The sequence below is a fragment of the Taudactylus pleione genome, unplaced genomic scaffold (assembly GCF_031769625.1).
Source record: "Taudactylus pleione unplaced genomic scaffold, aTauple2 ptg000019l, whole genome shotgun sequence".
Taxonomy (NCBI): Eukaryota; Metazoa; Chordata; class Amphibia; order Anura; family Myobatrachidae; genus Taudactylus; species Taudactylus pleione.
The window spans coordinates 26,761,515-26,883,784 of NW_028284421.1; the positions used below are offsets into that span (position 1 = coordinate 26,761,515).

Sequence of the window (122,270 nt, forward strand, 5' to 3'; positions counted from 1 at the left end):
AGTACTGTGCATGCCCAGTGGGTCAGAAGTCACACACATTGCATCCCAGACTTAGACACTATAGCGATTTCATGACTTTAGAAACTAGTTGTGGGCTCTCTTTGAAAGTGGTGTCTCTGTATTACAAACTGACTATGCGTTTTAAACAGCACACTTGCGTCAATGTTGGCACTGCCGGCACTGTCCCAGACTTAAAACACAATAGTGATTTCATGACTTTAGAAACTAGTAGTGAGCTGTATGAAAGTGGGGTTTTAATCCGCACACCTGCGGCACTGTGGTGGCTGCCAGTTCCGGGGGTTGCAATGGGATCTCTGGCACATTTGCCCAGCGGAGCCGCTCCATACGCCATGTAGCACCCTGCTAGTCACGCTATGCTGTGGCGTATGGAGGCTCATAGTACTGCGCATGCCCAGTGGGTCGGAGTCACACACACTGCATCCCAGACTTAGACAATATAGTGATTTCATGACTTTAGAAACTAGTGGCTCTGTTCGAAAGAGGGGTCTCTGGATTACAAACTGCGTTTTAACCCGCACACTTGAAGCACGTCAGCGCTGCGGTCGCTGCCAGCTCTGGGGGTTGTAATGGGATCTCTGGTGCATGCCAAGTGGAGCCGCTCCATACGCCATGTTGCGCCCTGCTAGTCGAGGCTCATAGTACTGCGCATGCCCAGTGGAACTGATCGGGAGTGACACAGTGCATCAGCACTACGCTGATGGACTGCGAGGTGCGACTGTGGGCTAGAGCAGAGGTTCCCAAACGTTTTTGAACCACGGCGCCCTAGAGAATCAGAATTGTTTTTAAGGCACCCCTAAGCCAGAGATTTGCTATTGAGAAATTCAGAAAAAAATGTAGTGAAGTAGTAAAGTGAAGTAAATTGTGCTTACCTGTCATCCTCAGGTTTAGTAATGTGGTGGGGGACAGGTTTGTGCTTCTGTTTGTCTACATATTTACATTACATTGACCATAAAGAATTTGATTTGGTGCTGGACCACCAACCTGAGGCACCCCTGCAAGTGTCCCAAGGCACCCCAGGGTGTATATGGTATTTGTCAAAGCTTGGAGAGAGATAAAGCTTCTGATTAACACTGTACAGGCCATGTTTGAAAAATGACAGGTGCTGATTGGTTGGTACTTTCTCTCTCACAATTGTATCTCTCTCCAAGCTTTAAAATACCCCATCATTCTTTATCACAGAGATCAAAATTGCATTTACCAGACTTATATACATTTCTAGAATCAGACTATATTTTACAAGGTAAGTTAGAGTAAAATGCACTCTCTATATTGCCTCCAAAGTCCAAACGGTTATTGAAAGCTAAATGCCATAGTTCCTTGATGTCATGTAAAGATGACTAAACAGACTTAAAAAGGTCAATACAAAGGAGAGTGAGCAAATGAATGACAGGAAGTCATGAAACAGAGATCGAATAAAAGTGGATGTGGTAGTAAAAGCAGATGGAAATCTTCCTAGATGTAAAAGCCAGAGCTGAACATATCAGTAGGGATGAGGAGAGGAATAGCATGCTCAAAGAGAATGCAGACTCATCAGTCACAAACTGATTCTGTGTTGTACAGAGCCAGCCCCTTGTCCCCTTCCCTTATACACCCTCTCTCCCCAAATGGAACAAAGGACTGTACTAATTCTGAGAGGACAGCAACAGACTACTCTTTTCCACTAGCTTGCTCAAAAACACTATTTTGTTCCTTTTACCGTTATTAACTACAGAATTACCATACTGGAAACATAATCTTCTTTCAGGTTGTGTGCTGCCACACTGTGGATATAACATTTCTATCAATGGTCTCAATAGTAACAGCAGAGTATGTGGAAGAGACAAAATATTCCAAGTTATCTATAAGCAGAAAGTTAGCAAGTAGGCATACAGAAAAATATTAGATAATGAAGGAGAATTAGATAAGCTATACATATGTATTTTAAATTTGCCTGTTATGTACACATATATATATATATGACGACAGAGAGAGAGGTGGTGGCGGTGGTGGTGGTGGGGGGGTGTTCTGCACTCTCACCCAAATATCTAAACCAGCAGCTGGGGTGCATATTTAGGGCCAGTTTCCACTTAAGGACGGCCCAATTTATTCCATTTCCTTTGAAATTGCAACAAAAAAAAAAGTTAAAAGGATCATACCAGTTAGTGTAGTACCAACATTTCGGTATGTTGGTACTACACTAACAGTATGTACTGCCTGGATTAAATCCTTTGACCTTTTTTGTTGCAATTTCAAATTCCGGAGTGTGCGTTCATTCCTCTCAGGAAACAGATTTGGTATATATTATAATATTTTATATATACAGTAACAGTCAGAAAGTTTGGACATACCTTCTCATTCAATGGTTTTTGTTTATTTTAATTATTTTCAACATAGTAGATTAATACTGAAGACATCAAAACTATGAAAGAACACATATGGAATGTTATAAACAAAAGAGTGTTAAACAAATCAAAAATATGTTTTATATTTTAGATTCCACAGAGTAGCCCTCTTTTGCTTTAATGACAGCTTTGCACACTCTTGGCATTCTCTCAATCTGCTTCATGTGGTAGTCTCCTGGAATGGTTTTCCAACAGTCTTGAAGGAGTTCCCAGAGGTCTTGAGCACTTGTTGGCTGCTTTTCCTTCACACTGCAGTCCAACTCATCCCAAACCAGCTCAACTGGGTTTAGGTCGGGTGATTGTGGAGGCCAGTCATCTGATGCAGCACTCCATCACTTTCCTTCTTGGTCAAGTAGCCCTTACATAGACTGGAGGTGTGTTTGGGGTCATTGACTTGTTGAAAAACAAATGATGGTCCCAGTAAGCGCAAACTAGATGGGATGGCATGGCGCTGCAGAATGCTGTGGTAGCCATGCTGGTTAAGTGTGCCTTGAATTTTGAATAAATCACCAACAGTGTCACCAGCAAAGCACCCCCACACCATCTCCACCATGCTTCACGGTGGGGACCACACATGCAGAAACCATCAGCTCACTTTGTCTGCGTCTCACAAAGACACGGCGGTTGGTCTGATTTGGACTCATCAGACCAAAGGTACAAATTTCCACTGGTCTAATGTCATTCCTTGTGTTTCTTGGCCCAAACAATTATCTTCTTCTTGTTGTTCATCCTTAGTAGTGGCTTCTTTGCAGCAATACGACCATGAAGGCCTGATTCACGCAGTCTCCTCTGAACAGTTGATGTTGAGATTTGTCTGCTGCTTGAACTGTGAAGACTTTCTGTAGTCTCTAATATGAGGTGCTGTTAAGTAGCGGTTTCTGAGGCTGGTAACTCTAATGAATTTATCCTCTGCAGCAGAGGTAACTCTTGGGTCTTCCTTTCCTGGGGCGGGCCTCATGAGAGCCACTTTCATCATAGCATAGCATTTGATGGTTTTTGCAACTGCACTAGAGGATACATTCAAAGTTCTTGAAATTTTCCGTATCGACTGACCTTCATGTCATAAAGTAATGATGGACTGTCGTTTCTCTTTACTGAGTTGAGTGGTTGGTGCCATAATATGGATTACAACAGTAGTCAAATAGTGGTGTCCACTGTGCACTAACCCTACCTCTGCACAATACAACTGATGGTCTCAAACACATTTAGAAGGCAAGTAATTCCACAGATTGACTCTTGACAAGGCACACCTGTGAATTCAAAACCATTCCAGGAGACTACCGCATGAAGCTGATTGAGAGAATGCCAAGAGTTTGCAAAGCTATCATCCAAGCAAAAGGGGGCTACTTTGAGGAAACTAAAATATAAAACATATTTTGATTTGTTTAACACTTTTTTGTTTACAACATAACTCCATATGTATTATATGGTGGTGTTGTGCGCTCCTAGGGATATGATTAAGGGGATAGGGTTCCCTGTTGCAGCTATAGACACAGGTGACAATTCCCTTTGTCACTGGAGATTGAAAATTAGTAATAGTGGTTACTGTGTCTAAACAACAGCGCAGCAGGAAGTTTGTTCACTCAGTGTGCAAATAGGTGTATGGTAAAACTGTTTTTATTTTAAACACAGTATGACAAAATAAAATGAAATAAAAATAAAAAATAAATAAAAAATAAATAAAAAATAAAAATTGCAGTCACTTGTTAAAATACAATCACATGTTAAGGTATATCTCTGTAGTATTGGTAAATATTGCAGTCTCTGGTGTGCAAAGAATAAACAATGGAAAGACCGCAGGAATCATATGCACATCACCAGCTCGTCAGCTGGGGAGAAAGAAAGTGGTTTGTGGCAAAAAAAAGTTCACGATCTTTGTTTATCCGCTGTTGTCCTGGATACAAAGTATCTAGTGGATACAAGTAGATAGCGTCTCTCCTACCTTATTTTCAGAAGCAGTTCTTCGGCTGTCCTGGGTGTATAATCACCACACTTACGTGAGGCTGTGTTGCTGTGTATGCCGCCCGATCTTCTGCCTTCTCCTCCTGTTCTCCGCCAACGTCTCGAGGTGTGTTGTCTTGCCTGGCGGGTGTTGCCGGCGGAAAGCGTGCACGCTGGTCCTCGCCGGAAAACTGAAGACGGGAGTCCGTGAGGCAGGTTGAGAGGGGGGGGCGTGGCCAACACGTTTTACCCGCTTGTGCGGGCTTCGTCAGGGCTTGTGCTCCCGTCTTCAGAAGAACTGCTTCTGAAAATAAGGTAGGAGAGACGCTATCTACTTGTATCCACTAGATACTTTGTATCCAGGACAACAGCGGATAAACAAAGATCGTGAACTTTTTTTTTGCCACAAACCACTTTCTTTCTCTCCAGCTGACGAGCTGGTGATGTGCATATGATTCCTGCGGTCTTTCCATTGTTTATTCTTTGCACACCAGAGACTGCAATATTTACCAATACTACAGAGATATATCTTAACATGTGATTGCATTTTAACAAGTGACTGCAATTTTTATTTTTTATTTTTAATTTTATTTCATTTTATTTTGTCATACTGTGTTTAAAATAAAAACAGTTTTACCATACACCTATTTGCACACTGAGTGAACAAACTTCCTGCTGCGCTGTTGTTTAGACACAGTAACCACTATAACTCCATATGTGTTCTTTCATAGTTTTGATGTCTTCAGTATTAATTTACTAAGATGAAAATCATTTAAGTAAACAAAAAACATTGAATGAGAAGGTGTGGCTAAACTTTTGACTTGTACCATGTGTGTGTGTTTGTGTGTGTATACATACACACTTTTTTTAAAGGAATTGTCATTATAAATATACATTCACAACTATCACATACTGTACGGTCACCATTGTTTCTTAATGTATTTTTTTTTTACCAGTTCTATGAAATACGATGTAATGCAACAATTTTTAGCAAATTGCCGTACACACGGAGCGATGCGGCCGATATGTTGTTCCAATTCGGCCAGAAACATATTGTGCCAACATCATCTCAGTGTGTACACAGCTTAAGAATGTTTAAGAAATGTTGACATCAGGGCCTATTCTGATTTGGGCGCAAAGTAACTGTGCATCTGGACAAACCATGTTGCAATACAAGGGGTTCAAACACATTTATTGTTTTAGCATGCAGGGTAAATACTGGCTGCTTTTGCATGTAGCCACAAATGCAGGACAGCTTTATTCTTACACTGCAATTTAGATTTCTGTTGAGATACTCCTCTCATCTCTAAAGCTCTTTGCACATTTTATATGTCTCCCATCTGCAGAACATGGTTTTTCTCAAGGTGCAAAGTTATTATTTTTTTGTACTTTGCTCCCAACATCCCCATGTGAAACTTTCCCCAAACTTCTAAATATAGAGATGGCACTAGATTTGCACCCCTCACCTGTCAGCAGTACTACACTATTTAGTGCAAACAATATCTGATAGGTACAATTACCACGTCAGCCCAGCATTCTATAAAATAGTCCAGTTCTCCTTACAAAGAGCAAAATACAATTATTTGCTAGACCATTTAAAAAAGTTACTATTTTTGCATTATTTTATTGAAATAATGCATAGAAATGGACTTCCAGAACTTCGCCAACTACAGACCTGTCAGTTATCCCTTTTTAGCCACTCATTTTAAATATGGATTCAAGCCATTATACATATTTAATATGCTTGTACTAGTTATTGTTCTTTGAATGTCCATGTTCACCTGTCTGTACCTGAGTCATTATTATAGTTTGTTAGTTCAGCTGATGTGGGACAACATGCTTTTAAGAATGATAGGGTGATACATACACATTATAAGCTCACAATTCTAAAATATAGGATGACCCATTAAGAAAAGACACATTAACAAATGTACATTCAAAACTAAAAACAGCAGAAATGTAACTAAGATGGTGCAACAGTAAATATAGAAAACTTGAAAAAGTGCTATGTAATAAAACTGAAGCAGAACAAAGCATAGACATGGAAATTTTGGCACACTGTATGTACTGTAAATTTGGTTCTAGCTCAACTGCATACATCTCCTGCTGCCAGGGGCGTATCTATAATGGGTGCAGGGTGTGCAGGGAACATGGGCCCCTGGGTCCAAGGGGGCCCTGCACCGCACCCCCTGCACCCATAATATTACTTACCTCTCCTGAGTCCCACATTGGCGCGGGGGTCCGGCACTGTAAAACGTCTGGAAAATGGCCACGGCGGCTATTTTCTCGTTGTTTGCGCATGCGCAGTACAGGGAAAATGGCCACTGTGGCCATTTTCCCGGTGACCTGTGCATACACTATAGACTCTGGGCACACTCTAGTGCCCAGAGTCTATAACTCAGGCGCTGGCCGTGCACAGCTCAATGCGCTGCTGGCCACCGGGCGGAGAGGAGGGGACCCGTGTCAGAGACTGCACACGGGCCCCCTCCTCTCTAAAAACGCCCCTGCCTGCTGCACTTAAGATTGTGCCAAACACCGATCACTGAATAGAATTATAAGCAACCTACCATTCAATAGATTAATAACACCAAATTGCCCACAGCGCAATCACAACTTACTAAAGGAAAATTAACTAGCACTAGTAATAAAGAGCAACACAGGTTGTTTCTGGGAAAAATAGGGTCACTAAACATATTAAAATCAAGAAATACTACATAGGTGCGACTCATGCGTTAATTTTTTGTTTAGACTTGTCTACTCTACTGAAATTTCTGGGAGCTCTTCCAGTCTCCCTGAATGCTGCCCTCTTCCCCCCCTGTGAAGTGGGTGGTCTAGGGGCTAGACAATGCAAATCACAGTGAATAGACTAATACAGTCCCCTGCTGCCACAAATAGCACCATTCCCCAGTGGGGGGGCGGGTTGTGATGTGTTTCTCTGCACCGTGCCCCAACTTCTAACTTCCCATTCAGATCTCGAAGAGAAAACCATTTAAACGTGGCGAGTAATATTTAATAACCTACCATATACACATAGGTTGTACACACTCCTGAATATTTATAACTCATACATTTTAGTAATATATATATATATATACAGTCAGGTCCATAAATATTGGGACATTGACAGAAATTTCAGATTTTGGCCTCTATTCACCACCACAATGGCTTTGAAATGAAACAAACAAGATGTGATTTAACTGCAGACTTTCAGATTTAATTTGAGGGTAATTACATCCAAATCAGGTGAACGGTGTAGGAATTACAACGGTTTCTATATGTGCCTCCCACTTTTTAAGGGGCCAAAAGTAATGGGACAAACTAAACAATCCTAAATCTAACATTCACTTTTTAATACTTTGTTGCAAATCCTTTGCAGGCAATTACAGCCTGAAGTCTGGAACGCATAGACATCACCAGACGCTGGGTTTCATCCCTGGTGATGCTCTGCCAGGCCTCTACTGCAAATGTCTTCAGTTCCTGCTTGTTCTTGGGGCATTTTCCCTTCAGTTTTGTCTTCATCAAGTGAAATGCATGCTCAATCTGATTCAGGTCAGGGGATTGACTTGGCCATTGCATAACATTCCACTTTTTAGCCTTAAAAAACTCTTTGGTTGCTTTTGCAGTATGCTTCGGGTCATTGTCCATCTGCACTGTGAAGCGCCGTCCAATGAGTTCTGAAGCATTTGACTGAATATGAGCATATAATATTGCCCGAAACACTTCAAAATTCATTCTGCTGCTTTTGTCAGCAGTCACATCACCAATAAATACAAGGGAACCAGTTCCATTGGCAGCCATACATGCCTACGCCATTACACTACCACCACCATGCTTCACTGATGAGGTGTGGTATGTTTTGGATCATGAGCAGTTCCTTTCCTTCTCTTCTCATCACTCTGGTACAAGTTGATCTTTGTCTCATCTGTCCATAGGATGTTGTTCCAGAACTGTAATGGCTTTTTTAGATGTTGTTTGGCAAACTCTAATCTGGTCTTCCTGTTTTTGTGGCTCACCAATGCTTTATATCCTGTGGTGAACCCTCTATATTCACTCTTGTGAACTTTTCTCTTCATTGTTGACTTTGACACATATACATCTACCTCCTGGAGAGTGTTCTTGATTTGGCCAACTGTCGTGAAGGGGTTTTCTTCACCAGAGAAATAATTATTTTGTCATCCACCACAGTTGTTTACCATGGTCTTCCGGGTCTTTTGGTGTTGCTGAGCTCTCCTTGCTTCACTTATAGTGACAGCTCTTTGGATCTCATATTGAGAGTCGACAGCAACTGATTCCAAATGCAAATGTCACACCTAGAATCAACTCCAGACCTTTTACCTGCTTAATTGGTAATGAAATAACGAGGGAATAGCCCACAGCTGTCCATGAAATAGCTTTTGAGTTGATAGTCCCATTACTTTTGGCCCCTTAAAAAGTGGGAGGCACATATAGAAACTGTTGTAATGCCTACACCGTTCGCCTCATTTGGATGTAATTACCCTCAAATTAAATCTGAAAGTCTGCAGTTAAAGCACATCTTGTTTGTTTCATTTCAAAGCCATTGTGGTGGTGAATAGAGGCCAAAATCTGAAAATTCTGTCAATGTCCCAATATTAATGGACCTGACTGTATATACACACACACACACACACAGGCTACAGCTTTAATACAGAAATATATATTTAATGTGTAGTTGTAAGCTTGTCTAGACCTACACTTGTTTTAGTTGCACTTGTGTAGTTAAGAGGTAAGATTTGTTTTCTGCTGCTCCAGAGCGCCACCGCCGTTTTACAAAGTGACAAACAGCGGCAATGTTTTCCTTGTGTCTGTGTCATTTCAAAATGTAAAGTACAGTACATGGCTGGGAGTTATGTCATTCTACTGCAATTTCCAGTCCAAGTGCATAAGGAGCCATTTCCTGTGTGACTCTAAAGACAGGTCCTACAATGTTCTCTCACATGAGAGAGGTCTGACAGACAGTATGTGATGAGCGCCCTATTGGATTTTTCATTTTAGAGCTATCATTAAATATAAAAAAGGTAAAACATTTCTCAAATTATGTCCCATATCTAAAATTATAGAAAACATCCAGCCAGCTATGCAGTTAATTCCAAGAATAGTGATAAATGAAAAAATAAAAGCAAATTATTTGCTGCTGGATAAGCACACATTATATACATATACAGGGCTATTTTTCATTAACTATGACGGGCCAAAATGTATTTTTCATAAGATAAGTTGTATTTTAAAAGCTCTTTTGAGTGCCTTTTCTAAATACTATATATAGGTATAATATATAATTATATATGATGTACATAAATGTGTTTTTCTATAAGCTCCACCCACAGTTCCTGAACCATATATATATATATATATATATATATATATATATATACACACACACATCTCTCACGCACTCACTCCATCTCTATATACAGTCGAGTTACATTATTTTGACCACCTTCTGGCAGCGCGTAGCCCATGAAGTACGTCATGTGCCGTACGCTGGCTTGGTGGGTATATAAGGTGTGTGATAGGCCGTTTGCACACATCACACTTTGCTGTCTTGGGTAAAAGGGACGATTTATCAGAGTTGCAAAAAGGGATGATATTGGCTTTCGGGCCAAGGGTGACAGTAGTTCTGAAACAGCGAAGTTTGTGAACTGTTCGCGTGCTGCTGTGGTGAAGTTGTATCTTGACTGGACAAATGGCACCTTTGCGAATAACTGACGTGGAAACTGCGGGGCACCACGTGCTATTGATGTGTCAGGTGAACATCAGTTACGAAGGTGCGTGAGGGCTGACCGACACGCTACAGTGGAGCAGCTCACTGTAAAAATTAACCTGGGGGCAACCAGACGTGTCAAAAAAGACAGTTCAGCGAACCCTGCTGTGTATGGGGCTCCGAAGCCAAAGGATGGCCACATACATGCTGATTGTCTTCCCTGAGGCTGATGGGATTTTCCAGCAAGATAATGCGACATGTCACACGGCTAGAAACATCCGACAGTGGTTGGACAAGCACGACCAAGACTTCCAAGTACTTCCCTGGCCCCCTAATTCCCGTACTTGAACCTAATTCAGCATCTGTGGGACCACCTCGATTGTTGTGTTCACTCTATGGATACTCCACCACGCACCCTCCAGCAGCTGTGGAATGCACTGCAGTCAATATGGCTCCAGATACCTGTGCCAACCTACCAGCAGCATATTGATTCACTCCCAGCCCGTCTAGCTGCTGTCCGTGCTGCACACATCGGTTACTCTGGCTATTAGCTGATGGTCATAATAATGTGACTCGACTGTGTGTACGCATACATACAGTCATGGTCAAAAGTTGTGAGAACGACACAAGTATTGGGTTTCACAAAGTTTGCTGCTTCAGTTTTTTTTAGACCTTTTTGTTAGATGTTACTATGGTATACTGAAGTAAAATGACAAGCATTTCATAAGTGTCAAAGGTTTTTATTCACAGTTAATTAAGTTTAAGCAAAGAGTCAATATTTGCAGTGTTGACCCTTCTTTTTCAAGACCTCTGCAATTCGCCCTGGCATGCTGTCAATCAACTTCTGGGCCACATACTGACTGATTGCCGCCCATCAGGGGTGGATTGGGATGGAAAACCAGCCTGGGAAAATTCTGGAAGCAGCCCTAATGGGGGAGGGGTCTGTTGAGGGGCGGAGTTTGTCAAGAGGGAGGTGGCGAGATACTCTAAGTTAGATGCAGTGGTGGCTTTCTTTGCGTCTTTTGCTGCAGTTGCACAGGTGGCATAATGCTAATGCTGCTACAGAGCCCTTCCCTGGTGTGCATCCGTACATCTGAATGTGCAAGACTGAGACAACCACTTTTAATGTCTACAGATGCTGCAATCATGCTTTGTACATTTTAGACCCCATATCAGTCGCACTGTTGACGTAAGTTACAGCGTCATTCATGTCTCTGAACACAACCACTGTCAACAACATGCCTGTGTCACTCTAATAACACCCTCATTCTATGTTACATCTGCATCTGATTTGCCAACTCCCTGTAACCACCCAGGTACAGTACGCCAAACACATTTTTAATATACTTCTTCATGCATTCACCAGAATCTGTACTGTGACTCTGTACGAACATTGGCCCTAATTCAGAGCCGCTCGCAAGCGGCCCGATGTTTGCGCACTGCGCATGCGCAGTGTCCGGCATGCGCAAGCCTCACTGAGCCACTAAAGTTCAGTCGCTACGGGGCTTGCAACAAGACGGGGCGACTGTCGATGGTGAGTGACAGCTCGCCCCGTTTTGTGGGCGGGTAGGGGGGGTGGCTGGACAAACGCAGGCGTTCCCTTAGGAACCCCTGGCGTTTGTTGGGCGGGCAAACTGACATCACTACTGATGTCAGTAGTGGACTTCCTGTTCTATTAGAGCAGGAAGTCCACTCGGCCTTGCGGTACACCTGCGGCTGCTCGCAAGGCCGATGGTCGCGATTATCGCGATGGTCTCCTGGCCGCTCGCACAAGCTGTGGGTGGTCTCCCACAGCTTTGCGAGCAGCCGGAGATGAAAAAAAAAAAAACGCCCACAGACCCAGCAAGTGGCAGTTAGCGAGTCTGAATCAGGACCTTTGTCGGGATGCATGATGGAAAAAAATAAACATATTGGCCCCAATAGGAAAAAACATAACACATTAGCAACCACAGGTAAAAAACAACATACACATGGGCTCCCACATGAGAAAAAAAGCACATTAGCCCCTCAAGAAAAAAATCCCAAATGCATTGACCCTCACGAGAAAAAAATAAAACACGTTTGCCCCTTACAGGAAAAAATAAACCACATTAATACATTTACCCCCAGCACCCAATAAGTTTCCCAGCACCCATTACTAAATTCACACATAGCACATATTACATTTACCCACAGCACCCATTCATTTTCCCAGCACCGATTACTAAATTTGCACCTATTAAGCACCCAGCACCGATTACTACATTCATTTTCTAGCACTAGAGGTGTAACCAGAGTTGATGGCGCCCAGGACACATTAGAAAATGGAGCTCCTTGAAAACTGTTCCGTAAAATTCAAATAAATACATACTGGAGAGGAAAAATAGGGAAGCTTAAGGGCAATTCAAAAACATCAATATGACAGAAATGAACACCACATTCATGAATGGAATATTTAAGTGAACAGATAGGGACCTGGGTACCACCTAGGCCCCCAGAAACTATAGGGATTTTTGAAAATACATTTTAGATGTCTTTAACATTCCTGTCACCAGTTGAGGCTCAAATGTTCATCCACTTAAAAATAACTTTCTGCTCTTATTAATCTATCAAACTCTTCAAAGGGTAAATTGTGCTGATCTTACCCTGTAAAGAGGGGAGAAGTGGAAGACAAGGGAGGAGGAGGTGGTGTGTGGCAGTTGGACAGTGTGTTGTGTGAGCAGATGGGAGAAAAAGAAGGGGAACATAAGGGATGGGGAGACAATGGGAGACATATACACAAAGGGGAGACACAGAGTAGCTCACATATATGTTGCTGACAGAAAGACATAAATTGTACCCATGACCTCAGTGCTCCACACATTCCTGGCAGTGCCCATCTCCTACACTCGCAACACATTCCTCAACTCCTACACTCCTCCGATACACTCCTTCTAATGCCCATCTCCTGTAATCCCCATCTCTTACTGTATATCCACCTCACACTCCTGATAAGTGTTCTTTCCTGTAACCCTCACTTCACCCACATAACTGGTAGTGCCCATGTACTGCATACCCCCGTGCACACTCCAGGTGATGCTTATCATCTACATACCCTCCAATACACACTCCTGGTGGTGCCCATCTTTTACATACCACTCCCCCCTCCCCCACACATACACCTGGTAGTGACCATATTCTGCATAACCCCCCTACACACACACACGCCTGGTGGTGGCCATCTCCTGCATACCCCCTCACCAACACCACACACTTTCCAGGTGGTGGCCATCTTCTGTATGCACCACCCCTGAACTTGGTAGTGTCCACATTTTGCATATCTCCCCCCCCACACACACACACACTCTCTCTCTCTCCCTCTCCTGGTGGTGGCCATCTTCTGCATACACCTCCCCATGGTTGTGCCCATATTCTGCATGACCCCCTTTACACACACACACTCGTGCTCTGTGTCTCCTGGTGGTGGTCATCTTCTGCATTCATTCCCTCTCTTCACACACACACACACGTGGTAGTGCCCATACTCCCCTACACACACACACTCCCCCTGGTGGAGGCCATCTTCTGCATATAATTTTGTGTGTGTGTGTGGGGGGGGGGGGGCGCGCACACACACACCTGGTAGTGCTCATACCTTCCCCCACTACACACACACACTCTACCTCTCCCCTCTGGTGGTGGCCAACCTCTGAATACTTCCCCCCCCCCCCAACACACATACACCTGGTAGTGCCCATACCCCCCCTACAGGCACACAGTCTCTCTCCTCTGGTGGTGGCAATCTTAAACATACACCCCCCACACACACCCACCTTGTAGGGCCCATATTCTCCCCCCTACACACACACTCTCTCTCTCTCCCCTGGTGGTGGCCATCTTCTGCATACACCCCCCCCCCAACCCACACACATACCGCCCTCCCTACACACTCTCTCTCCCCTGGTGGTGTCCATCTTCTGAATACACCCCCACACTCTCCCCCCTGGTGGAGGCCATCTTCTGCATACACCCACACACTCTCCCTCCCCTGGTGGTAGCCATCTTCTGAATACACGCCCACACTCTCCCCCTCTGGTGGAGGCCATCTTCTGCATACACTCCCCACACACACACAGACACCTGGTAGTGCCCATACCCCCCTACACACACAGTCTCTCTCCCATCGTGGTGGCCATCTTCTACATATACCCCCCCCAACCCACACCTGGTAGTGCCCATACCCCTCCCCCCCTACACACACACACACACACACTCTCTCTCCCCTCTGGTGGTGGCCATCTTCTGAATACACCCACCCACACACCTGGTAGTGCTCATACCCCCCTTACACACACACACACACAGTCTCTCTCCCCTGGTGGTGCCCATCTACATACACCCCCCCCACACACACACACACACACCTGGTAGTGCCCATATTCTCCCCCCATACACACACACACTGCAAATATTGTCTTTTTCCATAAACTTAATGTAACTGTCAATAAAAGCCTTTGACACTTATGAAATGCTTGTAATATTACTTCAGTATACCATAGTAACATCTGACAAAAAGGTCTAAAAACACTGAAGCAGCAAACTTTGTGAAAACCAATACTTGTGTCATTCTCAAAACTTTTGGCCATGGCTGTACACACACATCTCATATATATATATATATATATATATATATATATATATATATATATATATATATATACATATACACACATACTGTATATACACACACTACATTATTTAACCTTGCTTAGTTTTATTTACTGTAACGTGTGAATCTTTTATGTATTATTGCAATAACACATTGAATTCAAAATGGTATTCAAATTTTAGTCACCGACTGCTTTAATAACCACAACTCTACCGTACCTTCTCCTCACACCAGGCTTGTCAGATTGCCATCTAGCTATCCCTACAGGACAGAAGTGTGCAATTCCTTGGTGACTGGGGGCAGGTCATAAATACGGATTACCCCAGTAATCTCTCCAGTCCCAGCTTAGTCTAGAGATCTTTATACATAATGTATTAGCGAATTACACATACTGCATAGATCAGCTCACACAGCAATGTGATCCAAAGGTTTGTATGTTTTAGAAAACTAAATGTAATGCAAACATTGGGATAAAAAGAAGAGTACTATGGTAACAGTTAACAAAAGATTTGGAGTGTTACTTTAATGTGGTGATTTATCTGAAGTGCAATGAATGGTAAATTCACAGAGAAACAACTAAATAGAAATTGGCATAGATGGGAAATCATTAACTACAAAGTGGCAATAGGAATTGTACCCTGAAGCAATTTTAGCATCAACGCGAATATTGATAAAGAGTTGTCTGTTTTTCATTGTATATAAAAATACTTTTGCATAATAACCTACTTCTAAAATGCATCTACAAGGGATTTGGCAAATACATTGATATAGACAGAATTGTACATATCTATACAAACACAATCATAATACCTAAAGCATACTATGGCACTGCAGATTTGAAGAGAGGCCAGGACTATGGCTGGCCGTGGTAGGATATATTTGGCACTCATATGAGCCGGCTTTCTTCCCACACAAACGTCGTTAATTAACAAACTGATTAAATGCTTAGTAATTAATTGCCTTGGCGACGTTGGCTCGTGTCTCTTTAAGATGGCTTCAAATGAGTTCATTATATGGTGGGTCTATCCTTGTTAGCAAGGGATGAAGAGTGCTATTGATCTGGCAAGAATTGGTTTAACTAACTCTCAGGGTCTGTAATTAAGGAAATAATTGCTACTGAGATGCCCTGACAGGGGGGTTTCCTCCAGCCAGACAACTGCCCATAAGAAAGAATACTGCTTAAAAAGTTATATCCATAGTCATGATAACATTAGTCCACTAGGAGAAAAATGTTCTTAACTGATTGTGTAACAAAAAATACCAAAATGACTATAAAGAACGCATCATCTTAAACATGTTTTTCCAACAGGAAAACTTTAAAAAGCAGATTCTATGATATTGTGCATTCATATAAACAAATCCCCAAAAGAAGTTCAATAAATTCATATTAATGTAACAAGAGATGCACAAAAAAAAAAAAAAAAAATTAGCCATATGCCGAGGGCCATTTTGATAGATATATCTCATTATTCGTGGGCCCAGTGTAGGCTATGTCCTCCTCCATGTGATGTCACACGGGGCGGGGCCAAAATCACCGGTGATTACAGCAATCCTAAGGATGCTCCGGGGAGCTGTAAGGGCAGCGGTGTGACAGTCTGAAGCGTCCTAAGTATGCTCCAGGCGGCACTGCTGCATAGATTCTGGCTACAAGGTGCCATTCTAGGCACCCTGCTAGCCAGATGAGGCTAGCAGAAAAAAACTCTGAGGGCCAGACCAAATGATTCCGGGGGCCTTATACGGGCTTTATTCCCCTCGAGCCTGAGGATCCCCGTCCCTGCTGTAGATTAATAACTTAATTCACTGTACACCATCAATTTGATGGTGTAGTACCCTCCCCTTCCTTCTTCACACCCTCTGGCCTCATTCCCCGATATTTATGGGTCATCAACTGTTCGCATACGTATAATCATAAACATTTTTCTCAGTAAATATATTTGTAATGGGGCTATTGTAATGAAATTTTCACTAAATGTCAGCAACAACCCATGCAATACACACGTGCAAATAAATCAAACCATAGATGACCATAAATTTAGTTAGTGATCGCGTTGAGAAACAAAATATGTGGGCCCCGGGGACCCACCACTTTAAAAAAAATGGGGTCCTGTCTGACCATTTCTGGGTCCCATCATAATTTATGCTTTAGAGCTTCCCATATACTGTTCAGACCTCCCCACATGCCACCACACATGCCCATATACCCCTAGAATGCCCATCTGATACCCAAAATAGCATCGGTTTTGTATCTAGTGGTCATACTGCAGTACCCATTGACAATAATGGGGACTGTAGTCTGCGGAATGGGATTGAAATGCCGGTGGCTGTATACCCGACATGAGGAGATCCCGACTGGGGTAAGAAAGTATACTAACCCTCCCTTAGTAGTGCCTAAACCTACTCTCCCCTCCCCAAACCTAACCCCGCTAGACTCCTTAATACAAACCCACCCCAACCCCGCGGCTAACGATAAGATACTACACAGATTTTGTTCTCTTACCTTTGAACAAAAATTCTCAAGGAATTATTTGCATCTAGCTGTGCACTCTTGTCCTTTTTATTCTGTGGGAGCTGGATGGGGGCCGCTGCGCTCATGCTGCAGGTCCATTTGGCTCCTTGTCTTGATGTGTGGGAGGCAGAGCTGGGCACAGGAGTAAGAGGTGGGACGCCGGGCACAGGAGTAGGAGGTGGGAAGCCGGGCACAGGAGTAGGAGGTGGGGAGCCAGTAACAGGTGGATTCGGGGAGGGGAGCCAGTGACAGGAGGATGCGGGGAGGGGAGCTAGGGGCAGGCATTGACAGAAGGGACTTTGTGCCACCGGGTATTAGAGGGGAATGGGAGCCACATACAGTAGATGGTAGAGGTGAGCTGGGGATAAGAGAAGTAGGCAGGGACAGGAGAATGGGCTGGGTGCCACCGGGTATTAGACAGGGTAGGGGAGCCACATGCAGGAGGTGGTGGAGGGGAGCTTGGGACAAGAGTAAGGGGACGGGGCCGCGCGTCTACACTGTCCTACTATGCAAATAACAGCGGCCGGCCCAAAGTGTTAAAATGAGACCGGCCAGTGGTGCATCGGTCGCTCTGTCCCATGGCCCAGCCCGGCCATTCTGCTCCTGACTGTACAGTGTGGAATCTGAGTTCACTGTGAATAGAATCCCGGGTCACGCCTGCCGCCGAGTTTCTATTCGCACAGGCATGTAGCACACTGCCTGTGCTTGGTCCGTGTCAGCGGGTGCCGGCCAGGAGTGTAACGCTGTGGTCTTCCGCTTTGGTGGGTCTCCGGCTCCGCATAGCAGGTATGGCGGCAACAAATTATATTTCCTCCAGCTTTGAAGGGATAGACAGAGTAGGTTCCTATTGGCTGCAGCGCACAGCATCTCAGCCAACTCAGGAGCCAGGGATTGGCAGCAGCAGAACGCATCTCTGGGCACTCACCCATTCTGCAAAAGTGAGTCCCTAGTCCTCAATACCAGGTAAAATACACGCTATAGCGCGTATTTGCGTTCACTGAGTTATGTGTAATAATGTGAAATGACACAGGGAAAAAGTATTGAACACATGAAAAAAGGGAGGTGCAAAAAGGCATGGAAAGCCAAGACACCAGGTGAACTCTATCAGTAATTAGAAAGCAATCCTTCTCCTTGTCAGTGCAAATTAATATAAACGGGTTCAGTCCCGACTGATGGCCTATAAAAAGGTGTCTCATTACCAAGGTGTCACACAAGAAACATCTCACGATGGGTAAAAGCAGAGAGCTCTCTCAAGACCTTAGCAACCTTATACCAGCAAAACATACTGATGACATTGGTCACAGAAGGATTTCTGAACTTCTGAATGTTCAAGTGAGCACTGTTGGGGCCATAATCCGGAAGTGGAAAGAACATCAATTCACCATAAAACGTCCACGACCAGTTGCTTCTCGCAAGATTTTTGACAGTTGAGTGAAAAGAATTATCAGAAAAGTCGTCCAAGAGCCACTTGTGGAGAGCTTCAGAAAGACCTGGAATTAGCAGGTACAATTGTTTCAAAGAAAACAATAAGTAATGCACTCAACCGCCACGGCCTGTATGCACGCTCACTACGCAAGACTCCATTGCTGAAGAAAAAGCATGTTGAAGCTCGTTTAAAGTTTGCTGCACAACATTTGGACAAGCCTGTGAAATACTGGAAGAATAAAGTCTGGTCAGATGAGACCAAAATGTAACCCTTTGGATGCCATAAAACACATCATGTTTGGAGGAGAAATGGCACTGAACATCACCCCAAAAATACCATACCAACAGTGAAGTTTGGAGGTGGGAACATCATGGTGTGGGGCTGTTTTTCAGCATACAGTACTAGCATACTTCATAAATTTGAAAGAAGGATGAATGGAAAAATGTACTGAGACATTCTTGATAAAAATCTGCTGCCATCTACCAGGATGCTGAAGATGAAACGAGGGTGGACATTTCAGCAAAACAATGATCCCAAACACACAGCCAAGGAAACTCTCAATTAGTTTCAGAGAACAAAAATAAAGCTGCTAGAATAGCCAAGCCATTTACCTTACTTGAATCCAATTGAAAATCTATGGAAAGAACTAAAGATCATAGAAGAGGCCCACGGAACCTTCAAGATTTAAAGAGTGTTTGTGTGGAGAATGGGCCAAAATCACACCTGAGCAACGCATGCGACCAGTGGCGGCTCCAGAGGTGAGGCTGCAGCACAGTACAATATACAAATAGGGGAGCCATACCAACTGCCATTGGATCCCAACCAGCAATGTTTGGTAGCGTTTGGGATGGCAGTTGGTGTGGCTCCCCTATTTGAATTTTGGACTGTGCTGCAGCCTCACCTCTGGAGCCGCCACTGCATGCGACTAGTTTCTCCATACAGGAGGCATCTTGAAGCGGTCATTACCAACAAAGGCGTTGTACGAAGTATTAAATACATTTCAGTAAGCGTGTTAAATACTTTTTCCCTGTGTCATTTCACATTATTACACATAACTTAATTTATGGACATCTATGGTTTGATATCTTTGCATGTGTGGTGGATTGCATGGGTTGTTGCTGACATTTGGTGAAAATGTAATTATACATTACAAATATATTTACTGAGAAAAATGTTGGTGTTCAATACTTATTTTACTGTGTGTAATATATATATATATATATATATATATATATATATATATAAAAATAATGAACGTCTCAAGGTGGCCATTGTATGTTACTTCTGAAATATGTGGTTTTGTACAATATATATATATATATATATATATATACATACACATATATATATATATATATATATATACATACACACAGTCAGGTGCATAAATGTTGGGACATTGACAGAATTTTCATATTTTGGCCTCTATTCACCACCACAATGGCTTTGAAATGAAACAAACAAGATGTGCTTTAACTGCAGACTTTCAGATTTAATTTGAGGGTAATTACATCCAAATCAGGTGAACGGTGTAGGAATTACAACGGTTTCTATATGTGCCTCCCACTTTTTAAGGGGCCAAAAGTAATGGGACCATCAACTCATAAGCTATTTCACGGACAGGTGTGGGCTATTCCCTCATTATTTAATTATCAATTAAGCAGGTAAAAGGTCTGGAGTTGATTCTAGGTGTGACATTTGCATTTGGAATCAGTTGCTGTCGACTCTCAATATGAGATCCAAAGAGCTGTCACTATCAGTGAAGCAAGCCATCATTAGGCTGAAAAATCAAAACAAACCCATCAGAGAAAACAACTATGGTGGATGACAGAAGAATGATTTCCCTGGTGAAGAAAACACCTTCATAACAGTTGGCCAAATCAAGAACACTCTCCAGGAGGTAGGTGTATATGTGTCAAAGTCAACAATCAAGAGAAGACTTCACAAGAGTGAATATAGAGGGTTCACCACAAGATGTAAACCATTGGTGAGCCTCAAAAACAGGAGGACCAGATTAGAGTTTGCCAAACAACATCTAAAAAAGCCATTACAGTTCTGGAACAACATCCTATGGACAGATGAGACAAAGATCAACTTGTACTAGAGTGATGGGAGGAGAAGAGTATGGAGAAGGAAAGGAACTGCTCATGATCCAAAACATACCACCTCATCAGTGAAGCATGTTGGTGGTAGTGTCATGGCGTGGGCATGTATGGCTGCCAATGGAACTGGTTCCCTTGTATTTATTGATGATGTGACTGCTGACAAAAGCAGCAGAATGAATTCTGAAGTGTTTCGGGCAATATTATATGCTCATATTCAGTCAGATGCTTCAGAACTCATTGGACGGCGCTTCACAGTGCAGATGGACAATGACCCGAAGCATACTGCAAAAGCAACCAAAGAGTTTTTTAAGGCTAAAAAGTGGAATGTTATGCAATGGCCAAGTCAATCCCCTGACCTGAATCAGATTGAGCATGCATTTCACTTGATGAAGACAAAACTGAGGGGAAAATGCCCCAAGGACAAGCAGGAACTGAAGACATTTGCAGTAGAGGCCTGGCAGAGCATCAGCAGGGATGAAACCCAGCGTCTGGTGATGTCTATGCGTTCCAGATTTCAGGCTGTAATTGCCTGCAAAGGATTTGCAACAAAGTATTAAAAAGTGAAAGTTAGATTTAGGATTGTTTAGTTTGTCCCAGTACTTTTGACCCCTTAAAAAGTGGGAGGCACATATAGAAACCGTTGTAATTCCTACACCGTTCACCTGATTTGGATGTAATTACCCTCAAATTAAATCTGAAAGTCTGCAGTTAAAGCACATCTTGTTTGTTTCATTTCAAAGGCATTGTGGTGGTGAATAGAGGCCAAAATATGAAAATTCTGTCAATGTCCCAATATTTATGCACCTGACTATGTGTGTGTGTGTGTATATATATATATATATATATATATATATATATATACATACATACACACACACACACACACGTACATATACATTCATACATACATACACACACACAGTTCATATAATGGGCCGGTGATGCAGTGTAAAGTTAAAAAAATAAAAAAAACACATGACAATTTTATTATTATACTGCATGCAGTGCTTCGGAGCATATAAAACAGGATAAACTAACAGCGAGGGAGGGGATGTTGCTTCGGTCCACCATGTTCCTTTTAGATCGCTGTGACTATTGTACAAGTGTGCAGTACCCTCTATCAGCACCAAGGTAAAGAGTGCAGGTCAAAATTGGGAGATCCTTCCTCAACCCTCAAGCTGACTTAACACATCTCGCACACCAGAGATAAGAGCTTCACTCTCCTTGGGATGTGTCAGCACAGCACTCTGCAGGCGGCTCATATAAGAGTCAATGGTTTCCAGGCTAGGGGTCTCGGCAGTACCTGAGTATGAGGGAAAGAGATAGAAAGTGAATGTGTGGATGAAAATGTGATTTATAATGGAACTCACTTTGCTTATAGATTATATACATGATGAATAGCTTTTACTTACTGATAAAATAAAATGAGATAGATATACCTGGAATAGGGACAGCACGTAGGCAGTGTGTAAGAGTCTGGCGGACATTCTGTAGATGTTGTTGTAGCAGGGTGTTTCTCCCTTGTTCTTGGTTGAGCTCAGCCTCCAGTCTCTGCACTGCAGATCGCATGCTTTCAACATGTTTTTGCAGAGCTGCATTCCGCTCCTCAAACTCCATGTTTGATTTCCTGAGCTGTCTTAGCTCTGCTTCCTGAGCTGCAGATTGAATGATGGATGGCAATAAAGTAAGAGCAAGTCTAACAAAGGTAGCCTGCTGCTACTACAAGAAAATTGCTAGCGGTCAGCAACATATTTCTTAATCTTCAACCCTCATAAATCTTTAAGCATTGACCCAGTACCCTCACCTTTGCTGTGATTCAAAAATTCCTCTGTGAAGATTGGGATATCAAACACTGGTCTCTCCTTCAGAACACAGTCTTTCTGAAAGTATAGAAAATAAAAGGATGGAGAGAACAGTATGTGCAGGGGAAAGAAATACGTGGTAAGTAAGAAACAAAGCAGCAGAGAGAGATACAGTGCTCTACAAAAGGGAGGAGACAAGAGAGTTAATATGAGGAGGGGTGCAGTGATAAGTGGGAAGGATTGTACACGGTAATGAATTACATTATGGTGGTCAGAAATGGGAATCACTGGAAATAAATTATATGGGATGGGTTAAGTCATGAAAGAGAAAAAGGTAAGAAGGCTGAAAAAAGCATAATGGGGAATCATTTATAAATTATTCCCTTGACTGTACACAATTTAACAAACACTTAACTAGTTTCTCACATCAGTGAAGCTAGGGAATAATGTTTTCATTATGGAAATGAAAAGGACTACTGATGCCTACTGTTCTAGCACCATAACGCCTGCAGATTCTTCGTCACATGTGTTGAATGAGTAAAAGGACTAAGTAACACTCAGGAAAAATAAAAGTATTATTTCTTGTCTTTGTCATTTTTTGTGGCATCTCCAACAATTGCCTTTTAACCAACCGCTTTGTACATCTGCCATTGTTCCTACTCCTCCCCCTATTTCCCTGCCCACTATATCTACCACTTACGCGTTTGTTCATTGTCTTTGTACATCTACAATCCACCTTCATCTACTATATTTATTTTTTCCCCACCAACTCCTCACTGCTAGATGATCCTTGGTTCTTCCTAATCCATCCTCATTATCTGGTCATCTATGTACTTACTGAATGCTCACTAATAATATCCCGACCACCCATATTGTGCAACACACACTTTCACCTTATCCTGACTTCCTGCCTCCAACCATGCCTCATCACCCAATTCTTATCTTATAGTGCCTGATCATGCCCAGCTTTCTGTCCTTGGCATCTCTTACCCTCTTGTATTTGTCAATCACATACATTTACAATTAATATTTTTCATTTGTTCAGTGCATCCCTACTTCATTCATTCTCCTTAAAATACCATTCATACCTCATGCTGGATCACTAGTATTTGTCATCCCTTTCAAGATTAAACTAGCTCTATTTGTTCATATTGATTTAAAACTTAAACAGCTTTTTAGCCTAATTATGGAGTCTATAAACTCATGATTTCCTTCTTAATGCAATCTTTATCGAAATATCCAAAACCCAGCAAAGAGGATTTTTTGCAGTGCTGAGTGTGATAAAGTCAGTCAGAAATCGCAGGTGGATAAAACAATTAGAAGGGGCTTATTATGGAGACGAATCCTCACCTCAGGGTCTCTGGAGATTGTACGAGATCCTTCTAAAAATAGAGAGACGAATCATGACGGAAATTCTCTCTTCTCAACCCATTAACATGTATTGATCCCCAATGCCCATAGTCCAGCACCAAATTGCCTTCCCCATACCTTAAATTCAACTTGATGCCAGACCAGACACACATTACTTCTGCCTCTATATAACAATACTTCTTTCCTCAGTCTAGCGATCTAGCTCATGCTCTCTCTTTACAACCCTGCCTTCCAGTCATACAAACCCTTCTCACCACCACACATCACCACACCTCACCCTGCCTCTGCTGCCTCCCCTTCTGACGACTCTGTGCCTTGTGGCTGTAAGATCGGAAGGCCTCTGTTTTCTCATACTGCTGCAGTTCCTTTGTATACCGTTCCTTGTCTCTTTCCGCTTCATCCAGGTAATGCTAGAACAACACACATAGCTCAGTTCTGGGAGAGGCGGAGAGAGGTTGGGGGAGAGGGGCAGGGGAGATGGAGTATTCAGAAGGTATAACTAGAGAACAAGGAAATAGATGGAGGACAGTATGAAGATGGAATAGCCAGAGACAGATAAGGAGAATAAATGGGTGTAGAATAAACAGACTTCTTCTTGGATTGTAGTGGTCACAAATACATTTTTCCAAAACCACCTTTATCTAATAGACCATTATTAGTTTACTACAGTATATAGAAGCTGTCTTAATGTATACAAAACTAAAATGCATAAGAGAATGCACTTACTCCTATCAGTTTTCATCTTCCCATGACCCTGATAAGGTGCAGCTCACTTCCTGATTACAATGTATGTAAGTGGGAGGAAGATAACCTATTTACAAACATTATTTTCGTCATAGATTTGTATTTAAACAAGGTCTTATTTATTGCTACCACCATGCATTCGTTCTGTGATACAGTAAAAAAACAAAGAAATCTGCAGAACCTGTTCGCAGTAACTGAATTATATTAATTCTGGTGACTGGAAGAAAGATGGTTTCAGAGTGTTTGACACCATTTTCATTACTTTAGATGCACAAAAAAGAATGATACTTCCTTTATTGTGTACTGCAAGGTCCATGGGCATAGTTATTACTGAAAATGAGGGATAGGGCTGGAGCAGTAGTGCTGCCTCATCTCTTTGTTCTTAAGGTGGATAAAGTATAATAGGATAAATAGGGCAGCCAAGCGCAATAATACAGATGCCATAACAAATAAGAGCAACTTTCCAGGCACTCTAAGGCTAGTGATATGCATCATTGCTTATGACATTTTATACTGGTATGTTCTATGGATAAAACATATACAGTACAACTCACAAACTGAAGACACCAAATTACCAGACTACAAGTTTAAGGCAAAGAACTAAATTAATAACCACTCAAATCTATTACGTCCATGAGGCATTTTACTGCATAAAATGAACAAAAATAACTTTTTTGTTGTTTTTTAACACTAAAGTACAATTAAAAAAGAAAATCTGTTGTGCTCCCAAGACAGATTTTTCAAATGGGTGTGGTATATTTTGTCGACAATCATCATAGACACTGATGAAATATCAACATATAAAATGTTCCTGGTGGTCTAGTGGTGATTTATCTGGTTCGGTGGCTCCAGCAGTGTTTACCTGGTCCTGCGGTGACATCCTGGTGACTTCCAGGTAATTGTGCAGTGCTTCCAGCTGTGGGTATATCCCTATTCATCCCCCTAGTGCCTAACCCTAACCCTTCAGTGTCAACATTACGACTCTATCCCTGTCAAACACCAAGATAGGTTGTAAATGCCCTTCTACTATTCACTTACAATCTTGGTAATTAGAAAGGCCCACCACAAAGAGCAGAGCAGTGCTGGATCTTATGATAAGAAGGGGGGGGGGGGGGGCACTGTATCATAGGATTATCATATACACAGACAAGTTGCTTTTTGTTAGAATTTGGGGGAACGCACCAAAAACTAAATGTACATATCTGGGTGAAAATGTCCTGTAAGTGGTAAATATTGTGTGCACATCAACACGTTTCAGAAAAAAAATAAAACCTTTTACTTTACGCTCCTAAAAATAAATTACTTCAAAGCGTGTCCCTGACAAGTTATGTGTTTACGCCAAATTTAGATTTTAAGACGACATTCTCAGTACACAAGACTGGGTACAATATTTGTCTTCCTGTATATACATTTGCATGCTTTCATTCTGCATACTTCCAGTATATGTATCTTATGAAAGCTGCATGATGTATGCCCAAGGATGGAATGGTTTCATATTAAAGGTTTTTTGGAACTGGTATTTATCTCCCAGCTGTAGCCAAACATTTATTCAAAATGTAAGGAATGTTGACGGTTAGCGCTACTAAGGTGCATGACGTCCCTCTAGCTGCTATGAACATGCAAGGTGTCCCAACCTCTCATAAGCATACAGGAATAAAAGTGAATATTGTGCCAGTGCTCTAAGGTCCTAATTGTTTCTAATGGTGTACTGTGTAAATAGTGGAGTGTTGTGGATATCAAATGTCCAATTGAACCACCAATTGATGCTGTAGGGTGGTTGTTCTAATATGTTATATAACAATTTAGGGAATCAGTGTGCAAAAATATCCAGTTCGTCCATATGTCAATTGGTTCTATTTATAGTCTTTTGTCTTTGTCGGAAATCCTCAATGACAAATATCAGCATAGCACTATGGACGGGGTATCCAGATGATATCCAATTCTTATTGCTGTGCACAGGTCGACCTTCTTTCCACCTCAAATTTACAGAAATCACAGCATCAGGAACTACTGGGCACTATTGTGGAAGAGAATAGTTAAGATGTAAGGACTTCCCTGGATCTTGCGGCTGTATTGCCGTGCGTATCCTGCTGTATGTTTGCGTGTGAGGGGCAGTATTGTGGCCTGGCATAAACAAAATGCAAATAATAATGGATAAAAAGTGTGGGTTTATTTTACCTTTATCCTGCCCATATACATCAGGCTTAGCTGTGTGGTGAAGATGTTAAATGCCAATCAGTATAGGTCTCAAGGTAAGAAAATTATAATGCAGAATTCACACCAGCACACTTTAATTGAATTTACAGAACCTTCTGGATTTCAATTCTCTAACCTCGAGACCTATACTTGCGACCTATACCGATTGGCTTTTAGCACCTGCACCATACAGCGGAGGCCGATATATATGGGCAGGATAAAGGTAAAGTAAACAGTTTTTATCCATCCTGTGCATTGTTTGCATTTTTTATCCACTTGCCTGGCATGGTCACATCAGATGCAACTAGTCTGAAAAGCCCAGGGGGCGGCTGTAGCCCATCTCACAGGGACCTCCAGACTCCTCTGCCGCAGTTACTGCTGGTCAAGTTATCGGCAGCTCAGTGGAACCCACATCCCGGCGGCTGTAGAGAGAAGCAGCCACCAGCAAATCCAACCTGTCCCCCCCTGTGCATACCGGCGGCTGCAGAGAAGCATCCTCTGGGAAAATCTACTGACAGCAGCGCCTGTCCCACCTCACTGTATACCCGGCAGATGCAGAGGAGCAGCTGCTGGGGAGAGCCAGCCTGCCTCCACTGTGTATAAACATAATAGGGCCACTTAGAGATGGCCATCAATTATCAACCATCGATGGTTAACCCACCGATGGCCATCCCCAGTGCCCCCACCCCAGGCAGTCCCAATCATCGTTACTATTGATTTTCCGAAATATCGGAAAACTCGATTTTGTGCAGAGCTCAACCATTTATGGCTAAACCATTGATGCTTCTCTAGTGATGGCTGTACCATCAATGCCTGATGGTTTTTAACCGTCGATGGTATTCACTACAGTATACCATAAAAATGGCTACTTTTATGGTATACGGCAGTGGTTCCCAAACTGTGCGCCGTGGCACCCTGGGGTGCCTCGGGACACTTGCAGGGGTGCCTCAGGTTGGTGGTCCAGCACCAAATCTAATTATTTATGGTCAATGTAATGTAAATATGTGGACAAACAGAAGCTCAAACCTGTCCACAACCACATAACTGAGTCTAACGATGACAGGTAAGCACAATTTACTTTACTACTTTACTAAATTTTTCAATAACAAACGTTTGGCTTAGGGGTGCCGTGAAAACAAAGCTGGTACTCTAGGGCGCCATGATTCCAAAAAGTTTGGGAACCACTGGTATACGGTGTTGAAAAAAATATATAATTGTAAATAAAAATGTGTTGGATAAATTTTAAAAAGATCTTCTTGACCTAATTCAATCATAAAAAAAACGACAATCTCTGAACGATGTTTGGAAAAAATATTAGCCAGTTAAGTGGTTAATTGTGATAGATAACACTTACCATTCACACTGAAATAAGTGTGATCTTACTTGTGTTTAACTTTATTTTTGTCTCAAAAGCTTGGAGCTAGATATAAATTGCATATTATGTGTTTTTACTTTATCCTACCTATACTTCACTTAAAATGTCCTTTGTATATTTATTATCTATTTTCAATGCAAATAGTTAGCTGTATTCTGGGCATACTGTGCATCAGAAAAGACTCAGGGCATTTTCATCAGTCACATACATGACCCTTTCCACAATATTTCCCCCCCAGATTATTTTGTGTACATTCCAAAATCCATTTTTGGTGTGCATAAGCAATTCACTTCAGCTTTTCTACAATAAAAAAAATGAAGAATAATATATTTTTAGTATTAGAATGGTCATTAGAATGGGCATTTATGTCACATACGAGTGAATCCGCATACACACAATGATTTTTAGGAACGATATAGACGATAACTATATCGTTCAACGATATATCGTTCAGTGTGTATGCAGTGAACGGCCAACGATGCGCACTCCCGCGGGTCGTTAACGTCTTTTGTCGTCCGTACATGAAGGCCAATCTGACTATATCGTCTAGAATTGCATGTTCAGAGATGTGGCAGGATGACCTCACTGAAATATATTGTCCTGCACTACAGAAAGTTCAAGGGAAATCTTTCACCAATATCGTTCATATAGCACATCGTCCCGTGTGTATGAGCCTTGAGTCATGTATGCGACATTGTTACTGTGTTGTACATTTTCTCCCTAGTGCAATGTATTTTTATTTTCTGATATTCTCATTAGAGCTCATTAGTAGCAACTTTCTGTTTAGATCGCTTGGGCGAGGAAATGTGATATTCTGCAACATGCGGCAGATCTGTCTGATGTTTTAAAGCGGCAATAATTTAAAAGGTAAAATTTTAACTTTCCAATTATTGCCACTATAAAACATCAGGCAGACTCACCGGAATCGCACCAATGTCTGCATCTCTCAGGCTATTACATTTCCCCCATGGTGTTTAAAGGAAGGTAGCGAAGTGCAAACTATAACATCCATGTTTATTCTGCCATCAAACATTATCAAACATGGACATTGAACAGACAGCAAAGAGGCTGAAAATCAGAGAAGATGTTACCAGAGAAAAAGGAATTCGCCAGTTATGGGGAGAAAGATAGAAAACGTCAGAAAAGGGTACGGCAGACAAAGGCCAGAACTAGGACAATGAGATAGAGAAAGGAACAGTCTGAGGCAGCTAAGGAACGGCAGAAAAACTGCAGAGCTGCCACGGAGGAGGAGAAGAAGCTATCAGGTGTCTTCTCCCATGGCTTCTACCTCTATGACTTCACCTTCTAGAACACCACAGGCTCTTGGTAAGGCAGTATAGAGCACCGTGAAAGCCTTGCCAATATCACCAGGTAACAAGGAGGACAAGGTGGGTTTAAAACTACATAAAGCCAAAGAAAATGGCACAAACAATAGGCCTACAGAAGATAGAGAAATCATGGTAACAGTCTTATGTCCATCAGACATTGTATATACTACTGCAGGTATGCATGATGAAATAACTATGTGGAAACATGGTACTAGAAGCCGTGTACACAAATACTCTTATAACACACATGAAAGAGGCACATGCTTTGTTTAAAGCAGAGAACCAAGACAGACATTTGATATCAAGTTTTGGCGTCTTAGATCACAAAATGTTCTTCCCATTAAAAGATGTATGGTGATCAATGCAGATGCAAAACCCAGGTATACTTTATATTGTTGGTGAAGGGGGTAGGAATTGCATATAACAAAGATCACTGAAAAAGGAGAGTTATGGTAAAACTTACCTTTGTTAACTCTCTTTCTTCAAAGTCCATAGGGTCCACAGGGAGACAGTGGGTTGTAGGTGCGACCTGGAAGACCGGACACCAACAGCAAAGCTTTTCAATCCCAAGATGCTCCGGCCCTTCCCCCTATACCCAGCACACAACCTGTGGGCACTTCAGTTTTGTTAACAAGCCCAAGGCAGGAGCAGACAGGAGAGAAGCAAGACTAGTACACTGAAGAATCACACTCGCGCAGAGAAGGTAACAAGTGATTAAGAAGAGAAGCCCATAGAAGCCAGGTGCGTCAGGGCAAGTGCCCTACGGACTTTGAAGAAAGAGTTAATGAAGGTAGATTTTACCATAAAACTCTCCTTTTCTTCTTCTTCAGGGTCCATAGGGTTCCAAAGGGAGACATTGGGGATGTCCCAAAGCAGTCCCAAACTGTCCCAAACTGATAGAACCCTACGCCTGAAGGAAGCATCCTGAGAGGCAAATGTATCAAAGGCATAAAACCTAAGAAAGGTGTGGACAGAAGACCAGGTGGCTGCCTTGCATAGCTGTTCAGCTGAGGCGCCACGCAGGGCTGCCCACGAGGGACCCACAGAGCGAGTAGAATGAGCAGAAACTGTAGTCAGCACAGGAAGGCCAGTCTGCGTGTAAGCCTGTGAAATAGACTCTGGCCAGATGGATTCGCATGACTGTCTGTTAGCTGGCCATCCCTTCTTATGGAATCCATATAGGACAAAGATGGAGTCCGATTTCCTGATGGAAGTAGTACGGTCCACATAGATCTTCAGAGCACAGACCCCATCCAAAGAGGCCTCACCTGCCGAGAGGTTTGGTGAATTAAAGGCCGAAACCACAATATCCTCATTCAAGTGGAAGAGAGAAACTACTTTGGGAAGGAAGCCTGGGTGTGTTTCAAAGAACAGTCTTGTCGTGATGAAATATTAAAAGGGGGAGCGACAGGAAAGCGCCCCTAAATCCAGTAGCCTACGGGCAGACGCTATAGCCAGAAGAAAGTCTTCGCAGTGAGCCATTTGACAATAACGGATTCCAGGGGTTCAAATCGAGGTTCCTGAAGTGCTTTGAGCAACACTGACAAAACCCATAGAGCCACAGGAGGGACAAAAGGGAGGTTGTATACATAGAACACCTTGCATGAAGGTGTGAATATCTGGTATAGGAGCAATTCTGTGCTGACACCAGATAGACAAAGCAGAGACCTGCACTTTGAGAGATAGGTGGAGGCCTAGGCCTAGGCCAGCCTGAATAAAGGCAAGAATACGAGAAACTTTAAAGACTTGAGGGTCATAGTTCTTTGGAGCACACCATGGGAAATATGTATGCCATATTCTGTGGTAAATCCTGGCTGAGGCCGGTTTACATGCTCTGAGCATGGTCTGGACCACAGAGCTGGAGAAACCCTTAGTCGTTAGGAGGGATGTTTCAAGAGCCACGCCGTTAAAGACAGACTGGCCCAGTTGTAGACATGGACCCTGAAACAACAGGTCTATTCGTAGAGGAAGTTGAAGAGTAACGTCTATGGCAAGCCTTCGAAGATCGGAGTACCAATGACATCTGGGCCAAGCAGAAGCTATTAACAGGACTGTGCCTCCCTCCTGTCTGAACTTCTGAACCACTCAAGGAAGCAGGGATTTTGGAGGGAAGAAATATGCCAACTGGAGGTTCCATTTTACCGAGAAGGCATCTATGAAGGCCGCGTCAGGAACCTTTGTTCTGGCTCCATAAACTGGAAGTTTGTGGTTATGTCTTGGGGCAATGAGATCCACTTCTGGAAGACCCCATTTGTCCACCAGAAGCTGAATGACTTCTGTATGTAGAGACCATTCTCCTGCGTGCACGTTGTGACGGCTGAGGAAATCAGCTTCCCAATTGAGAATCCCCGGGATGAACACTGCAGAGATGGCTGGGAGATTGTGTTCGGCACATGTGAGAATGTGGGACACTTCTGTCATTGCTGACTGACTTCGAGTGCATCTTGGTGATTGAGGTAGGCCACAGCGTGGCATTGTCGGACTGTACTTGTACTGGTCCGTTTTTCAGAATATTCTGAGCCACAGTGAGAGCTCTGTAGATGGCTCGAATTTCCAGGATATTGATTGGTAGCACTGCCTGGACTGTGGACCATTGGCCCTGGAAGAAGTACTGGCCGGTTACTTTGCCCCACCCTCAGAGGCTTGCGTCCGTGGTGAGGAGAGCCCAGTCCGGGATCAAAAAGGGACGACTTGTTCAAAAGGGAAATCTGGAGCCACCAGGCTAGGGACAGGTAAATCTCTGGGGGGAGGGTGACCGTTGGGGATCTAAACAGATGGGATAGCCCGTTCCACCTGGAGAGGATCAGGTGTTGTAGTGGCCTGGAGTGAAACTGGGCGAATTCCATTATGTCGAAGGTGGACACCATTGATCCCAAGGCCTGCATTGCAGAGTAAATTGACACTCTGCGATTGTGGAGCAGTTTGCGCAGCCTGTGCTGCAGTGCTGAAATCTTGTCCGATGTTAGGAAAATTCTCTGAACCAGAGAGTGCAGGAGGGCTCCCAAATATACCATCCTTTGAGAGAGTGTCCGGAAGACTTTTTCCAGTTGATCAACCAACCATGCATTTGTAGAAAGGCAATGGTTACTGCAGATGGCGGAGAAGAGTCTCTGGGGAGCTTGCATGTTTGCAGATGATTGATGTGCCTACACTGAACGACTACTCGTTCAGTGTAGGCACATCACAGACTGACAAACGACTGCATGATTACAATGTCATAATCGTGCAGTCGTTTTCATGTCTTAAAGTGGACGGACATCTTAAAGGTTTAGCATTTGCTGAAAAACCGTAGAAATATTAGCCAAACTCTGTACTGAGGTAGACAGTACAGCTATCCATGGGGGAGGCATAGCCACAAGAATAATAGAATACACAGTATGATACAGTGCAATGAATACCTTGCAGTATGTGTAATATGGCACAAAGTAGTGTGCAACCGCACTATATATGGCACAGTGTACAGCCATGGCCAAAAGTTTTGAGAATGACACAAGTATTGGTTTTCACAAAGTTTGCGGCTTGTGTTTTCAGACCTTTTTGTCAGATGTTACTATGGTATACTGAAGTAAAATTACAAGCATTTCATAAGTGTCAAAGGCTTTTATTGACAATTACATTAACATTAAGTTTATGCAAAGAGTCAATATTTGCAGTGTTGAGCCTTCTTTTTCAAGACCTCTGCAATTTGCCCTGGCATGCTGTCAATCACATACTGACTGATGGCCACCCAGTCTTGCCTAATCAATGCTTGGAGTTTGTCAGAATTTGTGAGTTTTTGTTTGTCCACCCGCCTCTTGAGGATTGACCACAAATTCTCAATAGGATTAAGGTCTGGGGAGTTTCCTGGCCATGGACACAAAATTTAGATGTTTTGTTCCCCGAGCCACTTAGTTATCATTTTTGCCTTATGGCAAGGTGCTCAATCATGCTGGAAAGGGCATTGTTCGTCCCAAACTGTTCTTGGATGGTTGGGAGAAGTTGCTCTTGGAGGATGTTTTGGTACCATTCTTTATTCATGGCTGTGTTCTTAGGCAAAATTGTGAGTGAGCCCACTCCCTTGGCTGAGAAGCAACCCCACATATGAATGGCCTCAGGATGCTTTACTGTTGGTATGACACAGGACTGATGGTAACACTCACCTTTCCTTCTCCGGACAAGCGTATTTGCAGATGCCCCAAACAATCTGGAAGGGGATTCATCAGAGAAAATAACTTTACCCCAATCCTCAACAGTCCAATCCCTGTACCTTTTGCAGAATATCGGTCTGTCCCTGATGTTATTCCTGGAGAGAAGTGGCTTCTTTGCTGCCCTTCTTGACACCAGGACATCCTCCAAAAGTGTTCACCTCAGATGCACTTACACATGCCTGCTGCCGTTCCTGAGCAAGTTCTGCACTGATGGTGCCCCGATCCCACTGCTGAATCAACTTTAGAAGACGGTGCTGGTGATTGCTGGATGTTCTTGGGCGCCCTAAAGCCTTCTTCACAACTATTGAACCTCTCCTCCTTGAAGTTCTTGATGATCCGATAAATGGATCATTGCAGGTAACCATGGTTAACAGAAGAAGAACAATGATTTCAAGCTCCACCCTCCATTTAAAGTTTAAAGTCTGTTATTCTAACTCAATCAGCATGACAGAGTGATCTCCTGCCTTGTCCTCATTGACACACTCACCCGTGCTGACGAGAGAATCACTGACATGATGTCAGCTGGTCCTTTTGTGGCAGGGCTGAAATGCAGTGGAAATGTTTTTGGGATTAAGTTCATTGCCATGGTAAAGAGGGACTTTGCAATTAATTGCAATTCATCTGATCACTCTTCATGACATTCTTGAGTATATGCAAATTGCCATCATAAAAACTGAAGCAGTAGACTGTGAAAATCAATACTAGTGTCATTCTCAAAACTTTTGGCCATGGCTGTCGTGTGCAATCGCGGTATATAGTATGTGATAGCTCTCACAGTTATATAGCAGATGTGAGGTACAAGGAAGCCCCAAATACCTTAGGGTACCAGGGTACAGTAGAAAAATAAGGGAGAGGTATAACTGACAGTATAGAAAGTAGATATTAGCGCTAGCACAAGTCACGCAGAAAAAAACATTACATGTCTGCAATGGGCACTAAAATTGACTAAACAAAACACAGTGGCTGGTAGGATACAGCGCAGTATAACCTGGCCCGTAGGGAAATTATACAAAGAGACTGGACCCAGAGTTTCCCAGAGACCTGCTTGCCTAAAATGGCTGCGCGCTTCTCTGAGGGGGCGGAGGGTGAGGTTGGAGCAGCTCAGGGAACACCAAGACTGCAGTGGAAAGGCACCCTGAGCTGGGGGAGGGCTGGAGGGAGAGCGCCTGATCACCTGGCTGACGTTAATCACCAGGTCCCCTGGCCTTTAAAATATGCCTCTGTGCCAGTAAAGTTATGCCCCGGTGGACTAGAGGATTAGTGGGCAAATCCAGTGTCCACAACAGCGTTTCCGGTCTGTCTCCTGAGACAAGACTGCACTAAAGACGTGGGACCGCGCAAACGGGGTTCCGACCTACCTGTCCCCTGGATTCCGGGCTGCAGTCTGCGGTCCGGGGAGCCTGCTAGCTAGTCTCCCTCGGAGCCCCGCCAGAAGTACCTGGCACAGGCTTGGTGTCACGGCGCCACGGAGGGGTGATGGGGCGGCAGCAAACACGTCCGAAGGAAAAAAATAAAAAAAGTCAATAAAAGTAAAGTAAAGCTTCAGCTGCTTAATACAGCCCACCGTTATAATGGTGGTCCAGCTCCTGCCAGACACCACCGAAACTGAAGTGCCCTCAGGCTGTGGGCGGGGTATAGGGGAAAGGACCGAAGCATCCTGGGATTGAAAAGCTTTGCTGTTGGTGTCCAATCCTCCAGATCCCACCTACACCCCAATGTCTCCCTGCTGTGGAGCCCTATGGACACTGAAGTAGAAAAGGTGTTGTGTAGTTCTGACTAAAGCCGCATATCCACTAGATGATATAATGAACAATTGAACGATATCGTTATTGTTCATTATATCGTCCAGTGGATATGCCGTCAACGTCCAGTGATGCGCAGTAGTGCTGGTCGTTGACCACGTCGCTCATCGCCAGAACCTGCGGTCCAACCTGACAATATGGTCAGGTTGTGCAGATTCGGGGATGAGTGATGGTGCCGCCACTGAACGAGATCATGAATGATATCGTTCAGTGTGTGTGCTTAATGTTGTTAAGGACATTGAGCACATCACTGACGGGGAGACACTAAACGATATAGCTCATGGCGCGAATCATTTAGTGGATATGCGGCATTAGGCACTAGAAGGAGGGTAGGGGTAGGAATTAGGGATAGGGTGGACTATATTTACCAGAAAGTCGCTCAGTCAGACGACTCTTACAGCAGTGACACTCACATGACCGTTTTAACCTGAAAAACGCAGATGCAGCCGTCGGGAGTAGGTAAGTCACCACTGAACCACCGGAAACGATATGTCAACATTTCATCAGGTTCTACATTATGAACGTCAAATTATGATCATGTTGACATTAGCAGGTCAACTTTATAAATGTTGATATATCATACTACACCCAAAAGCTTGATGTTGTAATTATAATTTATTTTTAACTTGCCAACATGTATTTGTATAGAGATTCCCGCAATTAACATTGCTCCAAAATATATTTCATTTAATGACACAGAAGGTAAAGAAGGTCTTGTCCAAATGAGTTTACAAAAAGTTTGGCATTACAGATAGATCCTGGGATAAAGTAACTTAAGATATCTTGAGTACAGTCTGTGTACTTTAATGTATTTTGTATTCAGTCTTAAACTCCTACTCATCCAATATATCTTCAATTTTGTAGTAGGTGGGGAAAGAACAGCCTATCAGGATTCATCATGGATTAGAATGATACAGAAAAAGATGATTATTTCACATGAGACAGTGACCTGTCCACTCATATGCTTGTGTAAGTGAGGGGGCAGGGTCTTTAGGGGCACAATTGCTGCAAGCGGGAAATCATAGATAGAGCAGTGGATTTAATTAAGTGCAGAAACTACGCTTTGATCAGCCCAATACAAATTAAACAAAGACATTAAATGGCTTATTGAGTGCTATGAATTACTGCAGATTTACATTTTGTTATTAAATCCATCCAAGAGTTGTGATAATGGTGCTGTAATGATCTTTAGTATAAAGCCTTCAGGAAATTTGTGGAAAGTCTAACTAGCAGCTATTTAGAGGACTGAAACAATGAATCACAATTTATACATTTCAATACTGTAGTTTTATCATTCAGTGTTTCTACACATGAGAATAGGACATATCACTGAGCCACCATACAGAACCAGGTATCGGAGATTTCAGCAGTGGGTTGTGACTTGTAGGACTTTCCTTAGTAATAATATGAGATATGGTAAGAACTTACCCTTGTTATCTCTATTTCTACGAAGTCCATAGGGTTCCACAGGATACCTTGGGGTATAGGTGTGACGTCAGTCGCAGGGCACCAAAGAGTTAAGCTTTCAGCCTCCCAGGATGCACTAGGTCCCCCTCCTATACCCCGCCCCCGGGCCAAGGCACCTCAGTTAGTTACCAAGCCATAGGCCGGAGGAGGAGAAGGAAGAGAGAGAACAAAGATCTGGACACATACAAGAATCACATTCTCACCAGAGGGAGACGGAAAACCGGTGACCAGAGCAAAGCCCATCTGCAGCACAGGTGCGACAGGGCGGGAGTCCTGTGGAACCCTATGGACTTCGTAGAAATAGAGATAACAAGGGTAAGTTCTTACCATATCTCATATTTTCTACTTCAGGGTCCATAGGGTATCCACAGGATACCTTGGGGATGTCCCAAAGCAGTATCCTTTAAGGGTGGGGACGCTCCTGTGCAGAAAGGAGAATCCGCCGCCCGAAGGAAGCATCCTGAGAGGCGAAGGTGTCAAACCTGTAATACCTCACGAAGGTATGGACAGAAGACCACGTAGCAGCCTTGCAGATCTGAACTGCCGAGGCACCACGTCGAGCTGCCCACGAAGGACCCACAGACCTAGTGGAATGAGCCTTCAGAGAAGGAGGGACCGGTAGGCCTTCATGAAGATAAGCTTCAGAAATAGCCATACGGATCCAGGCTGCCAAAGTTTGCTTTGAAGCAGGCCAACCCTTTTTACAGAAGCCATAGAGGACAACAAAGCGTCCGACTTCCTAAACAAAGAAGTGCGGTCAACATAAGTCCTTAAGGCCCGCACAACATCCAAAGAGGCCTCACCCACGGAAAGACCCGGTGAGTTAAAGGCCGGAACAACTATTTCCTCGTTAACATGAAACTGGGAAACAACTTTGGGAAGAAACTCGGGCCGAGTGCGGAGCACTGCCCTGTTCCCATGAAAAACCAAGAAAGGGGGTCTACAAGAAAGAGCCCCTAACTCAGAAACACGTCTGGCTGAAGCAACGGCCAGAAGGAAAACAGTCTTAGCTGTTAGCCATTTAATATCCACTGAGCCCAGTGGTTCAAACGGCGGCCCTTGGAGAGCCCTCAGGACCACAGCCAAATCCCAAGGCGCCACAGGTGGAACAAAGGGCGGCTGAATACGGAGAACACCTTGCATAAAGGTGCGCACATCCGGGATTGTAGCAATCCTACGGTGAAACCAGACAGATAGGGCCGAAACCTGTACCTTCAAAGAAGCAAGGCGAAGCCCATGATCTAGTCCCGCTTGCAGGAAGGCGAGAATCCGAGACAGACGAAACTCCCGCGGTGCATAACCTCTCGGTCGACACCACTGGAAGAACGTATGCCACACGCGATGGTATATCCTCGCGGAAGACGGTTTCCGAGCTCGTAACATGGTACGCACCACAGAGCTGGAAAACCCCCAGGACCTCAGCATGGCCGTCTCAACAGCCACGCCGCCAAAGACAGCCGAGTCAGGTCCGGGTGAAGACAAGGACCCTGAGACAGAAGGTCCGGTCGTAGCGGCAACCGCAGAGGACTGTCCACGGACAGACCCTGAAGGTCTGAGAACCAGTGCCGTCTGGGCCACGCGGGAGCTATCAACAGGAGCGTCCCTCCTTCCTGTTTGAATTTCCGGATTACCCGTGGAAGAAGGGAGACCGGAGGGAACAGGTATGCGAACCTGAACGTCCACCGGACGGACAGAGCATCCACCAGAGACGCCCCTTCGTCTCTTGTGCGAGACCCGTACACCGGCAACTTGTTGTTGTGCCGGGACGCCATGAGGTCGATTTCTGGAAGACCCCACCTGTCCACCAGTAGTTGAAAAACGTCCGGGTGCAGGGACCATTCCCCTGGATGAACGTCCTGGCGACTTAGAAAGTCCGCCTCCCAATTTAGCACTCCCGGGATGAAGACCGCTGATATGGCCGGAAGATTGCGCTCCGCCCAAACCAGGATCCGAGAGACCTCTACGAGAGCCGCCCGACTGCGAGTTCCTCCTTGCCTGTTTATGTAGGCCACGGTGGTAGCATTGTCCGACTGGACCTGCACCGGGTGACCCTGGAGAAACCGCTGTGCCTGCAGGAGAGCATTGAAGACCGCACGGAGTTCCAAGATATTTATTGGAAGCTCCGCTTCTGTCGGTGTCCACCTGCCCTGGAACAAGTGTGGACCCGAAACTGCTCCCCAGCCCCGAAGACTGGCGTCCGTTGTCAACAGGACCCAATTTGGAACCCAGAACGGACGTCCCTTGTTGAGGTGGGTCGTCTTTAACCACCACGCAAGGGACAGGCGAACCTCCGGGGTGAGCACAATCGTCTGGAACTTCAGAGACTGAGGCAGCCCGTTCCACTTGGACAGGATCAGGTGCTGCAGAGGTCTGGAGTGAAACTGGGCGTATTCCACCATGTCGAACACCGACACCATGGAGCCCAGTAACCTCATCGCCGAGTGTAAGGACACCCGGCGGCTGTGCAGACAACTGCGCACCCTTGACTGTAAAGCAGAGATCTTGTCCTCCGTCACGAAGATCCTTTGCTGTCCCGAGTCCAATAAGGCTCCAAGATGCAGAATCCTCCGAGACGGGATTAGAGTGGACTTCTGCCAGTTGATTAGCCAGCCGTGCCGTTGCAGCAGTGCAATGGTCAGGTCCAAGTGGTGTAACAGGAGCTCTGGAGATCCTGCCACCAATAACAGGTCGTCCAAGTACGGCAACATGCGGACTCCTTGCAGCCGCAGAGAAGCCGCCATGACCGCCATAGCGTCCTGTATGTCCAATGACACCATGTAGTCCCCAGGTTCCAGCGCCAGAATGATGGACCGTAGGGTCTCCATCCGAAACTTCGGGACCCGCAAAGACTTGTTGAGTGCTTTGAGGTTGAGAATCGGACGATATGACCCATTGGGTTTCTGTACCAAAAATAGATTTGAATAGAAACCCTGGCCCCTCTGGGAGAATGGAACAGGCACTATAACTCCAGCCTGGAGCATAGTGTGCAATACCTTCCGCAGCTCCGTAGCCTTGTTCCGGTCTGATGGTAGACCCGTGGTGAAGAATCGAGCCGGGGGTCTGTGCCGGAAGGAGAGGGCGTACCCGTGAGAGACCACCTCCAGAACCCAAGTGTCTGTCGTAGTGAACGACCAACACCGGGAGAACTGCAGCAGGCGGCCTCCCACCCTGGGATCCCCCAAGGGGAGACCCGGACCGTCAGGCCGCAGGCTTGTCATCTGGCTTGGGGGCCGGACGTCTGGTACTCCATGCCTGTTTCCGGGGCTTGACCGATTTCTTAGGGCCAGCCTGTCGAGGAAACGACTGTGGTTTGGGCCTGCCCTGGGCCCTAGATGACCGAAAGGACGATGGTCCAGAACCAGAAGGAGCAGCGGCCGACGGGAGACAAGCAGATTTGGCTGCCGCCAGCGTGGCCACAATCTTATCCAGATCCGGACCGAAGAGAACTTCTCCGGTAAACGGCAATGCTTCCAGACCTTTCTTGGATCTGCGTCCGCCTTCCAGGATCGCAGCCACAAGGTGCGACGAGCAGCTACCGCTGCTGAAGAAATTCTAGACACCAGAGTACTAATGTCTAGAGCCGCCTCGTTGATGTAGGTGGCCGAATCACGGAGATTGCCAATCAACTCCGCCTGTTCGGCCGGACAGTCGGATTCAAAAGAAGCCTCTAATGAATCCGCCCAGCGCTCCATCGCTCTGGCAACCCAGCAAATGGCCATAGCCGGCCGTGCTGCCCCCCCTGCAAGGGAATAAGCGGACTTCAGGCAGATTTCTACCTTGCGGTCCGTAGCATCCTTAAGGGAGGACATGGATGGCATCGGCAATGTGGCACTACGGACAAGACGGGTCACGTGAGAATCCACCTGTGGAGGGGATTCACACTTCGCAAAATAATTATCCGTGAACGGATAAGCCACCGCCAGGCGTCTCTGCGGCTGGTATCTTTTGCCAGGTTGTTTCCACGCCTCCTCTAAATGGTCCACCAACTGACCCGAAAGAGGAAAGACTGTGGCATCGCCCTTCACATCTTTGAAAAAGGCATACTTAGATTTAGCCGCTGGGGGAACTTCGTCCTCAATCACCAAGGCTGTGCGGACCGCCCGAATAAGTCCAGGAATATATACTTTGGACTTAGCATCAGCGTCCTTAGTATGGAAAGGTTCCTGATCGTAAGGATCCAGAATCTCCCCATCATCAGACGTCCCTTCGTCATCCTCATAAGGAGCGGACAGAGACGCCACCGGCCTTTTATGAGGCCGCATCACAGACTCCCCTTGCAACACATCCGACAAGTGCTGTACAGAACTCGTCAGGGAGTTAACCCACGCTGGCTCCTGAGAACCCGGGAGCGGGGAAATAGGGAGACTGTGGGGTACCACCAATTGTCGTGGGAACCCCTGCATGGGTGACGACACCACAGACTGCTGGGACAAACCCATCGGAGTAAACGCGGGCTGCGGAGCTAACTGGCCCACTAAAGCTGTTAACGCCTGAGCGAAACAAGCCCAGGGCGGCTCCTGTACCGGTGCTGTAACCGTAATAGGCCGCGCCATGGACAAACACTGCCGGCAAAGGCCCTCCGCGCTACCCTCCCCCTCCGCTAACGGTACTTTGCACGTGGTACACTGTAGCCGGAGGGGAAAATCACTTTCAGACATTATGGCACCACGTATGTGACCTCTCTCACCAATTAAGTATTAAATAGGCGAGAGACCACCCTGCAGCACCGCACCGCAAGGGCTTTAGCAGAAAGAACAGGGACAGTAATAAAGCTGACAGTTTAGAGAAGAAAAGTTACAGGCAGCGCTAGCACAGTCACATACAATGCAGAGAAATAACAATTCCTGCACTAACAGCGCTGATCACTCAACTACACAGACACAGGGCCTGGTAGGACACAGCGCTGCATACACAGACCTGAGCCACAGCGGAGGAGAGGTATGCGGGGGGACCCAGACCACGATGCTTCCTTCCAGACTTCCAGCAGCGTTCACCATGCGTTGCAGAGAAGATGGCCGCCGAGGAGCAGAGAGAAGCTGGCCTGGGGGAGGAGCGCTGACACAGGACCAGTCAGCACAGTGCAGAGAGGGCTGTGTGCAGCGGGGGAGGCGCCGGCTGTGAGACAGGGAAGGCGCGCTCCCCTGGCATGCATTTAACCCCTGGGACGCCGCAGCGCTACCGCTCTGCTGCGGTCCGCTGTCCCAGGGGGTAGTGGAAGCGCAGGTTGGTCGCCTGGCTCCACGCTGCAGCCAGTCCCCAGGGAGCCCCCTGCCTGGGGACTTAGGACCATGTGATCAGCGGGGACCCACCGCGGGACCCCGCTGCTTACCTCTGTCCCCCTTGAATCCGGCCATGGTCCGGAGCATCTGGGGTCACCGCTAGCTGTGACCCCAGACGCCCACCAGCATCCCCGGATCAGTACCGGCGTTCTGGTACCGGCGGGGTGTAGGGAAGACAGCATGGACGTCAGGACTGACTGTACATGCTGTTCATCCAGATGTGCAGCCACAGCTGCATGAAGAAAAAGCTTCAGGGGCTCTTCTAGCCCCCACTCCAACAGGTGCACCCGACTCCGGCCGGGCACCAAACTAAACTGAGGTGCCTTGGCCCGGGGGCGGGGTATAGGAGGGGGACCTAGTGCATCCTGGGAGGCTGAAAGCTTAACTCTTTGGTGCCCTGCGACTGACGTCACACCTATACCCCAAGGTATCCTGTGGATACCCTATGGACCCTGAAGTAGAAAGTAAGACTTTCCTTAGTAATAGTATATGTGAAGAGGGTTTGAATATTCAAAAATATAACACATTTGCCACTAAGTTCATTTTCTAACTGGTGTCACAAGATCAGACAAAAGTTAGCAGACCTCAATTTAACATTCGACATTTAAAGATAGCCTAAACTCTCCCATTCTTAGGAAACCCTCCCTTGACCTGGCCTCTTTACTACTGCATCATTTCCCTCCTTACCCTACGCCTCAAAGGTCTTTGAGAAGTTTGTCTTTCACTTCACCTCCTTCCAGTCCTCCCATTCCCTCTGGCTTTTAATCTCTCCATTCCACAAAAACTGTCCTCATCATAGTGTCTAATGATGTACTGTGCCAAATCTAAGGGTCAATTTTCCATAGTAATATAAACTAAACCTAACAAAGTATTTCAGCTCCCACTGCCATTTACCCCGAGCTGAAATACTCGGGGCAAATGGCAGCGGGAGCTGAAATACTCGGGGCAAATGGCAGCGGGAGCTGAAATACTCGGGGCAAATGGCAGCGGGAGCTGAAATACTCGGGGCAAATGGCAGCGGGAGCTGAAATACTCGGGGCAAATGGCAGCGGGAGCTGAAATACTCGGGGCAAATGGCAGCGGGAGCTGAAATACTCGGGGCAAATGGCAGCGGGAGCTGAAATACTCGGGGCAAATGGCAGCGGGAGCTGAAATACTCAGGGCAAATGGCAGCGGGAGCTGAAATACTCAGGGCAAATGGCAGCGGGAGCTGAAATACTCAGGGCAAATGGCAGCGGGAGCTGAAATACTCAGGGCAAATGGCAGCGGGAGCTGAAATACTCAGGGCAAATGGCAGCGGGAGCTGAAATACTCAGGGCAAATGGCAGCGGGAGCTGAAATACTCAGGGCAAATGGCAGCGGGAGCTGAAATACTCAGGGCAAATGGCAGCGGGAGCTGAAATACTCAGGGCAAATGGCAGCGGGAGCTGAAATACTCAGGGCAAATGGCAGCGGGAGCTGAAATACTCAGGGCAAATGGCAGCGGGAGCTGAAATACTCAGGGCAAATGGCAGCGGGAGCTGAAATACTCAGGGCAAATGGCAGCGGGAGCTGAAATACTCAGGGCAAATGGCAGCGGGAGCTGAAATACTCAGGGCAAATGGCAGCGGGAGCTGAAATACTCAGGGCAAATGGCAGCGGGAGCTGAAATACTCAGGGCAAATGGCAGCGGGAGCTGAAATACTCAGGGCAAATGGCAGCGGGAGCTGAAATACTCAGGGCAAATGGCAGCGGGAGCTGAAATACTCAGGGCAAATGGCAGCGGGAGCTGAAATACTCAGGGCAAATGGCAGCGGGAGCTGAAATACTCAGGGCAAATGGCAGCGGGAGCTGAAATACTCAGGGCAAATGGCAGCGGGAGCTGAAATACTCAGGGCAAATGGCAGCGGGAGCTGAAATACTCAGGGCAAATGGCAGCGGGAGCTGAAATACTCAGGGCAAATGGCAGCGGGAGCTGAAATACTCAGGGCAAATGGCAGCGGGAGCTGAAATACTCAGGGTAAATGGCAGCGGGAGCTGAAATACTCAGGGTAAATGGCAGCGGGAGCTGAAATACTCAGGGTAAATGGCAGCGGGAGCTGAAATACTCAGGGTAAATGGCAGCGGGAGCTGAAATACTCAGGGTAAATGGCAGTGGGAGCTGAAATACTCAGGGTAAATGGCAGTGGGAGCTGAAATACTTGGGGCAAATGGTAGCGTAAAGGCAAGAAAAATAACTGTCCCTGAACATTTATTGTAAACATATTAGTAATCACCTGTTTCTCGTGAGCAGGCAACTTGCTCCATTCGCTGCCCACTATTCTGGTGATCTCTGGAAATGGAACATCTGGCCGCTCAGCCCTTAGCTGCTCCCGCCTCTCATTCATAAAGCGCACATATCCGGTCAGTGGTGCTTTAGGGGCATTGTTATCTCGGGGGCTTCTTTTCCTCTTGCGTCCTTTGGTCCAGCCACCTCGCCGAGGTCTTGCCTGCTGTAAGAGTATAAGAGCAGTTACAGAGGTAACAGCATGCTATATTTCACTTCCATTCCTGGTCACTAGACATTTTATAAGCATCATTGTGTCACTTTAAAAATGGAATAACTAATATCACTTCTCCATCTTTCCCCCATACTATGCAGTTATCTGCTCTTTTAATGCTACCTTACTATTCTCCATCTCACCTCTTCATCTTGTTTCACCTCTCCGCTATCTACCACCTGCTGTTCCACATTTTGGTGTAGTGTCAGGTCTTTGTCTTCTTGCAGGGAGGATGGTTCTTGTGGCCCTTCATGAATCTTGGAGCAGTCCGTGCTCTGGGCCCTGAGAGAAAGTAAAATATTACTTTTACAATAGTCCACCCTGCTTTTTTTATTAGAACATGTCTCTTAGCACAATTAACAAAGATTATCAGTCTGCGAGAGATCTATGTTCAAGCAATATCAGATGTTATGTGAGTGAATTACAAAGTAAGTAGGTATTGTGCAGCTTCTAGTAAAAGCACAAATTACAGGAACATTTAATTATCAGGCCAGGCACATATGTTTACCAACATGCACAAAGATAGAACGTAAAGCAGAAATGGTGAAGGAATACATCTATGCTTGAGCAGGCCATAAAACTCAAACATTTTATTCCCTACTACCTAAATTTAGGAGAAATCACATGCATGTGTGTATATGTATATAATTTTTTTTTTTTCTATTATTATTTCAAAAATGTAATTCTAAATACACGAGTGAGAAGGCGGTGTCCAACAGTTACAAATGAAAACCAGAGCAGGGCTCTTACATCCAGAGATTAATCCAGCCATGACTATAATATGTTTCAATTACTTCAGTTTGCTCTTAAGTTTTGTTTTTTAAACTCCACTTTCACAAATGTCTCCATTATTTAACTATTAGATGTACAGGTTTGTAAATAGGTAAAGATTGTACCAAATAAATGTTGATAAGTGGAATTTTAAAACAGGAACTGTGTGTAGATGGATTGATAGTAGTTAAATGGATATTAGTAGTTAAATGGTCTGAGTAAGCCAAATTATTTACACCAGGGATGGGGAACCTCAGGCCCGGTGTCGTATAAGGCCCCCGGAATAATTTGGTCTGGCCCTCTGAGCTTTTTTTCTGCTAGCCTCATCTGGCTAGTAGGGTTCCTAGAATGGCACCCTGCAGTCAGAATCTATGCAGCAGTGCCACCTGGAGCGTCCTTACGATGCTTCAGATGGTCACACCGCTCCCCTTACAGCTCCCCGGAGCATCCTTAGGATGCTTCGGGCATTGCTGCAATCACCGGCAATTGTGGCCCCGTCCACATGTGATGTCACATGGAGGGTGCGTAGCCTGTACTACAGGGCCCGCCAATAGTTATATTATAATATATATATACATATATATTATATATATATATATATTGGGATTGTACTATAGGATTGTTAGGAGAGGAGTTTGTGGAGTCTTAGCTGATGCTATGCAGATTTAGGAGTCTAGTTACTAAGCAGTGTTATGAGACAGAGTGAAAAGTGATAAGTCTGTGATAAGGTGCCAGCCAATCAGCTCCCAACTGCCATCTCACAGGCTGTGTTTGAAAAATGACAGTTGGGAGCTGATTGGCTGGCACCTGATCACAGACTTTTCACTCTGTCTCATAACACTGCTTAGTAAATAGACCCCTCTGTACTGTACTCTCTAATCTGGTTCTCCCTCCCACCCTCCCTATTTCTCTGTTGTGTGTGTGTAAATACTGTATTGGTTGTGCTCACTCAAATGCAGACCACAAGGAACAATAATATGGAATAATACCAGGGGGGTTCCCTTATAAAATGTTTTTTAAAGTGCCTGTAGTCACAGAATAAAAAAACATTAGGTTTAAACCAAGGGAACTTAAAATAGCCAACCCAGTCAGCATACTTGTTGGAATATACTGTAAACTTGCACTCTCTGCAACTATGCCTTCAGTATTATTTAAATTAGCTGTTTCTGTAGATCCTGTGACACTAATCCCATGTTAGCATGTAAAACCAGGAGGCGGTCTTGAAAGTAGTAATACATCTTAAGGTGCATACACACACAACGATTTTTTGAATGATTATCGTTAAACGATATCGTTTAACAATAATCGTTTCTAAAAATCGTTCACTTTCTGAGTCAAACGATGAACGATTATTGTTCATGCGCGTTCACGTTTGTAGTTTGTAGTTCAGTCAGACTTGTCAACTCAACGATTTTCATTAAGTTAATATGCAAAAATCGTTTGTAGTTCATAAAAATCGTTCATTACATTTAAATGAACATAGTGAATGAACAACTTTAGTAAATGATTTTAGTTCATTTTTTCAAGGTAGAAAATCGTTTACTAAAATCGTTCATTAACTCAATCGTTGTGTGTGTATGCAGCTTTAAGCTGCATACACACACAACGATTTTTTTAATGAACGATTTTAGTAAACGATTTGTTCCCTTGAAAAAAATTTACTAAATTCGTTTACTAAAGTTGTTCATTTACTAAATGTCATGAACGATTTTTATGCACTACAAACGATTTTTGCCTATTCCCTTAATGAAAATCGTTGAGTTGACAAGTCTGACTGAACGACAAACGACAAACTACAAACATGAACGCGCATGAACGATAATCGTTCGACTCTGAAAGTGAACGATTTTTGCAATAAATTATCGTTAAACGATATCGTTTAACGATAATCATTAAAAAAATCGTTGTGTGTGTATGCAGCTTTAGAGTTTGGTGAGGTCAGAGGAGCAGCGAGCAAGCTTCTTCCAACACACGGCATACTCACAGTCACTAATACTCATGTACATTTAAATCTACCCAGCATTCACAACATCCATGAAAACGTCTAAAAAGGCAAAAATAGAGTACAGAGCTGCAACACAGTAAATATAGCATATTTTTTTACTTATATTCTGTCTGTTCATATATCTGTTGAATGTGTAGTTGAATGTATGACAGGATTGCTGAAGTGCAGTGTCAGAAAGGCGGTTTAGACACTGATTTAGTATATGCTACTTTACTGGAAGCTAAGACAGCAATTTCAACAAAAGGCAACAATATAGGCATCAAAGAAGTCCTGAAGCAAATCTGGCAATAGTCCAGTCTGGAGGGTCAGTGTTAGATACTTAGCAGTCGGTGAGTACAGAATGGAAATAGAAAAATACAGTGGCATGTTCCACAAATTAATGTAAATATTATGAGGACTATCAGATTCAAACAGAGCATAGAAGTAATGCAATTGTTGTAAATGAAAAGTAAATAGGCTTGCAAAAGTGGAAACCATAAAAAGACAGAATAATTTAGTGATGCAATTGTCACAATTTCTTATAAAAACATAGCAAAATTAAACATGAGCAGCTTAGTTACACAATAAAGGACAGGTTCTTTATAATATTATCTTCAATTTCCTCTATCTATAAAGGTGCCCATCCACTAGCCGATTACACTGTACGATTGCACGATTACGACATCGCAATCGTGCAAACGCTCAGTAATTGGCCGCAAATCGTGCATCCAAATGTTGGAAACGACCAGCGATGAGTGCTCCCGCTGGTCATTTCCGACATCAATCATCGGCCGAACATCCAGGCCAATCTGCCGATAACAAGAGATTGGCCATGTACGGGGATGATTGATGTGCCTACACTGAACAATCAATCGTTCAGTGTAGGCACTGCACCCCCTAGGGGAACGTGTCGTAATCATACAGTATTTCCCTGATCCACTAGTGGATGGGCACCTTTACAGCTGGGGTAGGCAGTGTGTGGCACTCAAGCTGCTATGGAATTACACATGTCAACATGCCTTGCTAAAGCTATAACATGCCCTAACAGTAAAACAGTAGCATGACATCATGGATGTGTAGTTCCACTTCAGATGGAGTACCCCACGTAGCCAACCCCTGTGTTAAAGTTTTGCTTGAAAACTCTAGGATACTCTTGGAGCAATTTTGCCTCATACAACTTAGTTTTATTGATGCTGTCATAAAAGATCTTTAAAAAATAATGATATTTGAAATGTCTATCAAGTCCATTTGAAAGGCAGTAAATAGTTTGGTCTTAAAAAAAAAACAGTCACAGGTAAGGAGGACAACACATTTTTGAAGTTTTAGGGGTATATTTACTAAAGTACGAGTTTATAGAAGAGGAGGTATATATGAAACTTGCTGAAACATTTGGTAAGGAAAGTGAACTGAACTCCTTTAAAGTGTCAGCATTTTGTGGTGACACTATAGCTGGGCTGTTATTAAACTCTGAATGGTCATTGCTGGCTAGGTTTTATAAAATTCTCATTATGGAGTAAGGATGGCTAGATGAGGGCAGTGTGGGGTGTAAAAATTTAGAGATGAGCAGTTCGGTTCTACTCCGTTATGTTCGGGTCTGAAAAGCGGCATCTTATTGGCTATCCGGCTCTCGCGTGTTTTGGATAGCTAATAAAATAAATCCAAAATGGCGCTAATTTGGCTAAACAAGCATGTCAACCCCTTTAGTATACATAATGCAGGAGTAGGCAAAAGAAAAAGGAAAATTCTAAAGTCAGAGGGTCAAATCTAGGAGCCAGGAGGATTTTATAATGCTTTTAGTCCAAGAAGTATTGGTTGATGCTTCAAGTTTGATAGTAATAACTTTACGGATATTTTAATTCCACCCTGTAGACTCTTATATTGACTTTAGGGACAGAGATGTCTCATTTGTTTCCAAGATTAAATGTCTTTTTCTATTATAGGTAAAGCAAGGCAAAAACCACAGTTCGTTAAGAAAAAAAAATTATTAAAAACAAAGAAAATACTACCAAATGTTTTGCATCAGCTAGGGTTTTTTTTTATAAGCAGATTGGGATCATAGAAGCATCACAGATAGAGAGTAAATAGATATCTTCAGTCTGTAACATATAATACAGTGTTATAAAACACAGTATTATTCAATGGTAGGCAACCCTAGGTTCTAGTGCCACAAGATGGCACTTGAAGTTTTAAATGACACCCACAGTATAAGTCCCTCTCCTACTAGACACGCTCTTCCCACCCTACACAAAATTCTCTCTCACGGGGGAGACCTTTTTGGAGTACTAGACCCTCCTCAAATCTAAGAACTCAAGCATGGTCTGCATACCAAGCCACTGATGAGTGAACACTGCCACAGGTAGTCCTGCTCACAATCAAACAGTATAACATTAAGAAGCATATTTTTGTCTCTTAATTATTAACCTAAACAGGGCAAAATAATTTCCAATAAAAAAAGGACAGGGATACATACCACTAACATTTCACTTGCCCATCTATTACTTCTGTAAATGCGGTCATGGTAATGGCCCTTTGGAAATGTATTTGGCTTGTAATATTGAACATCTAGCACCCAACAATGAAAGTTACCTACACCTTGTATTGTTAAGAAAAAAAAATCAGAGGGCTAATTACTAAACACATCTCTCACACTTACCCAGTGAATGGTGGGTCTACATTCTCTTTGGTTTCCTCAGAGTCACCAGAGGAAGGTGGAACAAGAGGAACAGCACTCTCCATCTAGAAGAAACAAAATTAAACAGTGAGCACTATATCATCTACCTTCCCTGCACTTAGGAGAGCCCATCTTTATAGCTATAAATTATAGTGTGTATAGATAGCCTTAAGCTTCATTACTAAGCATGTGAATGCAATTATATATTCAGATATTTATCCTTTCATGCAGTTGTTCGGTTGTGATAAATAATCAATTCAAGGTTTATTCTAATAGAGGGGACATATGATTAGCACTACACAATTCTGGCCTTTGTGGATGATGGACAAAATAGAGACCATTGCTGAATAACACGAAAAGCACATGACCATACAATACATGAATTTACAAAGAGCACAGACTAAAATAAAAATGAAAACCCATTCAGTACAGGAAATGCTGTAAGTGGGTGTTGCTAGAAAATTTTGACTTCCTAAAAGATGGTCTTCCTGTGAGCTCTACAGATGTGTCCAACCGTAGTTTAACAAATCATATACATTTCCTTTAGCTCAGGAAGGCAGAAGTTGGTGAAGAATAATAGGAGGTGAAAGTGTAAAGGCTGCATCCTGACCCCTGACCAGGTTCAACATGAAAATAGAGCAATAATACTGGGTGGTTATTAAGTATCCAAGAGAGTGTGGTCTCTCCCGTGTGCAGGTAAACTGCTCAATACACCTACTAGATCTAGACCCATACATTGTTAGTTTCAGGAGACAGCATTTCCCCTATAACATTGTGAGCAGAGCCCCCTTACTGCTCTGTACTTGGCAGTCTTATGCTGCCCATCCACTAGCAGACCATAGAAATGACAGCACGATTACAACATTGTAATTGTGCTGTCATTTCTATGTCTGTGATGAGACTACACTGAACGAGCAGTCACTCAGTGCAGGCTCAATCAATCATCTGGCAACATGCTGAACCTGACGTTATCGCCAGGTTGACTAGCATGTTTGCCCGATGATTAATGTCAGAAACGACCAGTGGGCGCGCGCATCGCTGGTCGTTTCCGACTATAAAGTACCTGATTTGCTGACGATTTGCAAGCGATTACACGATAATGACTTCGTTATCGTGCAATCGCCTCTCAAAATCACCTAGTGGATGGGCAGCATTAATATGCCAACTCCCGTTTTATTATGGTGTTCCCAATTGTAATGCACAACGCCATATAAATAAAATAAATAGCGTTAAAACTATTCAGCTAAGACAGTTTTGTCAAACTCGGGCCCTTCAGCTTTTGTGGGACTACATATCCCAGCATGCCCTGCCACAGTTTTAGCTTGCCCTAATAGCAAAACTGTGGCACTGCATGCTGGGATGTATAGTTCCATTGCAGCTGGAGGGCCTGAGTTTGACACCACTGAGCTAAGATGTAGAAGTAGAGTTTGAGAACAAAAGCTCATCAACCTGGGTAAAGGATTATATGTTTACATTTATTGAATATATCAAATTATAAACAAATGTGTCATTTTCATTCAGACTTAAAACAATGCTTTAATACAGTATTATATGTTGCAAATTTAAAATACAATTTAAAAGTTGCTTCTGGGATACACAAAATACTTCAAAACTTGAGGGTTATAGGTTATATGAATTTATATTAAAATGGAAATTATATAAAGTGTTACTGTAAAAAAAAAATGTTTGTTCTTGTGCACCGCTTCTAGAGAAGCGAATCCCGGGATCCCAAACTGCGGGATTTCCGGGATTTAGTCTCAAAATGTCTAGGATTTTAATCCTGGAATTTCAGGATTAGTTCAGCCACGGCCTGGACCATGACCTTTAAACTACAATACGGTGGTGGCGTGACGTCATAGGTCACGCAGCCACTCGCCGTCAGTCCAGTCCACACAGTACAGGAGAGACTCCGTAGACCGCAGTGTAGTGGCTGAGGTGGCCGAGGAAGGGACTGAGAAGCAAAGCTCCTCTCTTCTTCCACTGTGTGACCTTTATGCAAGTTGAAGTGACTGAGCATAAGACGAGTGACACAGTGAGTGTCTGACAGGTGGGTCAGGGTCATTCTTCAGTGGGGGGCTGCGGAAAATATTTTAACTGTGGGGACAATAAATGCGTCTTATTTTTTTCCTGTGGGGGCCAATGTGTGTAGTTTTTATTACTGTGGGAACAGATTTCACACTTCTATTTGTGGTCAGTCAGTCTGAACTCGCCTTAGAAAATGGACAGAATAATAATAATAATAGTTTCTTTGTACAACTCAATCCCGGGACTGAGAATTTTTCAATCCCAATTCAGGATTACAAAAATGGGACGGGATTGACTTCCCTTACCTCAACTACAGTGTCATTTGTACTTGATGAAGTGCTGCATGGTTTCTCTCTTTATATATCTATATTCACACACACATATACGCGTTTTCTTTTCTCTTTTAGAATTCAAGAAAATGGTTATCCTGCCATTGTGGTTGCTAGTGTGGTGTTAAACATACACTAGATCATTTCTACCTAATACCCTGAATTGGTTAAGAAGATAATAAAATATCCAGCATCCTTCATGAACTGCTAAAGAAAAAAAAAAGGAAAAAAATAGAACTTATTTTCACAATGTTGACGATGCTTCTCCATAGAAAAATATAGCACCACCTACAGGCCGAACTTCAGAGAACAATCTAATAAATGTATTTTTGTAACAAAACAAAATCTATTTTAGTTCATACATAAGGCACTAAATGAAACATCTGTATTATTAGCCGAGATGGTTGCAAACAGGTAAATTCAATAAAAATAATATAATTTTAATTAATTGTTAGAGATATTAAAACCTAAATGAATCAGTTCTTCCAGGAACAAATTTGGTTTTTACTCCAGGCAGATTGATGATGCTTGATTTTATGACTAGGCATTACATAATCCAGTTTGGAAACGTTAGATCATTACAATAGCAAAATAATTACAGATTATTAGAAAACCTAATCTTACCCAAAGTAAGCACATTGAGAAGCAAATTCCATAAATATAAGCCTTACCTACATATAACTAAATGAACCTGATCATTCATAACAGAGTCCAATACTTAAGCTTGCAAACAACATATAGATAAAATAGATACAGGTAGTAAGACAAAGTATGTGTATACCATAAAAAGGAAAAATTTATATATAATCACAACCAATATTATAATAATCATAGGGTCATAAATATTATCAATGGCCAAATTTGACATATTGATCATTATTGTTAGGACAGTACAAAATTAAGATTCCTTGGACAATCTGTACACAAGAGCTCTGTGTATTATAACTCTACTAGTAATAGGGCAGTCACCCTGACATGCTATTACTGATATTACCATAATGATAAGGAATTTAACTTCAAAACTTAATTTATCTATATGTAGGGACGTGGAGAGGGGTTGTGGGGGAGGGAGTGGGTACTACTTACCTGGTCTGTCTGAAAAAGCCCAGCGGTGGCCCGGGTCAGTAGCACATCGGGCAGGGAGAGAGTAGAGAGACTCTCTCCCCACTCTGTTCTGTGCTGGGCTGCGGAGGGTCCAGAGAGGCTGCTGCTGCTCTCCCTGCAAGTGTTACAGGGTGGTGGCCGATCGCACTGTTAGCCCACCCCGTGGATTCTGGACCTAAAAAATAAAATAAATAAAAACCACAAAGGGAGGGGGCATGGGCACGCCTCAGATATTTGGCCTCACCCCCTCCCTTTACCTGAGCCCGCCAATGCTCATGACGGCCCTGGCTAGATGTGCGGCAATGTTGCTGAATATAGTTTTAGGTTTTCACATACTGGCCCCGATTTAGGGTTAGGAGGAAATAAAAAAACCAGGAGTAATTTACTTTTGGAACAATCCTTATTGCAATGAAAGCGGAGCAAATGCATTTACTTTCTTGCATGCAGCAAATACTGAGCAGCTTTGTGTTTACACTGAAATATAGAATTAAGCATGAACACAACCATTCCCAAATGTAACATTTTCTGCACATTGTGAATCCACCCCAACCTGCATTGCAACATCAATTTGCCAAGGTACAATTTGCTCCTTTTTTGAGTTGCTCCTAAAGGCCCCCATACATGGGGCGATATGCACCTTGCGATGCAACTGCCGATCCAATGGCCGACACACGGAGCGATCGGGTGGCCGCCCACCCGATATGCCTGCACCCCCCTCCCCCACCAGCATAGCGCCACATAGGAACGTACATCGCATCCACAGATCAACTTAACATGCAGAAAGATCTGGAGGTGCGATGTACGATCCCACGGGAGTGCGCACTGGCACATATTATACCCACACATGAAACGATATTACAGTGATATCGTTCCAATCCGTCGGATCGGCTGCTATATCGCACAGTGTATGGGGGCCTTTACTCTATACACAGACTTCAACAAAGCAAACTCAGGGGTTGTCTTCTACATAGCCGTCTACTCTCCCAGAAGGTGCGGGAGAGTCCTCCGCACCCCCTGAAGAGTGTATGGATCTCCCAGATCCTGGCCACTTCCTAGTGAAGTGGATAGGATGGGGAAAGAATACAGAGATTGTGGGTCCATATGGATGGGGAGGGGGGGATAAAATGACACGAATCACATCATGTTAGCCCCTCCCCTTTCTCACAGATCCACAATTTGCGGCATTTTACTGCGACAAGGGTAGGCCTAATAACGTGACAGCCCAGCCCCAGTCCCCGAAGTGGCCAGTTGCTTCTCCTTTCTTGGCTTCTCACAAAAAGGAACAACAAAAAGGTCTTCTACTGCTTTCCCTGTAATCTTTTTGCTTCTCTGTATTCGGTCCCCTCCTACAGCGATGTGGAACAAATACACTGGCACTACTCCACATTTCCTACCACTCACTATAAGCTACGAAGTAAACATTTTGCACCTTGAAAATAGATTTAAAAATGTCACTACAAAATGTAATATAGAGTTAAGCAGTGTGAAATCAGAGCTAATCAGTACGTGTACAGCATGCAAGAATATACAATAATAATAATTTTTTAAAAACTTTGTATGTGTACACCTTGTACTGTAACAGTGTTTGGTCGGCTGCAAATTCTGCACCGGTGCAAATTTACACACAGCTCTAAGGGGCCTGCCGTTTCTGCATACTTGTACGGTTTGTAGCTATGTACTAACAGCCTAAGGCAGGAGATTTCTGTGGCAGAATGCTAGTTAACGCTGCAGATAGCGGTGGCCATTATTATCAATGGGCACTACAGGCTGACTCCTATATACCACACTCCGAAAAGCAACGCTTTTTGTATTTTGGCCCTGTTAGTTTAGATCATCTTCAGACGGTTTAAACAGCTTTAAGTCTATGGAGGAGTACAAGCAGGAGAGAGATCTTCCAGTATCCTTTGGCGGCGGAGACGGACATTGTGCGCATGCGCAGTGCCCGCTTCTCCTGGAAAGACTTTTACAAAATGCCAGGGATATAACTCGCAGGGAGAGTGGTTATCACAACCACTGTCCCTGCGAGTTTCCCTTAGTACATAAAAGGGATATTTTCATTAACAATTTAAATATCTGCCGCAAAATGGATACTTAATAATCGCACTAGTTCTCTGATTATTAATACATAGGCCCCTAAGTGAGTGCCTAAGGGATTGAAAAATCAAAGGACAAGTGGCAGATCAGGAAACAAGGTAAAGAAAATCAATGTAAGCATCTTTGCTGTCAGCAGCAAATACAAAACAGTAACAGTTTTAGGAGATACATAAGTTTTACAAACATCCTTATCACTTATACTCTATTTGCGAGATTATTCCCACTTTAAATTACTGTTTCCGAAATAAGATTTTCAGGATATAATCTCATTTTGTTTTATCAATTTAAATGTTTGATTTGCTATTAACCAATATGGAAAGAGACAAAACTTTATACACCCTTATTAATGTTCTCTATATGTGCTTTGTTCCAGAAAACAAAGGGAAAAATGGCCTAAAAGCAGCTTGCTGGTTACTGATCTAGCTAAATGTTACATCTGCTCAGATTTAAACAAGTTAATCTATCTAAAAGAAAAATAACCTTCCCTTAGGGAAAACATAGTTTTTCCCTAAGTGGTCAAACATAATGAGTGGCTGCTAGTATCTCATTAATTACTATAGTAAATTCAATAACATGATAATAAAATCTGTGAGCATATTTTACTATGTTTATCTATTGAATAACCGTTGCCAATGAAATACTACTAGCAATTCATCACATTACAATCCTTCAATCAGTAGCAATGCTTCAGCATTATATTTGAAATCGTGAGAAAACAACACTGGTATTAGAGGACCAAATAATTTCACACACTACAGAATAAATAATTCAAAGTTATAAAAATAGTCTGATCCCTAAGTACAGAGATGCACATTATATATTTTCACTTCTACATTCTATATACAGTTAGTAGTAGTCGATAAAGATTATTTTGAACTGAACATATTTTTGCATTTAATAGGTGGGAACTTATGGTGCATACACACGGTCAGATTTGCTAGATCATCGATAACAATGAACGATAATGGTGAACGATATTAACGATTTCATGATCAATGAATGATTTCTGACAGTATTTAAATGAATGATATCGTCCAAATCTGACTGTAAACACAGTCGATTTCAGATATAGTTATCTGACATGCGGGCACACGCATCGTTCGTCGATGCATGCCAAACATGTCAACGATATGAGCGATGTAACGATTTTTACAATCGTGTGTACCCTCCATTAGACACAGACAGGAGAAAATACAAATATTTTCCCATCTGCAACAAAGCACTGCCAGATGATGGTCAAATTAAGAAACTTATTAAAATGCTTGTATTGCATTATCATGGTAAGATAATAAAAGTACTATACCAAGAATAAATGTATGTATGTAACTTCTCAAAAGAAAAATGTCCATGTAGAGCCTCTTCAAAAGAATGCGTGATATAAAGAATTTGCACTTGTGTGAGAATAACATATAAAATATTAGCTAGACCAGGGGCAAGCAACCCTTGGCACTAGTGCCACAATGTGGCAAATTAGGATGTTTAGGGGTATATTTACTAAAGTGCAGGTTTTTAGAAATGGTGTTGTTGCCCATAGCAACCAATCAGATTCTACTTATTTATCTAGCACCTTCTAGAATAGGGGTGGGCAAATAGCGGCCCCCAACTGTTGCAGAACTATTCATCCCAGCATGCCTAGCAATAGTTTTGCTATTTGGCCATGATAAAACTGTTGCAAGGCATGCTGGGATTTGTAGTTCAATAACAGCTGGAGGGACATTTATTGCCCACCCCTGTTCTAGAAGATAATAGCTAGAACCTGATTGGTTGCTATGGGCAACAACTCACTTCTAAAAACCTGCACTTTAGTAAATATACCCCTTGCAGGGTCAGTCCCTCTCCTACTGGGCTAGATGCTCCCCTCTTACTCCATTTCTTTCTCCCATAGAGAGACTTTTTGGCACGCTCTACCTTCTGAAAACCAGAGAACCCAAATGCAATCTGCATACTCTGTGTAGACTGGGCCTCTGGTGAATGAACCCTGTTCACTGTTAAAAAACCGTACAAAGTTCTGAAGTATGTCTGTCTAGACCAGGGTTTCACAAATTTTTCTAAAATCTAGGAGCCAGAATGAAAGTATAGGACCACCGTCCCAATATAATATAAGAAATATATATTTTTATAATCTATTTTCCCCAAACCAATAAGGACATGTAATTATTGGACTAATTAAGCTAATTGGATACTTCTAATTAGCCTAATTATTCATTAGAGGAGTGTCCAAGGGGTTCTGAATCATGTCTGGACATTTTTAACTCAAAATAAGGATTTTCCCTGATTGGTATTAATATATGTGAATGTATTAATATTCATGTTTATCTATTAAAATATAAAGGATGCCAGTGTTAGCATTCTCACCCACTCCTCTATTCCAGCAATATGCAGCCTCCTCCTCTCCCCCCATGCCAGCTACCTCACCCACTCCCCATATTTATGCCAGCCTCAGCCTCCTCTTTCACTCTCCTATTCCAGCAGCCTCCTCCTCTCCCTTCATGCCAGCCTCCACTCCCCTATACCAGCCTCATCACCCAGACCTCATTCCTGTAGCCTCTTCCCAGCCTCCACATCCATTCCCCTTATGCCAGCATCAGCTTCATCACCCACTTCCCTATTCCAGCAATATGCAGCCTCCCCCTCTCCCTTAGTGTCAGCCTCCACACCCACTCCCCTATGAGTGCCTCATCCTCCTCACCCAGTCCCGTCATTGCTACAGCCTCTTCTCCCCTCATGCTAGCCTCCACACCCATTCCCCTATTCCAGTCTCAGCCTCCTCACCACTTCCCTTATTCCTGCAGCATCCTCCACACCCCTCATGTCAGCCTCCTCACACATTCACCCTCCCCTTATGCCAGTCTCAGCATACTCATTCAGTCACCTGTTCCAGCAGCATCCCCGCTCTCCCCTAATCTGCCAGTCAGCCTCCTCACCCACTCCCCCACTCATGGCAGCCTTTGCCACCTCACCCACTCCCCACAGCAGCCAGACTCCTCTCCCCAGACTCCGGTCTCCAAGTCCCCTCCTCCCTCTGCTGGCTTCTCTCTCCACACTCCTTGCTTGTCTCCTCACCTCAATCTGGTCTCCGGTTAGGTGTCTCCTATTTCTCTCAGGCGCGGTGTCCCCCTATTGATGTGGCTTTCTGGGCGCCAGTTGCATGACTGCACAATGTCATGTGCATGCAGAGAGCCAATCAAAGATCACCTGCTGTAGGCAGAGCTGGGTACAGATGTGCCCTTACCAACATTTCACATTGCGCCAAATAGTCCCATTTGGCACACAACAGATTATGCAACTAAGCCACGCCATGCATCCCACCACACAGCATTGTGCTTAGTCTGTGACTTTATACAATATCAACTGCAACGCAAAAGCGGTCCTCAAGGCACCCCAACAGTTCAGGTTTTAGAGATATCCATGGTTGAGCACAGGTGGTTAAATCAAATTGACTGAAATACTAATTAAGTCACTTGTGGTCAAGCATGGATATTCTTAAAACCTGGATTATAAGGGTGCCATGCAGACAGAATTTGGGAAAACTCTTATATAAGCCCTAAGAGTAAATCTGGGTACACATTAGCCGAAGTGTACCCAGCGCGATATTGCAGGCGATGGGACCCGTCATGCGCCAAGTGCATACATACTTGTCGATGTCGGAAATGACAGGGGGGAGGGACCAGAGCCGTAGTGAGGGTGGAACAAATGGAGCTCATGCTCCGGGCGCTGATGCCTGCAGGGGGCGCCGGGCAGTGAGCAGATTATTATAATTTTTTTTTACTGATTCCTGCTCCACACAACACTGTCTCACTGCTTCAGCTGAGACTTCCTGATTCGTCCTGTGTCATGTGACTGCTGCAGTCACATGGTACACTCTACACTGATTGCACAGGGCAGACTGGCTGGCTCTGCTGCTCCTGGTCCTGACTGTGAGTAGCGTTCCCACTAGGCTGTTTAAGTGTGGCGCGGCACCCTGCCCTCCAGAAGGAGGGCAAAAAGCGCCCTGCCCTCACAGCCTACGGGTGCCGTCCTCACCTGCGGGTCGCAGGGTCCCGCGGGCGGGGAAATGTGCGGTGACCCGGTCAGCGCCGGAGAATAGACGCTGGGCGCATGTGCCCAGCATCTATTCTCCCTGTCGGCAGCGCTTGGGGGCTGCCCGGCGTGTCCGTAAGTGCTGGGCACACCCCCGAGAGTGACGAAAAGGGAACGCGTCTTATAGACACGCCCCCTTGTCAATGGTCACACCCCCTTTTCGGGCGCACGCATGGAAGTGCCCTCTCTAGCTCCGGCGCCCTGCCTGCCGCCGGAGCTAGAGTGAACACTATGAGTGCTAGCGGAGAGCTGCTGCTGCTGTTCCAGACCTTCAGCTCCTGAATCAGGTAAGGAAATAGTGTAACTAATCAGTTGTGCAGAGGGGCAGTTTTGAAGGAAGTTGGTTTACACAGGGGCAGGTTTAAGAAATATTGGGGGCATGGTTGAGAAAAGCAGGTGGGCACAGTAGTATGATAAGCTGGTGAACAGGGAGGAGGGGGATGTTTGTGGTAAAATTATAAACAGGGGGGATGTTTAGTAAACTGGTGTGTACAGGGAAATGTATTGGTAAGCTGGAGAGGGGCACATACACATATAGATATTGGGGGGAGTGAGGACTACAACACAGAACATACACACATGGAAGGACGGGGAAAAAAGACAAAGAAACAAATTGTATAACGGCAAGAATAATCTAAACAATATATTTCATGCTTTTAATATACCCCTCTCACATTACAGGGTACACTGTCTGTAGCAGCTCCTCTATACTAACAATACTATCTAAATATACAAACCAAAAAAATATTATACAGAAGGTAAATGGGGTTAGTACAGATAATATACAATTATTACTTTTTAATTATCTATTTTGTTTACAGACCCCATATACCTTCTCTATAAGATGTTTAAGGTTTATATATGAAGATATATATATTATATCCATCCTATATTGTTTTTTTTTGCTTTATGGAATCCCCCTCTAGAAAGGGGTAAGTGGGTGCAATAAAAAAATCCAACAAGATGGACCATGAACATCCGATGACAAATAACAAACAAATCCTGTGTCTATAGCTGGGTACCAATTGTCTGTCCGATGTGCAGGGTTTGACAGCTCAACTGGGCTGACATTTAAATTGCCCGCCCATATGAGCTGTCAATCACTGCCAGGTCCCTGCAGCATGTGTACAGGCGATTGGCAATTAGGGGTAGGTCAATTGTAAAAATGTTATACAAATTCTTTTGGCGCTTTATTTTTAATCAGATTTTTTACAGTATATTTATGTGGGTGAAGTATGGTGACATGGATTGCTGGTGAGAAAATGGTATTTGAGTGATGTACAGGGTCAGACAGGGATCAGTGATGAGTGAGGGTATTTTAGTATTTGAGGAATGTCTTCTGTGAGTATTAGTGGGTATGAGTTACTGTATACTGCATTGGTGGATGGATGAGTGGTACTAGTGGTTAGATGGTATATTTGGTGAAGGGTAAGTGTAGTGGGTGAAACTAGGTAACACGCAGCACTAAGATAAGTGAGTAATCCTAGTACAGTGATCAGCACTGACATGGATATAGACAGTCCATGTCTAGCACCCTCACACTGCTGTGCTGTCTCTCTGTGTAACCAGTGCTCCACACATAACATTTTATATATTGTGTGTAAAGTACTGTGCAAGCACATGTTCAAGTCCGACAGTGGCACTGCTTGTTTTATTTTTTTCCTTTAATGTTCCCCAATATGCTGACCAAGCTCTCTCCCTAGATACACATCAGGAACATGGGGGGATGAGGGGGCGCCATAACATGGTCATGCTCCGGGTGCCATAGCACTACGCTACGCTTCTGGGAGGGACGTGTCATGCTGCATTCAACAGCATGACATGGTTAGCAAAATCCGTTGGCCCTGCAGTAGGGCCGACGGACGATGTCGCTAATGACCCACGGGTGCACGCATATCATGGGTACACAATAGACCACCGCCCATGGCAAAGGCCACTGCCCAACACAGAGGCCACGCTGGCAACCATTGCCCAACACAGAGACCATTTCTGCCTGCCATATTTCATATTCAATACATAAACAACATATAAAGGCCTTACCTCCTGTAACTCCAGCAAACAATTGCCAACGTTTTAGTCTTCTATCCTAAGACATAAAGAAATGTAAACGTTATGTTTCAAATACTTAAGATTTTTTTTTCTTACATATGTCGTTCATGTGTTTCATGTTAACTACCATACTGCAATCTCCTGCAAGTTTACATATGATTAATTTATGGTTTACAGTTAATCTATGAAAGCAATACTGGATACATTCATGGGTACAATGTCTATGAACCAAACACTCTTCAATTACAATATGCACATAAACTAAAACAGTAAGGAAATGGGCACAACAATAAGCTACTAAATGCACCTATATTCATCCAGGCCACATACATAAGCCAAAGATCAACTATCATTTTGTGATTTTTTTTATTATTTATTAAACACCATCAGTTATGAAGTGGTGGCACCGTATAAAAAAAACCTATTGTCTATGTATTTTATAGTTTCTATATTTAGTAGTTGTTGATGATGATGATGATCACATGTGGATGTATGTGTAAAGCTGGTATAATGAGGCAATCGTGTTATAGGTAAAATAAAGCAGTAACCACAAGAGCTATGTGAATGTGTATGCCTTATGAAACACACCGTAATGTATAGGTGTTCTCCTGCTATACTACTTTATTATTTATATATATATATATATAAATATATATATATATATATAAATATATATATATATATGCCGCCCCTCACCCGGCTCTGATAAATCTAACACCGTACGTACAGGACCAGGCAACACAACGGTAATAACTAATAACGTACGGTATTGCCAGCTACGCCGCTTCTCTCTCCTCTCTACTGGCTACTTAGCAACCTACGGTCACGTAAAGCGCACGTCGTACGCGATTAAGGTCCGGTCACTGTACTATAGTCCTCCGCCGCATCCTCCTCTCGATGATCTATAGTAGAACCAAGCCGCTACACACTGGTACAGTGAGCTTTTGTTTGGCATACCGTATCCCCGTTTTACAGGGCTGCAGGGAACTATTTCGCGTTGTCATTATGTATGTAACCATCCCTACCATATGGCATGCCGGGAGTTGTAGTTTAACAGCAGTGTGACGGTATTACTGAGAGAAGTCGTTCATTGGGTACTACTGCTGAGTACTGATTGGATATCCAATGCTCCAAGCCTCGCTCTGGCTGAGGAAGATCAGAGCAGTGATTGGCTGGCCGGCTATGAGTGCTCCTGTAGACAGGAGAAGGGAGGGCAATGACGTGTTACCGTCTGAGTGGGCGTGGCCAAAGCAAAGTGAGCTGAGCGGGTGTGACATGAAGGTGTGACGTCAGGTATGTGCTTCGTCACCTCACTCCATGTAGGGGCATTTACATAGATGATCGGCACATAATAATGTACTAGTGAGAGAAGCGTTCCAGTGGGTGACTCCATGGCAGGTAGATTTACACACAAGTGGTGAGGATGACTGTGTGTAACAGATGCTGGTGGGTGAGTGAGGCGCAGTGATGGAATAAGGAGTGGGTGGCAGTGAGTGACAGAGGAGAAGTGACAGCAGGAATATACACAAAGCACTTAACAGCTGCAGCCTATCACCAGGTACCCATAGCCTGCCATTGCAGGGCTGTGTGTATATTATAGCTGCATAACGTGATATTTCTATCCCATCACCACTGCTGTAATATATAAGGTTATTAGAAACCATCCAGAAGGTCCCTGACATAATCTGATTCTCATCCAAAAGTGCTTTACTATCATTGCTATTCCAACAGTGATGTGAAACAGGTGAGATATGCAGTTATAAGCTATGTTTTACAGGAGTGACATTCTTGCTCATTAAACAAAGAGAGTTTAACAGGAATATTTTACATGATTGTATCAATTTGTATGGAAAATTTTGGTTAACCCTGGTCAAATTGCGTGCAAAGGTGCAAGTAAATGTTTGCCAATCAGCCGTGTCCAAGTTTAAACATGACATATTTTAATGCAGGGTTTGCGAAATGCAATGGTTTTAAAAATAAAATAAAACCGTGAATATGTTTGGGCATAAAGTCTATATTTATTAACCCTTTGTTCACCACTTTTAAATGGCTGCAGAGGGGGCTGCAACCAGGAAGACTAATCAGAGGCTGCAATCTCTGTGATCACACAGGTAACTGTGGTTTTTGGCCAGGGATGCAAAACAAACCAAAGGGACAGAGAAAAATTGCTGCATGGATTGGCTCCTGGGGTTCACTAAATGATGCCATGGGGTATATTTACTAAAGTGAGAGTTTTTAGAAGTGGAGATGTTGCCCATAACAACCAATCAGATTCTACTTAACTTCAGCTGGCCATACATGGTGCGACGCGATGGGGGTGCGACATATCGGACAGTCCCCACACACGGTGCGATCGGGTGGCCGACCACCCGATATGCCGGCTCCCCCACCCGCATTGCGTTGCATGGGATCGCACATCGCATCCCTAGATCGACCGAACCTGCAGTAAGATCTGGCTGTGCGATGTACGACCCCATGGGTGCGCGCTCTATCCGATATCATGCCCATACATGGTACGATATAGCAGCCAAATCGTACCAATCCGTCGGATCGGCTGATTTATCGCACCGTGTATGGGCACCTTAACACCTTCTAGAAGATAATAGCTAGAATCTGATTGGTTACTATGGGCAACATCTCCACTTCTAAAAACTCTCACTTTAATAAATGTACCCCCATGTGTGTTGTGAATTTTTCACCCTACCTGGAAGTGCTGCTTTAATATGCACATTGGACTGTACTTCAAATATTTGCCTGGTCTTTAAATGCATATTTTGTGGCTGTGGCTAAAAGATAACTTTTTTGTCTCATCTATCCTTTGAACTTTATTTTAAAAAGTTTCTAGATTATCTACTGTAAGTGTTTTTCATATCTTAGACGAGAGGTCATATAAAAGGTTTCCTTCAGACATACAGAGAAACGCTATACTGGTGACCACTACTTTAGTGTCAACTTCATTTTATTTTTGCAGGTTCGTTGCATTGATATGTGGAGTCTGTTTTGTATATCTGACCAATTTACGGTACAATCAGGTCTCGCAGAAATGTTTCTGGGTGTCCAGATCTTGCTTTTACATTTATATTGTTACAATGTTTCTGATAGTGTAAATCCCAACTTGGAATCATTTAGATATCTTTTTATAGCCTTCAACTGCTTTATAACAGGCAACTATTTTTATCTTTAAAGAATTCAGTCAGCTGCTTAGGAGTCCAGGATTGAGGAGTGTAGGATACAACATCCTGAATGATTAGAAGGGTCACAGTATTTATTCAACTTTGAAATTGTCGTCACCTGGCTTTATTTGAAATCTAACAATGAAATAAAAAAAATAAATAAAGAAGTATTATTAAATTATCTGGAAGGATTTTTTTTATATCATTCAGTTAAATTCTGCATGTAATTGTGCACCAAAGTGTGCAAAAATCTCTTGTATTGATATTTGTGCAATTTTCTTTTCTTCACTTAAAGATTCAGTGAAACATCCCATTTTACCCAAGGTGCCCAAACTTTTTAACTGAGTTACCAGACTCCTGGTGCAATAACTAGTAATAGGTTCCATCAGCTGTTTTAACTTAACTTTGCACCGACAAGATTGTAAATGGTGGATTTTTATGAAATTTAAGGTCACATAAAGGTCATAGATTTATCATTTTAACATTATGGTAGCCCCGAGGTAACCCTAATCCTACCACATCCAAAAATCTTTGGAACCCCAGTCTCTATGCCAATTTCTAGTGTTTCAGCTACACCCCAAATCCTTTCTGACCCCCTGACCAATTTTTAGAACAACAGGTTACATGTGTCCCTTTTTTCCTCAGAAAAACAGCAAACATAGACATGAACAGTAGCAGGTGGCTGGAGCAAGAGTGGGCTGGAAGCCTGTACTGAGCTCCAGTTGCCTAACCAGTGGCTGGGAATGTAGTGCTGGTGGGCAGAGTGGGAACTTTATGAAATTTAATTCTGAATCTTGCCTTCTTGCTCCTGAAGTGTGTATGATATTGATAGGGAGGTTTATCACTACCGTTTTAAGGTTTGACTTTCAGGGGTCAAATCAATTAGAAGCGAGGTGACTTTGCATGTTCTGGTGAATTGTACAGGAGATGTGCAATGTGCAGAAATCTGTATATTAGGTTTTCATAGTGCATTTCCCTGTGCACCCCTATGAGGGTGCGAGATAAAATGCACAATGCAAGATGCCATTGCTTTCATTCAAGTGACGTCACAACAGCATATCACTTCTAATTGAATCAACCCCTTAGGAAGAGTAACTGAGTTTGTGGTGTTGACATATATAAAGAAAAGTAGCAACAAAATGAGAATTCACAAGAAAAAAACAAGTGAGCAAGACTTGAGATTGCAACTAGCGGCAGCCCCATGGCTGCTTGCTAAGACACCAGGTATTGCATTCTGGTCATGTTATTTTGGTCCCTTTCCTCATGATTTTGATGTTTACATAAGCTCAGTGCTTTTATGCATATGTACTGTAAAGAATATTAGATTGTGCTTTGATGGTGATATCGCCACACTTCATGCCATTACTCAGAGGTTCTGTGAGGAGCCTGAAAAAGATCATATTCACCATCACTAATATAACCTGACTAGTGAGGTATTGTTGTATAGAAAGTGATTGAGTAGGGAAGGAGCTGACAGAAATAGAAATAAATAATACACTTGTGTAGGATAAGAGGAGAAATGGGATCTGGGAAAGTTGGGGGTGATTATGTGTGGGTGGCAGTGAAGAATAGAAGAGGGTGCAGCGAGGAACTGAATGTTTGTGAGTGTGACAGTGAATAATAGATGTACAAGATTGTGTGAATGACAGTGTTGAAAGATGATGGTTGACAATGCCGATTCTTTTGGATGACCGCCCAGGATTGTGACACTAATGGATTAAAATGAGGGAGTCAACATGAATTACAGATTTAGGGTGTGCCTGTCAGAGGGACTCTAGCATTTTTGAAGAGTTCACATCATGTGAAGAGAAATAATTGAATTTGAATATAATTTTCACACACTTTTGTATAGAGAAAAATCCTATATCCTCTGTAGTGTCCGTCAATACTCTGTACAGCATGGGCAGGTGGTCAGCTAGTTACACTGTTTATGGCAGGGTGCATTTAATTTTTTCGGAATGTATCACTTTATCTGGTTTATATGTTCATTTCCTTCATTATCCTTTTAACCCTTTTATTCTTGTCCCATGTGGCTCGAGTGAATTTTCCTTTTAGTTTCTAACCCTGCATTCCCAGTCTTTCCCTTTCCCTCAGCCTCCCTCCCAGTTCCTCCCTCAATAAGTTTCCATTCCCATATCTAGAATTCTGGCCTTGCTTTTTGCAGACTTAGCCAGGCCTTCCGTTAACCAATTCACACCCATCCAATAAATAGGTGATGATTTAATGTTCTTTACTAAATCACTATAATTTATTAGGTCAATAAATTACTTAAATGCAACACTAATGTATGTCACAATACTAGAAAAACCTAACGACGCTGACTGGGTTTGGTGTAAACAAATGAAAATTAATTTTCTAAATGCATATACTAAACATTCAATACACTTTAGCATACACAACTGACATACACCCATTTTATTGTGCAACAATTTGCTTTCATATAAAATGAAATGTGTCTGTTTGTGATACACGACTTCAGTTTTTCTTTTCTCATTATTGTTCTGTATGTGATCATCTTATGTCTGCCAAAGTCTAGAAATGCATTATGTTATTAGTTTTTTTTTTAGCTTGACCGTGAATTTGTATAGTGCTATTATTAATTATTATTACCAGTTATTTATATAGCGCACACAAATTCCGCAGCGCTTTACAGAGAATATCTGGCCATTCACATCAGTCCCTGCCCCAGTGGAGCTTACAATCTATATTCCCTATCACATGCTCACACACATACACAATGCTATAAGGACCCATGCTTGTCATACTGCTTATGCTGTGCTGGGCAGTGAAAACATTGAGCATACTGTCATTTAAATACTTTACACAGTGTATTTAGGGCCTGATTCAGAGATGTACAGTGATGCATTCGCAACTGGAATCTCTTACGGATCGCAGTTGCTAAAATATGCTAATGCCTTCCAAAACTTAGATGAGCATAGAGACACCAACTGCTGCCTTCTCATATCCGTATGACGACGTGCAACAGCGTAAACATCGGTAACATTTACGCACATCGGGCAGTCATGCAACTTGTAAGTCAAGAGTGACCGGCCGCAAACACTGCAGCTCTCCTGACACACAGAGGGCTCTCATGCTACGAAGGCGAACACAACGTCTAATTTATGCATGCCCATGCAACGGCATTTAAATGGTCAGACACGCCTGCATTTTTCTAACCATCCCCCCGTTACCACCCCTCAAACACTTACTACCTGTCACTCGCTTTGCGAGTGGAGCCTCTGTGCGAGGGCAATCTTTACACGTGCGCAGTTCGGCTTACATGCATGCACAATGGCAAACAGTCACTTGATCTACATAAATATCGGCATTGTGTAAATCTCTGATTAAGGCCTTTAGAGTGACAAAGCACGGCTATGGCAGAGTATTCAGGACCCTTGTGTGGTAGGTCATTTATTTATTTTATTTATTAACAGTTACTTAGTGCAGCAAATTCCATTAATCTAATTGGGCCATAAAGAATTTAGCGGTAGATGTATAAAGCAGAGAAAAGAGTGAAGAAGTGGGCAAGTATAGAAGTTGCCCATGGCAGCCAAACAGCATCTCCCTATTAGTTTATAGAATATACTTGATAAATGCAACCTCAAAGCTAATTGGTTGCCAGGGGAACTTCTCCACTGGCACACTTCTCCACTCTTTTCACTGCTTCATACATCTACCGCTGAAATTTAAGGGGTTAATGTTTACAGGAAATCTGCTTTAAATGTTTTGGCAGTGTGGTTCTGTCCATAACTTGTCAGGGAAGGGTTAGTCTGGCAGGCTATATTGTCACTGTGGAACAGGGGTCGTCTGATTTTGGACATGGGCCCAGCACTGATCCCACACAGGGACTGAGTCAGGATGCGTGAGAGCGGACAGCTGTTGTGATATGCTCCCTTGTTTTTCCTCTGTGTAATGCACAGTGGAGCGTGTTCATTATCAGTGTCTGGATAATCTGCACATAGATTGGAACATTTTTAGAAAGATATTTCATTTAATTGCAGAATGTTCCCTATTGATTTGTATCCACTGCTTACAGACGCTGCATGTGTGATTTAATCATTCTAGTGATAATTATAAGCATATCAAATGTTACTATATGATTACTTAGTTAGTAGCAAGTGTAACTGTATACAGCACAGCAATTCATAGGGTTGAATAAGAGGCATTATGCAATGGAGCAGGGGTATTTATGGTAAGTCATGGGGTTAATGGTGCGAGAGGGGTGTTTAGGCAATGAGTAGCATCAGGTAAGGCTTATCTCAGTAACAATATAAAGGTAATGGAGCACAATAGTTGAATGTCATTTCTTGAAAGCCCATACCCAGTTAATGAGTATCTGTATTTTATATTAAAGGTCTATGGGAAGTTCTGGAAGGTCTGAGTCAATAGAAATCCCTTGAGTCAGCGGTTAGATAAGCATAGAATATAGTTATACAGTTATTCACTTTTAATGTGTTCTACTCCACATAGACTTGAGCCACATGCTGTTGATTATCAGTATATAGATACGTGATATTGTTGTATTGCATGCACAGGATGTCTTATCAGTGTATAGATATTTCATGTCATCAGAGTGTGCACTTTCTCAGTATTGCAGCCTCCCAAGTACTGTATGAAGGGTTAGTGTTTCTAGAACATAATGGGGTACATGTATAAAAACTGCTACACAAAAAAAAATACAAGTAGTACTATCCTCTGTCCAAGTCGTTAATGTTATACTTTATGGGCTGGTTAGCAAATTTATAATGTAATTAACACGTCACCCATATTTGTCAGGATTCCCCACTGGAGAAGCGGAATAAATGACGATAAAGCTATATTAATTGCTTCTAATGTCTTTTACCTTTTTGTTGCTTTGGACACTGTTGACCTCTCACTTCCCATGTAAACAAAACTTCTCCTGTCCTGGTTCTCATCCTACTGATCAGTCCACTGTTTGAGTGTTTGTTTCTTGGATCCACCTCCTCTCTGCGTTCTCTATCGGTTGGAGTACTACATTGCTCACTCCTAGGCCCTCTCTTCTTCTCTATCTATACTACCACTTCTCTCGGGCAAATGATAACTTCATACAAACTTCAGTTTCGTCTTAATGTGTATTCACCTATTCTCTCCGAGTTTCTCGCGATCTGTGTCAGCCTGCGTTACTGTATATCTTTCTGCCATTTCATCTTGCATTCTATCTCACCACCACTGAATCAATCTTTCAAAATGATCGAGTTAATAATATTCACACCAAGCAAAAGAAGTTACCTGACACCTTTCACTTCTGTTGTCAACACCTCATGCCCTCTGTCCCTCAAACCAGCTGCTGTGTGACTGGTGCACATAACCCCATAAAACACTTTTCCCATTGCAATACGGCTGGACCAATATGCAATATGTGGCATTTCACCTGATCTACAGTATCAAACTTCTATTTTCCTTTAAATTGTAAACTTACGAGCAGTTTTCTCTTACCTCTTTGTTTGTTACTACCCTGTATCATTACTGTATTTGTTCCCAATTGTAAAGCGCTGCAGAATTTGTTGTTAGTATATAAATCACTGATATTATAATAGTAATGTGCTAAATACTCACAAAAACTGAAAAGTAAAAAAAAAGTTTTCACTATTTATTTTTCATACTATATTGTTGAAGAACTATACTTTAAGCAAAAAATCTATAGAAAACATTGCTTGTGGCTCAGTACCTCACACACAGCATATTCAATTAGCTGCATTAACCCGCAAAGCAAGTTAATGCGGCCGGCAACAAGTTGTTTCCTATTCAGTAGCCGCGCAAATTTGCTAGGGTAATTTTCAATAGGATTTAATGCTGCTTTTTTTCCTCGCAGCTCCTGGGCAGGTTTGTGACAAATTTTCTAGAATGTATTAAATGTTAAGCAGGGTACAATCTATGCGATCCGTCGTACAATATATCATTCTATCGCAGAACGATATATTGTACAGATCGTGCAGTGTGTACCCCCGATCCGTTGTTCGCAATAGTTGTTCATCGCATCGTCCCATCTGCTGTTCTGCAGAACAGATGGGATGAAGCAGTGAACTACTACACCATGCTGTTACATGCAACGATACATCGTGCCGTCGTACACCGGATCGTGTAGTGTGTGCGATGTAACGTTAAATCGCGTTCTGCCGTCGCTGGGTACACACATTGTATAAATGTGTACCCAGCTTTAGCCTGTACAAAACCAATATTTCTTATTTTCAATAGTAAACAATATTTCTATTCCATCGCCTTTTCCCATTCTCCCCCTAAGATTATATTTAAAGCTGCATTGGGTTCTTGTTTCCGCTAATTCACTTGATGCTTAGAATGAAGCCCAGTCTGTTTCCTCTTTATTGGCCAGTGTTGCTAGCAGTACACAAAAAAAATAAAGACAGAGTAGTTCTCTACTCTGTTCTAGAGGGCAAAATTTACTAAGTGGCGAGTTCCAAACCCCGGGGGATTGGTGGCGGGTTCTAAATGACAGCCCTGTTCTATTCTATTCTAAAATTTGTTTTGATGGCGGTTTTGCAGAGGTTTTGGCCTTAGTAAATCTGCCGATAGCAAAACCGCCGCCAAACCGCCAGGGTTTAGAACCCACTGCTTAGTAAATTTTATGTGTGTTAAGAGGGAGATGAAAGATTTACCAGTCATTCTAATGGAATAAAAATAAAATTTTAGCCATTGTGCTTAGTGGAGAATACCAAAGCACCATCAACGTTTTAGACCAGTGTCTCCAACCTGTAGCTCGTGAGCTATCGGTAGCTCGCGATTTTAATTTTGGTAGCTCACCTAGCTGCAGTACTGCCGAGTAAACTAGGGGCAAGTGACCTCTGACACGTGCTCCCACGTCAAGTGATTGCCGCAGTTGTGCTTCCCGTGGTTTCACCCACGGCGTCTACGCTACGGCAGAGCCCAACCCTGCCGGAAAATCACACAACAGCCGTGCCTATACAGTAGCTTTTGCTCTTCTACTGCACGTACCTCCTTAGAGCCAGTAATCAACAGTGAAATGTGCCTGTGCTTCCATTTTAATTTATAAACTACAACAATATCACTTTAATAATTAAATGCAGTGTTGTTTTCTATGAAACATTTTTTTTTAATTTTCCTTAAATGACCTTCAATTTTTCGGTTATTAGCCAGAATTTTTTTTCTACAATTTTAGTAGCTCTTCAGGAGATTTCATTGTACTGGAGTAGCTCACACCTCAATTAAGTTTGGTGATCACTGTTTTAGACCATAGAAAGAATAGAATAGAATAGAATCCCCTGATTTATCAAGCAGGGGTTTTCAAAACCACCATAAAACTGTCAGCAAACCCTGATGAAAAAATTTACTATCCTTATGTTGGGTACACACTGACAGATACATTGGCCGATCAATTGATCGGCCAATATATCTGCTGCCCATCAGCCAGTGTGTACCCACGATATGTCGGTGAACGTCGGCGTTTACCAAAATATCGCATTGGCTGTGCTGCACAGCCGATAGACAGATATGTCTGCAGACATATCTGTCCATCGTCAAGTGTGTACGGGGCGGCCAGTGTGTACCCGCAGCCAGATACTGTTCAGTGTGTATGAACGGGAAGCCGGCGGACACAATGCCGGCTTCCTGACTGCTTAATCCCGGCAAGGGTTAAATGACAGGCGTCGAAATCCCGACGCCTGTCATTTTACCTATGCCAGGAGACCGGCACCCAGCATCCCGATCGAAGGGATGCCGGGCACCACCTCGGACAGCCGCGGGGGGGGAGGGGTGGAAGCTTTAGGTTTAGGGATCACAGGGGGGAACTTCGGGATAGGCACCACTCGCCCCAGGAGGTTAGGGTTTGGCTAGGGGAAGGGGGGGTTAGGCACCCCCGGGGGGAGGTTAGGGTTAGGCACCCCCCCCGGGGGACTTAGGTGTAGGCGGCGGGGAAGGGGGGGGTTAGGTTTAGGCACTATAGGGGGGATTAGGGTTAGGCACTGGGGGGGAGGTTAGGGTTAGCCACCCTAAAGGAGGGTTAGGGTTAGGGGGGGGAATTAGATTAGTTATACTTACCTCTCTAGACGATCGGGATTTCCTCCTGTGTCGGGCAGACGCTGTCGGGATTTAAACTACCGTCCATGTGGCTGGCGGTATATCATACTGATTCCGTATGAACGACACTCATCTGCAGATCACTCGATCTGCAGATATATCTGTATAGTGTGTACCCACCTTTAGACAGGCGTGTTTGCTGAAACAAACACGCCTAAATGAATTGATTTTAATAGGCAATTTTTACAGGAATATCATCCAACTGGACTATAGAAGATTATGATGTCTCTCACTAGACATGACTGGTCTTTAACAGATATACAAAAACAAATAAAAATATAAAACACACACAATCACACTGCACTCACACACAAACAAAATTAATCACAGACATGACTTAAAAATAAACTGACTATATGGAAAACACAGCTCAAGTAGACAAATACAGACCAAGGGCAAAGTTTATAAACGGCGGGTTCTAACCCCCGGTTTCCAAATTACAGCCCTGTTCTGTTCTATTCTATTCTAAAATTAGTTTTGACGGCGGTATTGTAGTGGTTTTGCATCGGTTTTGGCCTTAGTAAATCTGCGGATAGCAAAACCGCCACAAAACATTTAGGACCCGTCGCTTAGTAAACTTTGCCCCAAAAAACAAACCAACTTATATTTTTAAATCATGTAGATTTTTATTAGAACATTTTTTACATATTCTAAAACAGAACAAAAACAAAAACAGATAAACAAAAATATAAGTGTTGCCAAAAAAAAATGGAAAGTACAGTGGTACAATTAAATACCAAAATATACAATCAAAAAAGTATCAGCAGTAAACCGAACCTGAGATCACAAATATGACATATAAACAGCTCACGCATGGAAGTAAAATAAAATAATCGAACAAAACAATAAGGAAGCAAACAAAATGAAGAACGGGGCAAAAACAAAAAAGGGAAAGAAAAGGGAGAATAGAAGGGAATAGATTACATGAAAGGATCCCTATTCGGTCTACGAAGGCCCAAGAAAGAAGGAGCCCATCTATCCCATAATTTGTGAAATTTAGAAAGGGCTTTACGACTAGTATAAACATAACGTTCATGATCAGTGGTATCATTAACAAGTGCCCTCCATTTGTGTATATCAGGAGGATCTGGAGCACACCAGGAACGGGCAATAATTACTTTTGCTAAAGCGGATAAGCCTAAAACATAACGATAAATATTTGCATTAAACAATTCCTCAATATCCAATGCGAATAAACAAAGTTTTGCCTCTAAGGGAGGTAATGATGGGAAAGTAAACTGCATATCAGACCATACTAAGGGCCTGATTCAGACCCAGTCGCAAGCGCTGAGCGCTCGCAACTGGGTCGATGGTGGCCCACAGCGCATGCACACGACGGAGCCGGCTCCGCCGTGCGCATGCATGAGACCTGGCTTAGAGCCGAATCTCTCTGGGGCTTGCAGCCACGAGACCCTACCACAAGGGTCTCGTCGCAAGCCCGATGGTCGCGATGGTCTTGACCACCACGACCATCATCATGGCCGATCGCAATAGCTGTGGGTGGTCACCCACAGCTATGCGAGCGGCCATGAGGTTGCACCAATAAAGCCCCGCCCTGATTCAGAGCGAGCGCTCTGTCAGAGCAAGCGGCTCTGAATAAGGCCCTAAGTTCCAAAAATCGTTAACCCTAGGGCAATCCCATAACAAATGCCAAAAATCACAATCAAGAGCATGACATTTGGGGCAATTAGTTGGAACATTAGTATCAATATGTACAATAGAAACGGGACCGGTAAGACCTGTGCAAAATAAAATAATGGATTGGTTGGAAACGAACACAAGGGGAAGTATATCTTATAGAGCCCAACAACTGAGACCATTGTTCATCCTGAAGAGAGTCCAAATCTAAATTCCCATTTATTACTAAGGGGAAGAAGGGCAATTACGAGAAGTAAGATCACTATAGAGATAGGAGACTGTCTTACGAACAGGTAATTTGATAAGTGCAAGTTTAAGAAGAAAAGGTGATAATAAAACAGGGTCAGATCCAAACTGGGAGTGCTGGGCATGACGAAGTTGAAGGTATCTATAAGATGCCGTACGAGGAAGGCCAAACTCCATGCGCAAATGATCAAAGGAGTGAAGCACCCCATTATGAAACAAATGGCCAAGGGTTTTGATACCATATGAAATTCAGAAGGACTCCGAGCCCAGCACTCCCAGCTGAGAAAAACCACCATTATACCACAGGGGGACTTCTGGATCCACACCCTCATCCCCAAATAATCTCTGAGCAAAATGTCAAACCAGTCGAGCCTGTCGAAGTAAGGGGGGAGATCTATCCGGCAATTTTACAGAGAACAAAATTTGTAAAGGAGCTAAAGGGGAGCCTGTTTGCCCACTAAGAAATCCCGCCAAAGCGGTATCAGTACCAGCAGATAACCAGGGCACCAGTTGTGACAGCTGTAAAGCCATATAATAAATACGTAAATTAGAAGGGGCCAGCCCACCTGAAGATTTAGATCTACAAAGTGTACGGAGAGCAATCCGTGGTCTCTTATCCCCCCACACAAAATAAAATAGAATCAATAAGAGAAAAAACTTTTTGGGGAATAAATACAGGGGAATGCTGTAAAACATACAAGTATTTAGGTTGAATGGACATTTTAAATAAATTAATACGACCTGTCACTGTAAGCAGAAGTTTCTTCCACACATGAATCTTTTGTTTAAAAGCTGAGGTAATGGGCATCACATTAAATTCTACAAAGTCAGCAGGGTTAGGTGAAATGGAGACACCCAAATACCAAAAGGAGAGAGTCCATTGTAAAGGGCAGGAAAGAGAGGGGGGTAGAGGCAGGGAGCCATTCAAAGGAAAAATATTAGACTTGGACCAAATAATTAGCAACCCCGAAAAAAAAGTCAAATCCTTAATAACGTCCATCAAACGATCCAAAGCTTGGCCCGCGTCTGCCAGAAACTGGAGCATATCATCCGCATAAAGAGCTATTTTGTCAATAACATGGCCCACTCGCATGCCCGGAATAGCGGAATCTGAGCGGATGAGACACGCCAGGGGCTCGATAGCCAGTGCAAACAATGCAGGGGATAAAGGGCACTCCTGGCGAGTGCCACGCCAAGTTGAAAAGAAGAGGAGACACAACCATTCACCGACACTCTGGCTGCCAGGGAAGAGTACAAAAGACGGACCCAGCCAATAAAACGAGGACCAAAACCAAACTTAGACAAGACCTCCCATAAATACTCCCATTCCACAGAATCGAAGGCCTTGGCTGCATCTAAGGAGACCCCCACCGCTTAAGAGGCATCACCTTGGGACATTTGCACATGGTAAAATAATCACCTAATATTTTGAGTAGTAGGGTGTATAATAGAAGTAATAACAGAATTAAGACAAATAGCCAGCAGTTTAGCCAATATTTTAATGTCAGTGGTAAGAAGGGCAATAGGTCTATAAGACTCTGGATAGAGGGGGTCCTTCCCAGGTTTTGGGAGCACTACAACCAAGGCCTCCGACATGGATGGTGGGAGACAACCAGCATTCAAAAAAGCATCAAAAGTCTCAATGAGAGGCGGAATAAAGAAGTTTTTAAATTTCTGATACACCTCTATCGGGACACCATCAACTCCGGGTGATTTACAGTGTGGAAAGGAGGAGATAGCAACCTCCATTTCCTCCTCTGTAAAAAGAGCATCTAACAAATTCACTACCTCAATTTCAAGACTGGGCAGACGGACTCCCCCTAAATAGGCACAAAGCTGGGAGGGAGAATATGATACCTTAGTAGCATAAACAGAGGAGTAATATTGCAAAAATACATCTGTTATAGAAGGAGCAGAGGTATGCAACATTCCAGAAGAATCAAGGATACCAGAGACCGTTCTGGAAGCACCATCCTCTTTTGCCAAAAAGGCTAAATAACTCCCCCCAACATCCGCCTGTGACGCAAAAACAACAGTTTGCGCTTGGATTATCAAACAGGTGATCCGACCACTCCCGCTGGGCACGAAGCATATTCTCCCTGTCTGAGATCACTCTGGACAAGAGGTAGCGGGCCTCAGCATCCCTATAAGCAGTTTCCAGAATAGTTTCCCGCTGCCTATGATATAATTTAATGTTAGTAATACGTTTAATAAACGTGCCCCTTAAAAAAGCCTTAAAGGAATCCCAAAGGAGAGAAACCTCAGTACCCGCATTATCTTCAAAATAGGACACCCAAGCAGCCTCCAACTCAGAGCCAGCACCCATCAGGTCCAGCCAGAATGGGTTAAGCTTCCAAAAACGGGTACCCTCTGAAAGGGAGGAACCAATAGTAATAGACAACGGGGAGTGGTCGGAGACACCCCTCGACAAATAATCAACTGCAGAAACTCTGGGAACCAAAATAGGTGAAAGAAAAACCATATCAATACGGGAAAAAAAGTACGATAAGTAGAGGACTGACAGGAGAAAGCAGAGACAGCAGGATAACGGACACGCCAGACATCTAACCAGCCCAATTCAGCAATCAATTTAGAAAAGGGAGACTGGGAAGGAGGTAGGGAAGAAATGAACTCTCGCCAACGGTCCAGGGATGGATCCATTACGTTGTTAAAATCACACAAGCAAATAACAGGGGTAGATGGAGAAAGTGCAATAAAGGCAGCAGCCTTACCCAAAACATCATTAGAATATGGTGGGGGGGATATAGACCGCAAGTATATGCACAAACAGAGAATTAACAAATGCTCTCAGGAAAACATATCTACCCATGGGATCAATTTGGACTGTATCAAGACTAAAATGAAGATGCTTGTGAACCAGGATAGAGACGCCTCTAGAATTATGAGATAAAGTGGAATGTACATCCATCCCACCCAGGGCTTTCTGAAAGCCATTATACGGCTACCAAAAAGATGAGTCTCCTGAAGACAAACAATATCCACATTCAATTTTTTAACCTGTGACAGAACTAAGGCTCTTTTAACCTTATCACTAAGGCCTCGAACATTCCAGGTGAGCAAACGAATGCCCCCAGCAGCCATAATAATAATAAATCACATAAGAGAGCAAAACGGATAAAAAAAATAGACAGACAATAAAAATACCCCCATGCGCAAGCAATATAAAGGTTGGCACATATACAATCATATCAGAATAGCAAAAAAACCGGCAACACATAAAAATAATTCAAATAAAAACAACATAAGAAAAATAAACTAACCCACATCCAAAACCCACCCTGCATACCCTACCAAACTTAAGGTATACCTAATCCCTAAAATAGAAAGAGAAAAAAATTCCCCAGTCTAAATGAACAAACATAGACTAAAATAAGCAAACAGTAACTTACGTTTCTAGGACTGGTAGACAAAGCTATTGCTAGCAAGGCCCTCCAAATAGTTATAGAGAAGCGGTTGCCCCTCAAAACAAACTAGAGTCCACTAAACTGTCCCAACTCCCCCCATTACCAGAGAATAAATGAAAAAATCATGACAAAACAGCAGATGGACCAGAATATACAATAAAATACATTAAATGATCAAACAAAATACGGGGAGCACTTAAAACAGGGGTAACCAGTAACGGACTCACGAAACCCCCAGATCGGCATCAGGAAACCGCAAGGAGTCCAAGGCAAAAAAATCAATGTGGAGGCCGCGGATGTCCAGCCAGCCAGGCCTAAGCATCTGCAGGTGTATTGAAAAAATGAGTAGTGCCATCAGCCACCACACGAAGACGGGACGGAGAAAGCATGGAATATTGAAGTTGGTGCTCCCGTGGCTTGCGTTTAACAGGTATAAACGGCTTTTTTGCACCTCAACAGCAAAATCAGGAAACACAGAAATAGAGTGATTATCCAACTTGAGCGGACCATGGATAAGGACCAGCTGCAAGACTGCGTCATGGTCTTTGTAATGAAGCATTCATGCAATAAATGTCCTCGGTGGGGCTTCCGGTGGCGGTGGCCTAGCAGGCACGAGGTGGGCCCATTCAACGGAAAGCTGCAGTGAGAAGGCATCTTTACCAAAGAGTTTCACCAACCACTCCTCCAGGAACTCCTCAGGAGCAGAACCTTCAACCCACTACAGCAGGCCTACAAAGCGCAGATTATTTCTTCGGAGGCGTCCCTCCAAATCGGATAGCTTGGAACAACAGGCAGCCACTTCAGTGGAGAGGCCGCAAACTGCACAGGTATTGGAGCTGTAAGATCCTCCACAGCAGAGATACGATGTTCAGCCTCCCCAACTCGTTCCCGTATTTTCTGAAGATCATGACGGATCAGGGAGATATCAATCTGTACTTCACTTATCTTGTCAGTGACCCTCTTTTCCGACTCCGCAATAGCGTGTAAGATATGTGAAAGCTGAGAGTCACTTGCAGAATCAGACGCAGCAGCCGGAGGAGGAGGTGGCGGAATGTCAGGAGGAGGGTCGACTGGCGGAGAAGGAGCAGTGGTACGGGCATAGCATTCCAACTTAGAGTCCGCCCCAGAGGAATGGCCGGTTTTCCCCATTATACCACAAAGGGATCACCAGAGGATACTAGGAAGTAGAATATTAATGCAGGCAGAAAATCCAGGAAATATATGAAATTGCAGCCCAGCAATAAATCAGGAATTACAGGCAGCACAGCAGGAATTCAGAAGGAACTACAGGTCCCAGCCAGTCACCCGTAGATATTAATCACAGGAATCAGCAAATGAGGAATAATATGAATATAAAACAGGCACTACTGCAGGTAGATCAGGCAGCAGTAGGGGAGGGGTGAGATATTTAACACCACTTAGCCGTTTATAGAATCACTGTACTTTAAGCTTGGAGCAGGATTACTGTGTGTGTGACCAAATCCAAGATGACCGCCGTCACTGTGCAACTCCCGGAGCCAGCACCACAGCCTGACGCAAAGGGAGATCTGATCCGGCCAGCAGTCCACTCAGCAGAGGAGCAGTGTCTTGCCCCCAGAGGATCACCAGAGCCAGGAGGGAGAGGAGACCTGCAGTCAGCAGCCGCCGGGCAGTGTCAGCGGGAGCGGGAGCCATCCACGTGACCAGCAGAGGCGAGAAGACCACAGCCGGATAGCAGCGCCTGCTTCCAGCCACTCGTGATCGCCTGAGGGAGAGGAGAGACGGCCCAACACCGACCCAGGGGCAGCAGCACACACTCACCCACAATGTAGGTGAGTATAAAGCCTGGGGCACAGCTCCTGCAGGATGTAGGCAGGATATTTCAGGGAGAGCACACAGGTTTGCTCCCTACTACATGCCGCTCCAAGCCACGCCTTCTCAACAAACCAACGTATATAAAAAAAAAATCACAATTAGCAATCACTTTATATGTTTCTCCTTATACTTTCCTACAACTTTCTCCTACTCCACTCTCCACTTACACTCCTCACAAACCCAAAGTGAAATTAGCCGACTGTCTGTTTTTTTTTATGTCAGGTGAATACTGTTTCTGCAAAAGCACCATTAAATTAATAGGAATATAATAGCATCTTATCCACTGTGGTCTGTTTCTATGATAAAAATAGTTTGCCGCTTTCTATAACAAATAGAGTAGCACAAATGAATGACTATCAATAGAATAGCTTCTATTTCTCAGTGGTCTGTTTCTGTGATGTCAGGTGAATGTTCTTTCTATAAAAGCACTATTAAATGAATAGGAATAGAATAGCATCTTATCCACTGTGGTCTGTGTCTATGGTAAAAATAGTTTGCTGCTTTCTATAACAAATAGAGTAGCACTGTCACATTTAATTTCCTGGAGTCCCCTACTGAGGGGCTGGAAGTTGTGGTCCCGGGTCAATGAAGGAGTCAGGAGCGAGGGGCCTGGATGTTCAGTCTCCTCATTCACAAGCATCAGATGTTGGCGTGACCTGACCTAGGGTGCAGAGTCTAACCTGCCGGGAGGTGTTCACCAGTGACCCCTCCAAGCGGGATATGGGTTTCAGCTTCACCCAGCAAGCAGGACACGGTCCCCAGGTAAGCGATCCGATGCGAGTGGGAATAGAAAAAGACACACCACTTTGGCCCACTGGAAATATAATCTCATAGCACTAGTACAGCGTAAGCACAATAGAGATGTTTCCTGAAGAAGTGCTGTGGGAGACCAGAGAAAGGAAATTCACTTAGGAGTATGTTCTGTAGCTAACGCTGGAGAATAAGGATATGTTGCTGACTCGAGGAGAAGGAGGATCTGTACTTGTACACTACTGTGTGTACCGAGTACACAGGCAAAGGTATTCTGGTGCACTGCTGCACCAAAAGGTGGCACTTGGAGTTGTACATAGACAAAGATAAGGATATGGCACTTGTAACTATTACACAGGTAAAGGCACTTGAAATAGCACACACAGGCAAGAGGTGTTCTGTAGCTCTGCTGTACCAGGGTATGGCACTTGTAAATAACACACAGGTAAAGACACTTGAAATGGCACACACAGGCAAAAGGTGTTCTGTAGCTCTGCTGTACCAGGATATGATACTTGTAAATAAAACACAGGTAAAGGCATTTGAAAATAGCACACACAGGCAAAAGGTGTTCTGTAGCTCTGCTGTACCAGGATATGGCACTTGTTAATAACACACACGTAAAGGCACTTGACATAATACACACAGGCAAAAGGTGTCTGTAGCTCTGCTGTTCCAGGGTATGATACTTGTAAATAAAACACAGGTAAAGGCACTTGAAATAGCACACACAGTATTATTATTATTTTTATTATTTTTATATTAACAACTGAATCATAAAATATTTCAGTAAATATCAAGAATCTCATTGGATCCAGCCCTCTTTTGTGAATCCAGCCCTCTATCCCTCTTTGTCAATTCAGCCCTCTAGCCCTCCTTTCTGAATCCTGCTCTATTTTGTGAATCCAGCCTCCTATCCCTCTTTGTCAATTCAGCCCTCTAGACCTCCTTTCTGAATCCTGCTCTGTTTTGTGAATCCAGCTCTCTAGCCCTCTTTTGTGAATCCAGCCCTCTAGCCCTCTTTTGTGAATCCAACCCTCTAGCCCTCTTTTGTGAAACCAGCCCTCTAGCCCTCCTTTGTGAAGCCTGTCCTCTTTTGTGAATCCAGCCCTGTAGCCCTCTTTTGTGAATCCAGCCCTCTAGCCCTCTTTGTCAATTCAGCCCTCTAGCTCTCCTTTGTGAAGCCTGTCCTCTTTTGTGAATCCAGCCCTCTAGCCCTCTTTAGTGAATCCAGCCCTCTAGCCCTCTTTTGTGAATCCAGCCCTATAGCCCTCTTTTGTGAATCCAGCCCTCTAGCCCTCCTTTGTGAAGCTTGTCCGTCCTCTTTTGTGAATGCAGCCCTGTAGCCCTTCTTTGTGAATCCAGCCCTCTAGCCTTGTTTTGTGAATCCAGCCCTCTAGCCCTCTTTTGTGAATCCAGTCCTCTTTTATGAATCCAGTCCTCTAGCCCTCCTTTGTGAATCCAGCCCTCTAGCCCTCCTTTGTGAATCCAGCCCACTAGCCCTCCATTGTGAATCCATCCCTCTAGCCCTCCTTTGTGAATCCAGTCCTCTAGCCCTCCTTTGTGAATCAAGCCCTCCAGCCCTCCATTGTCAATCCAGTCCTCTAGCCTTCCATTGTGAATCCAGCCCTCTAACCCTCCTTTGTGAATCCAGCCCTCTAGCCCTCCATTGTGAATACAGCCCTCTAGCCCTCCATTGTGAATACAGCCCTCTAGTCCTCCATTGTGAGTCCAGCTCTATTTTGTGAATCCACCCCTCCTTTGTGAATCAAGGGCCCGATTCGGAGCCACTCGCATGCGGGCAGATGGTTTCCCACTGCGCATGCACCGCGTCTGGAGTGCGTAAGCCCCGCTGAGCGACTGAAGTTCAGTCGCTACGGGGCTTGCAACAAGACGGGGCGACTGTCGATGTTGATTGACAGCTCGCCCCGTTTTGTGGGAGGATAGGGGGGGTGGACGGACAAACGCAGGCGTTCTGCTGACTGACATCACTACTGATGTCAGTAGTGGACTTCCTGCTCTGTTAGAGCAGGAAGTCCACTCGGCCTTGCGGCAGACTAGACCCTACAGTAGGGTCCTGTCGCAAGGCCGATGGACGCGATGCTCTCCTGGCCGCTTGTACAAGCTGTGGGTGGTCTCTCACAGCTTTGCGAGTGGCCGGAGAGAAAAAAATAAAAAACGCCCACAGACCCAGCTAGCGGGTCTGAATCAGGGCCCAAGCCCTCTAGCCCTCCTTTGTGAAAGGCATCTTGGAGATAAGGTCAGCTTCACCATTTATGGGATGACTGAAGCCACCTGTGGTTCAAGACTGGTCAGTTCCCTATTTCAATAATGATCTGTAGCTAAGAAGCCTCCATATACTTCACAGTTCAAGTAACAATATGTAGATACCAACTGCTCTATGTAGGGGAGGACCATTGTAAAAAATATTTTCAAAAGAGACTTGCTCTATGATTGTATTTCTGTATATTTTTTATTTCATTGCAGTTGTTGGATCCATTGTAAATAAATCCAGCGACCATGTTCTGTTCTTAAGGAGTGCAATACAACAGGCATGCACTATCAAACAATACAAATTCATTTCTACCTAGGCAAACTTCAGTATTCTGATAGTAGCAAAATATAAGGTTAAATTAGGTATGTAGTCAGGAAGCCAGCGATCGTAATGCCGACCGCCGGCATCCCGACAGTGAAATCCCGGCATGGGGCTAAAGATAGGCGTCTAAATACCGACGCCTATCATTAGCACCATGCCGAAATCCCGACGCCCGGCATACCGATTGTAGAGAAGTCGGGTGCGGATAGCCGCGCGTTTAGGCTTAGGGTCTCCCAGGGGGACTTAGGGTTAGGCACCTCCTTAGGAGGGGAAAGAGGGATTAGGATCAGGCACCCCCGGGGGGAAGTTAGGGTTAGGCACGCCCCTGGGAGGTTTAGGGTGTGCAGGGAGGGGGGTTAGGTTTAGGCACCCCTGGTGGGAGGTTAGGGTTAGGCAGTAGGGGGGAAGGGAGGGTTAGGGGGGGGAGAGGGTTAGTGATAGCCTACTTACCTCTCCTGTCGGGATCTTCATCTGCCGGCCTTCCGGCGTCTGTATTTCATCCGCCGGGCTAACTTCTGGCGGTAATACATACCGATTCCATTAAATTAAATAGTAGTTTGTACAAGCACAAACTGTAATCCAGCCAAACCGCATATACTTTGAAAATCCTCACAGGTCAGCCACTAAAGTCTGCTCTTTCATGGCTCTGATTTATTTTTCTGAGCCTAGGCCTCTAATTATCCAAGGACAAACACAGGTCATAGACAAGGGAACACAGGTCATATCACTGGTGTAATCATCGCCATACTTATCAAACAGGTTACAAAATGCTTCATGTTTGGAACAAAGCTTTTATTTATTTATTTTAAAAATACAGACATTTTTAAATCATGTTTATTTAGTTAGAAAATTAAGGTCATTACTGCAATAATTTATATTTTAGTACAAATAATTTTTATTAAGTCGTCAATTTACAGCTCAAATGAAAGAACAAAGTCTAAAAGTTAGCTACAACGGTATGACACGTCAGCAAATGAGAAACCGCAGTGGCATGAAATAAAAAAATGTAAAAAGTGCCAAATAGAATATTACTAAGTCCCGCTCTGGGGTGAATTTAGTAAAATGGTAGAATACAATATACAGATCTAAAATATAGACAAATCAAATAAAAAATAAATAAAGTAAATTAAAATGTATAGAAAAAAGGGGGGGTGTAAATGGGGCAAAAGGTTCAGGCAAGATAAGAAAGTGTGAGGGGTAGAGGGAAATTGTCAACCCGTCCTGCGAGGTGAAACAAATAGTATAGCTTCAACGGCACGTAAATAACCTAACCCTCCCCTCCTAACCCTCCTTTAGGGGTGACTAACCCCAATCTCCCCCCAGGGGTGCCTAACCCTCCCCGGGGGGGTGCCTAACCCTAACTTCCCCTGGGGTGCCCTAAACCTAACCCTTCCACCCCCACGACTAAGAGGACAGACGCCCCGGACTTACCTCGTTCATGCCCGCGTCGTTCTGGATTCTGGCATCGGGATTATGATAGGCGTCGGTATCTCAACGTCTATCATGAATCCCTAGCTGGCATTCTGCCATCGGGATTGTGACACATAACTACATACCGTCCTAGTACAGTTGGGTGAATGCCATTTAGCAGGGCTTCATGAGGGGACCTCTTGGCGAGGTGGACACGAGGGGGCAAAGGAAGGGGATGGATAATGGGTTTTGTAGGAGGCAAACTCCTTACAGTCAAGCATCAGACAGTGAAAGAAATATGTAGTCCGTATCTATGTAAAAGTCAATCTTAGAAAGCTAGTCCGAAATGGTTGGAGGAGAGGAGGAGCGCGAATGTATCGCAATAACTGCTTTGGTAGCATTATTCAGATGTTTCAAGAGGGATCTTTTATGGGTACCGAGGACGGGTGAAAGAGCCAGAAGGTGGGATCTGAGGCTACTTCCTCACCAAGAATTTCAGAGAGCTTAAGTACTGCACCCCAGTAAATCTTTTCACATCTGTCGACCATTCATTTGTATACCACATTCATCTCACTGATGTTTCTGCATGTACCATACATATCCATTGAAATGCACGAGGGAGCGACTAAACAAATGACATAGGGCTCATTTCTATCAGGTGCGTGTTGGGTCCTGCAAGCTGTCCTAACGGCGAACTTGCACTATGAATTACCTTTGCAATCCAATTCCAAATTTGTATTGATTTTTCAAAGGAAATTCTCTTTTTTTTTTTTGTGCACACCCTGAGCAGGTGAAAAGATAGGAAGGGAAAAATGTCTATTTTAATGTAAAAGTGTTGGGACACGGGGCTTGATTCAAAGATGGACGCTGTTAGCATTGCTGCTGCATCTTTAGACCCAGCAGCGACCCTAATGCAGCAGGAGGCATCTGATGACAAAGGACGCATCCTGACAGCATCGCAGATCCGATTGCTGCACCCTTAGACGCAGCATTGGATGGTTGCGATTGCAGTCATTGCCCATCTGAGGGAGCTTAATCTTACTTAAAATGGGCAACAGAACTGCTCAGCTGTGGTCAGGAAATCTGCGTCGGAAGACGCAGACACTGTCCCCGGGACACCTACAACACGGGGTGGTTGACATGCCCCAATTTTGTAAAATGCCAACCCCATCACAGCCCCCTTCCCACCCCCAAAGGATATGCTGCGGCTTTGAGGGCAGTTTGAGCAATCTTGCAGGACCTGTTCTGCACATGCGCAGAAAGCACTGAGGTCGTGGGTTCGATTCCCACTACGGCCCTAACTGGGAGTGGAGTTTGTATATTCTCCCTGTGCTTGCATGGGTTTCCTCCGGGTACTCCGGTTTCCTCCCACACTCCAAAAATATACTTATAGGTTAATTGGCTCCTAAGAAAATTGGTGTAAGTGATGTGGGACAGGTATGTGGAGGTGTAAATGATATGGGACAGGTATCTGTGGAGGTGTAAATGATGTGGGACAGGTATCTGTGGAGGTGTAAATGATGTGGGACAGGTATCTGTGGAGGTGTAAATTATGTGGGACAGGTATGTGGAAGTGTAAATGATGTAGGATTGGTATGTGGAGGTGTAAATGGTATGGGACAGGTATGTGGATGTGTAAATGATGTGAGACAGGTATGTGGAAGTGTAAATGATGTGAGACAGGTATGTGGAAGTGTAAATGATGTGGGACAGGTATGTGGAGGTGTAAATGATGTGGGATAGGTATGTGGGGGTGTAAATGATGTGGGACAGGTATGTGGAGGTGTAATGATGTGGGACAGGTATGTGGAGGTGTAAATGATGTGAGACAGGTATGTGGAAGTGTAAATTATGTGAGACAGGTATGTGGATGTGTAAATTATGTGGGACAGGTATATGGAAGTGTAAATGATGTGGGACAGGTATGTGGAGGTGTAATGATGTGGGACAGGTATGTGGATGTGTAAATTATGTGGGACACGTATCTGAAGGTGTAAATTATGTAGGACAGGTATGTGGAAGTGTAAATTATGTGAGACAGGTATGTGGAAGTGTAAATTATGTGAGACAGGTATGTGGAGGTGTAAATGGTATGGGAGAGGTATGTGGAGGTGTAAATGATGTGAGACAGGTATGTGGAAGTGTAAATGATGTGGGATAGGTATCTGTGGAGGTGTAAATGATGTGGGACAGGTATGTGGAGTTGTAAATTATGTGGAACAGATATCTGTGGAGGTGTAAATTATGTGGGACAGGTATCTGAAGGTGTAAATTATGTGAGACAGGTATGTGGAAGTGTAAATTATGTGAGACAGGTATGTGGAGGTGTAAATGGTATGGGACAGGTATGTGGAGGTGTAAATGATGTGGGACAGGTATGTGGAGGTGTAAATGATGTGGGACAGGTATCTGTGGAGGTGTAAATGATGTGGGACAGGTATGTGGAGGTGTAAATGATGTGGAACAGATATCTGTGGAGGTGTAAATTATGTGGGACAGGTATGTGGAAGTGTAAATGATGTAGGATTGGTATGTGGAGGTGTAAATGGTATGGGACAGGTATGTGGATGTGTAAATGATGTGAGACAGGTATGTGGAAGTGTAAATGATGTGAGACAGGTATGTGGAAGTGTAAATGATGTGGGACAGGTATGTGGAGGTGTAAATGATGTGGGACAGGTATGTGGAAGTGTAAATGATGTGGGACAGGTATCTGAAGGTGTAAATTAATTAGGACAGGTATGTGGAAGTGTAAATTATGTGAGACAGGTATGTGGATGTGTAAATTATGTGAGACAGGTATGTGGAAGTGTAAATTATGTGAGACAGGTATGTGGAAGTGTAAATTATGTGAGACAGGTATGTGGAGGTGTAAATGGTATGGGACAGGTATGTGGAGGTGTAAATGATGTGAGACAGGTATGTGGAAGTGTAAATTATGTGAGACAGGTATGTGGAGGTGTAAATGGTATGGGACAGGTATGTGGAGGTGTAAATGATGTGAGACAGGTGTGGAGGTGTAAATGATGTGGGACAGGTGTGTGGAGGTGTAAATGATGTGGGACAGGTATGTGGAGGTGTAAATGATGTGGGACAGGTATCTGTGGAGGTGTAAATGATGTGGAACAGGTATCTGTGGTGGTGTAAATTATGTGGGACAGGTATGTGGAGGTGTAAATGATTAAATGATGTAGGATTGGTATGTGGAGGTGTAAATGATGTGGGATAGGTATGTGGGGGTGTAAATGATGTGGGACATGTATGTGGAGGTGTAATGATGTGGGACAGGTATGTGGATGTGTAAATGATGTGAGATAGGTATGTGGAAGTGTAAATGATGTGAGACAGGTATGTGGAAGTGTAAATGATGTGAGACAGGTATGTGGAAGTGTAAATGATGTGGGACAGGTATATGGAAGTGTAAATGATGTGGGACAGGTATGTGGAGGTGTAATGATGTGGGACAGGTATGTGGAGGTGTAAATTATGTGGGACAGGTATGTGGAGGTGTAAATGGTATGGGACAGGTATGTGGAGGTGTAAATGATGTGGGACAGGTATGTGGAGGTGTAAATGATGTGGGACAGGTATCTGTGGAGGTGTAAATGATGTGGGACAGGTATGTGGAGGTGTAAATGATGTGGAACAGATATCTGTGGAGGTGTAAATTATGTGGGACAGGTATGTGGAAGTGTAAATGATGTAGGATTGGTATGTGGAGGTGTAAATGGTATGGGACAGGTATGTGGATGTGTAAATGATGTGAGACAGGTATGTGGAAGTGTAAATGATGTGAGACAGGTATGTGGAAGTGTAAATGATGTGGGACAGGTATGTGGAGGTGTAAATGATGTGGGACAGGTATGTGGAAGTGTAAATGATGTGGGACAGGTATCTGAAGGTGTAAATTAATTAGGACAGGTATGTGGAAGTGTAAATTATGTGAGACAGGTATGTGGATGTGTAAATTATGTGAGACAGGTATGTGGAAGTGTAAATTATGTGAGACAGGTATGTGGAAGTGTAAATTATGTGAGACAGGTATGTGGAGGTGTAAATGGTATGGGACAGGTATGTGGAGGTGTAAATGATGTGAGACAGGTATGTGGAAGTGTAAATTATGTGAGACAGGTATGTGGAGGTGTAAATGGTATGGGACAGGTATGTGGAGGTGTAAATGATGTGAGACAGGTGTGGAGGTGTAAATGATGTGGGACAGGTGTGTGGAGGTGTAAATGATGTGGGACAGGTATGTGGAGGTGTAAATGATGTGGGACAGGTATCTGTGGAGGTGTAAATGATGTGGAACAGGTATCTGTGGTGGTGTAAATTATGTGGGACAGGTATGTGGAGGTGTAAATGATTAAATGATGTAGGATTGGTATGTGGAGGTGTAAATGATGTGGGATAGGTATGTGGGGGTGTAAATGATGTGGGACATGTATGTGGAGGTGTAATGATGTGGGACAGGTATGTGGATGTGTAAATGATGTGAGATAGGTATGTGGAAGTGTAAATGATGTGAGACAGGTATGTGGAAGTGTAAATGATGTGAGACAGGTATGTGGAAGTGTAAATGATGTGGGACAGGTATATGGAAGTGTAAATTATGTGGGACAGGTATGTGGAGGTGTAATGATGTGGGACAGGTATGTGGATGTGTAAATTATGTGGGACAGGTATCTGAAGGTGTAAATTATGTAGGACAGCTATGTGGAAGTGTAAATTATGTGAGACAGGTATGTGGAAGTGTAAATGGTATGGGACAGGTATGTGGAGGTGTAAATGATGTGAGACAGGTATGTGGAAGTGTAAATTATGTGAGACAGGTATGTGGAGGTGTAAATGGTATGGGACAGGTATGTGGAGGTGTAAATGATGTGGGACAGGTGTGTGGAGGTGTAAATGGTATGGGACAGGTATGTGGAGGTGTAAATGATGTGAGACAGGTATGTGGAAGTGTAAATGATGTGAGACAGGTATGTGGAAGTGTAAATGATGTGAGACAAGTGTGTGGTGTAAATGGTATGGGACAGGTATGTGGAGGTGTAAATGATGTGAAACAGGTGTGTGGAGGTGTAACTGATCTGGGACAGGTGTGTGGCGGTATAAATGATGTGAGACAGGTATGTGGAGGTGTAAATGATGTGGGACAGGTGTGTGGAGGTGTAAATGATGTGAGAGGTATGTGGAGGTGTAAATGATGTGGGACAGGTATGTGGAAGTGTAAATGATGTGAGACAGGTATGTGGAAGTGTAAATGATGTGAGAGGCATGTGGAAGTGTAAATGATGTGAGACAGGTATGTGGAGGTGTAGATGATGTGGGACAGGTGTGTGGAGGTGTAAATGATGTGAGACAGGTATGTGGAGGTGTAAATGATGTGGGAAAGGTATGTGGATGTGTAAATGATGTGGAACAGGTATCTGTGGAGATGTAATTTATGTGGGACAGGTATGTGGAAGTGTAAATGATGTAGGATTGGTATGTGGAGGTGTAAATGGTATGGGACAGGTATGTGGATGTGTAAATGATGTGAGACAGGTATGTGGAAGTGTAAATGATGTGAGACAGGTATGTGGAAGTGTAAATGATGTGGGACAGGTATGTGGAAGTGTAAATGATGTGGGACAGGTATGTGGAGGTGTAAATGTTGTGAGTGGCATGTGGAAGTGTAAATGATGTGAGACAGCTATGTGGAGGTTTAAATGATGTGAGAGGCATGTGGAAGTGTAAATGATGTGAGAGGTATGTGGAGGTGTAAATGATGTGAGACAGGTATGTGGAAGTGTATTGATGGGAAGAGGGGGTTTTAAACTTGCAGATAGGAGGTAAAAGTTTTTATTCCAACTTTTTACAAACATAAAAACACTGAAAACTACTACACATACAGTACATCTTACTGTACTCCATAATGCTGGAAAGACTTTAATTTGATGAAAATCACTTGCTCACTATAATTTTTTAACCATTAATAAAAAGTGCAAAAATTTCCACTACTTCCCTTATTGCCACTAACAGCCTTCTATATGGTCCTGCTGTCTCAGTTGTCACTTTTGCAGGGTCCAGGATGGTTTCCCCACTTTTTCATGCACTTCTTCCAGGTCTCACTTTGTAGGGAAGTCACGCACCCTCACCGTAACTTACGCAAATTGTAATTTCTAATTGGGTCTTGCATATCTCGTGTGCGTGCATTCGTGCTATGTATGCAAGTTTCATTAAACAAACTCGCATTTTTAATCTCGCACCTAATAGGATTGAGCCTATAGAATGAGATTTATTTTTAGATGTTTGCATGCATTACACTTGTGTTTGAAACTATGAACACCACCACGTAATCACTCTCACTTGCTTTCAGTATTTATAAAAACTTGAAAGTGAAAGAGTGTGTTTGTGTGTTGAAGGTAACCTGGTATTTGGTCTGCTGTAATATTTGCAACAAACTCAAGAACTTTGAACTGACACTGCTGGAGAGGTGACCAGAAAAACAAATAAGGGAAATATTCACTGGGTCATTTAGTTAGTGGCACAATCATTCATTTACATTCATGGCCAAATCTAATGGAAAATCTCCCCAGTACTCTGTCTTAGTGAGCAAAGGCAACAGTGGGCCTGATTCAGAGATGGACATTAATTCGATCGCAGTTGCATTTTCGTACGCAACGCAGCTGCGAAAATATGCTAATGTTAGCAAAGATCACCTGAGCATAAAGATGCATTCTTACCTGCTTGCGACGACGCATACCTACGTAAACATCGGTAACATCGAAGCACATCGGTGGCCATCTTACCCTTGCAGAAGGTCTCACCTGCCGCTGCCTTGGGTGCTCTTCTGACATGCAGAGCTGCGTATGCAATCGCAGTGGCTAATTAATGCAAGCCCATGTAACGGTGTTTAAACGGACAGGCACGCCTGCGTTTTTGCGACCACTCCCCATTACCACGTCCAAACCCTGGCAGTCTGTCACTCACTTAGCGATAGATTCCGCTGTACTGTACGTGCGGAATCGCAATGCGATTGCTGCGCACGCGCAGTGCGGTGCATACACATGCGCAATGGCAAACAATACCTCGATCTGCATGAAAATTGCATTAGCGTCCATCTCTGAATCACGCCCAGTGTTCAGGCGTTCTGTGCTGAGAAAGCATTGCTGTATCATTACCATTGGCTTTAAGTCTGGTCATTGACATTTCCAGGTTAAAAAAAAAAAGTATTAATCCTACTCTTAGGACATTGCGGGCAGACTCTTTACGACCACCACTCACTGGCATTGGCGTATTACACATCTGCATATGTCTTTTATATGTGGTTCACATGCCGTGTGCCCATGGTTAATTTGTACATGAATTTATGAATGCACCAAGATCAATGAGATTTCAGCCTTCTGATGAATTTCCAACATGTTGAAACCCCCTTAACATTAATAAATTATAGAACTGAATGGGATAAGCTCCACTAGCAAGTAAATAATAAATGGGGAAAAAATAAATCTCTCCTCTCCCACCCACAATCCATTACTCAGCAGTGCCGTACAGGCTGGGCTGGTTTCTATTAACATGTGAACAACAAGTGTGGGTCACCCTACTAAACCTGAAACCAGCACCAGGCCAGACAGGCTGGGCTAGTCACTCTGTAATGGGAAACCCCCTGTCACAGTCTAAACCAGCATTCACATGCAGATTGTCTACAGCCAATAGGTCATCATAATGAAAAAGTCGTCAGAGACAAAAGGTTGACAGTGCAGGAGGTCAACAGGGTTAAAAGGCCGTTAGGTTCATATGGTCGACACACAAACAGTAGACACAAATTAACTAAACCTAATCCTCCCCCTAGTGGCTAACCGTAACCGTCCCTCCAGCAGCCTAACCCTAACCCTCCATCAGGTGTCTAATCCCCTAACCTTAAAAGGTTTTTTAAAACCATAATTAATGTCGACCATTTGATCCTGTCAACATTTTGTCCATGTCAACCCATTGCGTGTTGACCATCTGGTGTCGACCTATTGACAGTTGATCTTTCATCCGAATACCCATCCTGCCACCTGTGGGCTGTAGATCACAGGATAAACAGGAATATCGGGACCCTGTGAGTGGCAAATTTTCCACCTTATTTTATTAGCTTGGGCTGGTTCCCACTAAAACAGTAGGACAGTGAGTTTGGGGTCGCCCTTTAATAGTGAACACCAAACCCAGAAATGACATAACCAGGTAGAGATCTCTTTATCAGCAGGAACCAGCTATGACTGGGAATTACATGATTGAAAATCTGAGTAAGCCCCCCAAACTACGTACAACCAACCCCTGTACTTTAGAACAATGCTTTTCCAGGCACTACGAAGCTCTGGGTACCAGCGTGAAGAGGAGTATTGGGGCGAGTGTAGTTGCCAGAGGTACATAGGGCGCTCTTCCATTATACTAAAATAGTAAGGAAATATAAATAAAACACAGACACGATCATTTAAACTTTTATTGAAAAATTTTTAAAAAAATCCACAAACCATATTAAACACTAGTGGGCAAGATATCTATGGGTCTATTTTCTAAACTGTGCTTTTAGAAACAACTGATCTTGTAGCAGTTTTTAAGGCAAAACGAAGCATATGAAAAGAAAATAGTCCGTTTATATCTTGGAAAATAATGTCAGAAATCAGCCGTTTGTAAAAGCTCTGTGTAGTAAATAAACCCTCTAAACTTGTTTTCAACTCATCAATATTCCAAACAAAGCTACATCATCAGCAGCGAGTTTGACAAAACTTCCTGAGCATTTGTATAGCTGCTACACAACCTTTGATACATTTTAAAAAGAAAGTTACAATTATATGATTTTGGCCAGGTTTTTTTCTGCCAGCCTCCTCCTTAACATCCTGTGTTTCAAGATTTTCATGTTTGTTTCGCACCCCTAATTTCTTCTTGTAAAATAAGTTTTGTCATTGTTATTTAAAGGTCTGCTGAAACCTTTAGGATTTAGGTATAGTGTGCTGTTAGTGACACTTGCTGAAATGACTGCCACCATAAATTGTATTTATTAATGATTAAGCACAAAAGCATGATTTTAGTGATAGACATACAGGGACACATATAAACAAACATTGCTTACATAGGGTATATCGGCTAACAACGTTCACAATATATTTGTAATAATTCTGATACATTTTTTGAAAAATTATTTCAGCTGTCAGTTCCACATTTATTTATTTGTTTTTTATTTATCACTGCGCATGTTCAAATGTGGGGTACACACTGCAGTGACACAGTGTCTGTTCATCCGAGCACCCGATTTGGTAAGCTATACACACTTACCAATTGTTCGCTCGATTTGTCTGGCCAGACATCATAACTAGATGGGCATATAAATTTGCACACCCAGTTGTGATATCATTGTTGGCAGTTCCTGTGGCCTGCATAACCGGTCCATAGGTCGGTTGACTGTACATACTGGCAGATACGCACAATATATCTGCAAGATATAACGCATCTACCGTGTTGCACATACAACGCAATATATCTGTGAACTACGTCATTCACAGATACAGTATGTCATGTGTACACACCCACAAATGCACGTTGGCTATGTGAACAATATATCGTACACTGTGTACCCAGTATAAGAAACTTTGTCCTAGTTGCATTGAGCAGGGTACTGCAGTTATAGTACCTAAAGTCACACTTCCAATCTACAGGCAATCACCAGTTCACTTTCCATCGTCTACCCATACAATAGAAAAACGAGCAAAAATATATTGTCTGGATGCTATCTATGTTTGAGCCAGGACCAACTATGTTCTGTTAGGCACCAGGCTTGGCTGGCATAGCCAAGCACGTGGGGGTATGGCAATGTGCCCTGTTGTGAATACCTGTGCTATCAGCATTGTCACAATGATACAGGACTTAAGATCTGCATGATTATCTGGACGTCTTTAGCTCTACATGGAGTCCTCCAAGGGTCTATTTAACGGTTACTCTAATATAGCCCAGATGGCAATGGACTTTTTATCCAAGTTATTCTTACTCTACTAGATTGTGTATAGGGGCACCCACTGCATTGGTGATCATTATCGTTGTTTTGATTGTTGTTAAGTATTAGTATATGATGGCTTGACATTATTTATTCATATATATTTTTCTGTGTGTGTATTTATTAGATTGATGGTTTATTATGTTTGTATTTTGTATTAATAAATTTGTTATTTTTCATACAGTCATCGCTAGTTTTTGGATAAGCTATTGTAGTTAACTAGTGTATGCTTTTTAACTACTTAATATTAAGTTAGCCAATTCCAATTTTTAAGTGTACTAAGTACTTTCTGCTGGCTGTTGGTAAGATTACTAGCAAACCAGATTTTTGAAAGTTAAAATTGAGGTAGCAAAATAGCATCCAAGATGAAATGGCAAAAAGGCATTCAGTAATGCAGGCCAACAAATGAAAGCACCAGCGATGATAAAGAGATAGAGAAGTGGTGTATATAGAGAAGAGCAGAGGTCTTGGGACTGAGGGCCTTTCACAGAATGTTCGTTGCTGCTGCGATCCCTTACACAGTGGACTAAACTATACTAATGCCACAGTCTTCTGCACAGAGACACCCACCTTCGGCACCTCAAATCCGCTGCTTACATACAAAAGCGATAACATTGGTTGCATATCGAACCTCTGAGTAAGCCTATGCTGTTTTAGAATGATCATCTTCCCTAAGACGCAGGACCTCTCCAGAGACACCCACCTTCAGCGTCTCAAATCTGCCGCTTATGTACAAAAGCGAAAACAGGGTCGCGCAATGAACCACTGAGTAAGCCTATGCTGTCTCAGAATGTCCGTCTACCCTAAGATGCCAGGGCCTCTCCAGCTGCGAACATTCGCAGAGGCTCACTAGAGCATGCCCAGACATCAGTCCTGACATGCCTGCTTTTTTCTAGCCACCCCCTGTTACCACCCCAAAAGCTGACTACTTATCCCTCACTTTGCGAATAAATCCACTCTGCGACCATTGCCGCTATCTGATCACTGCACATTCGCAGTGTGGCTTTTACACATGCAGAGTAGTCTACTGTGTCCGACATCGACTTTGTGTCCACCTCTGAATTAGGCCTGAGTCTTGTGTTACTCCTACTGATAAAGGAACAGAAGAGGAGGTAGATCCAGAAAAAACACTGAAAGAGAGGATTATTAGGTAGGATGAGAACTAGAACAGTGGGCCTGATTCAGAGGGTAGATATTTTGTGGAAAGTTACTGAAGTTTTGCAAGCAGTGCAATTTATAAAGGCTAACCTGGGCATTAATCAAACATGCCAGGTCTAAAACCCCAACCCCGATTTTTAGACTTTGTAGTGCACAAACCATCCCATTTACTAAGAAGTTTTTTTTTTTACTTTAAAAAAAAAAAAATGTTAATACTGTTTAAGCCAGGGGTTGCCAACCTCGGTCTTCGAGAGCTACTAACAGTTCACATTTTCCAGACCACCTAGCTGGTGCACAGGTGTATTCATTACTCACTAATACATTTGAAAAGATCCACACGTGGAGCTAATTATTTCTCTTGTGATTCTGTGAGAAGCCCTGGAAAACATGCACTGATGGTAGCTCTCGAGGACCAGAGTTGGCTACCCCTGGTTTAAGCTATCTTGCAGTCAGAAGAGGGTAAAAACCCTCTCTTACATTTTTTGCAAGCCCACGCTACTAAGTATTAGGCCTTGCCCTCCAGGAGTTTGCCCAATAAATCCATTGGGCCCCAATTAGAGATAACTGGCCCAGTGCTTAATAGCATATTGCCTCTGCTAGAACCCTACCTGTGGTTACTAGCGTGATACTGCAAAAATAGTGGAAACACTACAAGTGCATATTATGTATTGGGTGGATCTGCTTTAAATGGGAAAGGTACATGTCTTTTTGCTTTGATAATAACCATACATGTTGACACATGTGGCAGCAGGTGAGGGCGGGTCAGACTATTTGCATCATTAGGCCCTGCCTCTCCGATCAATATGCCAGGAATAGCGCATCTAAGAAGGAGATGGAGCCAAAAGATGCAATTATCATAGGATCATGTCATATTAGCCACAGTCGTCCCTCCCCTTGTACCATGATTCCCGGCAATTTTTTCCCCATTCTGCCCACTTCACCAGGAAGTGGGCGGGATGCAGGAGAAGCGCTCACTCATCCCGGAGCCTGGGGGACACCCAGAAAATTTGTGAGTCTCCCAGAGGTTCCAGGAGAGTAGGCTATTCTGATTATAATTAGTATAGAATAAAATATGCCCCTCCATACTGAAAAAGTTAGATAGCGCTGTGCATACAGGAGATTGTAACAATTATACAATTTTAACATTTATTTGCGATCTAAAGTTGTAATGTCGCTGTTGTGGGAATATCATGGTCTGCTACTTCTCCACAAAGATCAGATGCTGTCATTATCGTACCAAGATCCATTTGAAAATCCCCTAAAATAACATGTTGCCAACCACTGTGCTATAAATATGTATTGGTCATTGTAAGAAGACTATTTCTTCTAACAATTTTTAGTCTCTGAATGTGAAATTACATTTGTCTGTGTCTTGTTCTGTGTATTTCATTACATTTGCAGCTTTGTATCTTAATATTTAATGTGAAGCTTCCGTTTTATTAACATAAGCCCTGGTCACCATAGAGGGCAGTTTATTTATTTCTTTGTGTGCTAGTATAGGCCTATCAATATAAATTCCCATTTAGTCTCCATCCTCTCCTTTGTCTTCCCTCGATCCTTTGCATAGAATAACTATGCAGCGTACTGGTTTGGAAATAAAGGTGACTGTGGTAGGAAATAAATCATTCAGTAGTTTTTTTCCTGATTTAATACACAGTAACGTAATGAAATGATCCACATTTCATATTTTGGAGACATCACAGTTTTATTTGGAGGTGGAAGGTCCACCACCCTTCTGGCCATGTGTCTGATTTCTGCCCATATGTGTGTGTTCCTTTAATTTCTTTGCTTGCTGGAGCTCAATTCCAAACATAAGCGTTTGCAATTTTGCCTGAAAGGTCTGGTATTATTTATTAAAATCTCAGTCCTCTGATTCCACTGAATGACACAATGTAATAGTATTAATGCATCCTTGAATGAGATGTCCATTAACAGGGGAAGAGGATCTGACTATAATGGGAGTGGGATCCCTCAGGGATCCCATGATCTTCTTGATTAATGTCCACCCCGTGGGAACCCTTCTTTGTAGTGTAGACACTATTAGAGACTCTAATGTAAGACCATAGCTGGTTGAATTACCAAGCTCTATTTGCTCGTATGTGTATCCGCTCTATCTCCCGTTTTATTGTAAAGTAATCTTAATTTAGAAAAGCTGTTTCTGTATAAGACTTTTGTAAATGTGTGGCAAGGACTAGTATAGTTGTGTCACTCGTCAGTGAATAATATATCAGTGACCATTCCAGAAGTGACAGGTGTTTTATTTTAGGGGCCCTTTTACTGGAGAACTGAATGCAGAGACGGAGACTCTTCTGTGTCATTTTTGGATGTCCATTATCTAAATACTTCTTTGACTGATAAAGAGATAGATTGATAGCACAGCCAGATTCTAGGATCCTGAATAAGAGATGGGGTAAATAGGGATTACACGTCAGGCATTGTACCAAGGGGGAGAGAGTACAGAGGAAGACGTGTGCTGAGAACATTCTCTATATAAACAGCAGAGTATTGAATAGGAAAGCTGGAAATACAGGGCCTGATTCAGCAAGGTACGCACAAGAGAGAATGCACGCACTTGGCTAATGGTTTTGCTCTGCGCATGCAAATACATCGCACTGCGCATGCGTGAACAGGTTGCAGAGTACGGTAAGGGCTCTCTCAGAGTACGCAGGGAGCCCACAGAGATCTTACAGGAAGTGCCGTTTGTGGTGGTGACGAGGGTGGTCGGCCGAACGCAGGCGTGCCTGTGCATTCACATGCCGTTACAGGGACATGCATAAATTAATATCAGCGGTGCCGCATGCAGCCGGGCGCCTCTCTGCGTGCAGGAATCTCTCAAGTCCAGCGGCAGGGTCAGGTCTACCCTTAGCTTACACGCAGCTTCGATGGCACTCGATGTTCCCGATGTTTACGCTGTCAATCACGGCATGGGTGGGTGGCTTTATGTTTTGCTGGGAGTCTGCTTCTTGTGCTGCGATCTCCGTGCGTATGCATTGATTAGCATATTCTCGCAGAGGCTGGGTGCGTGCGTTTGCTAGCGTGCGTTCCTTGCTGAATCAGGCCCACAGAGGCCTATTTAACAACATGCAGCAATGACTGTGAGTTTTCTTTATTGTATGGATAAAATACCTATTACTGCTGGAATTTATCCCATGCATGACCTGGCTAGAATTGTGATTTCAGTTCCACATAATAAGAGAAAATACATAGAAAAATTAACTGTAAAAATAGAGTAAAAGATGTAAAACAACAAAAATACCTGTAAAAATATTGATCTTTGGAAAATTATCCACAGAACAAAGCATTTATTAATTTTCTTCTTCTCTTATCGTTGTTCTAAGAACTAGTATGCTTTGCGTGGTGCAATGAATCGCTGGCACTCACACCTTAATGTTTAGGGCAAAGCCTTTCTGAGAAAACACCTATTATTGCTGGCCATAGGGCTATACACCCTATATTCAAAGTCTAAAGGCCTCCATACATCTGCGACGGATCATCACAATGGGATCGGAAACGCTGGTCAGAAATGCCGACCGGCGACCATCAATGTTCCGCGATCCGTCGCAGGATCGGTGAAATTCTACATGTTAAATTTCACCGATCTGCCAATCACGATCATTTTTTTATCGTGACGGGCATATCTGTGAAATCCAATATGTTGGATTGCAGCGATCCTGCTGTGCCCGGTTGCAGGATCGCTACATCACGACGATCCGTCGCAGATGTATGGGGGCCTTTACACAGGGTTGGACAAAATAACAGTTCAGAAGCCAATGTGCGTAATCTAGGGGCTAGCAAGGTCTTCAAATGAACCTGGAAGGTGTGCATTCATTTAGGCTCCTAATAGTCTAGCGCCTGCAGAAATTCGCTTCTTGGCTCCTTGGATTTAGTGACCCTGCCCATATCCGTTATACATTTATGAAGCCGGCGGACAGAATGCCGACCGCCGGCTTCTAGACTACTTAATCCCGGCGAGGGTTAAATGACAGGCGTCTAAATTATAGCCATCATGCGTTATTGGTGTACATCTCACCTGAAATTGCACACATGTACAATACATTAGGTTTTGTGTTTGTACTGCATTTTATGCATCATTTTTTTGTTGTTGCTTTCTTTGTGTGTATTTTTTCTCATTATAACATATATACAATGATGCTGCTGTTTGCTTGTCAGCATAATACATACAATTGAGCACCAATGTGTGTGAGTTTATGCAGAGGACGCCTGTGTGTGAGAGTGAAAAGGAGATGTGTGCCTTCCTCTTTCAGGAAATGATTTGCTTGCTGCTCTCAACATTCCCTGCAGGGGGAGAAGGAGATTAGAGAGTCAGACACACTGGCAGTGACACACACACACGCAGAGAGACACACACACACAGCACAGGCCAGCAGCATACACACACAGATCAGGCACCAATGCACACAGGATAATACTGACACGCACATCATAGCTTGCAACATACAGCACACTGACACTGTTCTGTATTAAATGTGTACATGCATCTGTAACACAATGCTGTCAAGCTAATGCACAGATATGTCAAAACCTGACAGCTCTAACATACTGAGCTCTATAGGCTTCAGCCACAGATTGCTCTGACACATACACACACAGTTTTGTCTCATACATGCCCCTCTCTGTCACATACATATTCAGCTGATCAGCGCAGTGTGACCATCTTTGCTCAGCAGGGACAGATCAGCTAAACGTCTGTTCTGGTGAGTGCTGGAATTGCTGTGGTTTTATGTGAATCTATGGGATGGATGTGCAGGAACAGAATGTGTTACATAGAATAGACACTCGTAAGCTCTCTGGCAGTGGATGGGTGCTTTTCAGTTTGCTCGCATAGGAGGCTTAATGAAGTAATTACCTGCATATCCTTGCTTGGGAGGTTTTGTTAAAGGACATTGATGAAGCAGCGTCCTGTATGTGTATGATGTGATACTCGTTGGTGTGTTGTTAGTGGTAACCTGCTATTCTTACAGCATTAGAGCACAAAGGGTTCTCATCTGTAGTTCTGCCTCAATCTTAGCAATATTTGTGGAATGCTCTGTTGGTCAGTGGCAGGATGTGGGGTTAATGAAGAACTGTTCTGATAGGAATTTGTAGAGAGGGTCGTCAGTCATTGGTAATTGCAGGGTTAATGGAGAGGCACTCTCAAAGTCTGGTTTGGGTAGAATTTAACAGTGATGCTCTATGGGTCTTTGACTGGGTGGTGAGCCTCCTCCCCCATATTGTCCTGTAAATAGCACATACTTTCCCTGCTCCCAGACTGACCCCCCCAGACATACCGAGCATTCCTGTAACTCTTCCCAGGCCCAGGAGGCAGGGAACATGGACCTATATGCACATATGTACACTACATACACATATACACTGTGCTGTCACATGTCTATACAGACACACAGTCTGCCTACTGTCACAGGCACATGCTCTGCTTTGTCAAACTTGGAACCTCTTGCTGCACATGCACATATGTGCTGAAGTACACACCAAGACTGCATCTTGCTTGCACAAACAAGACTTGTATATGACAATGTATTCCATCTGTGTGCCAGGTAGACTTAAATGAATACGCCCATGATCTATGGCAAGTTGTCTCACTAACATTAAGGAATAAGTTGTTGTAGAACGCTACTGTATTATATTTGTGAGATGATGACCGTAACATATATGTATGCCAGTGTCTCATCTGTGACATGAATGTGAGCATTGTCAGTAGAGCACTGCTTTACCAAAGAAGAGTTAATAGAGAGATGGTCTGCAGTACTCTGGTAGGGGAGGTTTCCCTCTCACACCCATGTGTGATTCAGAGGCAGGACGTTGAGGTGATGGGGGGGGTATTTCCAGTGTCCAGACCCTTAATGTCTTCCTTCCTCACTGAGCGGAAACTGGTAGTAGAGAACAGCTAATATTGCAAATACTAACTGCAGATGAGGCTGTTGGGCCCTAGAAAGGGTGCTGAGAGGTCAGTGGATTATTAAGGAATTCTGCAAAGTTGGAAGCAGAAACGCTGCGTATACTGGAAGAAAGATTCTGGAGATGTTAGTGGAATTTTAAGATGGGAATAGTAGTTAGTTGTGAGGTCAGACAAAAATAGTTATACAGACAGGAAGTGAATGGGAATTGTTTGGTTAAAATTGGACAAGTGATGTTTTCGAAGGTTAAAGAAATATTATTAAAGTTTATCAGTCACACCAAGGGAAGAATGTTGTCAGTCATACTGGGAAATACACATAGCCACTTATGCTTATAAATATAAAGCAGTAGAAATTCTCAGCCTGTATTATATCCAAGGACAGCTGGGAAAAAAATAGCAGCGCTGCACCAGTGCAATAATAGTGCTAAAGCAGCTAGCTGTGTGTGTGTAAAAGGACTGGCACTGTCGTATGATAGTACAAGCTTGTTCTCCATTCAATTGACAGCCAGTGAGGGGGTGTTTGGCACTGCAGTCTTCTATATATACATACATTTTCTATGAAACAATTAGGCTGGCAGAGCATAGTTTGAGGGGGAGTTTGGCACAGCATACATGGTACAAATTGTCAACTTCAGCAGTTGTGTAATGGAGGCACACTCTTCATTGTGATGGTGTTGTATATGCGTATACAATTGCTTTAATGCAGCAATGTGTTAGAGGTGTTACAGCAGTTGTGGCTTTTGCGTGTACATATTTGTCATTGCATAGAAATGTGTTTATGAGACATTTGGACAAGCTAGTATTTCACTTAGAGCTTTCATACCCTTGACTATATGGAATAAGTATGACAGATTTATTTTTTTGTTGGTGATAATATCTTAAAGCATTATTTAAAGCCATAAGATTATAAAAATTCTAACCATGTTTAGCAGAGTGAAATTGATGACATGCTTAGATAAAACAATGAATAAATTGCTTGTTTACGTAACTTGTGTTTCTCAATATTAATAGCATATTTTTCTCCTCAGGTATATGAAACGGTTATTTCACCAGTTATTACTGCATTCTGCTCTATGACTTTCTGACTGGTTTCCACTTTGTGCCCTGGTGCCATGCTTTGCAGTACCTGTCATCATGTCGGCTTGCGGCTCATTTACAGAGCATGTCTGGAAACCAGGAGAGTGCAAGAACTGTTTTCAGCCCAAAGGACAGCACCAATTGGCAGCTCTTGGCAGAGGCAATTCTTGTCAACCCCCTCCACCCCCTCCGCCACCTCCTCCCTACCGAGCACATCATACCAAAGTCAGCGCCAACCAACGACCACGTGCCACCACAGGATTCAGACCACCTGTAGCCAAGAAACCCACAATTGCTGTGAAGCCCACCATGATGGCAATGGATGGAGCAGTGGGCCATCCATTGCAAGGTCAAGCTAGGTCACCACTGCCCACTCAAAACACCCGAACCCAAGCCTCAACTGTCATATGTAATGATGATCGGGCAAACAACAACACGAGATCAGAACAGAGAGTCACTAATAACAATCATGTGGGTAGCAGTGGGCTCACAGAGGTTTTGAAGGAGATAGCAGGCTTGGGGGGCCCAAGTGATCCTATGCCTCCCTTAGAAGGAACAGCTCGAGAAAACTTTCTATGTCGGATTAACCAATGCTATCGACGCTCTTTAGAGAGAAAGCCATCTGCCAGCTGTCTGTCTGGAGGTTGTCATGAAGGTGTTGCACCAAAAAAAGGTGTTCGAAGAGTAGCACTAAGTGGGGAAGAGGGTGCAGTCATTGGAATGGATGGCGGGCGCTTTTGCTACCCAGAATTCTCCAGTGGTGATGAAAGCTGGGGTGAAGAAGATGAAGAAGAGAGAGGGGAGCGGGAGAGCTGGGAAGAGAGTGATGAGGAACTCTTGGCCATGGAGATTCGCATGAGGGGACAACCACGATTTGCCAATCTGCAAGGTGGCAGCCTATCTCCAGTGCCGGGAAGACTAGGGAGACGAGAAAAGTGGAACACAGTGCCATTACGCCAAAAGTCATTGCAGAGAGTATGTGCGGTGGACTATGATGATAGCTATGATGAGATCCTAAATGGCTGTGATGTGGTAGGAGAGGTTGAAAGGAACATTGTCTTACCTTCCCCTGATACATCAATGGTTGATTCTTTGTCATGCCCTCCATCGTCTTCCACCTCATCTTCCTCATCTTCCTCCTCTGGTGGACTCTTTTGCAATGGCAGTGTAGTCACCGAGAATGAAGCACCAGTGGAGCCAGATGAAACAAAACAAGACTTTATTCAAGATATGGGTATGGCTCAGGCAAAGCCATATCGTGTGGTCAGTTTGGAGCAACCAGTGTGTAAGCCATACACTGTAGTTGATGTCTCCGCCGCTATGGCTGGAGAATGCCCTTCCCGTCTGAGCGCTAGACTTAAAAAGTCCAGCTCTACACGCTACCAAGAGGTTTGGACTTCAAGCACTAGCCCTCGACAGAAACTTGCAAAAACCGGACCAGTAGAAGCTCCTAAACGAAACTGTTATAAGTCTGCTCCAACTTCTCCTACTACAGGTCTGAGTGCCCATACTGTACCTGTCCGCTCCCCCAATCTATCTGAGATCAAATTCAACAGTTACAACAATGCAGGAATGCCACCTTTTCCTATTATCATTCATGATGAACCAGAATATGCCCACAGTTGCAAAAGTGCTGACAAAGTGCCCATCCTCATCAATCCTAGCGCTTATGATAATTTGGCTATTTACAGAAGTTTTGTAGGTGCTGGTGGAGTCTTTCCACCCCCTCCGGACAAGGAAAAACATCAGACTGGAAGTGTAGCTAGTAACACATATGAAGAAATAGAAACTCCTGCAAGACCACAAAAAAAAGAGGAATCTGGTGTTGGGGTGTCTCCAGAGACAAGTGGTTGTCCTCGAGAGAGTGCCAATCGTGTCCTTTCACAGATTGTGGCATCCATCCAACCACCTCGCTCTCCACCAGAGGCTTTGACTCCTGAGTCTGGGAGCAGTGATGAACATCGTCCACCAGAGACCCAATCAGATCCAGAACTCCCTGCATGTTCATTGGGAAGGCCGAAAACTCTGTTTTCCTCCCAGAGTCAAACTTTTGGGACCATTAGTTTGAACAAAACATCTCCTGCACTTTCCAGTGATGATAGTCCAACTGTGTCAGCCACTACAGAACCTCTTCCACCCTTCCCACCTCCACGTTCCACTTCTTCACCCTATCATGCCAGCATGTTGCACAAACATTTTGCAACTCGTGGAAAACCAGTGGGAACTAACCGTCCTTTACCAATCGACTCTGCAACACAGCCACGACGGCCAGCAGATGGCAAGCCACGCCGTTGGATATCTTTCAAAAGTTTTTTCAGGAGGAAGAAAGAGGGAAGTGGTCAAGGGGGCTGTGAGGACAGAGGAGAGGAGGGCAAACTAGTCGGGCTTGATGGCACTGTTATTCACATGCTTCCACCGCCACCAGTACAACGACACCACTGGTTCAGTGAAAGTCGAGCAGAGCCTGGGGAGAAGCCATCTATTGTGTTTGTGTATCGATCAGAAGAAGAGCGAGCAGCAATCAGTCCACAGGACAGCATGGGCACTGAGACCAGGTCTAGCAGGTAAAGTGCTGCTGCTAGTAAAACGTGCTACAGTGAATTTGAAAAATAAAATGTATTCTAAAATACAGTACAAGAAAAGCAACACACTGTGAAAATGACAGGTGAGGTTTGAAATGTATCAATACTCCTAGGAAATAAAATGCACCCTAACTACATTTATGTGCAATGGGACCTTTAGTTTTTTGCTATTTGGCAATGTACACTTTGTATATTGGTCCTCATTATGCACATTACACACCATTTAAAATGTAACATTAGGATAGCCTAACAGCCATGTCATTTGTAAATAAGTAAAGAAATACCATTTAAAAATAAAAATTTTATTTAACTAAAAAAATGGAAAACAGTTATAATTTTTGATCAAGTTGCCTGTAAAAGTTTGAGTAATATCTAGTAAGATGTATCCATTAGTGTAAATTATTAGGCAAATGTTCTTTGTTCATACAAATGCAATAGGCCAGTGTCTTAAAGAGCTGGGAAATCTATAATAGGTACTTGTCACTGTGACTCCTGTGCGATGATTATAAGAGGTTAATTACTCCACTTTTGCATAACATCTCTTTAATCAAAATACCCTACTATATATTTAGCAAATAGTGATTTGTTTCATACAGTAAATCTGAGAGTCTGCTTGCACAGAGAATTGTGTTTATTTTCCTGCCAGCTCAAGCCCAGGCTATCGGCTTCATGTAACAAATGTGCTAAATGTAGGAAGACTCTATCTATGAGGTATTGGGGTGTATTTACCAAAGTGCTGTTTTTTTTAGAAGTGAAGTTTTTGACCATAGCAATCAATCGGATTTCTGGATATTATCTTCTAGATGCTGCTAGATAAATGATAAGTAGATTCTGATTGGTTACTATGGGCAACAATTCCACTTCTAAAACCCCACACTTCAGTAAATATACCCCTATGAGTGAAGGTGGATAACCCTTTAGGCTTTCAGTCACCTATAGAAATTAGTGGAATCCTACCTTTTACTACCAAGGATTATTTTGAACTAGAATCAGGCTCATTACAAAACATTAACCAAACACCAAATCCAGCAAATGCCTATTTGTCAGTGCGGAGGCATAGCTACTGTATACAACAGCAATTTCCTAAACAAGCCACTGTATGTTTGGTTTGAAGCATCAAGAATACATGTTATTTGTTTTGAATTGAAAGATATATTGTTCATCTTTAAAAATGTGTGTGTGTATATATATATATATATATATATATATATATATATATCTTGTATTATCACGTTTAAAACCAGAAAATCACCAGTAAACATGTCTTGTCTGCTGGTCCAGGGAGCTACAGAACGAATGTCTCGGTCTCTGATCAGGAGTTGAACCACAAAAGTAGATTTTCCAAAGTGCTTGTTTTACCCCTCCCCCTTCTCTGATATAGGGGGAGATGTATTAAACCTTAGAGAGCGATGAAGTCTAGAAGTTGTATCTAGCACAGTCTATAAAATGAATGACAATTACAGGCTGGCTGGTTGCTGTGGGCATCTTTCCATTTCCTCTCTCTCTAAGGTTTGACACATCTCCCCTATAGTCCGGCTTCCTCTCATTGGCTCAGCAAGAACACTGACCCTAGCTTGGTAACCAGGTGGATTTTATAGTCTTCATACAACAGTTGTGAGACATATTCCTGGTAACTGTTGGATATTTTTCTATATAAATGTGATAAACTGGCCATACTATACAAAAGATCTGACTACATACATTGAGAGTTTTAGCTTCATGATTTTACAGTACACTGGTAAGATAAAACTATATATGTGCTTAACAGTGGTCTGGAAGATCAAACATGCTTGAAAATCAAATGAAAAGATAAAGCCCATTGTTTGCTGGTTTTGAGCGTTTGCCAGATTATCCGCTATGCCCATACATTGAGGGCAATTCAATTAATTGGGAATTGAATATCGCCGGGAGGGCGCTCCGGGAGCTATTAAATTCAGCACGCTGTTTAGCCCGACTAATGATTTCTCCTTGCACCCTCAGGAGAAATCCGACTACAGTGCCAGCTGCGAGGCTGTTTTCCAGCTTAGCGCGGCATTAACAGCTTCGCGGCTGGCACTTTAGTTGGAGAATGCCAGTTCTGGTGACTAAACACCCAGGTTAAGAACCGGCATTAGTCTTGTGACTAAACATCCAGTTTAAGTCACGAGAACCAGCATTCTCTGACTTGATTCCCGTCGGAGTAAACATTGCGGTGAATTGAATAGCTCCAATCCCTCCCACCCGGCGTTATTCAGTTCCCGCTGCACTGAATCGCCCCCACTGAAAGCTAATCGGCTGGAATGATCATTGATCTGCCTGATATGACAGATAATCTCTAAGTGTATGGCCAGCACTACACTACATTCTACACTTGGCTTTAGCTCCAGGTTTGTGCAGGAAAATAATTTATTATTATGTTACTAGAGCATCAAGCATTTCCATCAGCAAACCTCTGACTATGACATGAGGGTAAAAGATGGGACACACCTCAAATGACAATAACATTAGTAAAATAGAATCTCCTGTACACGGGTATATCCTATAGCTGTACCTTAAGTGTACAGTGTGAGAGATATGAGTCTTACATGTCCGTGCTATCATTTTATCTATATTGCATGAGGCATATTGACATTTATATATTATACATATGGGATGTAGTTATTATCCCGGCTGAGTGGGGTTAGGGCTAGGCTACGGGCAGGGGAGAAGGTTAGATTTCGGCTCCGGGGGAAAGGTAGTATACTTACTTCCTTCTGTCAGGATTGTGACCCAGTTGGGATGCTGGCATCGTGATCCTGAGCGCTGGCATCCCATACTCAACTCATCCATATAACTATCTGTATTCTGTCACACTTCCTACAATGTAACCTCTCCTTCCTCTTCCTTCTTCTGTTTCTGTGCTAAGTTCCATTCTCTCGGTTCGGTGTACCTCTACTACTATTATTTTCTTTCTTGTTTTTTATTTGTATTCACTGTAATTATTCTCAGTAGTTCTATCACTGAACTATTTTTCTTTGTCTTTCACACCGATCCTTTGCCTCACACATTGCTTCCCTGGCCTGGTATGACTGCAGGGAGTGTGTCTGCAAAGGAGGGTGAATACCCTTTCTCCTCCCTCAGTTTGTTATCAGCACTAGGTAGGGGGGTGGGAGTAGTGTGTGTCAGTGCTGAGCTGTCACAGGGGAGGGTGTCTGGTGACACTCCCTCACAGGTAAACACAGGTTAGGTCAGACTGAATCGGAGGTGACCATATCAGAGAATGGGGAACTGTGTCAGCAGCAGGATTCGGTGAGACAGTGGCTGCTTTCTCTTTTTAAACAACATTTTCTCCATTTCTCTTTTTTGTTTATTCACTAGTTTATCTACATTCTCCCTTCTCTCTGTATCCTACTTTCTGTTCACCACTTAATTGTTTATTTCCTTTTCTACTTCTTACATTGATTCAGTCTTATATTGTCTTTCTCTTGCTGATGCTGGGAGAGCAAACACATCTCAGTCAGTTGTACATATGTTTTTGATCCTTTATATAATATATTGATCATTTGTATCTTATATAGCATCTCTGTACGCAGTACACCTGATGAAATCCCTATACAAGGCTCACCTTCCCTTGGACCCATACTGCTCCGTGCCCCTGGTGAACAGACTGCGACAGACAGTGCCCCCCCGCCTGCTGATACGGAGGTTCATAATCATGAGGAGCCTGGCACTGCTTCCGACTGCTCATCTGACTGCAGCCCAGAGGGAGCCACCTATAGTAACTTGGGTGAGAGCCACAGTGCATCTCTTTATTTAGCACTTTCTGAAGCCTAACACCTACAAATCACTGATATGCCTTGATGCATAAATATGTATAATATGTTATTCCTAATGTTTCCAAACAGTTGTTTTCCAATAAGCTATTCCTTGCACTGATACTTAAAAATATTTTTTAATCGTTTGACACTTTTTGTGTCACTAGCAGCTGATTGGACAGCTGCTGTAGTCCGACGAGCTGAAATTCAAAAGTTTCCTGTCAGCTGTGGCTGGAGAACTGACCATTAACAAGGCTTTGGGGTGAGAATGATGGAGAGGCCCTAGTTTGAGACTCCTGCTGTCCTGGTAGTTAGGCAAAGAGGGGTCTTTCTTTAATATCATTTATACATTGTTTTAAATGACAATAAATATGCAGAGCATAATTGAGGTCAAGCAGTGGCAGATATTTACCAACTGTCAACCACACGGGTGCAATTTCTGGACAGGATTCACATTTTCAACTTTTCTTTTCTGGCAACGATTATTTAGTCATCACATGGGAGATAATTGATTAGTCAACAGACAGAATATAGTGTCGACCAGGGAATGCAGACACCGTTGTAATGCTATTTGCAGCATTTCAGCCGTGTCGGCATTATAACTTTAAACATATGGTAAATTATAAGTTCTAATGCCGACAGTTAAAATGCTGCAAAAAGCATTACTACCATTTTGGCATTCTCTGATCTACATCTGATTGTTGACAGATTATACCAAACTGCATAACATTAATGACAAAGGGCAAAATTTACTAAGCGGCGGGTTGTAAACCCTGGCGGTTTGGTGGCGGTTTTGCTATCCACAGATTTACTAAGGCCAAAAACCGCTGCAAAACCACCGTCAAAACAAATCTTAGAATAGAATAGAACAGGGTTGTCATTTAGAAACCACCGCCAAACCCCCAGGGTTTAGAACCCACTGTCAAACCGCCACCAAACCGCCGGGGTTTAGAAACCGCCACTTAGTAAATTTTGCCAAAAGACTGTATGAGAATCACATCCAGTCATCAGATTGTGTTTTTTATTGTACCTATACAGTATATTCTGTGTACTGGGATAAGTGATAATCTGATAATGTATTATTTATAAATGTGGCAATGCTCTTGATTAAAAAAACTTCTTGTAGCCTAACCCTCCCCACCCCGCACCCTAACCTTCCCCGCTAGTGCCTAAATCCTCAACCTAAGTCTCCCCCCTCCGTGTCTAAACCTAACACCCCCCACGGCTAACGGCTAAGGACACCGTGGATTTACATCGTTCGGGCTGGCGTCCTTCTGGATTCTGGCGTCGGGATTAAGATAGGCGTCTGTATTTTGACGCCTATCTTAAATTCCGCATCGGAGTCGGTCTGATAACTACATCCTGTTTACAAAGATAAATAATGAAAAAAATTGCATGTGTAAGAAAAAAAAGAGAGAACTACTTTATGATGTGAGAAAACAGTGAATAATAAATCTTTTATATCCACAGGCCAGTCACGTGCAAACATGATCCCATACAAGCAGCCTCGTCAGACTCGTGGAGGAAGCCCTCCTCAAGAACCAGAACCAGAACCCCATCCAACCCCTCCTCCCCTTCCAAAGAAGAATCTGACACCACGACAGTCCACACCAGAAAGAGCAGCTGGGACATCATTGAGCCTAGCCAACCCCACGTATGATACAGAGCATGGCTGGGAGACTGGTGGAAATGAGTCAGGAGACTCCATCGAGCGAACCAAAGGTGGGGGAAGAATTGCTGAGCTACAGGCTGAGGCCTTGCGTCGCTTCTATGCCCGTTGTGAGGACATCTTCATGGCAGGGCAGAGAGAGCCAGTCAGCTTTGGGCTGGAGAGTTGGCCAGACTTCCGACTAACAAGCCCCAAACCATGTTGCCAAGCTGGAGATGCAGTGTATTACCGGGCATCATATGCACAGGACCCTGGCAATCTCTATGCTGTGAAGGTAATCCAATTCTTTTGGGTAGTTGCACTTTTTCCATTTTTTAAAGAATGAAACTATGCTTCTTTACCATGTCATACGGCTACTCCTGTATACTGTAGGTTTGTAGAGCACTGGATCTGTGGACAAACATGTATATTATGTTTTGCTTAACATTACACCAAGTTTTTCTTGCCTTTTGATCTGGCATTAGCCAAATCCACTAATATTTATATATGGATAGGAGGCTGTAGAGTTGCAACATACTGTAGTAAGTAGACCTTTTATCTAATCAAAGTCTAATCCACCCTAAAGTAAATATTTCATTTTGTGTGAAATTATTTTTAAAATTTTGCCTTTAAAGAACATTTATACCGAAAAACAAGGCTAATCCTATGTTTCGAGCAGGCCTCTAGCTCTCCAGGTTTTAGAAACTACAAGACTCAGTTTGTTCTGCATTTTGATAGCTTGTAGGGAATGCTGTGACTTAGTTGGTTTAGAGGATGCAGTGTTAAAGTATTGGGACATTTTCAAGCCCATCTGTTAAACCCATCGGTTTACTTTACTTCATGCATTTGACCGTGGCCTGCTTTCTTTCCAGATCTGCCGCAGCAAGTCTAAACAGGCCCAAAAGCAATATTACCACTGTCTGGCAGTACGACAAGGTCTTTCAGAACATTTCAATATCCAACAGGACTGTGGACAATTTCTTGCCGAAGTACCTGCTCGTCTGCTGCCCTGGGAGGACCCTACGGTATCAGAAGAAGAGGAGGAGGGAGAGCAGGAAGGAGAATGTGTAGAGGTTTCCTCTAAAGCAAATGAGGTACCAAACAAAAACCAAAAGCAGCCTCAATCCACTAATCAAGGCTCACTGGGTAAACGGAGGAGTCGAGTGGTGGTGATTACACGAGAGCCCCCCAGACAGACACTTGCAGATTTTGTACGGGAGTGTGATATTCAGCATCGTAGAGAGCCAGAGATTTATGAACGACAAGTGTGCTTGCTGCTGCTCCAGCTGTGTGGGGCATTGGAGCATTTGAAGGCACAAGGTATTACTCACTGTGATCTTCGACTAGACAACCTATTGCTTGCCAGCTGCCGGCCAGGTGAGTCAGGGTGCAGTTGTTCTCGTAGGTCTGCCATACATGAGCCAAATGAGCATGACAAGGATACAATTCACCCTGAACAAAGAGCATTCCCCACATGTGCTGGTAGACTTCTCCTCACCAACTTTAGTCAAGCTAAATTGAAAAGTCAAAGTGTCTGGCGTCCACAGGGCTTGGGTGATCCATCACGAATGGCTCCAGAGATTGTGGGAGCAACACAGTACCGAAGAAGTGATGAGTTTCAGACTGGGATTCTAATTTATGAGATGTTGCACTTACCCAACCCTTTCCTGGATGGAGGCTTGAAGGAACGTGATTATGGACCTCGGGATTTACCAGCTGTGCCACGTCGTTCTCCATATTCACGTGGCCTAGGCCGCCTTGCAGGACTCCTACTGCAGCATAGCCCTTCAGATCGGCTACAGGTGGGGCAAGCTAAGGCAGCTCTACGCTGCTTAATTTGGGGGCCTAGAGAAGAAGTACTTCAAGGACCTGGATCTCTACAAAACTGGTTACAGGTGAAGAGGACATTGCTACTAATAAGGCTGGCAGAGCGAGCTCTCGAGAGGGAAGGTGGGGTAACTCTGGAGGATTGGTTGTGCTGTCAATACCTGGCATTTGGCACAGCCCAGGGACTGGCACAGACTCTACGGCTACTGGAACAAAACTGAGTGGCATGGTCCACCCTTAACCTTTCCCTACATTGTCTGTGTGCAATAGCTGGGAATACCCCAAAAGGCTCTGTTTTAAGAAGCTTGAATGTCCAGTGTTATACCACTCCCTTCCTGCACAGTCAGGCAGATATCTATACATGCTACAAATATTATCTCAAACCCATTATTTCTGAGGCATGCAGAAGTCAGAGTTTAGTAAATAAAAGACATAGTATAGACATTAATAACAAACAGATTTCATTTTTATTAATATATTTAAAAAAGAAAAAGAAAAAAAAAAAAGCTCTTGGGTTTTGTACTGCCACATTTTACACTTTCTTAGTGAATCATGCTTTTTACAACCTACATTACTGTTCTATAAAACACTTAGTCATACTTCTCATTTATAGTTCTCTGCTATAAAATAAGTTCATATTTACTAACCAGCTTAAAAGAATGACATCATCTCATACACAACCCACAACTACACTCGTCCTCAGACTATTGATACACAAATTGAAGAGGTGCACTAACACATAGCGCAGAGACTGCTGTTACATTACACATACGCACACAATCTGCCAGACTGTGGAGGGAGAGATTACCAGAAATAGTATTAATATCAAATTTTATTCTGAATGCTTTTAATACCATAAATCCATATTTATATTTATATGCAACCACACATGCAGTATTCATAAAGAACCACACCCATAGTGTTATAATTCATATATATAACTATGTATACATGATATGAAGACAAAAGTGTCCTTGACACTTCAAATTCTTAATATAATCGTGAGTGGGTGGCTATTGCACCCAAATGCTCAGTACTTCCTCTGTTATAGGAGGTGAGCAGGGGCGGCCATCAGGTGAATGTGGCCTGTGCTTCCACCCCTCCTTTCTTTCTTTTGTTTTTGTTGTGGTACTGTTTTCTCATCTATACTGCTGATGTTCCTACAGTTAATGTGTTAATAAAGCTGTTGACTCTTGAGGAACTTGGCTGAGTAATGAGTTAATTGAAACGGACACTTTTTATTCAGATTTAGCACTTTTATGTTCTGCAGAGGGTAACTGATTTACCACACGTAGGTCATGATGCACAGCTAATACACCTGTTCTTGGTTGTTTTTGCACTGTCAATACAGAGTTATATGTATTTTAAGTGAATCTACACTTACAACTGGGCTATAAGGTATAATTTCCTACATGAGCATAGTTCAGTGAGGGCATGAAGAGTGGGATAGAAGTATAATACCCCAGGAGTATTTTTTGCACCACGTATAGCCTGGTACAAGAGCACCCTGATGATGATAACTAGTAGAAAACAAAACGCACGGATATGAGCAAGCACACTGCAGGATGCGTACAACTCTATATACAGGCGAATTATGTATTCATTATGTGCATATGCAGTAATGTGGGAGAACGTGTACGATTTCCGTCCAGCTCCGTATCAGACCCTTAGCTCTTAGTTTTTCCTTGATGAATTACCGTTGGAATCTACCCACATTTAATTGATTATACACAGAAGTATTTTAAAGATTTTGCACCCTTTAAGACAGGGCTCGACAAATCCCGGTCGCCATGGCGACCAAGTTTTCAGACCTAGCGACTGGATTTTGCAAAGCCATGCTGGGATCAAGTGGCTGATCCCAGCATCGGCACAGTTGCAGGGGCAGGCAAAAGAGATGTGTCCCCTGCGGGGCACATTCCTGGCCGGCGCTGGGATGCTGTTTCTGCTCCCAGCGCCAGGTAAGCAGAAGCGGCTGGTACCTGGTGAAGGGACCGCCTGGTCCCTTCCACCAACGCCAGCAGTAAAGTGGCGGTGGGCAGGACTTGGCTCCGGGTGCGGGCTTACTGTAGCCCATCACTCGGTAGCCTTGATACAGCGGCGGGTGTTTGGCTCTGGCCGCGAGCCGAACACGGCTCGCTGTCCAGCAGACAATATGAGGCAGACACGATGAGTCAATCACAGCTCGCCACGCCATAGCCCCGCACACTCACTGTGTCTTGTATTAGATGCCGCTGTGCGGGAAAGAGCAAAGAGCAGTTTGGAGGGGGAGGACACAAGACCTCCCAAAGAAGAGAGAAGCGTTCCGGGGGCCGCGGAAGAGGCCAGAAGATGCCGTGAACAAAAGAGAAGACAGGAGGCGCCAGCTGAAAGAAGAAAAGAGGCGGCTCCACTGGCCAGGATGGGCCAGCGGCAGAAGAATACGGCTGAGGAACGGAGAGAAGACTGCGAGGGTGGAAAGTGAAAGAGCTAACGAAGTTCCCCCCCGCAGCCTCTTACACCGTAGCAGGTAGGCCCTTTGTGAGGCCTGCTATTAACCCCTCCCTAGACCACCAAGGTTGTCGGGCACTAGGCCCGTGGGGTAAATCAGCCAATAGGCCTGTGTGCAGGGCTTATGAAGATGGGCGGTAGAACTGCGCTCTCGTTGACCAGGGGGTGGTGTGTTGTGGTTTCGGGGTGCTGCACCTTTGTGTGGGAGTACCTTTCCCGCGCTGAAAACGTATGGGGGTAGAGGGGGTAAGGTGCGCTCTTCCTGCTAGTACTGGTGATGACTTGTGTGTGTTTGTGAGTGGTATTAATTAGAATGTTTCTTCTGGTGGTGGTGATGTTTTGGGAGTGAGGAGGGTATGATTGGGTATGGAGTGTAGTTTGGAGTAATGTGAAAAGGGGAATGGAATAGGATCAAAATGAGGCCAGCGAGACACAGTAATTTTGGGCAAAATCTTTTATTGAGTAGTCACAATGCTGCTCTGTTAAGATCCCGGGCAGGTGGGTGGGGTTCAGTGATGAGTGGTGATGAGACTGGGGAGGTAGGTGGACCCTTTTAGGGGGCTCCTTCCCGTGCGGTTCAGTGACCTTGCACGTCACCCCTGCTGGACCTATGGTCGACAGTCTAGGAAGTCTCGGGGGGTGGTGGGATTTGCAGAGTGGGTTGGAACACCTGTGCGGCGTCCCGCGTGTTGGTGCGAGTCTTGGCAGTACTTACCTACCGGTAGGTTTTTTGTTGTGGTGATGTAGGTTGACGTTGCGGCCGTTGCAGATTGGTTGGAAACTGCAGGTTTGTTGGTGAGCTGGATCAGCGTGTTGCTGGTGTGCTGCAAGTGCACGGCTGTTCTGATTGGTCTGCGGAGGACAGCGACCGTAGTATGCAGCTGAAATTGGCTCTTGGTAGTGCCGCTGGTGGTGCGGAGCCAGAGGTGTGGATGGGTGAGCTGCTGGGAGGCTGGGTTGCAGCGTGTGTGCTGGGACCACCCCTGGGGGGTGGTCTGCCCGGGATACTGATTCAGAAAAGCCACTGAGGAGGGGGGATGTGGAAAGTGTGACCGGGATGGAGCTGGTCACTGGCGATGTTGGCTGGGCGGACATGCGGCCGGATGTGCGGGATGCTCTTATCACTGACGGTCCCTCGTGGAAATGGGGATCGACGGTGGAGACACCCCTGGCCAGGAGTGAGTTGCTGAGCACGCCTGGGAGCAGGGGGGGAGAGGGGCTGGTCCGGGGTGGAGCCGGTCACTGGAGGTGTGAGCGGTGCGGACCAGCAGGCGGGTGGGCTGAGAGCTTTCTGCACTGGTGGTCCCTGGTGGGGATGGGGATCTTTAGTGGAGGTCAGCCTGGATCGGTGTCGGGTTTGATGTGAGGGTCTCCAACGCGTTTCGGCACAGGTGCCTTCTTCAAGGAGGTGTGTGCAGGGCTGCCATCAGAAATTTTGGGGCCCGTACTGACAAAATAGGCAGGGCCCCCCGGTGTATAGGGCAGACTTGGGTGGAGTTGTGTATAATGTGGGTGGAGCTACTTCGGGGGTGGTGCATCAATTGGTGTGTAAATCAGGGATGGCTAGACATGGTGGAGGGGGGGCACAGGGTAGAGATCACTGGATATTAATGGGGGGCACAGGGCAGGGAAGGCTAAAAAAGCGGGGCTGGGAAGAGTGGATTGGGGTGGCAAAGGGCAGGGAAGGCTGATTTGGTCTGGGGGGGCAAAGGGCAGGGAAGGCCGGCTGAATTAGGGGAGAGGCAGGGCAGAGAAGGCTGGCTAGACATAGGGGTGCCGCAGGGAAGACAGGCTGGTTGGCTGGACTAGATGGGGGAGGGAGTGCAGGGAAGGCTGGCTGAACTGGGGGGGTGGGGTAGGCAGAGAAGGCTGCTTGCTGGACTGGGGGGTGGGCAGGGAAGGATGGCTTGCTGGACTGGGGGGGGGTTGGCAGGGAAGGATGGCTTGCTGGACTGGGGGGGGTAGGCAGGGAAGGATGGCTTGCTCAACTGGTGGTGGAGACAGGGAAGGAATGCTGGCTGGACTGGGGGGTGGGCAGGGAAGGAAGGCAGGCTGCACAGGGGGGGTGGGCAGGGAAGGAAGGCTGGATGCACTGTAGGGGGTGGGCAGAGAAGGAAGGCTGGCTGCACTGGGGGGGGGAGGGAAGGCTGGCTTGACTGGGGGGTTGGCAGGGAAGGAAGGCTGGCTGCACTGGGGCGGGGGGCAGGGAAGGCTGGCTGGACTGGGGGTGGGCAGGGAAAAAAGGATGGCTGGAAAGGAGAGGGCTTAGGGAAGGCTGGCTGTACTCGAGTGGAGGCACAAGACAGGATCAACACGAATATAAAAGTACCTGAGAAAGGGGCCAGGGTGTCAGCGGCTAGTAATGCATCAGGCGGCAGGTGGTGGAAGAGAGCGTCTGCGTTGCCGCATTGGAACTATGGAGCCGGCCAGGAGCCAATCATAGATCGCGTAATGGCAGCCAATCAGGAGCAGCTGCTTCTGATTGGCTGCTGTTCCGCGAGGCTCCATAGTAGTTCAAATGCCGAAGTACTCTTCCTCGCCGTTGCCACCCGGGCCACCTCTCTCTCCGGGCCCGGGACAGGAGGCCCGGCAGTCCACCCCTGATGACGGCCCTGCCTGTGTGCATATAGGCGGGTACAAGGCCCAGGCTACATAGGGGGCATAAGGCCCAATATAAGGTATCTGCCCCCAAAATAAGTGAGTGACCTGGGCGTTAGGCCCATGTCACTAAAAGGCAAATAGGTAGGCCACCCCAAGCATGTGGGGTAGTATAAAAGGTTTTGATTTGGGACGATGGTCTGGCTCCTATATTTTTAAGCTGGCTACTAGATTTTAGAAATATTTGTCGAGCCCTGCTCTAAGATACTGAAGGCCTTAGCTTGATTACTGAAATTCCTCAGTTCTCTGGCAACTGCTAGTTTATTTTGATAACCGCAACTATTTTAGCACATTGATTATTTGCTTGTGGTTACATTGTGAGGTTCTGAATCTCTCCTTTTTAAAGGGGCTACAGTATATTGATCCTGAAATTAGAATAAGCAACATAAGTGCTTTTGTCACAAACATTTTCACACCGTACCCCTATTTGTACAGAATTTAAAGTACTAAACGCTTGCAGTGAAATATATTGACTTTTGCATGTTGGGCTGGGAGTTTTTACATCTGCAAGATAAGTGCACTGAGGCTTACGTTGCCACCGAGGTCTAACTGTTCCTGCAGTTTGAACTAAGGGCCTGATTCAGAGCCGTACGCTATTTGCGGACGGACGTTCTGAAAAAGGGGCTGGCTATTTAAATGAAGTGCTCGCTCTTTGCGGTCTGTTGACGCCTCTATGTCGGAACGAGCGAACGAAACATGCGCTCGCTATTTTGTAAAAAACGCCCCCTGGCCGCTCGCATCCTACGTCATCTCCGCTATTTATTTGATTAATCGAGTACATCGAAAGGCATCTGAACTGCTCGCAGTGCTTGTGGTTGGATTTTCCTACCGCAATCATGCGAGCAGTTCAGGCTAAGAAACAACCAAGTGACGTGGTCGATGACGCTGCTTTGTTAATTATGCACACCCTTAAAACGCCCGTCTTGACCTTTTGGCACGCCTGCGGTCGGATCTCCACTCCCCGTTTTCAAGCACCTTCCCCTGTTACCACCCACAAACACCTCATTCTGTCACTCAAATTATCAGGCATTCGCTATTTTGCGAGCACACAATTTCCGACCGTAATGACTGGTTCGCGCATGCGTATTACCAGCCGTACGCATGCGCAGTTGTGCGAACATCGCTCGGAACGAACGAGCGGCCGCTTACGAGCGGCTCTGAATCAGGCCCTAAGCCCATGATACAAGTTGGTATAAGTGGAAATTTGTGCACAGCTAGGACATTTTAATAGAGCAATTAACATATTTAAGAGGAGAGATGACCGGTTCGGCTTTACTTGGTTATGTTCAGATCTCAAAAACGGCATCTTATTGGCTATCCAAACTTGTGCCAATTTGGTGAAAAGAATAGTGTCAAAACTGAACCGCTCATCTTTATTTAAGAGTGAATAGAATTGTATGACACATGATTGTGGGTCAAATGAGCAGTGTCAAATTACAGAAAAGAAAAGTTAGAAGTCATTTCTGTTATCACCCATTTAACATACTGTATTGTATAACTTTTTCATAACTTTGCAAAAAGTAAATTCTTGATTTGTAGAATTCTATGATCCGTATTTAATTAGTTTCGCCTCGGCAAAAAAGTTCCGCCTATCCAACTTTTTGCCGCCTTTGCGTGTTTTGGAGGTGAAAACTTTTCGCGCGCGTCTGATTTACTCCGTATTAAATTACCAAACAGGCGAAAACGGGACCCCGACGAATGTGAAACAGGCGAAAAGTGCAGGATAAATTGGGGGAATCACTCTGTACCCCAGAAAAAGATGTGCTGACTTCTGAAATCATTATGGTAGTTTAGTATTAGCCCTAATTTAACTAGTTACGGTACTTAAGCGGTGGTAATTGCTTGCTATTAGCGTCTTGGTAAAGAATGGTATAAAGGAGTGTGTTTTGGAGAAAATAAGTAGTCCCATCAAATTTGGGTTGCTTGAAAATGGGTGCTAGCATATTTTTATGTCTCTAAAGTGAGGTTTTAGAAAAAGTGATATTCCTTTGTCATACAAGCACCTGCAATCCCACTTGGCCCCTTCTTAGAGCACCCCCAGAAGCATATTTTACTCGTTTTTGAAGTTGTCCCCCACATTTTTCATTTGCGCCCCAAATTTCAAAGGCGTTTTTTGGGGTGTTCCGAGAATTTTTTTTATCTTTGTTTGGGTGAATTGTCCTTTGGAGGGGTGTACCAAGGGTTCTGGGTGGTTTCCCAACTTCTTCACCCCAAAATCTAGAATTTGCTCTTCTTTTCTCCTGCTATTCAGTGGAGAAAAATTTTCGCCTATTTCAGTGCATTGACTTTTCGCATAGGCGAAAATGATCTGGAATTGAATACAGAGATACATTTTCAGGCAAAATTTCCACAAAAAAACGGCTTTTCGCTCCTAATGAATAGGCCCTATATGCTTTAGTAAAAATTGCAGAGGTTAAGTATAAGTTAATAAACCAATCATCTGAAAGTGGAAGAACTCTTTAATAGCGAGTGAGCCTGATGTCCTAGAAAGACATGCTTTTTTCAATTGTTCAAGTGATACAATGCAAACCCCAGCTTTAAAACCACATTGATCATGCAGATCAGATTGTTCAATGTACTTATAGTGGTGCTTGAAAGTTTGTGAACCCTTCAAATTTTTCTATATTTCTGCTGAAATTTGCCCTAAAACTACCTTAGATTTTCACACAAGTCCTAAAAGTAGACAAAGAGAAACAAAAAATGAGTGTGATATTGGATCATTTTGAGGAAAATGATCCAATATCACATATCTGTGAGTGGCAAAAGTATGTGAACCTTTGTTTTTAGTTTCTGGTATGACTCCCTTGTGCAACAATACCTCCGTACAAAACAGCTTCAACTCTGTTGGTGGGTTCCTCCCATGAACTGCTCCCTTCAGGTCCTTCAACAACATTTCAATTGGATTAAGGTCAGGACTTTGACTTGGCCATTCCAAAACTTTAAATTTATTCTTCTTTAGCCATTCTTTGGTCGCATGACTTGTGTGCTTTGGATCATTGTTTTGCTGCATGACCCACGTTCTCTTGAGATGCAGCTCATGGACAGATGTCCTGACATTTTCCTTTAGAGTATTCTGGTATAATTCAGAATTCATTGTCTCATCAATGATGGCAAGTCGTCCTGGACAAGATGCAGCAAAACAGGGCCAAACCATGATACCACCACCACCACCGTGTTTCACAGATGGTATGAGGTTTTTATGCTAGAATGCAGTGTTCTCCTTTCTCCAAACACAGCGCTTCTCATTTAAACCAAAAATCTCTATTTTGGACTCCTCTGTCCACAAAACATTGTTCCAATGGAATTCTGGCTTGTCCAGGTGATCTTTAACAAACTGCAGATGGGCAGCAATGTTTTTTTGGAGAGCAGCGGCTTTTTCCTTGCAATCCTGCCATGCACACCATTGTAGTTCAGTGTCCTCCTGATGGTGGACCCATGAACATTAGCTAATAATAGAAAGGCCTTCAGTTGCTTAGAGGTTACCTTGGGTTCCTTTGTGACCTTGCAAACAATTAGACCCCTTGCTCTTCGCGTGATCTTTGTTGGTCGACCACTCCTGGATTTTCCTCCATTTGTATACAATAAATCTGACTGTTGATTGGCGGAGTCCATACTCTTTAGAGGTGGTTTTGTAACATTTCCACCCTGATGAGCATCAACAACTTTTCTTCTGAGGTCCTCAGGAATCTCCGTGGCATGATACACTTCCACAAACATGTGTTGTGTTTGTGTCACATGTGTCAGACATGTGTCAGACTTTGATCATAGATCAAACATGTGTCAGACTTTGATCATAGATCTTTGTTCTTTTAAAAAGACAGGTTGTCCATCTACACCTGATTGTCATCCCATAGATTAAAAATAGCTGACTACATATTTTTTGACACTCACAGATATGTAATATTAGATCATTTTTCTGAAAAAAAAAAGCATGTCTTAATTTTTTTTTGTCTCATTTGTTTGATTTGGTTCTACTTTTAGCACTTGTGTGAAAATCTCAGGTAGTTTTAGGACATATTTCAGCAGAAATATAAAAAAATTCTGAAGGGTTCACAAA

The 122,270-nt window shown here is 43.7% G+C and overlaps 2 protein-coding genes across 12 annotated transcripts; one reads left to right on the plus strand and one right to left on the minus strand.

Annotated features, from left to right (window-relative positions):
- Window positions 1-21,692: 21,692 nt before the first annotated feature.
- HMG20A (high mobility group 20A) lies at window positions 21,693-62,913 on the minus strand. 8 transcript variants are annotated; one of them, XM_088443941.1, is made up of 11 exons: window positions 62,864-62,908; window positions 61,898-61,943; window positions 53,666-53,858; window positions 50,208-50,290; window positions 44,943-45,081; window positions 44,536-44,751; window positions 24,180-24,312; window positions 23,882-23,913; window positions 22,534-22,609; window positions 22,169-22,384; window positions 21,693-22,032 (listed from the first exon to the last, which is right to left on the minus strand). In XM_088443941.1, exons 4-11 carry the CDS (start codon window positions 50,288-50,290, stop codon window positions 21,896-21,898), a joined length of 1,032 nt encoding a protein of 343 aa, XP_088300067.1. In that variant the 5' UTR covers window positions 53,666-53,858; window positions 61,898-61,943; window positions 62,864-62,908; the 3' UTR covers window positions 21,693-21,895. The 8 variants fall into 8 exon arrangements, with proteins under 8 accessions (XP_088300067.1, XP_088300022.1, XP_088300049.1 ...); XM_088443896.1 differs by lacking the exon at window positions 62,864-62,908 and adding an exon at window positions 62,672-62,857; XM_088443923.1 differs by lacking the exon at window positions 53,666-53,858 and having other exon boundaries at window positions 62,864-62,913.
- Window positions 62,914-63,130: 217 nt separating this feature from the next.
- PEAK1 (pseudopodium enriched atypical kinase 1) lies at window positions 63,131-114,269 on the plus strand. Of its 4 annotated transcripts, none has more exons than XM_088446201.1 (5): window positions 63,131-63,199; window positions 103,190-105,802; window positions 109,357-109,565; window positions 111,064-111,536; window positions 112,114-114,269. In XM_088446201.1, exons 2-5 carry the CDS (start codon window positions 103,296-103,298, stop codon window positions 113,287-113,289), a joined length of 4,365 nt encoding a protein of 1,454 aa, XP_088302327.1. In that variant the 5' UTR covers window positions 63,131-63,199; window positions 103,190-103,295; the 3' UTR covers window positions 113,290-114,269. The 4 variants fall into 4 exon arrangements, with proteins under 4 accessions (XP_088302327.1, XP_088302326.1, XP_088302325.1 ...); XM_088446200.1 differs by lacking the exon at window positions 63,131-63,199 and adding an exon at window positions 63,246-63,304; XM_088446199.1 differs by lacking the exon at window positions 63,131-63,199 and adding an exon at window positions 100,603-100,959.
- Window positions 114,270-122,270: the final 8,001 nt, after the last annotated feature.

Excerpts from the sequence above, each read along its gene's own strand:
- HMG20A (XM_088443923.1), bottom strand. The coding sequence starts at position 50,290 with ATGGAGAGTGCTGTTCCTCTTGTTCCACCTTCCTCTGGTGACTCTGAG. Across the intron at positions 45,082-50,207 it reads GTAGACCCACCATTCACTGG|GGCCCAGAGCACGGACTGCT; the intron begins GTAAGTGTGAGA and ends ACTTTCTCTCAG. Across the intron at positions 44,752-44,942 it reads AGGTGAAACAAGATGAAGAG|CAGGCAAGACCTCGGCGAGG; the intron begins GTGAGATGGAGA and ends ATACTCTTACAG.
- PEAK1 (XM_088446201.1), top strand. The coding sequence starts at position 103,296 with ATGTCGGCTTGCGGCTCATTTACAGAGCATGTCTGGAAACCAGGAGAG. Across the intron at positions 109,566-111,063 it reads AGCCACCTATAGTAACTTGG|GCCAGTCACGTGCAAACATG; the intron begins GTGAGAGCCACA and ends TTATATCCACAG. Across the intron at positions 111,537-112,113 it reads GCAATCTCTATGCTGTGAAG|ATCTGCCGCAGCAAGTCTAA; the intron begins GTAATCCAATTC and ends CTTTCTTTCCAG.